This window comes from Chlamydotis macqueenii, chromosome 1 (assembly GCF_036417535.1).
Source record: "Chlamydotis macqueenii isolate bChlMac1 chromosome 1, bChlMac1.mat, whole genome shotgun sequence".
In the NCBI taxonomy this organism is placed as follows: Eukaryota; Metazoa; Chordata; class Aves; order Otidiformes; family Otididae; genus Chlamydotis; species Chlamydotis macqueenii.
Window position 1 is genome coordinate 204,660,518 of NC_141556.1, and position 144,179 is coordinate 204,804,696.

The window sequence follows — 144,179 nt, forward strand, 5'->3', positions numbered from 1 at the left end:
GTTCCTTGATGCTGTTATGTAGCTGGATGGTGGAATTACGCTTATTGACTGTGGTGGCAGTTTATGCTACTGTAAAAGGTTCATGAAATTGCAGCTTTAAAAGCATGCAGCCTAATCCTTTATCCTGATTCTCTTGCCAGTCACTGGAGACATCTACGGTACCTGTCTTACCTATCCATTTTAGGATGGGATGACTCTGAGGAGTTCCCTTGCTCACCACTGATAAGAATAGACTAAATGCTTAGTTTTGCAGTAGCTAATGGGGGTAAGATGAATCCCATCCTTTTGCAACAATGGTGGACTTTTCTGTTTTGCTTTATGTTGTATTAGCTTGCAAAATGATCTAAATCGTCAACGTTTTGACGATACAAAGTTGTTTTTCTTAATGAAAAGCTATAAGGTTTGGACATAATAATAATAATAATAATGAGCCAGTGTGCCATTTTAAGGAGAGGGACTTTCCTGTGCAAACTTGTGTTGTTTTTCTCTCTCTGCCTAAATTAGCTTTATAGGTAGGAACGCATGTAAACCTCACGGCACGGGAAGTTTAAGTCATGTTTTACTTCTGAACTCCAAGTGCATTTCTAATCCTAATGTAGTGTTAACTCTGTTGTACAGAGATGGACGTAATGAAGCCTTTAATTGATGAACAAAATTCGGATGGCATCTCAGATGAAGAGCATGAAAATAATTTCCTGCCAGTTGAGAAGCACTACCAGCTTGATAATGAGGAAGGCATTACGTATGTATTACTCTCAAGTATCAGCTTGTTGCCCCCAACTTGTTTCTCATGAGTAGTTTGCTGAACTCTTGAGGGGTTTTCTTGCACCTGCGGTACAGTTTTGTGGTTAAGCATCAGAACTTTGCATAGTTCTGCCAAAAAGCAGCCCATTTTGAGTAGATTCTCTGCTCTTTGGAAGCTAACAATGTACTGACCTTAAAATATTCCAAGGTGTCCATTCCTGAAGTGATTGGGTCCCTCAGAATCCAAGCACTGTTTAAAGAAGGTTTTGATTTATTTTATTTTATTTTGTTAAGAAACTTCAGAAGGCTTTGGAAATAATCTGTTTGTTAAAGTATAATTAGAAGAACTTGTAAAGGTTCTGTTTTTTTCTTTTGATAAAGCTTTGGCTGTCAGACTTGTGGTTTACACCTGGTAATGGTTTGGATTCTAAATTCTAAATTCTAAAACAGAATTGATGAAACTTGGCAATTTTGACTCTGCGGGAAAAGGACAATAAAACTGCACAGAAATTAACCTTTCACAAGGTGAAGGAGGGAACTGAAGATCACACTTGTATGTTCTATTTGACAGAGCTCACATGGAAACGTGAATAAGAACATTGTTTGAATGTGCTGGACATTCTTTAAAGTAGCCGAACCACCTTAAAGTAGTTGAAGCTCACAATTTATCCTCTTATTAATAAGTGACGGAGGGTGTGGTTTTGTTTTTTTTATTTTTTTTTTAAATTTTTTTCCCCCGACCAATCTCAGTGTACTTCTAATGTGACTTTATATTTTTATTCTCAGGTTTATACAAACACTTATGCACCTCCTCAAGGGAAACATTGGAACTGGACTTCTTGGTCTTCCACTTGCAATAAAAAATGCTGGCATTGTGGTAAAAATTCAGTTATTTTTCATAGATTAGAAAAATTATCTAGAAAGATCTACAGATACGTGTCTGAGCCTGAAAAACTAAAATCTCAAGACTTTGTCACTACCAAATTCAACAGGGTTATGTTTAATTTATTTTTTATTTTTTATTTACTTTTCCTCTTGAGTCTGGTGAAGTTGGTACTGAAGATTGAGATTTTAATTTTTTTTTTAAAGTTACTACTTCACCCTGAAGACTTTAGAGCATGTGTTGTGTTTTTGCTTAGCCAAAGTATTTTTCTGGCGAAAACAAAAACTTTGTCAGAAAGAGAAAGATTTTGATTTACTCACACTCCTATGATGTCTCATGGGAATTGTTATTATGAGCTTGTCTTATCTTTGTCCAGATTTCCCCTCTAGCCAGATTTTATGTCCTAGGATGCAGCATCAGCTTGTTAAATCTGTCTACCAGGAGCAGGGTATAGCACAGGCTGGATTATACTGGGTAACAAACAATGCATTTCGTAAGGCAGGGTAAATTTAATCAGTTGAAATATTCACCATATTGACTAAATAATACTGTAATTCTTTATTACAGGATGTTCACTTTAAGAATGAAAGTTACATGTGAAAAGCAAGTACCTTCTGTGAAAACTTTTGGTCAGACTTCTACTCTGAAACAAATTATTTTGTTTGAAAATTATCTAAAAATTTTAATTGTAGAAGTGATTGGGGTTGTGGGTTGTTTTTTTTTTTTTTATACTGCACATAATCAAGTCTACTAATGTAAAGCAAAGAAACCTTTATTGTCATTAATATTGCCGCTTTAAAGTGGTACGAACCACTGTTTTGAATTTTACAAAATATGCAGTCTTCTGTCTTGACAATTTTTTTTGGCAAATAATGAAGCTGTTAGAGGAGTGAAGTTGTTCACGCCCATTTGGTATTTATAGCTTGATTGCCCTCCAGTAGCTAGCCTTCTGTCAGCTAGTGAACTAAAAGTAAAGAAAGCCATGAAAAATCAGCAGCATAAGCCATAAAAAATCCCCCTGAGAGGGGAAGAAAATCCAATTGCATAAAATTTTTAATAATTTGTTTGCTACAATGTGAAATTCTTGTTTGTAAAGATTTTCCCCCAGCACATTTTCATGAAAAATTCTGTTTATCTCCCGTGTCCTCTTTTTTTTTTCCCCTTATACCAGATTGGACCAATCAGCCTTGTGCTCATAGGAGTTATATCTGTTCACTGTATGCACATCTTGGTACGTTGCAGCCACTGTCTATGTCAGAGGTAAATGTGGAACTACTCATTCTTTTAATGGATTTGACTATTATTTTTTTTTCTTTCTTCTTTTCTATTTCTGACTTTTGGCCTACAGAATGTCCTGGTGCTGTAGCAGTTTCATCAGATCAGAATCTTGTACTTGCAAGAAACAACATTCAAATTCTTATTGTGCAGCTTATAAATGATAGCTGTGCTTTGTGCAACACTGCTTTAATACATTGAAAAAATATTTCTTTTCTGCTCATACACAAAATTAAGTTGGTTTAATTTGGTTGGTTTTACCTGGTATCCTGTTCCCTGTCTTAGCTGACTGTCGTAGTTCAGCCCTGATCGGGACCAGACTACGCAGTCTCTCTCTCACTCCCCCCACCCTCTGAGAGAACAGGGGGAGATGATATAAGGAAAAATGGCTCGAGGTTTGAGATAAGGATGGGGAGAAATCCTTAAAGTTACCGTCACGGGCAAAACAGACTCGACTTGGGGAAAACTATTCATTTATTTCTAAAACTAGCAGGAGAATGAGACAGGGAACAAGATAACCTCCCCCCACCCCTCCCTCTTCCCGGGCTTAACATTATCTCTACTGCCTTCCCCCCCCGAGCGGCACAGGGGGGAAGAGGGAATGGGGATTGCGGTCAGTTCATCACGCGTTGTTTTGTGCTGCTACTTCATGGTCGGGGGAAGAACTCCTCGCATTCCTCCCCTGCTCCTTTGTGGGGTCCCTCCCACGGGCCACAGTCCTTCGTGAAACTGCTCCAGCGTGGGTCATCTCTTCCACGGGTGCAGTCCCTCCAGAACAGCTGTCCCAGCGGGCCCTCCACGGGCCACAGCCACCTTCAGGCCTCCACCTGCTCCAGCGTGGGGTCCTCCACGGGCTGCAGGTGGATCTCTGCTCCTCCATGGACCTCCATGGGCTGCAGGGGGACAACCCGCTCCACCATGGTCTTCACCACGAGTTGCAGAGGAATCTTGGCCAGGAGCCATATTACTCCTCCCCCTCCTTCTGAACTGACCTTGGCATCTGCAGCCGTTCCTCACAACAGGCTGGCAGACGCCTCTCAGGATCCTTTTTACATCTTATTCACTTCTCATCTCCTCTCCACTTCTTGCAGGTGGGCTGGGCTGAGTAGGGCCCAGTCGGCTGCCCGGCGGGAGGCCAGAGGGTGAGGCCTGGAAGGCCCACAAGGCTCACGCCTCTCTCTCTCCGCCCCCGCTCAGCTGCTTCACATCTTCTCTTTTCTTTTTCCTGTTTTCCCTTCTTAAATACGTGTTATTGCAGAGGCATTATCACGGAACATTCTGTTACCAATTGGCTCGGCCTTGGCCAGCAGTAGGTCCGCCCTAGGTCCGTCCGAGTCCACTAAACAAAGGGGAGCAATTTCTATTTGCAGTTTCCTACAGAAGCTGCCACCTTAGCCCCCCCGCCCCCCCCCAACAAAACCAGAACACTGACAAATGATGAGATCTTTCTTATTGTGGTTTTAATTGCTTAGACTCAGTCCTTTAGTCCTTCTTTATCTTCATAGCTTTCTTCATAGCTTCTGAATCTTCATAGCTTTGAAAACTGTCCAATTTGTAAATAGCCAGTTTATAGGTACTTCATAGGAATAAAAGATTAACTAAGAATTGCTGTTAATGTCTGTCATGATTATATGTTACCTTGGTCTCTTTGGATTGTGACAACTTGATTCTTCAAAATTATAGTGCTGAAGGCATGTGCTAAAATGATGCTAGTGAGCAGATAAACACTAAATACTCCTCTGAGTAAGATGTATATTACTAGAAGGGGAAGCAGTTATTCAAATTTGACTGATAAAGTATTTTGATTAATAGTGACTTTTATTAAACATTTTTATCTTACTGTCACGTGTTAAAGAAACAGTAGGACAGTCTTGCATTTAAAAATGTGCCATGAATTTTTTGAACTGAATAGAAAAACAAAACTGTTTGTGTCTCTGTAGCTGGAAAAACTCTTACCAACTTAATGTGATGCTGTACAGTGAAAGGATCGTGTAATTCCTGACTTCTTTGCTTTTTCCTCAGTAGTTTTGAACTACAAAGTATGCAAATATGTATATAGAACTAAGATTACTGAAACAATTGTGATTGACTGCTTGTCCAGGAAAATCTGTTTAATCCTGTTGAAGTTCTTTGCGACTTCTAGATTTGAGATGAATTTCTTAAGCTGATATTATAAGAATCTAATTTTGGATTAATTTGTCAAGGAACTTGTTCTGTAAGAAACTGATTTTGTACTGTTAAATCTGGGGGAAGCAGCACTGTGGTTCACATGCTTGTAGAGGGCTGAATAGCCCTTCCTGGGGGAAGAAAGCCCAAACCATACCTCTAAAATTTATCAGCCACGAATGGTGCCTCAGATGATGACTTATAACCCTGGGAGCCCACCAGCATTTTCAAGGTAGGAACCTAGACCCTCATCATTTCCAGTAACTCCATTCTTCCTTCACTCATTGATTTCAGGATGAAAATATCCTCGCTAGGGTATAGCGATACAGTTAGTTACGCCATGGAAGTGGGGCCTCTGACTGCTCTTCAGAAACGAGCTTCTTGGGGACGGTAAGTTTACATTAACATTTGATTTAATACATTTGTTATTAAAATTTTATGGCTACATTTGGAATGGTTAGGAGATTTCCTTTTTACTAAGATGTTACCTGCTCTAAGACTATGTTCTCCATGCTTCAAATATTTTTATGCAGTGTTATTTGTTATTTCCTGCAGCCAGCTGGTAGTGGTGACATGGGAGGACTGGGGAGTGTCTCCCTCTGTTAGACATTTCAATTTTCAGGTCCACAACAGCTGTGAAGAAGAGAATTCTGTTTAGTAATATAGGAAGAGATGTGGTATAACCAGAAATGCATTCTGTATTGTCTAATGTAGTGAAGTAATTTAAGTTTTCGTTCTCTTTTACCATAAACAGATTTCTCTGCATCACAGTTCACACTTTAAGCAGGTTGACACTTCAGATGTGAATTACTTCAATATATTTATTCTGAAAGGAAGCGAAGCAGTTCTTTGATTATTTTTTAAATATAACATACAAATAATGGAGAAATATTTACGATATTTTGCAATAATTATATGGAGATATTAATAGTCTGTTATGTCTCTTAAATACTTCATTCCTCTTTTAAAAAAGACTATTATTTTTTTTTTATAATTTGTTGCTATATAGCTGTTTATGGAGTTTATGCTATGACTACACAGATGTGAAACTCAAAAACTCAGACATGTTCAACATTAATTTAAAGTGGTTTTTTTGCTCACTTGAGGAATAGTTTTTTTTGGTCCTGTGATTCTCAAGGGTGCAGCACGTTGTGTGGTATGTTTTGGCCGTTACTTTGTTTTGCATAAGAAAAAGATGAGCTGGTCTTTTAAGCTTTTTTTTTGTGATGACTGCATAGAAATGGAGTAGAGCTCAAAGTAGAGGGAAAATTGTTTTGTAGTGAAATATAATGAAAATTCTGTAATGCACCAAAATGTTACGAGCCACAAATGGCAATTTGATTTCCAGACACACTGTGCTGCAGCAAATCTGTTCTCTGAGGCTGATCTCCACTGTGTGCCTGACTTTAGCAAAGAGTTTCATCACAGCATGTCTTCAGGGCGCTATGGTGTATAACATTTTTCAAAACCAATCTGAATGGTAGTTTAGAATGTTTTTCAATGAGATACAGTGTCTGAATGTGTATTTGGATGCATTGATGTAGACCCATTTAGTAAGATGTGAAAATGTTTGTCATCTTGAATTGCTGAAACTTATATAACTTAGACTGTATAAGACATTTAGTCTCTGCACTTGGTGGAAAACTACTGTGTTAGGGGCTAATGGACCCAGCAGGATTTATATGTGCATTGAATATAGATGTTCATTGCTTGTATCTATACCACATTGTTAGGTCTTTGAATTTCATTTTATGCCACTTTAAAATATGCGAGTAACTTCTTTTTGTTTTTTTTTTTTTTGAGAAAATTTGATGCCCACTCGATGTTCTGTTAAAAACCAAACATATACAAAACCATCCTGTTTTGCCATAAGAGGAACCTGCACAGCAGTGCTAATAACATTAATGTGGCATTTGAATCCAGGATTTTGACTGCTGTAAAAAGGAGTACTGAGTGTATATTAGATAGAAATGAGTTAATTGCTTCGATCCTAAGTATAATGTGTGTTTGTTTTTTCTTCCTCAGGTGTATTGTTGACTTTTTCCTAGTGGTAACACAGCTGGGATTTTGTAGCGTTTATGTTGTGTTCTTGGCAGAAAATGTGAAACAAGTGAGTAATGTTACTGTATGGAAACAGTTATGGTTATAGATTCATTTTTCCTCACTTTATTTTCCTATTTTTATAAAGTCCAACAGAACTACTTGTAAAATGTGAAGCTGAGAGATACACAGGATGAGTTCTACCATGGTTTCCACAAAAGAGCTTCTGGTTGAAAGCAGCAGTGTGCAAAGTGAACTGCATTCAGATCTCCTGAAAGTTTTTGTGGCTTCGTTGCCCTCTGATTTGTTTTTTGAATTTAAAAATTAATTGTGTAAATTATAAGACTGAAACTGGTCTAGGAGCCAGTTGTGCCTGAATTTTTTTTTTTTTTTTTTGCTAGGCCTTCTGCTGACTTCCTTTTTCCCCCCCTTAACCTCCTGGGTATATTTTTTCCTTTTCATGTTACTGGAATCTTTCTTTGGTTCTTGTTTAGTCTCTTCCCTTTTCTCTAGTGATCTCATGTGCCACAGAATCCATTGTATCTAAATCAGTCCTGGTTTTTGTTCTTAAAAATGCCTGACATTGCAATTTCCGCAGCCACCTCAGTTGTCAATTCCAATGCTTTCTTATCTGTTAGACAGCTGCTTCTTTGTAGAAGCTTAAAATTTCTTATTGGCGTTGTAAGTCCTTTATTTCATGTCCTAGCTATAAGGAATTTATTATTTTATATTTGTTGCTACATTTAATATTTTTTAATATTGTTATCATGTCTCCTGTCTATCTAGTAGAGGGGAGACATTATAGAATCTACTAATTCTTCTTGCTTTTCTGTGAATGTTCTGCAGTTGGCTGCATCTCTCTCTTTTTTTTTTATCCCTGAAGTTGGTTATACGACTCTAGTGTAAATTTTGTTTGTGACCAATAGAGCTGAAAGCTATTTCACAGATCTTACAGATCATATTCCAGACTTGACATTCCAGTATAATGGTCATTTTGCAGGAGCATGTCATTGCTAACTCATGATTGACTTGTAATCCACTGTCATCTCTTGATCCTTACTGCAGAGCTGCATTCTAATCGATTCTTCTGGTTCTTCTTTCTGCATAGATGGTTTCTGCTGACCTATAGAATCCTTTATTTTTCCTTACTGGATTGTTTTTTAAGAGTTCTCAAGGTTGAGTTTTAATCTTGTTCGTCAATGTTCTTTCACTTTGCATCTGGAATAGGTGTTTAAACCCTGCTTACTACATCATCTGTGTTATTACTTAAAATATTAAATAGCACAGCTCATGTAGCATTTAATGTGTTTTACTGTAAATACTATTACACATGTAATATGTTGTATTAAACATATGCAAACACATTTCAATATGTTATAGATTTAACAATAGATAGGATATTAATTATTAGAAAAATACTGTGGTTCATTTATGCAAGCTGATTTATTTAAGGATGTCTAAAAATCAAATATTTTGTCATGCTATATTTATGAAATGGCAATTAAAAATTGCAAATGGATCCCCAGAACCACAAATGCCTATACACACCCCCTTTTCTCCCCCTCAACCACCTGTCACTGAGAAAAGTAAACAAAACCATGCCTATCACTTTCATGACAGCTGCTCCTGCTTTCAGTTATTTTCTGGGGTTTTTTTTGTGTCTCATTCTCCAGTCCTTCTAAGTGCTTCTTTTTCTCATCAGTGGAGATTCTTCTGTTGATGAGTTTCCTGATCCTTCATCTTTGCACACTCAGCAGTTGCAGTCAGCAGTTTGTGTGTCTGAGCAGGTGGCCTGTGAGTGGTCAGCCAGCATTGGTGGGCTACTCAGACAGGAGCCACAGGCTCTTTGAGCTTCTGGTGCTCTCTCCTCCACAGGCTTATTAAGATGCCAGGAGGACTCTACCAATGTACTCTGCTGTGTTTTCTGCTCAGAAGATTATGGTTAGTCACTTAACGTAAAGCTAATGAGGATGAATCTGAGCCTGTATCTAAATGTGTGCTTCTGTAATTAGTGAAGTTGGTGAGGAATAAGGTGTGGCAGGTTACTGAGCATTAATCATCCATATGGACTCTTATTTACCCAAAAGGTAGGATAAAGGTGTCTTTGCACAGCTTGACTATGCGATGAGGAAGAAGAATGTCCCCCTGGGCAGTTAGTACATTGAAGATAGTATGTTTTTCCCCCTCCTCTTGTAAATGAGCATTTATATTGTGTTTAAAAACTATTCCAAGTTCTACGGATGAAGATCCTGTTGAGATGAGGAGAATTTGTGTATTTCAATGCTGGATACTCTGTAATTTGCATCTTGGAAGAGAAAAGTACAATCCCACTGTCACAAACTGTCTTGATACCAAAAAATCCTATTTTACATCTGATGTCCTTTTGCTGGCCTTTTGAAGTGGGGATTTTTATTGCATCCTTCATAATGTAAGTTCAAATTGAAACCTTTCCTATCAAATATGTATCTCATCAACCAGTTGTTACATATGTATTTTGACCTTAAGCAAAAGAGGAGGCTGAACGCTTATTGATCTGAGCTTTTGTAGGTTTTGAAAGAAAACCAAAACCTTTTCAGGAAACTTGTTGCTACTTTCTTGAAGAAAGAAAGATTGAAAGATCTTAAATGAAAGCAATCTGCAGAAACCCATGTTGTGTACCCTCTGAATGAATTAAAGTCATCAGCAATTCAGAAGTTCCACTTTCAGGTGTATCTGATTTAGATTGCCCTGTGCTCATAGAATCTTCTGGGAGGCAGGTGGCTGTGGTTTCTTCCCGACAACTTTCTGTTGCAGAAGTCTGTCCCATAGAGGGCACCAAAGAACACAAATTGGTACTGCTTTAACTCATTGTTTAAGGTAGTGGAAGGATGAGGTGGGTGAACAGAGGGAATAGGAGGGTGAAGAACTAAGATAAAGGAAAAACAGTAAAAATACTACTAATACCACTCCGTGACCAATACCTCTGGATTATGCTCCATACTTTTATTACGTTTATGTATTGGTGTGTGCAAACAGCCCACTGAAACCAGTGAGAACCGCCACTGAGATCCCTTTTTGATATTCCTAGTTAAAACTAGTACCAAACCCAACTTAGTAGTCTCTTCCCTTACCTTACTTACTATTTCACAGAACAAAAAAGCAACAAAGCATTTTAGAATGGTTCTGGCACGTAAATTGAGTATTCATCAGTCCACATTACTTTGAGCTGAATATTTAGTTAGACACACAGTTGTGCATGTGAATCAAAATATATATTTCGTCTTTTGAACTCTGCAAAATGTTTGATATACCCTTCTCAGTAATGGATATGCAATATAATTTCTGGTACTAAATCTTTTCTCATTAGTGTCTTTGGGATGATAACAATGTTGTCTGCATTACATTAGAGTTTTCCAGGTTCTTTGTGCTACAATACCCTACTTCCAGTTACATCAAACTTTAAATGAAGCTTTTCCTAAGGAATATTTTCCTGGGGCACCAAAGAAGCTCAGATTGGTGGTGAGAGTTCTGGTTAAGTCTGGCAGCATACAAATATGGGGCTTACAGGTGAAGATATCTGGAACTGGAGAAAAATGGTAAATCTGGAACAAGAGCTGGAAGTTGACAAGAGCAAGACTGGGGCAGAAGCACACTGGGATTAGAGAAAAGAATCTGTGCCCAAAAGAGCATGGTCCCTTTTTATGCCATAGTTACTTTGCTTTTCCTGCTTGAGCAACAGAAGACCCTATAAGTCTTGGCATTTATCAATTTGGTTGTGAATATTTGCTGAGTTCTCTGGAAAAGTGTCCTTTTCTCATTGTTTGCTCATAAAGCTAAAAAATGAAACTCTGTTCTTGCTGTGTGGGAGCACTTTATTAGATCTTTAGCGCTTTGAAGTTGACCCATCAGTGGGATGCTACCTGGTGGAATTTTGGTATTTTTAAAATTATTTTTCTAAAAAGGAAATAAAAAGCCAAACTTATGAAATTGTACTTAGACATAAAATTAGAAGAGTTTAAAATGTTGCAAAGCTGAGTACTGAGTAATAATGAAATACCAGAACTAAATGAACTGTCAAACATTTATTTGGCTTTTTAATCTGAATTACAGGCTTACAATATGGTCTTTATCTGCCTGATCTGGCCTTGCCTATTGTACTGGATGTTGCTGCGAGTTGAATAAGGAAGGAATTAGAAGGATCTAATGAGCTGAAAGACTACTGATTTGATGATCCCACTTGATGTTGAAAAGTCTGTAGGCTGTATGACAGAAGGAGTGAGTTTTGGGATACAGGCAACTCAACAGTGGTCTTGGTTGAAGAGACTGAGGAGACAAAATTATTTCTTGCTTCTGAGTTGGTGCGTGTAAGAAGTGTGTTCAGCAGTTGAACTGAATTTTCTGCAGTCACTAGTTGTGCATTAGTAGTTTTCTAAGTGCTTGACATCAGGAGTCTGATAACCAGATTTGCAGTAGTGTTTGATCTTCATGGATATGGCTGAACTGGGTGGCTGCTGTGCTTGGGGTATGTAAATGAGACATTAGGTGGTCCACTCCTGTAAACAAAGTTGTTTCAGACATCACACCGTCGTGTGAGTTAGTGCTCAAATAACAGAAGTGACTTTTGATGCAGTCCCCTTGTGACTAGGGACTTCAGTGACTATGTATTTCCTTTCTAAATCACTAACAATATTTCCTCATGTGGTTTAGGGATAAGTTTGTGGAACTCCCAAGTCCAGTCATGGTAAGCACAGAACAAAATACAGCCAATGTGTGTTCAGATTGGAAGTGAAACAATATCCATAGAGCTCTGTGACATACAAAAGAATATGTGTGTATGCCTTTTTCAAGCACAGATCCATTGAATGGATAATTGAAAAGATTTGTCTAAGTTGGCTGATACTCCAGTGGTATTTCATATTATATTGCTTTGTTTATAGGAAAGAGGCAATCAGAATGTTTGCTGTTCTTGGCCCAGCATGACTGCCATAGGCAGTGACGCGCTAGCAGAGAGCAGCAGGAGATTGAAAGTGACTGTAGTCCAGAATACGAATCTGAGATTATATTAATTCTAATATTTAGGAGACTAGGTTAGACAGAAAGTGAGTCGTAGTCCATCCTAAGACAATCAGCAGTAAACCTCTACTGAGCTAAACAGCATATGCGAAAGAGTTTCTAGGAAAAAAAAATCCTCCTGCTCCTTTGTATTTTGTTACTTATTAGAACAGGTGATTTTTTTTTTTTTTTAAATCTAGTAAAATACTTTGAAAGTGACAGTAATGTTAGCCTGCACCTGAACAAATCAGTATAATCTCATCTTCATTAGAGTTTTCCTCTGCTGCTCTTTGCTGTCAAACCTCTCACAGCCAATTGCTCCACTCTAAAACAGTGGAGTGCTCCTTTTTTAAATAATTTTTGCATTTTATTTTCTGACTCAGCTTTCTTCCACCTGTCAGTCACTCTTGCCTGTTTGTTCAGTTCTCCTACAAGATTAATCTTTGCTGGATCTTATCTGGTGTGCCTCTTCTGAGTCAATGTACAGAATCACTATTCTGTCACATCTCAAAATCCCCTTCTGTGGTATGGGTATTTCCTGCGGCCTTGCCTAAACGTGTGAGTGGTACTGCCCTGAGTGACGTTGTTAAAGCTGCATTATTGGTACAAAGCTGATTTTAAGCTGTACATATCCACAAAAGGGAATAAGCTGTCCTCCTGTGCTTGTGTATGGGTATAGCTGTGTCCAAATATTATATTTCTGATTTTATGAACTTTTTATTGGGGTTTTTGTATAAAAATAGAATGTCTTTGTATTAAGAAAAAAAATGAAATGATTGAATACTTGAAATGATTTGAGTAGAAGTTGGTTTATACTGTGGTATTTTAAAAATGTATTTTAGAACCTGAGTTCTATCCTGCCTGCAGTTATTTTTTAGGAATAATTTTTTTTTTTTTTAAATAACTCATCAGGCTTACAAACATTTATATAAATTGAAGGCACATTAGGTTATTTATTGTAGCTAAGGTTTTCAACTGCACTTACATGCTCAAATCACACTGTAATTCTTATAAAACCTTCTTATGTGTCCTGGCACCTCTGGCTACCTGCAAATGCATGCAAGCAAGTAAACACACGAGACTGTTGTTAAAGTGAAAGGCTGTTAAAGTGCTTGTTCTGTATTTCTGTTCTAAGTATGATGGGAAAGCAGGAAACTTCTGCGGAGAGCTGTACTTCATGTGGCGTTAGGGAAGTAGTTTGATTAAGTGTTTGACATATTGCTTGGCAGAGGGGAGTTATTGTAGCTGTGTGAATTCACTGGAATTCAGTTCTAAATGTATTTAGCTCTTCTTCGTAGCTTTCGAAAAATGTTATTTTAATGAAGACTAACATCTTCAATGTCTTATAAGTGACACTTAAGATTCTTGCAATGTGGAAACCGTCAGTGTTTCTGTAATGACTGATGTCCTCTGTTTTCATTTAAATTGAGATTTCTGGAAAACATATGGTTCCAGAATTATGTCTTTTATCTTTCCCTTCTTCATAATTAAAAATATGTATCTAGTGCTTTTTGTTACAGAGAAAATAATTTTAAGTTAATTCTGTCTTCCTGAGTTTGTAGACTGTTTGAAACAATGGAAATAGAATGAATTGTGCAATGTTTTTTTCTCCTAGACTTGTCAGGTCTGAGTTTTGGCAGACTTGCCAATTAGAATGACTTGTTTTTTATACACTTGATTTTACATTATCACCTAACTCCCTCTGCCTCGTGAAGGTATCACAGTCCCAATGATCCCTTGATTGCCTACTGTACCTCCAGCCTGTCCTCTTTTCTCTGCTTCGTCCTTTTCATCAAAGTAAAAAATTAATAGCCCTGAGTTACTGTGAGCTAAGATAAAAAAGGTACTGATTAAGTACTGATAATTGTGGTGTTTGCTTAGGACTGATGTGGCTGCATAAAACCTTACATTGTAATGGTAATACATACCCCTTCTATTGTAACAGCTTAACGTGTTTGGATTTTTTAGGCACAATCTAGAATCTTATTATTTCACTTGCACAGATAATAACTGACATTTTAAAGAACAAATGACATTGAAAAAAATGCCCATAAATTAACCAGTCTTTGGACCATGCCTATGAACTGTGTGATAAGGATAATAATATTTAAGAACTGCTACACTCGTACACTTCCTGGGTTTGCAGGGTTATACAGTCTTCCTCTGAGTTCAGTTCTATAGTAACTTTTAAGGCTGTGGCTATAGTAGCTGGTTGTCTGACAGTACCTAGGAGTCAAAGTATTGTATTCAGTTGTTTTGTTATATATTGATTTCTCATTTTTTGTTGAAGTCTGTTTGTGCTATAAGGAACTTTTTTTTTTTTTTCCACTGTCTAGGCATCTTTCTGTAGTCATCAAGCCAAAGGCTTTCTGCAGCATAAACAGATTAAGCACAGGCATGTGCTGGTTTGTGAGATGGCAAATGCAATGGAAGGGGAAAGGAAAGAACAGCTTCTAGGGAAAAGGCATGTTAAGATTTAAAACAAATGGATTTGAACTGCTGTAATTTTGCAGCAAGCAGAATAACCACCAGCCCTTGATGTTTTCATCATCGTGTGCACATAGCACAGAATATATTTCCACAAAACAGATTTTGGCAATTACGGCCAGACTGACATTTTTCCAAAAGTTGCAATAAGAGTTGTGAATATTGGCAAACTCAGTCTTCTGAATTGCATCACAGGCAACTGTTGTAATGTTATAGACAAAAAACTTAACACACTTTCACATTGTGTACCACTGTTCTGTTTATCTATAGGCATTAATTTATATCAACTTAATGGATACAGGACTCTCAACTCTCTCAGAGCTCTTTTTTTTTAAGTTGAGTTAATATTGATTAGTAAAAGAATGAAATTAAGCAAAATTAAAATAATTTGAATTAAAATAGACAGGTTCATATTCTCCCATTCTTTTGTATGCATACTGCTGTGATGTGGATGGCAGGCAGAAGGTTATTAGGGACTGAACTCAGGTACTGTAGCAGTTGGTCATCTCAATCCCTTACTCTCCACAGGAAAATTCTAACTCTAATAGTTAGACCATCTCGCTTGCATTCATTTTACCGTACTCTCTGTTTCTGGAAGGAATCTGATCTAAACTGCTCATGTGGTTTTCCTGATTTTAGTCAGTGATGGGCTAAAAATGGTTTCAGGTCTTTCAGGTCCTAATTTCATCATTTGTGTTAAGGATGAAACATTTGCTAAGAGTACTTTGTCTTCCCCTCTGCACCGACAGTACAGGGATCCAAAACACCTGACAATTAGCAGGCAAAGCAGAGGGACAAATTCCCCTGTAGAAAAACAGCAATGTAACTGTGTACTCAGTACAACTACTGTTTAACATGGGTTTTTAAATTATTTTTTCTACAGGTCCATGAAGGATTCTTGGAGAACAAGATTGTTCCCATAAATGTCAGTGCCACCAGCAGTTCTTTTGAGAGGAAGAGTACTGATTTACGAATATACATGCTGTGTTTCCTGCCATTCATGATCCTCCTGGTCTTTATTCGTGACCTTAAGAGCCTGTCCTTGCTTTCATTGCTTGCCAATCTCTCCATGGCTGTCAGCCTGGTGATAATTTACCAGTACATTGTTAGAGTGAGTATAAAAAAGTTTATTATATCTTCTTTTTTCCAGTGTGGCAAGTTGTACTTGTTGCATGTGACAGTTGGTCTGCGATAGATATATACTGACTGACAGTTTCTGAAAGGCAGAATTATCTTGTGTTTTATTGAGGCATCTTAATTTAAGGAGCTGCCTTAATACCCGAGACATGCTTTAAACACGGACTTTTACAGTAATTTTGAAAGAAAGGATAATGTTGCTGCACTTAAGATAGTAAAAATATTTATTGTAATGACTTGGAGTCCTTGAGTGGAAGAATATGTGAGTTTTTATGGGTTGCTGGCAGAACTTGCAAGGTTTTAATCTGTGGTCAAACTTTTTGTTGCAACAGAAGAACAATTTCAACAGCAATGTTTATTTCTAATGTTTCTCCAGTACAGTCAGCAAAAATTTAAGACTTGCTCTTGAAGAATGCATATTCCAGGCTTCCATCTCCTAAGAAATTGAATAGTTGCTGTATTTTCTGGGTTGCTGCTGTTTTTTTTTTTTTTTTTTTGAGGCATTTAGTAATGGCAAATAATTAAACTGATGATGGAAAAGAAATCACATGTAGAAACCTCTAAATTTTTCTTTCTTATGATTTTTTAAAAGTGATAAGTGATAAACACTGTTGCACATATGGTGTAATGGGTGGTGAGTGCCACTGTCGTTTGAGAAAGCTTTCGCATGAGTGTGATGAGATGAGTGGAAAGTGGAGGATGAGGAGGAAGGCAGAAAAGCCAGTGAGAGTTATTGGCTGGGCAAGGAGGCAGGAGAAGTTACGTAGAAGAGATTGGGGGAGACAGAAAGTAATTGATTGTTCTGCAGGAACTCAACTTGTATTAAAAAGATTTTCTTTTACTGTCCCTGATGGTTATGAAGAATATCTGTGCAGTGTGAAAGCAGATTAGAAAATGCAATATTCTGAGAAGTTTGCAGAAGATTAAGCTTGAGATCTGAGCTCTCTCTTTTATTTTAATTGATGCTTACTCATATACACCAGTGTGATACTTTAAATGTGAAAATTTCTATTGTCAGTAATGTGAACCAAGAATAAATATGTCTGCAAGTGTCTGTGTGTGGGTGAGAAAGTGGCTATAAATGTGTATAAAGGACTAAGTTTGGGAGGAAAACCAGGGATTGTAAATAGCAATGTGTACACCACTGTCCACACATACTGAATTTTCTCAATCAAAATTGTAGGAAAGGCTGATGCGCTTTAGATATAGGACTGTTTTGCTTTCTTTTCTTCAGGGTATAGTAGATCCTCGAAAACTGCCTCCTGTGGTTGGCTGGAAGAAATATCCACTGTTTTTTGGGACTGCAATATTTGCGTTTGAAGGAATCGGTGTGGTAAGTGCTTTTTACTGACTCTTCAGAATGCCTGAATCTGTGCTACATGATGGGATACAGGCAGTTTTACTCCTGTTGTTATTTTGTTACTTTTCTTGAAGCACTGATCTCCCATATTGATATGAAAAGGGTTAGTTTATCTTGTGAAATAAGGCAAAAGTTGAGAACACAGCGTCCCCATCAAAGGGGAGTTTGGTGAATACCGGTTGCTACTTGGACACTTAGCACCTTCTCAAATTACTGGCCTTAAGTGTTGATGGACAAGGGAGGAGCAATTGATGTCATCTACCTGGACTTGTGCAAAGCATTTGACAGTGTCCTGTACAACATCCCTGTCTCTAAACTGGAGAGGCATGGATTTGATGGACGGACCAATTGGTGAATAAGGAATTGGCTGGATGGTCACACTCAGAGAGTGGTGGTCAACGGGTCAATGTCCAAGTGGAGACCAGTGATGAGTGGTGTTCCTCAGAGGTCAATACAGGGGCCAGTGCTGTTTAACATCTTTGTCGGTGACATGGACAGTGGTATAGAGTGCACCCTCAGCAAGTTCGCGAATGACACCAAGCCATCAACACGCTGGAGGGAAGGGATGCCATCCAGAGGGACCTTGACAGGCTGGAGAGGTGGGCCCATGCAAACCTAATGAACTTCAACAAGGCGAAGTGCAGGGTCCTGCACCTGGGTCGTGGCAACCCTCAGTATCAATACAGACTGGGGGTTGAAAGGATTGAGAGCAGCCCTGAGGAGAAGGACTTGGGATGTTGGTTGATGAGAAGCTCAACGTGAGCCGGCAATGTCTGCTTGCAGCACACAGAGTGACCTGTGCTTGCAGCCCAGAAAGCAAACTATATCCTGGGCTGCATCAAAAGAAGCATGGCCAGCAGGTCAAGGGAGGTGTACTCTGCTCTGGTAGATCCCCACCCGGAGTACTGCATCCGGCTCTAGAGCCCCCAACATAAGGAAGATGTGGGCCTGTTGGAACAGGTCCAGAGGAGGCCACGAAGATGATCAGAGGCTGGAGCACCTTTCCTATGAGGACAGGCTGAGAGAGTTGGGGCTGTTCAGCCTGGAGAAGAGAAAGCTCTGTGGAGATCTTACTGCAGCCTTCCAGTACCTAAAGGGAGCCCTCAAGAAAGCTGGAGTAGAACTTTTGCCAAGGGCCTGTTGTGATAGGACAAGGGGTAATGACCTTACACTGGAAGAGGGTACATTTAGATTAGCTATAAGGAAGAAATTTTTCACTGTGAGGGTGCTGAGGCACTGGAACTGTTTACTCGGAGAAGGTGTGGATGCCCCATCCTTGCAAGTGTTCAAGGCCAGGTTGGATGGGGCTTTGAGTGTGTCGTAGTTCAGCCCCAACGGGGACCAGACTACGCAGTCTCTCTCTCACTCCCCCCACTCTCCGAGAGAATAGGAGGAGATTTGACAAACAAAAGAAAACCAGGAAAAAAAAAACCAAACACGCGGGTTGAGATTGAACAAAAAGCAAATTTAACAGTAATGACAGAAGAAAACAAGAGAGTGATGGAACACAAATACAGTATAATAGCTCACAACAGATCTCCACATCCAGTCTCTTCCAACTAGCAGGCCTCCCTTCAGCACCCTCCTCTCTTATATACTGAGCATGATGTCAGATGGGATGGAATAGCCCTTTGGCTAATTTGGGTAAATTAACCCCAGCTGTTAGCTAATTAGTTAACTATCCCAGCCATAGGGGCTACCAGCTTCAGTTCTCCACCCAGCTCAGGTAAATATTAACTCTATCCTGGCCAGAACCAGGACAGAGTGACCTGGTCTAGTGGAAGATGTCCCTACCAATGGCAGGGGGGTTTGAACTAGATGATCTTTAAAGTCCCTTCCGACTCAAACTATTCTATCTTTCAGTGATTCTGTGAAATTACAAGAATGCCTTTAGTTCCAAATAGATTGAGACGATAGTGTAATAATAACTTGTATCATAATATGATGTATAATAATATAATATTCAGCTAATGATAGGATGATACTGTAATTATAATGATTCAGCAGCTAAGTTTTAGGTGATAAGTGTGTAAAAATAGAAATGTACTCAGCATCCTTCTTTTCCTTTGAGATTACAGAGGGCAAAGTGATTTATAAGAACAGTGTTATTCTTCTTGCTTCAAATTTGTCTACAGATGTGACTTGACAGAGATGGAGATGATAAGAAAAATGATAGAAATTTCAGAATATTTTTTTGATTCACAGCCTTCTGACCATGAACCTCAGTTCGTCATGGTTTCCTGAAAGATGTCAAATAATTTATCACCCTGAAAAATTGATTTTTAAAAGTGAATCTTTTAAAATCTCTTATTCACTTGTTACTGTTTCTAAGGGCTTTCTGATTGCATCTCACACTAGCAAGGTTTGCAAGACAGTTAACACTTTTGTTCCACATGGCATATTTTAAGACGCAGAGGCTTCTGGGAATGGTAGGTCATAATGTCTTTAAACTTTGAGAAACTACTATATGCAGCTTATTTGTTACTCATACCATTACATACTTCAGGGAATGTTACTGTGTGCTTAAAAGGAAAAACCGAACACTGCCCTCACCCCCCAAAAAAGCCCCAACCAAACCAACCCCAAACCAGCATGCAATTAATCTGAATTGATTGTCTGTCGTTGACATAACACAGGAGAGTTTTCAAATCTCTTCTCTTCTCTGGACCTGTCAGCACTGCATTGAACTGGAATATTTCACCCTGCTGCTGTATTATCACTGCCAGAAGAACTGAACAGCAAAAGCTTTAACTCCCATTACGTGGAGTGTGTGGATCTAGTGACTGTGAATCTCCATTTCGCAAACTGTTGATGAACTGTTTGTCAAACTGGGAGCTGACTGGTGCTGAGGTTTAGCTACCATATATCTGAGTGTATCTGGACATCTTTCCTTTTGTCTTCTGGAAGTTTCGTCATAGGAAATCAGCCATTTATCTGGGTTTGTTTGGTGCCTACAGGTCTTGGACAAAAAGCCCATGCTCAGTGAATCAGACAGACTGGGCTGTACCAAGCTTGTTGCTCTTCAATTGTGTGGTCTGTCTGTGCTTACTGCATGTGTGTAAATGCAAGTCATGTACAATAGGTCTGATGTGTATCCCAGTTGTTTTATATTTGTTGCTTATGTACTTCTAAGCACGTGGGTGTGTATTTATAGCCAGAAAATCCCAAATGAGAGTCCTGTGAGCCCCAGGAAAGTGTAGAAAGTGTACCGTTTGGTAGCAGTAGCTTACTGAATTATAGGTAGGGAATTGATTTATGGTCATTATTTTCTGGCACATTAGATCCCACATTAGACAGTTCCTTTAAATTTGCATCTGCAGAGGTAACATTGACTTCCAGTGTAAACCTTTGAAGGACTGCCCAGAGCATTGTGCTTGGTTGAAGCCTTGGTTGTTACTAATGACATCTTTAAGAACCCCAAACTTATTTCCTTCTTTTATTCAGGAGCATTTAATGTAGGGTTCGTTTGACTTGTGCCTTTAAAACATAAAAATGCTGCTCGATATTATTAGATATTAGCATTGCATAGTTATTGCATGTATTTCTGTACAGGCTGTCTCAACCTCTTACTTAATCATCATTTACTTACTCTTCAAAGCAAATGAAGAGTGCGTTTTAGTTTTCCACTTTGTCATTGGTATTTACAAACTAATTAATTGTTTATATTCATTATGGTTTGATATACTTTGTGTGTGAGTGTGTACACAAGGCCATTAAAATAACATGGCTACCGTTACAAGTTAAAATTAAGGTCAAAGTGAAAATCTACAGCTTAATGTTTCTTCCTTATATGCAGACTGATATTAATATGTCTCTGCTTCTCAGGGATATTTTGACCATGCAGAATGTTTACTGTGTATTCTTACGCTGTAGTTGCATGCACCATAGAGAAGACATGAAACAAAAAAATGATTCTATGGATTTGAATAATGAGAACTAAACAAAGTTGTTGACGCATGAAATAAAAAAAAATGAGTCAAGCAAAGCAAGACAGACATTTCCACTTTACATAGTTAATATTTCATATAATTCTTGGTGCTTGATTTAGTTGATAACTAGTTATTGCAGCTCAGTACGTTACCATTGTAGACTGAACTGTGCTGTATCTGTTTGTGTGCTTGAGACCTCTTGCAAATGTGAAGTGAAACACGTTAGTTTAAAATTCTTTAATTGAGATGTAAGCTAATGTGTTTTAATTCACATTACAGTGGAGTAAGAATATTCACAGTCAGCTGCTGTTGTATAGCTGATGTGTGGTAAGTTGTAACCCCGTGTCTTATTTACTGGTGTTCCATGTGGTTGAAGTGTTCTGGTAAGGAAAAAAACCCCACTATTTATTTAGATTGGCTGCTTAGTCTGCTCTTTCTGACTGCAGGCACTCAAAATGGATTTGCCTGATCTTGATCTTGTTATTAGAGACTTGATTTTAGATTTTATTTTGGCATGTCTTGCAAATAACAGTTATTACTGTGAAGGTATCTGAACATTGCATTATAAATAGAAGCCTTAAGGTCTTAATTTTATCAGAGAAGTTGATTATGGTTGTTTCATTTTATGCAATAAGTTGGCCTTAAACGGTTATGAGGCCTCGTTTCTCCTTTTCCTTGATTCCAAACATACATTATACTAATTTTCATCTGAGAGCTGCCAGATTAATGAATGTTATGAGCAGGGACAGCAAATGAAATTCTGAGGTTTTGGGGCTGATTAAGTAATCTTAAGCAGAACCTAACAATAGTCTTTCCTGCTAGGAATATTTAATGATTGACAGCTCAAGTAGAGGAATAAACGGTCTATGAGGCACAGTATAAAACAATACACCTTAGCCATAGCAGTCAGGAGGATTTATTTTCAAAGATACTTAATTGATTTTGTTTTTTTTTTTAACAGGGGAGTGGCTAATATAGCCAGAAAATAATTGGCAGTTCACAATGCTGTGCTCAGTATGGAAACATGTTTGTCTAGTTTCTTTGAACCAAATAATAGACTACAGGGGAAATACCCTAATACTGATGGGTTTTTTTCCATCCCATTGTTCCAAAATGCTTTTTATATGTTGATTTTTTAAAAAAAATCTTTTAATTTTACACTTGTCATTACTTAAGTATGACCGTAGTTCTTCAGTAACTCTATTAAAATTAGTGAGTCTAATTAAACACAGGAGTCTAAAATCCTGTTTGCTATGGGGAATGTGATTCAGGAAGGTGCAGTGATTCAGCAGATTCCTAGTAAGATTTTCTTCTTGATCTTGAGAGATCGTATTTCTGTTTTTATATGGTGAGTGTATGAACATGGGTTTTGGTTAAAATCTATCATTAGTTTAGGACTGATTAGCTGTCCCTATTTAATAAGAACATCAGTAGTATGGAAGTAATTTGGAATATCATTGCTTTGGGTAGAGTCGATCCTTAGATAAATAGACTTTAAGAATCTTAATTTTACTGACTTATGTCTGTAATAACTCAAAGGAAGAAGGGTAGCCCATTTATAATTTAAACGTAGAATCTGAAATAAACCAAGGTAGTGCCAACAAACTAGTACTTGTGTAATACTAAGAGCTGGTTAAACATTTCATCAGCCAGTGTTATAGAACTATTTTGAGATATTGTCATTAAAATAAAAATAATTAATATGATGAATTTATGATATTAATATGATTAATTGAGCTGTTCATTTCTGCCTGCGAGATCAATCTAAACTCTTATTTGATAGCAGATTTGAACAATTTTGTAATTTTGCTGAAGTCCAGACAAGTTGTTTATTTGTTGCTACAACTACTACAGCAGAAATAGGGTTGGTGCCATCAAAGGCTGATTAATGTTAATGCACGTGAAACTCTTGAGTAATACTTGTCACAGGATTAAAAAATGCTGCAGTCTATTGCTTCTACTACTTATTGCTTTGCTTGCTATTTGAGTTGTCTGTAAGAAATGAGGTCACTGATGATCAGTATAAAGTAAGTGCTGCAAATTGGGAATGTCTTGGCAGCCAGATGGTAATGATTGCTGCGTGCTAACAGGAGGAGCTGGCAGCAAAGGTGCCCAGTGATCCCGGGATGCCCAGGATGTTGAGTTGCTGGAGTGCGTCCAGAGAAGGACAACAAAGCTGCCAAAGGGTTTGGAGCACAACTCTTATGAGGGAACTGGGGTTGTTTAGTCTGGAGAAAAGGAGGCTGAGGAGAGACCTCACTGCTCTCTACAGCTACCTGAAAGGAGGTTGTAGGGAGGCGGGTGTTGGTCTCTTCTCCCAAATAACTTGTGATAGGACAAGAGGAAATGGCCTCAAGTTGCAGCAGGGGAGATTTAGATTGCATATTAGGAAAAATGTCTTTACTGAAAGAGTGGTCAGGCACTGAACAGGCTGCCCAAGGAAGTGGTGGAGTCACCATCTCAGGAGGTGTTCAAAGAACATGTAGATGTGGCACTTCAGGACATGGTTTAGTAGGCATGGTGGTGTTAGGTTGATGGTTGGACTTGATCTTGGAGATCTGTTCCAACCTCATGATTCTATGATCCCTTAACACTGAGTTGGCCAACAGCAACTGGGAGCTCAGTACTGTCAGTCTGGTGGTTATCATTCCTAGAGTTGAGAGACGATTTGGGATTACAACACTTGTGCATTAAGGTTTTAAGATCATCAAGACGACCTCGTGAAAATTGTGGCATCAATACAGTTTGTGAAAAAGTAGTAGCAACAGAGGTGCAGTACTCTTAAGTGGATACAACAGAACATTTTAGATACTCTGTTTTGTTCTGATCTTTGAAGTGAAGATTTCTGTTCAGAAGGCAATAATATGTTGATTAGAAGCTGGAGAAACTGTACTCAGCCCTCTGTGGGTCTTTTTGAGTACAGGGCCCTGCTAGGGATACAAGAATCTGCAGCTGCTTCTTTCCCTCTGTGCTTTAGCTTCTCTCTGGCTGCGGGTCCCTGTGCCAGATCACCTGGCAAATCGTGGGGCTGGTGTTCAGGCTGCAGAAGAGGAGACAGTACCAACGCTACTTCTTGAATACAGGAGCTTAAGTTATGATATAATGGAGTGACTGTGTCTTTCACAGAATGTGTAATATTATTTTGTAAGAACCACAGTCAAGAGCCTCTTTCATATTCCAAAGGTGAGTAGGTCTGTTTTTATCATGAACATGAGATTTCTGTTATTGAATTAAAAAGTAGCTTCAGACTGTGCTCCTGAATGTGCCCAACATGTAGTTAAAACTCTTGGACATACTTTTCAGAAGAGTGTAAACCCAAAGCTTTTGGGCTTGGATGCGTCTGTAGCATTAGCATGTGCAAGTAACAGCTTTGCGTACTGTTATGCTTGTGTAACAGCAGGTGCACTTAATGAATCTTTTGCAGTGAAAGAGTGAAAGTCAGGTTGGTTTTCTTGTTCAAGGTATAAAAACCAATTCCAAATATGGAAGTAATATTTTAATATAAGCTTCAGGGGGAAGGAAGATTAAATAGATCCGTAACGTTTAAACACGAAAGATAATTTTTATTCTCTGTTACATATAAGTATGCAAAGTTAAGTATGGTTTGTACAATTAAGTATGGGGTTTTTTTATCCCTGTTGAGTGCTCCAGACTGATTAGCCTAGCAAAGAGAAAATCTTACTTTCCAAAATTAATTTCAAGTTTGGAAAATAAGACTTCTGATGTCTTAGCCTATTACTTGAAGATGTCTATTCAAACTGCTTTTGAACTTGGATATCACAGCTTTGCAGTGGAAGCTAGGGTGGTATTTGTATACCAAAACCCGGGCTTTGGAATCACATTAGGCAGCAGCTAACCAATTCCAGGAGATTTAAAAAAGAGAAAACTAAGTGGATTATCATTTTTAAATGTTGTTATTTGGGTTTTGAAAGTGATGCAGATGAGCGTGTTAGGCGTGTGGCTTTGAGATAAAAGCTTCTCATTGTCAAAAATTCTTTTGTTGGATTCGTATTATCCTTTAAAAAAATTAATGAAGCCCAATGGTACTCTTCTGTTGTCTGTAAGACCAGACTGGATTTGTCAGAAACAGATATTTAACAGGTAACATGACATCATCTAAATCTCCTTGAGGCACCTCTAGACTGGGGTATATCAATATCACTGGTGTTTTGAGATGATGCAAAGGCTTGTATTGTCAAAATACGAAAGGTAGAAGTTCTCAGAGGATGTTCTTGCATTTGGACAGCTAAGCGTAGGTGACCTCTTTATCAAGTTAAATATTACTTACTGATATCCTGCACTTCCTGAGTATGGAGAAACTTTCTTATACCCTGGAGAACCATTTGTTTGTGAATGTTCTAACTTTAATACTTCTTATATTTGTGGTGAATCTTACTAACACAAACAGAAGACTGCTGAGTATAACTTTCTTTCAGGTGGCATCCCACAACTGATGCTTGCAGCATTCAAATGTTTCTTTTTCCTTAGAAAAGATAAGGTACACATGCATTTGCACAAGTAGGAAAATAAAGGCATTTAAGTTTACTGCTTAAGTTAAGTTTAAGTTTACTGCGCACATGAAATGTTTCTTAATCATAAAGTCATTCAGTGACTTTGGAGAAATGTGGAAAGAGCATCAGAAAAAAAATCCTAAAGGAAATGGGAGAGGTAGAAAAAAGAAATGCAATGGTGAAGGCATTTGAAAGAAGAAGATTATAGCAGGACGTGGCATGTTGTCACATCTTCAACCTGTCTTTGTTGTGTGTTCTTCAACTTGTCTTGTGCTCAAGCTGTTTGAGTGCTTTGCAGAAAAGCGGAGTAGTTTAGCTGTCAAGGTGCCATGCTCTCATGTCAAGTGGAAGTGTATGAAACTCAGTGTTCTTCTAAGAAAAGCAAACACAATCGTCAGTGTCTTCCCTCCCTTCTATTTTTCATGGATTTATTTTTTTTCGGAATAGGATGGTTATTTCCTTCTACAATGGTCATGTTAAAAAGTAAGATGTGAATTGCAAAACCCTTTCTACTGCTAGGCTTTCTGTATGGGGGTCCTGTCAGTTTTTAACTGTCTCAGCCCAGGGGTGTGCACGGCTATTTTCAGTGTTCCTTATCTCAGGATAGAGAAATTTCCGTATTTAGACTGGTAAAACTTTTTGAGGTCCTTGATCCTATTTATTTCCAGTGATATTCATTAATTCATAATGGGGAAAACATTGTAAATTACTTTTTTCACTTCTGCTGTTCAGCCCCATGCAGGACCTTGCAATAGATGTATACTTTGTCCCATGTTGCTTAAGAAGCTACAGTGACAGATGGGTGGAAGAGCATTTTGGATAAAAGTAAAATAACCTTTTGGGAGACCTTTTTTTTTAAAAAAAAAAAAACAAAAAAAACCAAAACCAAAACTATTTGCATTGACACAGATAAAAGTTCTTAAATTGATTGGCTCCTGCCTATGAAGAAGCAGATATGGATAAGTGAGAACTTTGTGATCATTGTCACTTATTTTAAGGTGATTTAAATTTGATGTGGGTTTGCTCCTTGGCTGGCATAAAGGTTTAAGTGTCATTGCAGCTTTGGGAAACTTAATTTAATAAGTTAGTACGCATGAACCAGAAAGAGTCCAGAAATACTTGGTTATGTGCTATAGTTCTGTGTATTATTGCGGTGAGATACACTCTCCAGCAACACTTGTTGTGTTTCTAACTCATATTTTTTTTTGTCATTTATCTTGTAGAAATTTTGAGAGTAGCATAAGTTATAGAGGACGTGTTAGAGTACAGTATTATATAATCTGTAGGCCTCAGTTCCAAATGCAGCGGAGTGGGGGGGGGAAGTAAAACTAAAGAGTGTGGCTGGAACTGTCTGATTAATTAGGAACATAATTTTCTGTTAGCATATGTCTTTTGCTGGATAAAATTGCATACTAATGTAAAGGACAGCAAAGCATATAACACTTAAATTATTTTGGCAGGACAAATATTTCAAAATATTAGTGACAGAACTAAGGTGCTGCTGCTTAGTTTTCAGTTTCCTTTGCAGGGAAGTATTTTAGATTTCATTCATGAATAAAGTCAGATAAGACGTGATAGTACACAAACTTGCATAGCTTCTGTTCAATTTCAGAGGAAGCTGAAGATTAAATAAATGTCATAGTGAAGTGCTAAATAAGCTCTAAAGCATAAAAAAATAAAAAGGAAAAAAGAACCTCTGGAGAAAACACCAGGTTCAGATGGCAGGCTAAGTAGGCTCCTTGCAGGGGGGTTGGACTAGATGGCCTTTAAAGGTCCCTTCCAACCCAAACTATTCTATCAATCTATGATTGTATGATTTATATAATTCCTTCAAGCATTGCTAAATCAAAACTATCAGAATTGGGCAATAGGTTGTTTTTTTTTTTTTGTGGATATAAGTAATTATTTTCCCTGGTTAAACAGGTAGGAAGCCACTTTGCTGGAGTCTGAGAAGACTGGTTTTTGGAGTGATTGGAATTGCTCAGCAGATTTCAGAAGGTAGTGTTCTGTAATCAGAACTTGGCTTCTGGATTTGTTTATTTTGTATGAACCTTTTATGATGAAAATTGATGTACAGTCACCATTTGGCTTGCATCTTAGCTCGAGTAATAGTAGCCACTTTTATTTGCAGTCATGAGGGATCTGTTAAGGAAAATCAGATTGTTTATTGGACTTGGTGCAAAATAGTGATGTTCTGTGTCTTCCTCAAGAGAGAAAGATTTAAGACTGCATCTGGAAGTGATGGAATAAAAGCTTGTTGCTTAAAATATTGCGTATGACTTTTTCTGTGCAGTGAAAGAGGAGATGGACAAGGACAGGCAAGCAAAACATAGCAATGTAGTAGACATACGTTATGATCATTATTTTACTTGGAGAAACCGTATGTTTTCTGCAGACAGTCCCCTACTACGCTGTAGGGCTGTGGATCCACCTTTCAGTGAACAAATGATTTCATTGGTACCTTCTGCAGTCAAGAAAGAATGAGCTGCACTGGTTTACTGAAGATTCAATCTGTCTTTGGGGGTTGGGTAGTAGAATTTATGTAGAGCTTTATTTTGTTGCAGTAGGACATGATTATAGATTTTTTTTTCCTGATTATATGTTGATAAATATATTGGTTTTAATTTTCCAAAATTCTTGAGTTATCTGTGCCTTAAACTAATAAAAACATCTGTATAGCTGTCTCTTCTACCCAAAATACTTATTTTAAAAGTGTAAGGGATGGAGGATGGCTTCATCCTTGCCATTTTAGTGGTATTTCCTGAAAAAGCAAAAGATGAGCATATATATTGAAACATTAAGCATGTCTACTATTAAGTTGTCCATTACAAGATAAATTTTTAGTGGCCATGACAATTAAATCACAGTTTATCTGATTATCTGCAGACTGAATTCTCTTGTGGGATTTTTTGGTCCAGTCATGTAAACCATACAGTAGAGATTTCTGATTAGAATTAGACAGTACCCTGCAGCTTAGCTGTAGAAAGACTGAGTGTAGCAGGATTTTCAAGACAAGGAATGAGGAGACAGTGGTGTTACTGGGGGATTTTTATACCTGCTCCATGCAGCTTGAAATGAAAGGGAGGATGCTTTGCATAATGGATGATGGTAGATTAGCCAGGTTATTTCAAAGATTTGATTATGCATCTTTGCCAGTAAATTATTGGTACTTTTGAGTTTACTTGGTGGATGAAAGGAAGATGGATTATGCTTGTTTTGTAAATTAAGAAACCAAAGGTTGATATTTACTAAAGTAATCACGTATTAAGTTTCAAGGAAGATAATAGTAAGTACATGTGCCAGTGTCTCCAAAATGATAGGAACATCTTTATGAAGCAGGTGACAGAGGAAAAGATGGAGAATTTATTTATATATATTTATATATATTTGAGGAGGGAGAAAAATGATGGAAAATGAGGAATTATTAAAAGGATCAGTTCTGTCTAAAATACCTGATTTCATAGGTTTTTAGGGGTATGACAGGGGATTAGTGTGGACTGGGGGAGAAAGAGCATGAAAGAAGCAGAGCATGGAAATCAGAAGCAGGGAAAAGACCCATTAAAAAAAAGTTTTAAAAAATATCTTAGAAACTCTGAATCTTAACTCATCTAATGGATTTCACAATTCTCTTGCCTCTAGCATTCTACCCCAGTGACCTTGCTTGGGAGAGAAGATTATTCCCCAGAGTTTTCCCTGACCATAGTATTTCCCATCATTACGTTGTGCAGTGGTTGTGTAAGTGGTGACAGGATATAGGTCTGAAGAGTGTGGGGGGGTTTTGGACAAGATTAATGATACTGTCTGTTACAGAAGAGATGGTCGTTCGAACAAGTGTAAAGCAACATTGAAGCCTTAGTGTGAGATACTGAATTGATGCAACATCCTTTTGAAAGAAAATGTTATGATCTAAGTATTGGACAGAGAGAGAATCAAAGGTGTGGGGTTTTTTTTTTTCTTTCAAAGCTATTCAGTCATATAGGTAGGGCGTTAGCTATTTAAGGAAGTAATTTGAAAGAATTGAAGTTAATCTCTGGCTACAGAAAAAAAAGGACAAGAAAGCATATTCAGCCTCAGTGTTCCAAAAAGGAAGCAATAAAACCAAAACTAAAAAGCGTTTGTGAAAAGAACGTTCTCTCTTTTGTATTCAGTTAAAATGTTAGATCTTCTGAAGTGAGTGAGAGTGAAAATCTATCCAGCAGCTGCCCAGCAGTGACATAGTGTCAGAACAAGCGCAGGGTCAGGTCATACCTCCCGTCAGCCTCTGTCTCCTTAGGAATACTTCACGGATCTTTTGGATCCTGATGGAATTTAACAGCTTAGGGAGCAGAGAATTTGTGTAATATATATGTAATTGGTTACTTGGCTTCATGTTAATTCTGTTAGGTATAGAACTTTTCAGCTTCTCTGGAATAGGTGATACCGTGTAGTGCATAAAACCTGGCACAAGTTCTTTGCATAATTTCTCTGGGGATCAGTTCTGCCAAGGGAAGCATCTCCTTTAGTGACAGCAACTGGCTCGAAACGCCTGCTGCTGCTCAGAGAGAGTGCCTCAGCCTGGCAAGGCTCGCCGCTGAGCCTGGGAAGGGACATCTCACCTTCACTGAGTGATGCAGGACAGGCTGCTGTAGCATCCTCATCTGCTCAGTCTGGAGGCGGATCTAGTCCTTATACTAATTCAAGGATAAGCAGGGAGAAATTAGCATTTTAAAATACAGTTTTTCATAGCTACAAAAAACAACACTGACTAAAAGGGTGGAAAACTCTATTAGTTGATAACTCACCAGCATTCCCCCTTAAATCATTGGAGCTACTTGTTAGCTTGGAGTGGGCTGCATGCTTCAAGATCGGAGTATATTAATGTGTCTTTGCCTAATGATATTATTATACTATATTTCTTTTTGTGTATCTTTAAAAAAATTCAATCTAAATGAAAGTTGTAATGTTAAAGTGAGGTTGATGATGCAGGAACATGCGTTTAGATGTAGTATGTTTTATTTTAACCTACTCATTAGTGTGCATGAAGTGACATCATTGAGATTAATGAGTAAACTTGTTTTAATGGATAGGTAAAAAGCAAGAGTTAGTATGCTTAAAAGGATTGTCCTATAATGTTTTTAAATTTATTTTTAATTTTTTTTAGTTAAGTCTTTGTATTCTTGGAGAAACATGGGTTTTCAGACTGACTGGGTTTAAATGCAAAACATAAAAAATTGCAGTACAGGTAGAAATAAAAAAAAAAGTATTTGAATGCTTCGTCTGGACTCAAATATGTTGAACATAGTATGTGTCACTGGTCCTTTGTCTTCCTTTATGAACTAAGTTTCAGATAGACAATTGTATGATAATCTTGTCTGCCTCTAAAAAGAAGTTTGTTAAAATACAAAAAGATTAAAAACAAAAAAACCTAAAATATAAACAGCTGTTAAGAATAGAATAGAACAATAGTTGTTGTAAATGGTACTTGTTCTTTATTCTACTGATTTTATATTACTTCAATTCACATATCGATGTCTAGATTGAATTTCTCATAATAGTTAATTTTTTTTCACATACGACCTATGAGAAATTATAGCATCTTGCTGGAGGTAACAATGTCCATCCAAAGAACCACAGAAAAATTAAGTTGCAAAGGACCTCTGGAAGTGGTCAAGTCCAAACTGCTGCTCAAAATGCCTTCAGTTGGATTAGTTTCCTTGGGATCCTATCCTATCTGAGCTCTACAATTTCTCTTGGTAGCCCGATCCAGCAACTAGTTGATTCCCTGTAAAATTATTTTTCCTTATATCCACCTGAAAATTCCCCTTGTTGCAACTAGTGACTGTTGCTTCTCATTCTTTGACAGTGCACCTCTTCAGAAATTGGCTCAGCCTTCTCTGCAAGCCCTCTCTTCCTTTGGTTAGCTGAAGGCTTCAAGAAGATTTCCTGCCCTAACCTTCTCTCCAGGCTGAGTTAACTCAGCTCTCAGCCTCTCAACTGCTCCAGCCTGCCAGCCGCCTTGACCTTCCTCAGCTGAACTTCTGCCTTATGGCAATATCTGTCTTGTACTGGGTGACCAAAACTGGACATGGTATCCAGGTGCGGTTTCTCAAGTGCCACAGGGAGAAGAAATCACTTTCTTTGGCCTGCTGCCCATTCTCTTGCTGGTATAGCCCTTGTGCATGTGCAGCCTGTGTAAAGGTGGATTGCCGGCTCACGTTCAGCTTCGTCTGTCAGGGTGCCCAGGTGCCTTTCTGCAGAACAGCTCACTAGCATGACAGTCCTCAGCTTTTACTTCTGCATGGCATTACTCTGTCCAGTGTGAGGACTTTGCTTTTGTCTTTGTTGAGCTTCATGAGGTTTCCCTCTACCCACTCCTCCAGCTTGTTGAGGTCCTGCTGAACTAAGACTCTGCTGTCCTCTCAACTACTGTTCCCAACTTAGTGTCATCTACTAGTATGCTAAGGGTATGTTTTGTCCCCATTATCCAGGTCATTAATGAGGGTATTAATCAGCATCACTCCTACTGTCAGCCCTGCAGGAGCAACATAAGTAACCAGTCTCCAGTTGAGCTCAGAACCCTTTGAGCCCACTAGTCCAGACTGTTTTTCACCCAATTTGTAGTCCTGCCATCCAGTTCCTTTCTCTCGAACTTGACTACAAAGGATGCTGTGGGATCCTGCATAGATCCTGGCCTTGCTCAGTTGAAGTAAATGACATCCGCTGCTTTCCCCTTGTCTATAGAGTAGATCTTTTCATTAGAGAGGGCCATGAGATTGGCTAAGTGTGGTTCATCCTTGATAAATCCATGCTGGCTTGGCAATTCAGAGCATGCTTTGTGCAGCTGAGGTGACCGTTGCCCTCAGCCCTGCCCTGAGGAAGAAGCACCTCATAGTCCCTGTAGCCTCAGATCTGGATGGTGTCTTCCCTCAGGAATTTGTCTTGGTCCAATCCCCTGACATGCCAGGGGTGGCTGCTCAGGCTGCTGCAGAGGACCTTGCCCTACAGCAGGTCACCACCTGAGTTATTCAGATCCAGCAGTCTCACACATTCTTGAGCAACATCTCCAGGCTTCCCGTGTGTACCCCTTCCTGCAGCAATGGCTGTGCCAACTGCCTTGGTCCTGGTTCCTGGAGCTCCCTAGGGGTCAAGTCCCTGAGAGGCTGGACCTGAGTCCCTTCACTGCCTCACAGCAGGAAAACTCCTGTGCTGTCTTTTTGCTCCCAACTGCTGCTCACTTACCCCCTGAGTGCCACTGGGTGCTGCATGCTCCTTCCTCCTGCTCTGCTCTCTGGCCAGGGTGTGGAAGCCATTCTGCATTTGATATAAAGCATTGTGTATGTGTAAAATGTCGTTACTAGTAATAGTTATTTATTAAAATCTGGTGTAGTCATGTAAAAATATATATTTTTTAACGTCTTTCTTTCAGAATGGCCATAGCCAGCGTTTGTCATACATATGTAACATTTTGCTCTTTCAGCTGAAGATGTGGTCAAAAAGTTTCTTTCTCTTCTGCATTTTTATGAATAGCCTGCAGGGCTTTTTTTTTTTGTTTGAACAGAGGCATCGTAATGAGCAGTCCTGTAGCCTTTGACTTGAGCTCCCTCTGACTGAAACCACAGGAATGTTTTTTTCCTCCTTTAGTAGTTTCCTTACAGATTGCTTTTGCTGTCCTTCAGAGGGGCAGGCAGTCCCAAGGAACCCTTTCCTGCCAGGAGTCATGGTGGAAAAACATGAGATTTTTTTCATGGCTGGCGTGTGTTCATTGCCCTTCTTCTGCCAGGAATGTAAGAGATGAATGCCGGAGACTGTGGAAATCAAATCTCTGGGCCGGTGAAGTTATTAAGAGAATCTTGATATCTATAAGCTGGGCAAGAAGTTGCCATTAAACCTCATGCAGAGATAATGTGGCCTGGAGTAAGATCTTACTGTAAAAAATCATGCTTGTTAAGATTCCCAGAAACTGCAGGACATGACAGAACTTATGCAGAAATATATTCCGTTTATAATCAGCAGAGAATTAAGAGATATATGCTGAATTAGCACTTTTATTACTGGTCCAGGCCCAAATACTAACCATTTGTAGGAAGTCAAGAATGGGAAAACTCAGGTGAACGGAAAAATTGTCTGTAATTTGCATCCTTCAAAGCTCTTAATAAGGAGGTATGTTAAAACAATCTAATTGCAGCTGAGGACAAAAGAGTCTGAAGTGCCATCTATCCTACCTGGCAGTTTTTGATGTGGAATATAAAAAGATGAGTTGGTAGGTACTGTACAGACACAGAAGCTTAATTCATTTAGAGGAATGAATATTTTATCTTTATGGCAGTAAAGTAATAGTTCTAGCCACATGTCTCCTTTTGTATTTTTTTTTCTACTCAACACTGTCATTTAAAAATTCATTTAAGTTTTGAAACTCTTCTTGGTTTAAATTCTGCGTTCTCCACCAGATTAAGTTACAGTGCAAGCTCAGATTGCTTTCTGGAGGAAAAAGGTCAGCAGTGGAGGCTCTGAATTGTATAAAGAAGATCCTCAGTTAAGATGTAATTGAAGATAAATGAAAATTTGGAAATGCCTCCAAATGTGCATCTTTTTAGAGATCTCTTTGTTCCCAGGTATAAAAAGACTTCTTCAGGATTTCTAGTGTAGGAGAAATATAACAACGTGGGACGGATTGACAGTGGTGATATTCAGCGATAGGTCAGGAAGTTAATATCAGTGGGAGACCAGGAGGAAAGAAATTATTGGCCTATAGAAAATAATACAGCAGCAATTCAAATATACCAATTTGCTTGTTAATTACTGGATGAAATTTCCTTTTTTTCATAATGTACATTGGTTAGATTGAAAACAGCAAATATTCAGTCATTTTAAAAGCAATTTTGTATGATGGACAGTAGCTTTTACAGGGCAATCCTCTTGCACTGAAACTATTTTGTCTGTATTAGGTATGACATAAGTATTATCCAGCGACGGCAAGCTTGTTTAATTACAGTGACACACTGTTGATCAAGTCTAACCTGCATATCAACTGAAGGATAAGCTGGACTGCAGCCTTTGTTCCACTGGCTGTATTGACTGGCTCTTTGTTATCAATCTTCATTACAGAAGCTGAGACATTTTACTTATACATAGGCATACAAAATTAGGTGTTTTAATCTTGAGCTATATCCCACATTGAGTGTCTGAGGCGAGTGTCCAGTTCTTCTGAAAGACGTGGGGAAAGTCTTGTCCTGTTTGTCTAGGAGCATCCATGTACCTTCAGTTTGTGTCTTAATGAAGACATAAAAGGATCTGTTACTCTGATGAAATTCAAGATGAGAAGAGCAGCATGTGAGCTTGTTACTTGGATTTCCTGCCTTGCCTGGAAATTTTGTGTTGGTGGCTGAAAACTTAAGTTGGAACTTACTAAGTATATTTTTCTATACACTATACAGTACATGTACAAGGCAATCTATCTAGCGAACTGCACGCAGTAGTGGTTGTAATGCCAGTATCTTCACTCAGAAGTGATGGCAAGCCCAGCGAGATTGCTTGGCTGTAGTTCGGGCTCAAAGCACCCACATTATGCTTAGGAAAAATGATGCTTATTGTGCCTGGCCCTCTCTCTCAGAAAAATGAAAAAGAACGCAGGTACGTATTCTGGTAGTCATGGACTCAAGCTTCTTCCTGGGGAGAGATAAGGCTGACTGCTGCTGAACGTGAGCTTGTGTCTCAGCCATGTGCATGGTACGTTGGTCTGTGATGGAGACTGACAACGCAGACATACCTAATAAAAACAGAACTACCACCCTTGGATTCTGAACAATTCTGTTAAAAAAAAAATCATGTTACTCATATTGCCTATGTATTTTCTTTAATCTGGGCACCATAAGTTTATCTTGTTGGCTTTTCTGACCTATAAATATTGCCTTATATTTCTACACTGATGCTGTTTTCCAATGAAGATGGGTGCTTTTCAGTAACTGAACATTTCTGTTGGGTGCATTGTGATCTTCCAGGCTGTAAAATATTATTGGGGAGTAATCTTATATACTAATAAAATCACCTAAATTTTGGAAAGTGGCTTTGAAAGGGAGAGAAAAGTAGTTTTATTGTGAGGACATAAAATGTAATTGATTCTCCCTCTATTTCCAGGTACTCCCACTGGAAAACAGAATGAAGGACACCATGCGTTTCCCACAGGCGCTGAACATTGGCATGGGAATAGTCATGACCTTGTATATCTCACTGGCCACTCTAGGGTATCTGCGCTTTGGGGATGAAATCAAAGGCAGCATCACTTTAAACCTGCCACAAGATATATGGTAAGTGCATCTGTGACTTAAAACGAGTAATCTAGAAAGCAAAAACGTTGCACAGGTTGTTCCATGCCTCAGTGTTGTCATGCTTGTAACGGTAGGCGCTGGAACTATTTTAAAGGTACACTGTATGTACTGTCTCTGTGCCTTCTACAGTTGAGCTATGATCCTAGTCAGTAATTTCTTGCGTATTAAAAGGAATTTCATATGGAAACACCAGTGATCTTTATAGAATTCCATCTCTAATAGGAGCTAGTTCCAGGTGTATTGAAAGAAGTAACGTGGTTTGCAACCAGCTATATTGCAGTTCTGAAACCAGCTAGTTTTGCCTTGGATATCCTGGTGATATAGTGGCCTTTTTAGTGGAATCATTGAATTTAGCGGGTAAACAACTGGAATAGAGGACATCAAAGCTGAATAGATTTGTAGTTCAGATTCAAGTCCATGGACAATGGATAATAATGGCTTCCTATCAGGAAAATGAAGCTTCTGCTTGCCAGTGTCTCAGCGATATTACAGTTTTTGTTTAGCTTTTTTTTTAATGCTACGAGAGCTCCATGTGTCACGTGCTGGATATGCGCTGAAGACTATTTCAACTGGTTCATTGTTAGTTCTGTATCTATGTATGGATAGATATATACTGTAACTGTTCATTTAAATATAACTTATATAACTTTATTACCTTTATGTCTGATGTGCCTATAATTAGGTATATCAGCAGTACACAAGTGTAAAAGCTGAAAAGTATTTTAATGTTTTCATTCTGATCAAGTAATTTCTTGCATGTTATATGCTTACATCTACTTGTAGTTCAGTGTCTGTTGTGGTAGCATGTTGAAGTAGTGAAATTATGTGAAATAAAAACTGCTTTGCTGAACTGAATTGCTGACTCCTCTTTTTACTCTTTGAAAAAGAGTAGAACACATTTAAAGAGTGTTCTTAATTTTCAAGTGTTACTTTCTCACTCTCTTCTTTCCATTTTCATTCCTTGGAGTCAGTATGAGCTATGCAATTTTCATATTCTTCAAAAGTTTTGTTTAAGTGCCTGACTAATTCCAATGAGAAATACATGAAGTGATAATAAAATGCTCTTGAAGGATGAACATTTTTTTTGGTTGCTAGAATTTTCATGTATCTGTTGTTACTTTTTTTACTTTTTTTTTTTTTTTGTACTGCTATTATAAAACCTGAGATTTGGGCCTCAATTTCTTGCCTGTTTTGTGGTTTTTTTTTCCCTATTTTTTCGTATGCTTCCGTTTTTTGAGGCATATTGCTCATGTTATATATTTAATCGTGTCCTTTCATTGAATATACATTAAAAAACCTAGAGGTCTTCAAACACTTACTGCATCCATTCTGTCTATATGATGCATCTGAAAAGGAAAATACTTCTATTAGTAATATGTGGTATTGCTCACAATGGATATGATTAGTGAAAAGTTTCTTTTAAATGGTAGATCTAGGTTTATTTGTGCTTAAGATAAGTACTCTTAAAAGAGGAGGGAGAGGAATGTGAAATACAAGGTAAAGTTGCTTACTTGCTTTTTATTGCACTCATGCAAGCGACAGGATGAACTATATTCTCCTGTAATATTCTGCTTTATTCTGCAGCCCTGCTGTCTAACAGAGCTGTTCAAATAAGAGTTTTCAAACAGCTCTTGGCTACAGTGCAGTTGTGATGATAAGATGATATTTATCCTGATGGCTTTACAGACTCTAATGCAAAGAAAGAGATAATAAAAGAGATGGAAACTGGTGCTTTATAAGGTGGAGAACTGGCATTTTAAGTTTAATAACCTCAGAGCTGCTCAGGGCACGTATGTAGGGATAACAAAGTCATCTGTTTTCTTCTTACCCTGGTTACTACCCCAGAGCACCAAACAAAATTAGAAGGAGAAGCAGCTCTGTGGTACGCCCATGGGTTGTGATGTACGATGCTATTGCCGTGCAGTACTGTGAGTCTGCCTGATACAGTACTGATGAGTAAATGCCTGCAATTAACTGTGGTAGCAAAACAAATTTCCAGTGAACCAGTATTTTGAACCAGTATTTCCAGTGGCAGTATTTTGTTATTTAGTCCTCCTGTAAAAAGCCAGTAAGTGCTAGACTGAACTAGAGAAACGCAAGGAGCAGATGAGTTTTTATAAGAATGTGGTCGTGCGAAAGAGCCTGGAATGTAGCAAAGCAGTGAGACTTGGTTTATGTGTTTAATTCCAACTGGACAATCTGTCTTAAAAATAAGCCTTTACTGATAAAATTAAAGTTCTGCTGCTTTCTGATTTCTGTTTGATGTTCTTGCAGATGAATTGACCAGAAAGCATACAGAGGCCCTAGACCGGTTAAGTCCTTAAGTTTAATTTAAATAGAAGACTGCTCATATGCTTAAAAATGTTCTGCTAGATCGGAGCTTTTGGAGAAGAGACTTGCAGAGTTCTAGTTTAGATTGTGTTTTGGAGTGCAAATTGTCATTCAGCATGATATATTAATTAGAATGTGCTGAAAATTTACTTTATGAAAATAGTTTTCAGCTTGTTTTTACTGATCTTTAACAACTTCTTTCTGGAATCAAAGAATTCTATTTTACTGCATTAAATAATTTTTCCTTTTTTACATGCACTTATGTTTAGCTGTTTGGAATATCTTAGTAACTGTTTTTTGTATCCTCGGAAGTATGCGGAGTACCTAGCGACACGAATCTTTTTACACAGTTTGTTGCTGACTAGAGAGAGGACATATAGGCACAGGGTATAGTTTACCTGATTTACCCATGATCACTAGGTACCTCCTGACCCAAGCCAAGGAGGGGCTCCATTTGCCTGAAACAACACATATTTATAGTAAAAAAGTGCATAATTATTGTTGTGTGACCATCAGTTCAAGCCACGTTCTGAGACATAGAATCACAGAATGGTTTGGGTTGGAAAGGACCTTTAAAGGTCATCTAGTCCGACCCCTCTGCAAGGAGCAGGGACATCTCCAACCAGATCAGGTTGCTCAGAGCCCCGTCCAGCCTGGCCTTGAAGGTCTCCAGAGCTGGGCCATCCACCAGCTCTCTGGTCAACCTGTGCCAGTGTTCCACCAGTCTCATTGTAAAAAATTTTTTCCTTATAGCAAGTCTGAATCTACTTCCTTCTATGTTAAAACCATTACCCCTTCTCCTTTCACAACAGGCCCTGCTAAAGAGTTTCTCCCTGTCTTTCTTCTAAGCCCCCTTTAGGTACTGAAAGGCTGCCATAAGGTCTCCCCGGAGCCTCCTCTTCTCTAGGCTGAACAGCCCCAACTCTCTCAGCCTGTCATCACAGGAGAGGTGCTCCAGCCCTCTTGATCGTCTTTATGGCCTCCTCTGGACTCACTCCAACAGGTCCATGTCCTTCTTATGTTGGGGGTTCCAGAACTGGACACAGTACTTCAGGCGGGGTCTACGTTATGGGAAATTCTGCTTTAGTGCTTAGTAGTGTCCTTGGATGGGATCTCATAGACTCATAGAATGGTTTGGGCTGACCTTTAAAGATCATCTAGTCCCAACCCCCCTGCCATGGGCAGGGACACCTTCCACAAGACCAGGTTGCTCAAAGCCCTGTCCAACCTGGTCTTGAACACTTCCAGGGATGGGGCATCCACCCCCTCTCTGGGCAACCTGTTCCAGTGCCTCAGCACCCTTATTGTAAAAAAATTTCTTCTTTGTCCTTGTTTGGGGTCTTATCTTCTTGAGGCTGAAGGTTCTTTCCACAGTCTCTTCTTCATTAAGATATAAGTGACAGTCTTTGTCCAACAATTCCCTTTCTGTGAATCCCAAAGGTTAACTACCATACAAACATTAGAGCATATTAACATACAACAAGACGTTACACAGTTGTCCTGATTCTGGCTAGTATAGAGTTAATATTCACCTGAGCTGGGTGGAGAACTGGAGCTGGTAGCCCCTATGGCTGGGATAGTTAACTAATTAGCTAACAGCTGGGGTTAATTTACCCAAATTAGCCGAAGGACTATTCCATCCCATCTGACATCATGCTCAGTATATAAGTGAGGAGGGTGCTGAAGGGGAGCCTCCTGCTACTTGGAAGAAAGGAAGTGTGGAGATTTGTTGTAAGCCATTATACTGTATTTGTATTCCATCACAGTTTTGTTTTCTTCTGTCATTACTGTTAAATTTGCTTTTTGTTCAATCTCAACCCATGTGTTTGGTTTTTTTCCTGGTTTTTTTTTTTTGTTTACCAATTCTCCCCCTATTCTCTCGGAGGGTGGGGGGAGCGAGAGAGAGACTGCATAGTCTGGTCCCGATCGGGGCTGAACTACGACAACAGTACTAGTTCAAGTGGAAGCTTAGCATAATTAATGCCCTGTTGAGTCTAGCTGTATTGATACACAAGTTTTGTTACACTACTTTCCAGTTTTTTTTTCCCTTAAAAGAGGGACAACAAAATCTAAACTGTAGAATTGGAGAGGGAGACTTTTGTTAACTTCTATTAGCACATATGAATGATTTTAAAAGGTAGCCTAAGGAGCCATCTTTATCTAATTGGAATATAATGCTAAATTACTAGTAAAATTACTTTAATAATACAAAAATTGTTTCCTAATTTGGAAAATTTGAATCCTTGCAGAGCTAGAAAAATGTCATGGTGATTCTTACCTTGAACTACTTTGTATTTAAAGCTTTGAATCCTGTTTTCAAATATCTTTTAAAAATTATTTTTGTAAAGTTTTGGAGGAGTGATCTGAAGCCTGAGGTTACAGGCTAATTGTCGGTAGCTGGTCAGTTTTTGTTAATGAGTTTCTGGAACAAGGACAGTGATGCAGAGCTGATAGAACAACGACTCTGTTTTTCCTCTAAATTTCTTAAAGCTGCTCAGCAAACAAAAAGAAGCGTGTCTCAAAAGCAGTGGCTTCTAAACTAGCTACGCCATTGTGTCACCGTGTGAAGTAATGTAATAGTTCTTCTGTCCCTTTGAATATGCCTCTGGGGCTTTGTTGAGTTGTGTGCAGTGATGGTCACACCTTTAATACAAACGGTGTAGGAGCTGTTAGTCAAAGGGTATTTTTTTTTACCACATATATATATGCTTTTAATTCCCTCTGTATATTTGTCCAGCTAATAAAAAAGCTGATTTTTTTTTTGTTAGCAGTCTTTCAGTATAATAACAAATTAAAAACTTAATGAACTGTCTTGCAGTTGTGAAATAAGAAGCACAAGTTATATAAAGTTAGGCTGCCAACCCTTTCAGGCTTTTTGTTTTTTTTTTTAAAAAAAATATTTTCCTTATTTTATACCTGAGCCTCACAGCCGCTTTTATTATATTTCTCACTGAGATATAGTTTATATGAGGGTAAATGAACTTTTTTCCTTGATTTTTTTTTTTTTCACTTTTGAAATGACACTTTTTTTTTTCCTGATAAATACTAATAATCTTTTCCTTTACTCACAGAATAGGGTTTTCTGGTTCTGCACAGATCTGAAAAAAAAAAAGTTAATATTAAAGCTGGATGGTCTGAAGTCAGTTAATATTTTTGGAATAGAAAGGAGTATTTTGAACCAGTTTAGGCAGAAAGAAGTTAAATGTAGCTGAGTTTTATATTGTTATAATCAAACTGTCCACTTGGTTGCATTTTCTGAATGTTTTTATCTATACTTCAATGACATGAAGGGTGGAATAACACTAGAATGGAAAGAGATTAATGTGAATAGAAATTCTTTCTTCTTCTTAAAATGTAACTTGTGCCTTTTACCAGTCTGAGTAGAGATAATTTTGCTTTTTATATAACTGAATTCTTGGAGTGGTGCAAGACAGCAGCTTGTCTTTGGCACAGAATTTAAAACCATTCTAAAGTTTCAACAAAATACACAGTCTCTTTAAAAAAAAAAATCTTGATGCCTAAAATGTTTGTCTAGTTAGAGCAGCTCTAGTCACGTATGTTAGGAAAGACATTCCTGCCTCAGAATAAACTCTCTTCTACACGTGCATACGTTCTTTTTCCAATTTCTTTTTCTTAGAAGTGCATCCTGCCTGTCCACCACTGGCGTAAGGCTGGCACAGTTTGGAGCTGTAGGACTTGGTACTCCTTTGTGTTGCTAGAAACCCTATGAAATCCTGACATGGCACAGTAATTTAATGGTGTTCTGGGCCCAATGGTTTTTAAGAGGAGGGTGTGGACAGCAAACAAATTTGCTTATGTCTATTTTCTACCCCTAGAAGGCACTCCTTTAAATAAAATTTCCTGAGATGCCCTCTTCCCACTGTGAAAATTTTTTTAGGAGCACTGTGAATATGCAGAAATCTGGAGGATATTGGTATTAATCTTTAAAATGTCTGCTGCCACTGTGAAAGGCCTATCGATGTGCAGATTATATTTGATGTGAATTTAGAGTTTTCTTTTCCCAAATAACTGCCATCTGTTTAACCTGTTCTTCAAGTTTATTAATTTACAATTGCACAATACTTTTCTTTTTTTTTGGTTCGTATTTTGGTAGTCAGCTTGTCTTCTGCAATTTTGTAGGCAACAACAATTTTTTTTTTTTTTTTTTTAAAATCTGGTAAGGTTTGTTTTAAGTAAGGATTTAACTTGCAAGCAGATAATGTTATCTTCTTGTTTGATGAGGGGAAAAATATATATATTTTTATGTAATATATATAGCCTTAGTGCCATAAGCAAACTAATTTTTTTTATGAAGAGTTTGCAACTTACATAAATGTGTAAATGTTTTCAACAGGTTATATCAGTCTGTAAAAATTCTGTACTCCTTTGGGATTTTTGTGACATACTCGATTCAGTACTACGTCCCTGCAGAGATTCTCATTCCAGCTGTCACCTCCAAAGTGGAGCAGAAGTGGAAGTTACTCAGTGAGCTTGTGGCGAGAGCACTATTAGTCTGCTCAACCTGTAAGTATGTGCAGAACATCCATAGAAAAGCTTGCTGTTACGTGTTGTTGGGGCCTGCTGATTTAAATACCTGTTTTGTTATTTATTTTTCTGGAGGCTAGGAAACCTGAAATTTTGTTTCTATGATTCAGTATGTTTTGACTTTCATGAACAAGTGAATCTGATGTTGTATTTGTATTTTAACCACACTTTTTTCAGTAGGTGTGACCAATTATTTGACAGCCGTATCTTTTGCCAATAATACTCTAAATCTGCCAGCTCGGAAATAATTTTATTAGAATGAAAGTTTTTAGGTAACAGACCCACATTACTGTTTCATGTCAGCGTTCCTCTATACGATCTGCAGTACATGCTGCTTGTGGAGAAATCCTTTTTCTGTTTTTGTCAGTCTGAGGATTAAGCCTGGGGTGTGCTGCTCTGTATCCATAAAATAGCACTGGCAACATGGATGCTTGGTCACTGTGTCCATGGAGGCCCGCTTATTTTAGGTGATAATGCTCCAAAGTGGTTTGGATCTGCCCTCACTGCCTGTTACTCCTGTTGTTTTTCTTGCTTGTCCCCTACTCTTCCCATCCCTCCTGCTTTGTCCCTGCTTTTCTCACAGATATCAGATACTAGTAGGAATCAGCAGCGTTCACTGAATGGTGAGCGTGGTCTCATCTAGGAATCGATATTCCTGAAGATAATGAACTGAGGAGGAAGTTTAGGTTTGTCTTTACAGCTGCCATCTAAGGTGCTGAATAACACGGGAAGGTTTTCTCAAAGATGTTATAAAAAATTGTTTCTGGTTCAACACTGGCTTCTTGACTCCACCATTTGCACTAAGACAAGCTGTTTACGTCAAAAAGTATCAAAACTGCCAAACAAGCAAAAAATGCTAAATCTTGTTTATTATGGGGGAAAGTATTGACGAAAGAGAAGAGTTTAGTTTTTGTTGGCTCTGTTCTCTTGGTGAGTACTGACCAGTGGCTAATGTGCTGGATGGCAGCTAATAACTGTTTGTTGTCAAAGAGAACTTGAACATCCAGTGAGACCTTCTTAAGGTCAAACCTGTTTAGAGAAACAGTTTAATGTCGGTGCAATTTAATTACTGCAGTAAGCAAAGGGAAATACCATTGATCTAATAACTTGCTGCTCTGAAAATACATCTGCTATGTGAAATTAAAAAAAAAGTGAAAAGCTTTCTTGAATAATGAAGTGCAAATCTCCTGAAGCACCATATAGCCTGTGTTCTGCTTCAGGTGTTCATGGTGTGTAGCAAACCTGTTAAGATTTTAAGACTGAGGGTAGATGAATAGCTCTTGTAATATGTGAGAGACATCTAGATGAAAATGCTTCAAGCTCCAAAATGCTTTTTAGTGCCTCTTCAGGACCCCAGTAAACTCTCCAATCTTAACCGTATCTTGGTGTCATGACACCCTCAACTTCCACTCGTTTTCTGTTGCCCTTTATGTGCCCCTTATAACTTGTCCTGGTAAAGATACCACAGTACTTTTGAAAAGCTAAAATTCTTGTAGATCCAAACTGTTGTTTACAGCTGAAAGTTTTGAGAGTTTATAGGTGTGAGGTGTTCTCAGAGATGTGTCTTATGAGAAGAGCTTGTGCTGAATGGGTTTAAAAGCACGTTTCCCTGTTTGACTTGGGAAAATTATAAATGACTCCATAATATTCAGCCATAGTTGGGGTTTCTTTTCTCAGTTTTCTTACTGAGCTTTGTAATTACTGGGTAGTCTGGGAAGGCAAAACTGGGGAACAGTCTCAAAGAAAAGGAAGCGGAAAAAGAAAGAAAATTAGCTTTAAGCTCTGGAAGAGGACTCTGTGAAAGCTAAAAATAAACAAAAGCAAATCAGAGATGGAGTACCTTGTGAGCAGGACTGGAAAATGGAGTGGTTGCCTGTTGGGTATGCAATTATGCATTGTGCTGGGTTTTTTTTGGATATTTATTTCTTTACAAAACAACAACTAATGATCTTTCTTTTCTGAAGGCATTATAAATACTTTTAAATCACTCAATATGAAGTGAATGCTATATCTCTATTTATTTTTTTAAGTATGTCGTAAAATTGGACCTGTTTGTGCATTTGGACTTCTGGTTTGTGCATTAAAACTTATCTGTGATGTGAATTTGTAAAGGGGACATGCTGTAGTGTTACAGGTGTTACTGGGATATTTAAGAGTATTAAATTGTTCACTATAAGGCACAGAAAAGTAAAAGTAAAGTTTACTCTTAGATGTTTGATATTTGCCAGGCTGTTGTGTGATATGCTGTAATTATCCTAGTTGTAATTTCAGGTTTTTTTTTTTCTAGTAGCTTCTACAAATTGTATGCATGCAATATCTATAATACTTTTTCACCAGCAATTGTGTGTGCAACCTCCCATGCTTACACTGATCTTCTGGTTGTCGTTTTTGACTGAAGCACTGGTTATAAACAGAATTGATTTAAATAATGCTTTGCTTTCACTAAGTGCAGATCATGGTTACTAATACAATTCAGAAAGTCTTTCTTTAATAGAAAGAAAAAAATCCCAAACCTTTTAAATTGAATTTTAAAAATGAAATGGTTTTGGTATCAGTGACTGAATATGTTGTAATGTCTGGACCATTCAGAGGTCGTACACTGATCAAAGGGACTCTGCTTGGAAGGAGTTCTTTGCAAAGAGAAACTTCAGCCGTGTTGCTAATAACACATTAGCTTTTTAAGAGAAGACTTGACAGATCAGTTATTACAGTTATCAGTTATTGGGGCTTTTACAGTACTGAAATAAAAATTAGGTCATTGTTTTATCATTACACTATATCGGAAACTTTGCTAGGGAAAAAGCATACCCTGAACTGGATTTTTATTTATTTTTTTTTAAATCTGGTAAGGCTTGTTTTAAGTAAGGACTTAACTAATGACTGAAGACATAACATGCATCCAAAAAACTCATATACCTTGCTTATGGTTTTTCATTATTGACTTGCTGATTTTGGGGCACTTAGCATTGCAGGAGGATGATCACAGGTACGTTATGTATTTTCAGATTTGCATGTTCTCCTTCTTCTGCAGTTGTTTCACAAAAGAGACCTTATCTGAAGTACACTGTGGTAAATACACTTGACCCCTAATGTCACCAGTCTGAACCAACCCTTCAAGCTCGGGGCAGAGGAGGAGGCACCCAGCCATTGGGAAGTGCAGGACTGGGCTGAGGGGTTGTTGCTCTGGGGGTAGGTCAGTCTTTGCTCACTGAGCAGTTCCTGAGGAGCAGTGCGATCACTTTGATTCTTTTTCTAGACAAAATTGATAGTTAAAGTTGTTCAAAATATTGTTTTTTACTATATTGGAAAGGAAGTTACAAGTAGATTTCAGAACAATGTTTGCAGTAGGTATCTGACATTTCACATCTGTTCTTTGCAGCTTTTTCAAGACTCTGACAGGCGATGATGTTTGTGGTATTTGAATGTCAGATAACTTCAGTACTTCAAAATATTTGTCAGCATGGAATTTTTATGTTGAAAGTACTTACCCTGATTTGATGTCTTCAAAACATGTCACAACAAATAGTTTGGATCTGTATTTGCTGCATCTGCTTGGATACAGGGTAGGCGTGCTAGTGGTTCAGCCCTTAGCTGAGCCTGTTGTGTGATGGGGTTGTGGCTGCTGCACACTGGGATTAACCATTTGAGTGCTAAGCTTTGGAGCTTGCTTCTGAACTGGACCATCCTAGCTGAATTTTTAAAAACTTTGTTAATATCTTTACATAGAACAGTGTAAGTTTTACTTTTCTCTTTTGAGAGACCAGTTTGTCTGGGAGAACAAGAAAAAAATCGTTCTACCCAAATGAGTCCTGTTTAGTGCGTTGCTTGAAATAAGCTGCCATTGTATCATGAGAGCTTTTCACTCTTCCCTGCTTACCTGGCACTGAGATCATGGTAATTCTGGAAAGGGAGAGTTTGGAGAGGTTTTGTTGAGCCTAAACAGTTAATTTTCCTATGTTAACAACTTCAAAATGTGCTGAGCACGTGGAGATTGAGAGGAGATCTGGAGATCAGCTTCAACTGCCCAGCATTAGCCAGTATTGATGCTAAGTGGTATAAAAAGTATTCACTTCTGTTGATGCCTCTCAGTGAAAATTGTGGCAAAAAAATTAGGATGGGGCAAGAATATATGTTTTTAGTAGAATGTAAATGTAAATTTCTCACTTACTGTCTAGCAAAGGCTTGCTTATGGCTTCTGTCAGAAGGGCACTAAAATTAAATTGTGCTTGCTGGATGTTTTGGAAGAATTAAAAAAAAATGAAGTATTGAGAAAATAATTTTCATCTGAATGATGGCAGCAAATCCATGAAGAAGTAAAGGAATAAAATAGAAAGAACAATTTAAGCAGTACTTTAGCTTTTAAATAATAAGTTGCATTTGATTTATTAGTTTGAAGATAGTGTATTTTTTTTTTTTGTGAATTGGTAAAAGCTGCTGAAGAGCATCAGCAAATATAGCAGAGAAGTCTGGAGTTGAGAGTTAATAGTATCTTTCATCCACACAAGAAATGGAGATTTTTTTTTTTAATAGCTTAATTTAGGTCTGTGTTCATGCAGCCACAGTACTTTGTTAAAAAGAAAATTAAGAAATTGCATTTGAATGTGGATGTGGTGATACCGGTTGGATTGTCAGCTGTTTTGATTGTTAGCTTGAAATGAAACAAATTTAATTGAATGGATGATCCAGCTGAGCATGAACTGAGCTGTTAGTGAGCTGCTTTCCGTTAAAAAAACATTAACCTGAGCTTAGTGTGTAATTGTACCAAGAAAACAAATGCATTGTTTGGTTGATCTTATAAATTCTGCTTGTCTCAATATTTCCCCATTTTAACTCTACCTGGTTCTAGGAAAGAACAGTTCTTGATGCTGAACAATCAGACACAAGGTAGCATGGTGTTTACCAGATATCTTACACTGTTTCATGACATTGTGCCAGAAAAATACTCACTTAGAGTAGCTGCAGCAGAGCTAACATGAAGGAATTTTAAGATCTATATAGATTTTAACACATGCTTATAGGATTAAGTAATAATATGGAAATGGTATGTGTATCAGTCATTAAACACAGAATTTTTCTGTTAAGAGTTTGTTCTTTTTAAAGGGTAATATTAATGACAGATAAATTGAATATTTGACTTTGTGATTGAAAAAATTCCAGGTAAGACTTAGAATATTTGTGTGGACTGTTAACAGGCCCCTTGGAGTGGTCTTAAACACAAAATAATTATTTTTGAATTGTGACAGGAAGAAAATGAAGTATTTGTTTAATTAATTTGGAGGGTTTTTTCCCAGTGTGGGTTTGTATGGGGTTTTTTGGATATGGATGACTGATGAGGATAATTCTTACTTGCTAGCAGAAGATCTTGTGCTGTGGTTTGCAGTTGAGAGATGAGAACAAGCATGATTGTGGGGTTTTGAGGCATATACTTAGGCATGAGAAACAGTTATGTGAAATGCGGGTTCTTCCAACATGTTTGAGTATCTTTGCAAGAAGAATGGATCTCTTAATATCAGGGTTATATCCTGATTATTATTTCTTTCTTTTGATGTGTCATTATGATTTATGGCACGTTTTATGAATTGCTATTGGTGTAGGCATCGCTTCATGTATATATAATAATGAATGTTCTTTCTCATGGTAGAAATATTAAACTCTTTCTTTTCCCCTCATTTTCACATATGGTTACAAAATGTCTCTGGGTTATGATTAACAGATAAATGTTATGGATTATTTGGATGGTGCTCAAAGTGTTTCTTATTGGTGGTTATTCTAGAGACGTTAACTTGTGAGTATAAGTTCTATGAGATAATGGGTTGGGGATTTTCTTTCTAAAACTAGCAGTGCTCCAGAAATAACCATAGGGTCCAGCAGGATGGTCTAATGTTAGTATTCATCAAAGCCTTATGAAGCCAACTGGTTTAGTTCTTCCTTTCGGTGCATTGCTTCAGTTGACATCAGATCTTCTCAAAAAAGTGACTCTGGTGGGACCCAAACACGATATTACTTGCAAATGATTATATATTTAAACCTTATACAGAAACTTAAGGTTATGAAATAAAATCCTAAAAAGTTAAAACATGTCCCCCTTTTTTTTAGTTACTGCTGCATAGGTTTGATCTCCTTTTGTTCAGGTGTTAATTAAGATTCTGTGAATAAATTCAGGTTTTTGAAGTGCAGCTGTTTTCCAAAATTTTTTTGTAGGTATGGGACAGGAAGAAAAGTATGAGCTTTGTGATTGAGGTTAAAAATAGAATATTTCGAAAGACTTGTAATAAGAAAATTTAAAAATAACTTAAAATAACAGCATTGTCTTTGTCATAAAATTTGCTTGAGTATTGCGTTTGTGTGGCAAGGTTTGGTAGCAGGGGAGGTTACAGGAGTGACTTCTGTGAGAAGCTGCTGGAAGCTTCCCCCGTGTTCAATAGAGCCAATGCCAGCCGGCTCCAAGATGGACCTGCTGCTGATCAGGCTGAGTCCATCAAGGATGGTGGTAGCACCTCAGTGATAACATAGTTAAGAAGAGGAAAAGAAAAAACTGTGCAACAACAGCAGCCAAAGAGAGGAGTGTGAATATGTGAGAAAAACAGCCCTGCAGACACCAAGGTCAGTGAAGAAGGAGGAGGAGGTGCTCCAGGCACCGAAGCAGTGGTGCGGCCCATGGTGGAGCAGGCTGTCCCCCCCGCAGCCCATGGAGGCCCACAGAGGAGCAAAGATCCACCTGCAGCCCGTGGAGGCCTGAAGGAGGCTGTGGCCCATGGAGGGCCCGCGCTGGTGCAGCCGTTCTGGAGGGACTGCACCCCGTGGAAGAGATGACCCACACCGGAGCAGTTCATGAAGGACTGTGGCCCGTGGGAGGGACCCCACGCTGGAGCAGGGGAGGAATGTGAGGAGTTCTTCCCCCGAGGAGGAAGGAGCAGCAGAGACAACACATGATGAACTGACTGCAACCCCATTCCCTGTCTGCCTGTACCACTTGGGAGGAGATAGAGAAAATCGGGAGTGAAGTTGAGCCCAGGAAGAAGTGATGGGTGGGAGGAAGGCGTTTTAAGATTTAGTTTTATTTCTCATTATTCTGCTCTGATTTGATTGGTAGTAATTTAAATTAATTCCGTAAGTCAAGTCTGTTTTGTCTGTGACCGTAATTGGTGAGTGATGTCTCCCTGTCCTTAGCTCGACCCATGAGTCTTTCATTACATTTTTTTATCCCCTGTCCAGCTGAGGGGGGGGGCGGTGATAGAGCAGCTTGGTGGGCACCTGGCATCCAGCCAAGGTCAACCCACCACAGCTTGTTTTTTCTTTGAGACACTTTTTTTTTATTATTAAAAAAGAAAAAAATTAAGAACGAATAGTTTAGCAATACATTGATGTACTCTGAAGTAGTTGATCCTATTGCAGGGCAGTAATTACTTCCTAGTAAACAGACCTTATTACTTGTCACAGTTTAGTGTTTGCATTCATATGTATTTTACAACTCTGCAGGAATTCTTGTGGCAGAGCATTATGGCATTTTAATTGAAAATTGGATCATAGGGAAGCTTTTTTAAAATTTTTTATGGTTCCTTTTACAGGCACCTTTGCAAAATTTAAAAATCTAATGTAGTCCAGCTTGCTTTTGACACTTTTTAATGTGAATTTTGATGATGCTTGTTTTTCTTATTTCTAATTATAAGGCTACCTTTTCTCTAATGCTGTATGGATTTTGTGCCATGCACTAGTACCGGCTGAGTTCCCTGGGACAGCTGGTGACGGATGGGCGGCGATGGCAACGTGAGGAGCCTGGTCTATGCACTGCAATGAAGGCAGAGTTGCGTGGCACCATACTTTTAGATGTGTGAGTTTATCTTGTAGATGTATAATTTTAAATGAGGTGAACTTTATTCTCAGTGTTTTATACAAGTTTCCATCTGACAGCTTTCAACAGCAATATAATTTTAACTTATAAAATCCCACATGGAATTTTCCTGTCCAGTACCGCAGCGCTATCTTTTTGCTTATTCCCTGTGCAGTATCTCCTGAATATCAATCTTACCCATTTTCAGTGACAGTTTAACTGCAAAAAAAAAAAAAAATTAATATGGTGTTTTCTAAATTTATAACTTGAACCTTTGGAAAAAAGATGGGAAGTTTAACTATTTTTCCCCATGAGTTAGCAGGCTATGCTTCTTAATTTTAAATATTTTTAGTTACTTATGCTACAGCAACACTTATTGTGAAGTGCAAGTTGAAGATCCATAATGCCCTTCACAGTGTAAACCTACATGGCAGTCCACGCTCTGAAGGTTTTAGGCGTAGGATGCAAAGTGCTGTGTGGGTTAAGAGTCATCTAGTTTTACGTGCAGAATCTGTTCTCTGGATCTCTGTACCTGCAATGGTCATCCTAGCTAGGCTCCTTGTAAGCAAGGGAGAGAAAGAGGTACTTGGAAGGGCACAATTAGTCTGATCTATTTTACATATTTGCTCCTGGATTAATTGAGCTGGGGCAAGGAAGTGCTTCGTCGGGCTATTGAAGTACTACAGGTGAGAAATGTATCCAGCGTTTGGTTTGATGAATCTTTCTTGGGAAGACTGAGAAATAATACTGAATATCATGCTCAGTTGCCTGCAATTCAATCCTCTGTTCCTTTTCTAACAATTCAAAGACTAATGAAGCTCACTTTTAGTTTTTTGTTACACTTTATATTTTCCATCTGTGTGCTTACAAATATAATGAAATGGTGATATGAATAATTTTTTTTGTCTAAATAACAAAAATATGTATTCTCTAGCTAATGGAAAGAGAACTTTGTTCATGACTATGTATCTTTCTGTTATTTTGGCCCATTATATTTCTATGCATGAACTGGCTTAGAAGAGAAATGTAGGGGATGCCTTCTTAAATGTCATACACGAGCCAGTGATTTTCTGTCATGCTTATTGAGTAGAGCAGCTATTTTTGCATGCAGTTCTTATGCATTTTACATCTATCCAGTGGTTCAGAGACTTGAAATTTCTGTAAGATCCAAAAATTCCCAAGGGGGAAGTAAACGAAAAGGCAGATGGAAAACCACTCCTTTTTCCTAGTGCCAAGGTAAGAGGAAATAGATGATGGTGCTTGACATTTTTAAAATCACTCCATTATTTTCAGGAGACTGGCATGCCTGCCTTCCTCCCGTTTGATGGGCAATAACACAGAGTTGAAAAGGCCTGTTGTGTTAATGGGAATACTAAAAGGAATAGCATGCCATGGTATGCTTACTTGGTTGATCTGAGTTGAATATTATTGAAAATTCATCTGTACGTTTTCACTGGATAAGGTTCCACAGTGTAGATGTGGTGATAATGAGCAACACTGATTTACTGTTAAAGGAAATCTAAGGGACCTGTTGCACAAGTGATGCTCTTTTTTTTTTTTCACTTTTTCCTTTTAAAGTCACGTTCAAGGATTCATTTGTTTGTTCTTTCCTGTTGCATCCTGTAAACTTCTTTTTTTTTTTTTTCCCCCCTCTGTTTTTTCTCTTTTTTTTCTTCCTTTTTTTTCTTTTTTTTCTTCCTTTTTTTTCTTCCTTTTTTTTCTTCCTTTTTTTTCTTCCTTTTTTTTTCTTCCTTTTTTTTTCTTCCTTTTTTTTTCTTCCTTTTTTTTTCTTCCTTTTTTTTTCTTCCTTTTTTTTTCTTCCTTTTTTTTCTTCCTTTTTTTTTCTTCCTTTTTTTTCTTCCTTTTTTTTTCTTCCTTTTTTTTCTTCCTTTTTTTTTCTTCCTTTTTTTTTCTTCCTTTTTTTTTCTTTTTTTCTTTTTTTTTCTTTCTTTTTTTTCTTTCTTTTTTTTCTTTCTTTTTTTTCTTTCTTTTTTTTTCTTTCTTTTTTTTTTCTTTCTTTTTTTTTTTTCTTTCTTTTTTTTTTTTCTTTCTTTTTTTTTTTTTTTTCTCTAACCTGGATCTTTTCCTAGAGCTGACTTGCACTGTGGCCCCCAGACCTTTCTCCTGGCACAACCAGAAGCATTGCATTCCACAGTTTAGGAAATGGAGGGAGGAAGAGGAATATCTTTACAGTATGGTTTTATGATACATGAGTCAAATTAACAGCTTACTGCTTACATATGTAGGATATCTTACTCTTCTTTCTGTTTTGCTTTGTCCTACCCTGCAATGTAGTTCCATCGTGTTCCTCATGCTGGCTCTGGCATTCAATCAGAAAAGAGCAGATAGGATTCACTAATCAGCACAAACCCCCATGTTCTGTGTGTAACTGTTTTGTGTATTTTTCAATTCAGCAAGTGATGGATTATGTTGGGTTTTGACTTGCAGTAGTTACTCATTGATCAAAGCTATTTTGCAACACAGCAAAATATAAATTCTGGGTCTTGTGCTTTTGAAGTTAAATTATGTTTTTATTTTGTGTGAGCTTCTCTGGTAAGGTTATCTAGATTATAGTTCTTCCTTCAGTAAAAAGTGTCTTGAATCACATTACTGTCCTATAAACTGGTAACTTAGGAGCAAGCTGTTTCTGTGGTAAAATGAACCATATGTAATTGATAATCATTATTAATTATAAGCTTGAAAATTGCACCAGACTCCTTTTGATGTTTTATACATTCCTCAGCGTTTCAGCTGAACATCCTACCTACTGTTATCAGAAAGCATTTTTGAGATGACGACTGAGCACGGGCCAGCTGTGGACTGGGTGCCTAAAGCACTAGAGGATGTCAAAGGATGTTTTTCTGTAAACTTGACTGAAGCTTTTCATTACTGTTAGTAGTTTGCCTCATCTAGCCTTTGTGCTGTTTGGTAAATACACTGGAAGCTCTGATTCTGGATTGAGGTGCCTTAATGTGTGTACCATTTTGGCTAATTTTTAGGACAGTGTTTCAAACTTACTCTAGTGAAAGTGCTTAAATGAAAAGGACGTCAGAAGTATGTCTGTGCTAAAAATGGCAGTTTAATATTAAAGATAGTCTACGTCTTTCTTTGCTGGAAAACTCATTTTCAGATTAGAGCAGCATCGATGTGTGATGACTTGTGTTCACCACAGTCCTGAGTGGTTGAGGAAAAAAACTGGATGGATGGAGTTTCATAGTTATTTTCCACTGTGGCAAATAAGGAGTCACAGTAAGACAAAAATTGTTCTTTTGGTCTTTTTTTTTTTTTTAAAAAAAAGAAAAATAGAAGGATGTACCAAATGCCAAGGTTGTTTTGTATTGAAAAGAGGAATCCAGGACAGAAAAAATGCCAAGTAATTTCTTCCTGTAGAATCACTTGCCCCAGCTCTAATGATTTATTTGTATTTTAGCTTATTGCCTTCACTCTGTGAAACAGTTTAATAAAAATTAATTAAACATTTTCAGGGAAAGTGTGTCTGATCAAATAAGATGATTTAGCTACAAATATTGATTAATTTGAAACTTAATTTCCACTAATGAAGACTACTTGGTTCAAAGTCAAGTTTCTGAAGGAATTAGATGTATACAATTGTTCCATTAATGCTCCTCCCCCCCCCCCCCCAACAAGTAGCTTTTAAAATCTTAAAATAATAGAAGGATTTAAGATTGGAAGAGACCCTTGAAAGTCATCTAGTCCAACCTTCTTCTCGAAGTTAGCCCAACTTCAGACTTTTCAGCCACTTCTGAAAGAAGGCTGGTGAATAATGATTGAATTAATACAAATTTTTCATCAAACTTGTCTTAAGTATGGGTTGGAGAATGAGGTGTTTCCACTGCTGGAAAGATGAGTAGAATTTAATACCATGTGTTGTGTTCAACATCAGATGTTGTTTAGCCTGAATGCTCAGCTCTGGGTTACTGGTAAAGTATAATGCCTGCTGGGTGGCAGTAGGGACATGTGGAGGAGAAACTGAGGGAGGCAATTTGGAGAGAAAAGCTACAAATCTGTGATAAAGTTGATTGGCAGCATTAGCAGAATATTCTTTGAGGAAAATGCTGAGATAGCATATTTCATTTTTGGGTTGCTGTCCTGGTTTTGACTGAGATGGAGCTAATTTTCTTCTCAGTAGCTGCTGTATTTTGGATTTAGTGTGGAATGTGGTATGTGAAGACTGTTGATAATACACGGATGTTATGAGTTCTTGCTAAAGAGACCAAGGACACTTTCCAGCTTCCCAGGCTTCACTAATGTGCAGGTGCAAGAAGCTGGGAGGAATGTAGCCAGTACAGTTGACCCAAACTGGCCAAAGGAAGTATTCCATACCATAGATGTTATGCTCAGTATGTAAGTGGGGACTGGCCAGTGGGCAGCTATCTCACTCTTTCTTTTGCTGCTTGGGATCATTCCAGCATCGCTTTTCAGTTTTGTGCCCGTGATTGCTGCTCAGGATGGGCTGAATTGGTCATTGGGTCATCAGGTGGTGAGAAATTGTGCATCAGTCACTTTATATTTTATTATCCCTGTATTTTGTCATTATTGTAGTCCTCCTTTGCTATTCTGGTAAATGGTCTTCATCTCAACCCACAAGTTTTCCTTTCTTCCCAATTCTTACCCCCATCCTGCTGGGGAGGGGGAGGGTGAGTGAGCGGCTGCATGGTACTCGGTTGTTAAGCACAACAGTTACTCATGCATACATCTCCTGCGTGGAAAAAGCAGCTTGTACCTTACAAGTAAAGGTGGAATGACTATGCATTGCTTTCAGGAAGCCCGTTGAATGTCACTGTAAGCATGCTGCACAGTATTATTAGACTCCACAACAAAAAGTCCTACTACTACCTCCTATGCAAATATTTGTATGAAATGGATGAATTCCAGTATCAAGTAAATCAATAAGAAACTCATAGTTGAACAAAAACATCTTAAAAAGGGAAAATGTTTCACAGGATTGAATGACTTGTTGTATCCAAAGACCCTAGGATAGTAAATTTGGCTTCAGATTCTGTCTTTTGCCTACTGGGGAGGAAGGAGGGTGGGAGAGAGGGGAGATAGGGACATTTTTTCTCTGGGTAAGTCTCATTTATGTGATCGATTATACCGTATTCTGAATGGTGGTATCTGAACAGATTTAGCTTGTGCCTCAATAGCAGAGAAATACTGCATCTAGCACTTACTGGCGCTGCCATTTCTGAGAACCGGGAAGAGTGGGATCTCTGTGCATCTTTTTGCCTTTGTAACACTTGTGAGCGAGGCAGATCGGGAGCACTGGCTAAATCTACAGAGCTAGTCGTTACATTTTTGGTTTCTCTTCCATCTCTACAATCTGTTGACAATGCTTATAGTAAGAGTGCATGTTATGCAACTGGGAGTTACTAGATTTATTTCTAACAGTTATGACTTATTATTTTTATATATAAACATACATATTGTAATATATCATATAACCATACGCAGAACGAAAGTCACGCTCTCCGATAGCTTAACTAGCATATAGATACTGTACTATATGTGATGTGGTAGATATTCAGATTTTTATTCTCCCACTGGCAACTTGCAGTCCCTTGTTTATTATTGACATGATTTTTGATATATTGCAAAAAGTCTGACTGCACTCTTTCTTAGGGGTAAATGCAGTTCTCTTGGACCGTGGTCTCACGCTGCCAGCTCTCATTCCCTCTTCCCTGACTCCCAGCGCTGCTTCTCATGCTCTAGGTTAGCAGAATTCCTGTCATCTTGTCACACTTCTGTCTTTGTAGCCTTTGCTAAATCCCTCTGGTTTTGCTCAGTTGAGATCAGATGCCGCTTTCTTTCTGCCACAGTTCAGCTGTATTTCTGTGAACTGCTGCTTTTTCACTCTGCTGGTACCTGCCCGTGATTATGGTAATTCCATCCTCCTCGACCTTGCAGTTCTCTACCTCCTTTTTTTACTACTTGTTGGAAAAGCCACTCAGTCTCCTGTTCTTTGTTCATACACTCTTTATCTAGTATCCAGACCTCTTTTGTTTTGTAACTTTCCTGCATTTAATTTATTTTTTCATCTTTATTTTTGTGCCTTTCCCTTTATGTTTTGTTTTAGTAGCCTGACATAATTAATCTGTAATATGATACAAGGAACCAGAGTATTATTAGTATAAACGCACGGAATGAGCCTCTGCTATTACATGACAAGTAGTCAACAGAATATATTCCACGTGTGAATTCTAAATGGTTTGACTAAAAGAGCTGCAGTTACATGGTTTACGTTTCCTTTCACTGAGAATATGGTAACAGTTTAATTTTAAGACCTGGTGCTTAGAGATACAGACTGGGCTAAAATAATTTACTATTTAGTTAAATGTAAAATAGTACATTCTAAAGGCATGTGGAGTTTAATTTAAAATGTTGATCTTATTTCAAGGTTGCAATCTAGAAGGTAAATATTTTGTGGAAATGTCCAGTAGTGTTAATATGCAGCTCAGAGACCTGAGAGGGTTTTGATTGCAGAAGCACATATTCTAGGTTTGTCACTCTTGGGAAAAACAGGGTAATCATTTTGGATATCGCTGCTTAAATTAAAGCCCTGTCTGTATAGTGAAGTAATTTTTATACTTTTTTAACAAATTCAATCTGAAATAATATTTAGTGAGCTAGAAAGAAATTGTAAGGCAGCTAGCTGAGGTTAAGGAAAGGTTAAGGTGTCATGAATGAAAACTAAAATAATTCATTTTTGTGACTCTATTGATCTGGATATCTTGGATCTAATTCATATTCAGCTTTGTGGCAAATAAACTGTGAAGTGGTGATAAATTAACCTTCCTCTTGAGGGTACAGCAGTCTGATGAGGTATTATGAGAAACTGAATTGCTTGGCAACATTAACATTTCTTCAGTAGAAGAAGAATGACCAGAACCCTTTACGTTTTGGGTCTTACTGGACTCCTTCCCGTGATTCAGTGTATAGAAATGGCTCTTTATAGCTTTTTTTTAATTGCTAGAAGGAGCTGCCATCCTGTGTAATTCCAGTTGTGTCTGCGGAGAAAAATGCTTGCAGTGTCAGGCATGTTGGTGCTTATTATAAAGATGACTCCAGTGGCTTATTACCCGTGCTGTTTTATTTGTGTGTTTAAAAATGTTCCATTTTCTGTGTTGTGTTTATGAAGTTTCAACTTTTAGTTAATATGCTTGCTTATCGTTTGTCAGCTAGATTTAAGTATCCTTTCTTTTTTGTGTTGCACATGTTAATGCAAGCAGGCTGTAATTAATTTCTAGTTGGTGTACTCTTTGGTAAACTAAATGGACTGAGCGTAGGAGGTGTTTTCCAGTCCTTGTTTAAGATAATATTTTTTTAATGTGGAGTATAAAAGAATATTTATAAGATCTCTTTCATATCTGCCAAAACAGAAACAATGTTCAGTACAGAGCATTAACTTCCTTGTTTTTACTTATTTTCCTTCATGTTTATGGCAATGTTATCACTTTTGGTTGTAATACTGGCCTCACGTTCAGCTGGGTAGCTGCTGTGGTTCCCAAGATGGTAAAGCAAAGTCTTTCATTCTGCACGAGAAGTCCCAGGGCTAGATCCTGTGCCCTGTCCCCCAGCTGTCAGGATTGCTTTCTCTAGTTTTTTGTTTCCCACAGTGCTTGACAACTCTGACAGTAAACAAGTTTTTCCCCCATTTCAAGGTAGAAGTGTTAGATGACTAAAGTTTAGGAAATGACTTTTGTTGAAAATAGCTGTTCAGTAGTTGGTAATGAAGATAAAGTCACTAACCTGTCCCTCATGAGTAGTTCAGGATCAACTTGTTTTTTTTCTTTTGTCAAAATGAGACCTAAAACTGAGTTCTTTCTCTTTTGAATGCAGCAGTTTCCAGTTAGGAAATTCTGGTATTTACTTCTAGAGGTTCTGCGATATATTAGTACTGGCATGATGACGTCTGTGACACAATATTTGGATTAAGGTACTCTGTACTAAAGCAGTTCTTCTTTTCAGTAATCTGGTTTTTAAGAGGCTAATCACTCTTTATTGCATTGATTAATACTTGATACATTACTGTCAGAAGTTTTGTCAGAAATATTCGTGATGATTTGTTTACATATTGTTGGAGACTTAAAAACACGTAATGTGACTGATGACATGAGTACTGCTTCTTTTTTCCCCTTCCTCTTTGGCAAGTCTTATTCTTCCTACCCTCTGCTGGTTTTTTTTGTTTTGTTTTGTTTTTTTAATATTGCAACCTGACCAGGTTCTTATATCCTTCTTTCTAGATTTATTGTAACAGGTGGTGTGTAGTCCATCAAAACAGCTTTCTCTTAATTTTCCTTGGATTTTATTTTCCTACTCATTTACTATTTCACCTTCCTATTAGTTTTGCAGTTTCTGAGGTGCTGTGTTTCTATACCATTTTCCCAGGAGACTTGTTTTCATTTTTCTGAGATGGAGGCTATCCAAAATGGGCAACATTCTTCTTCCAGTAGAAGGTGAACCAGAGTTCTGCAAAATCTCAATATTTATTTATTTGGTTAGCCCCATCTGCAATTTTCTACCCTTCATCTTCTTGCCCTTACAACAGTATCATGTATGGTTACTTACTGTAGGATAAAAACCAATTACTGCTGGGTTCAGATGGGTTACGACTTTCTGGAAATTTTATCCTTTCAATCAGACTTACTGGTAACTCTAACTTGGCCTCATTGTATCTCTGCAGTACCACTGTGTTTAACATTCATGTCAAGTCTGTTTTGTCCTGTCAGATGCTCCAGACTGGTTTGATGGTGCCCCACGAAGATGTAACTTAGATGTGGCATCTCCACTTTGACTTCTGCTGTTGTGTTTAAAAATGAAATTCTTGTGAAAAAGGCCTATTGTACAGCTCAATTCTATGAAATATGAGTGAAGATTATGACTATTGTGTTTTAAAAAAATAGTATTTGTTTATTCCTATTTTGTTTATGACTCATTTAGTAGTACATAGGGTAGAATATGGAGAAGATAACGTACTGCTTGTTTCCTTGCTCTAGCTACCTCCCTTAGCTTTTAATAAGTGAGTTAATAAAGGCCATGCACTGTTACAGACTTCCATGATCTTTCTAGCAAGCTGCTCTGGGTTAACATTTTACTTCTCTTGTATATGTAGACTCAATCGTCTCTGATTCTACCTAGATACTCAATTTATCATAGCTACTTCTGATGTCCTTTAAGACTCAACTGTATTTATCACTCCTGGAATTTTGAGATTGTAGATTTTCTACAGAATATTTCCTTCATTTTAGGGCATAATATGGATGGTGCTTTGTTAACAAACTGCAAGTAATTATCCACTTATCTTCCAAATGTCATCTGGAAACAGAATAATTTCCAAGGTCGTTTTTCTTTACGTTAGTTTTTAAATGCACAAATGTGTTTTCAGAATTTCTACAGGTAAAATGGAAGATAAAAGTTAAGATGGAAAAACTAAGGTCAAAACTAAGTGTTCTTTCATTATAAGTACTCAATATTTAGAATATTATTTTTCAGAATACTTGGCATGATATAGCATAATATAGCTCTTCATGTGGCTTTGTTGCAGATTCTATTGCTGTCAGCTGCCTCTGCAAACGTTCTGCACTTCTGCAGTCTCCCTCCTTTCCCTTGAAGTGCTTTTGTTGTGTTTTGTTTGGGATGTAAGTTCTCATGGGCAGCATTTCTCTAGTCTTATGCGTAGGTGCAACAGTTTTGCTTGTATAAATTCAGATGGAGTTTAAACTCACAAGGGGAGGATGGTGTATAATGGTCTATTTAGATCCTCACGAGCCTCGTTAGATTTACATGTGCTCTCATGCTTTTAGTGACAGAGATCCTACATTGTTTTTAAAAAAATATCTTGAATTCAGTCATAAAGCATATAGTTTTCCTAAATAAATTCAGTCATAAAGCAGAAAAGTCTTCTCAACCAGTTTTAGCTATTGGAAGATCACCTAGGAATGCAATTTAAGACTAAATTAGTTGTGTCGGCTCCTGCTACCATGAACTAAGTTTTAGTCCATATGGCCAGTGGAGTGTAAGGGGGTAGCATGTATCTTGCTTTCTGAAGAACAGTTTGATATTTGGTGAGGTAAATTGTACCCAAAATTTAATTTGTGATGTTGACTAGATCTCTACTTAATATAATGGAATCTACACAAGTAGCTTGTCTGTAGGCACCCAGATTTAGGTGAGAAGAATTCAATTCTATTTTTTTATATTTGTGTAGATTTCCTCCACAGCAAGAGACAAACTAGCTTATTTCTCTATTCCTATTTTTCTCCGTTAACTTTCCTCACCTGCGAGTCCTAAAGAAACTTAGTACTAAAATGCAAAACTGTTTGAACTAATATTGCAAACAGCCCTTGCACCGTAGGACTGGCAGGTTGTCAGTCCAATTTCAGTGTCTTTTTTAAAAAAAAAAAATAGGGTCTAGTGAGGATGGAGGCAGTAATCAGACCTTCTGGGTAGCAGAGTGCCATGCCAAGAGTGAGGAACTGTTGAAGGAGATTGCAAAGATGAGCAGCTTGCAGATAGCTGGCAGATGAAATTAATTTTAGATAAATTGTTAGGTAACGCATCAAGGAGAAAGTAATTTAAATTGTGCTTACAATTGTGCTGAGCTTAGAAGTACTCATTAAAACTTGGGAAAGGATCTTGGAGTCGTTGTCAAGAGGTTTCTGAAACCATCAGCTCGGTATCCACTGGCAGCAAAAAGGCCACTGTAATTCTCAGGGAACAAGACACAGGGCATTGTTTTGCTGCTGTATAAAACTTGGCTTCCCACAGCTTTAAGTATCAGTGCAGTTCTGATCTCTGTATTTTGACAAGGATGCACTGGGTGAGAGAGGATATGTGGAAGGGCAAGCATTTTCTGACTTCAGCCCAGATTCAGCTCTGCAGGGTTCAGTTTCTTATTAATACATGCTGGTAAATATATCTGTCTTTAAAAGGCATTCCTTGGCAAAATAAAAATCTGATAATTCAATGCAAAAATAAATAATACAGTAGCTATTTTTTCATGCTACTATTGCAATTTTTATTGGCAGTTATCAGAGGGATAAGAAAACTTATTATTTTGATTTACTTTTTCATTCTTCGCATAGTGTTTTTTTTTTTTTGTTCTGTCCTTTAGTAGGTGGTCGAACCTCACGAAAAATAACATCTTAGCTATTAAATAGTGTGTATATGCATAACTTTGAGTGCTTTATTCTTGCAATGAGAGAGCTGGAATGATAATCACAGTAAAAATAAACACACACATTACTGTGAGCAATTGTTTTAGCTCAAATAACTGTCATTCTATATAACATAAAATTACAGGGGGTAAGCACAATAGCAATAATTGGTATGATTAAATATGAACAAAATACTTGATAGCAAAATATAAAGCAAGAATAGATTATTACTGATTTGGTTACCATAGTGCAGGGTGGCATTTTAAGTTCACTAAAGATGATCAGCCTTCAAGTTTTTTGTAACAAAGGACTGCATATATTTAAAAAAAAAAAGTGTAATAGATTTTCTCAAAAGGGTCTTGGATTCAGTGGGTCTTGGTGCCACAACTTGAATCTAAAAGCCATGAATCTAGATCTAGTAGCATTCATGGAGTGAGTTCAAATCAACGCACAATGCTGAGTATTGCCCATCTCACTTGCCAGGATATGGAACATAATAACAAAATCCCTCGGAAGGCAGGCAAGATAATGTTTCTACTTGATACTGAAGGTCCTTTCTTAAAGAAAAGGAACAGAGACAAGCTGTGGCTAACTTGTTTGTAACATATTTCTTCAGCTCTGTCACTTGGAATAGCTACACTTGGCAAATGGAAGATCCTAGAAAAGCTGGTATGGTTATATTCAGCACAGTTCATCTAAGGCTGATTTTCTGTGTGTTGTGTTAGCAAACACTAGACATGCTGAATCTCTGTTGATGCTTCAGAGAAAAGTGGAGGGGGAGTTTCTATTTAGGATATCAATAATATTTGCTATTCCGAAACAGGATATTTTGAAAAGGGTTAGCATTTCCATAAAGCTGCCTGCTGGTTTATGTACGACTATAAAGTCTCTACAAGCTGAGAATGAAAATATTTTTCTCTAATAATATGCCAGTGAAAAAAATTGCAAAATACATTATGATATAGTTTTTGTTGCATATATTCAGATATATGTCTCTATTTCTCATGCAGACCACAAAACATTAGAGAGAAAATTTATGAAGCAGACTAACCACTCTTGTATAAAGCCAGGTTCACTGAATCTCTCACACAGCAGTAGAGAGCAGGTGAGCATTTCTTACACTCTAGGCTACAGTCTATGGTGTCTAGACTAAGACTATAAATCATGAAAATAACAGCTGGTATCAAAAGTACACATTATGTACATGTTCTGCTTCTTCAGTCTTCAGAGTTCAACTGCATGCCAGTTGCTGGTGACAGAGCTTCTGCAAAGGTGGTGTATGAAGTTGAAGTGAAATTGTAAAATTTACTTTGAAAAATCTGCAGATAACACAGTTCTAGTACCAGAAATCTCTCTTCGTGGGCAGATGGGCTCATGAGAAAAATCTGTCCTTTGGCGGTGATGCTTCTTGAATCAGGAGTCGTTGAAAATCCTGATGCTGTGTTTCTTGTCTATGCACTTCAAGTAGCTCTGAAATTTGAGGATCTTGAAGAGACTTTACAGAAAGCAGTGCTTGACAGTATAACCAAAGAAAGATAGTGCATGTTTTAGAGCTGGGTAATGCACATGAGATGTGAGTAATTTCTTCAAGAATAACTCTTCTTTGGCTGTGAAAAAGTAGCTCCTGCATGGTGATATTAGGAAAGTATAATCTATGTTTTGGTGCAATTCACCAGACTACAGGAAACAAAAAGATAAGGAAGAATTCTATTACTACTGTTCTTTTCTGCAGGAAAAGATCTGCTCTTTTGGAGAAAGCTGTTATACTTCTGTTGTGCTCTCCTTGGAACCCACCTGTGCTGTGATCTCTGGTGTTGCCCGCTACTTCTGCTGGCTACTTGTATGTACTGAGATGGCTTGGGAGAGATTGTACTTGTATGTTGTTTGAAGAGGTCTTTTATTACCAATTTCTTTGTTTCCTTTGCCTTTCTTTTTCTGCTCACAAATTTCATTTGTTTGAAATCCCTACACTGCATAACAGTTTAAAATCTTCTTTCATTTCTTTTGTGTGCATGGAGCCATGGAAAATTGGAATTTCACATAGGTGGTTATCTAATTTCAGTTTCCTAATATAAAAATTCCATGTTTTCCAAAAAAAAAAAAAAAAATTCTTATAAATATTGTTAAAGTAAAAAAGCATGGGAAAATAATTTTTAAGGAGAGAGACTGTTTTAGTATTTATAGGTGTTTCACCTGCAGAAATACTGAGACTGAAGCATTGCTAATAAGAACATGTTTTGAGAGCAAGAGAATTTACAAAAACGTAGTTTTCACCTTCTATATCTAAACAACTCTTCCATCTTTAGTACCTGTAAGTTTGCAAAGCTAAACTTATCTGTCTTTTTACTTTTTGCCATTCTGATAAAAGTCCTTTTCAGTTGTTTTAGTCTTGTATTGGGGTATTTTTGCACAGAGGATACTGTTTACATTTTGGAGTAAAAGAATGGTTTTGATTTGAGTGTATAATCTTCTCTTTAGAGATGAATGTGAACTTTTTGAGGTTGATAATTTCATTATCTAGTTAGTTACTTTCTGATCTCAAAGGTTGCACCAGAATATTGGGACTTATTTGAAGTGAAAAAAACAATAAGTTACTTAAAATATAAATTAGTTTGACCTTAAATTGATCTGGAACATATGATGAAATAGTTTAGTACAGCTCATAATTTAGAATTGAGTTTCTTACCACACTGTAGCTTTTTTAAATAATGAAACTGGGTAATTGAGTATATAATTGTGGTTCCCTTAATTTCCTAATCCCATAGCCTTTTCAAAAGATTACACTTCGGCTTTGATTACAACCTTTGTAATCAGTATAGAGCAGTAATTGAGCAAACTATAATGCAAAGGAGCAAGATTTTGAAAAAAATGCTAGTAATTTTATTTGCTCTCTAGTAGTGGGTGCTGGTGTTGACTGCAGCACCACTGCAGAGAGCTGCAGAGGAGGAGATCTATTTGCCTGACCTCTAACTCAGTGAGATGAGGAGATAGGATGGCAAAGCTTAAAGTAGTCCATTGGGAATTTGGGGATTTTTGGAGCTCAGACAGGGAAGAAACATTTTACAAGGAGAGGTTATGCCCAGAAAAGTGAGGCCAAAATTGTTGAATGGCAGGATAGATGATACCTTCATTTTTTTCCTGGAGATGTGTTACCTCTAGGACTAGGGGAGTGCTGATCATGCTGGAAATGTTTCTTTCTGATGCCAGCATCCCCTTTTCCCTCATAATCAAATGATCTTCACACAAAGAATACAATCACAGAATACTTAGGGTTGGAAGGGACCTTTAAAGCCTATCCAGTCCAACCCCCTGCAAGGAGCAGGGACATCTCCAACCAGATCAGGTTGCTCAGAGCCCCGGCCAACCTGGCCTTGAACGTTTCTAGGGCTGGGCCATCTACCACCTCTCCAGACAACCTGTTCCAGAGTTACACCACCCTCATTGTAAAGAATTTTTTCCTTATATCAAGTCTGAATCGGCTTCCTTCTATTTTAAAACCATTACCCCTCGTCCTACCACAACAGACCTTGCTGAAGAATTTCTCCCCATCTTTCCTATAAAGCTCCCTTTTAGGTACTGGAAGACCACTATAAGGTCTCCCCGGAGCCTCCTCTTCTCCAGGCTGAACAGCCCAAACTCTCTCAGCCTGTCCTCATAGGAAAGGTGCTCCAGCCCCCTGATCATCTTCGTGGCTTCCTCTGGATTCAGTCCAACTGGTCCATGTCCTTCTTATAGAATCATGGAATCATAGAATGGTTAGGGTTGGAAGGGACCTTCAAAGGTCATCTAGTCCAACCCCCCTGCAAGGAGCAGGGACATCCCTGACTAGGTCAGGTTGCTCAGAGCCTCATCCAGCCTGGCCTTGAACGTTTCCAGGGATGGGGCCTCCACCACCTTTCTGGGCAACCTGTTCCAGTGTTCTATAACTCGCATTGTAAAAAATTTTTTCCTAATTTCTAATCTAAATCTACCCCCCTCTATTTTAAAACCATTACCTCTCGTCCTATCGCAACAGGCCCAACTGAACAGCCTCTCCCCATCCTTCTTGTAGGCCCCCTTGAGGTACTGGAAGGCTGCTATCAGGTCTCCCCGGAGCCTCCTGTTCTGCAGGCTGAACAGCCCCAACTCTCTCAGCCTGTCCTCATAAGAGAGGTGCTGCAGCCCTTTTATCATCTTCGTGGCCCTCCTCTGGACCTTCTCCAACTGGTCCATGTCCTTCTTGTGTTGGGGGCTCCAGAACTGGACACAGTACTCCAGGTGGGGTCTCACCAGGACAGAGTAGAGGGGGAGAATCACCTCCCTTGACCTGCTGGCCACGCTTCTCTTGATGCAGCCCAGGATGCGGTTGGCCTTCTGGGCTGCAAGGGCGCATTGCCTGCTCATGTTAAGCTTCTCATCCACCAGCACTCCCAAGTCCTTCTCCTCAGGGCTGCTCTCAATCCATTCCCCGCCCAGCCTGTATTTGTGCCTGGGATTGCCATGACCCAGGTGCAGGACCTTGCACTTGGCCTGGTTGAACTTCATGAGGTTTGCATTGGCCCACCTCTCCAGCCTGTCAAGGTCCCTCTGGATGGCATCCCTCCCTTCCAGCATGTCGACGGCACCACACAACTTGGTGTCGTTGGCAAACTTGCTGAGGGTGCACTCTATCCCACTGTCCATGTCGCCAACAAAGATGTTGAACAGGGCCGGGCCCAGCACGGACCCCTGAGGGACGCCACTTGTGACCGGTCTCCACATGGACATTGAGCCGTTGACCACCACTCTCTGAGTGTGGCCATCCAGCCAACTCCTTGTCCACCGAGTGGTCCGTCCATCAAACCCATGTCTCTCTAGTTTAGAGAGAAGGATGTTGTGCGGGACAGTGTCAAAAGCTTTGCACAAGTCCAGGTAGATGATGTCTGTTGCTCATGCCTTGTCCACCGATGCTGTCACCCCGTCATAGAAGGCCACCAAATTGGTCAGGCACGATCTACCCTTGTTGCAGCCATGTTGGCTGTCACCAACCACCTCCTTGCTCTCCATGTGCCTTAGCATGGTTTCCAGGAGAATCTGCTCCATGATCTTGCCAGGCACAGAGGTGAGGCTGACCGGCCTGTAGTTACCTGGGTCTTCCTTATTCCCCTTTTTAAAAATGGGGGTTATGTTCCCTCTCTTCCAGTCATCGGGGACCTCACCAGACTGCCACGACTTCTCAAATACGATAGCCAGTGGCTTGTCAACTTCATCCGCCAGTTCCCTCAGGACCCGCGGATGGATCTCATCAGGTCCCAAGGACTTGTGCACCTTTAGGTTCCTTAGATGATCCCGAACCTGCTCTTCGAGTACAATGGGCGGTTCTTCATTCTCGCAGTCCCTGCTTGCACCTTCTACAGCTTGGGCGGTGGGACAGGAACTCTTGTCGGTGAAGACTGAGGCAAAAAAGTCATTGAGAACCTCAGCCTTCTCCATGTCCTGGGTAACCAGGACACCAGTTCCCTTCTGGAGGGGGCCTACATTTTCCCTGGACTTTCTTTTGTCCCCTACGTACCTATAAAAGCTCTTCCTGTTACATTTTATATCCCTGGCCAGATTCAGTTCTGCCAGGGCTTTGGCCTCTTCCTTACCTTATCCCTGGCCACTCGCACAGCCTCTTTGTAGTCCTCCCAGGCTACCTGTCCCCACTTCCACCCTCTATAGGCTTCCTTTTTCACTTTCAGTTGGTCCAGGAGCTCCTTGCTCATTCACGCCGGCCTCCTGGCCTTTTTGCTCGACTTGTTTTTCATCAGGATGCACCTCTGCTGAGCTCTGAGGAGGTGCTCCTTGAATATGGACCAACTTTCCTGGGTCCCTCTTCCCTCCAGGGCCGCCTCCCATGGCACTTGGCCCATCAGGTCCCTGAAAAGGCCAAAGTCCGCCTTCCTGAAGTCTAGGGCAGAGAGCTTGCCATGTATTTTCCTTGCTGCCCCGTGGATCTTGAACTCCACCATGTCATGGTCGCTGCAGCCAAGGCTGTCCTTTAGTTTCACATCCCCGACCAGTCCCTCCCTGTTGGTGAGCACAAGGTCGAGCATGGCACCCCTCCTTGTCGGCTCCTCTATCGCCTGCAGGAAGAAGTTGTCATCCACGCATTCCAGGAACCTCCTGGACTGCCTGTGCCTTGCCGTGTTGTCTCTCCAACAGATGTCAGGGTGGTTGAAGTCCCCCATGAGGACCAGGGCCTGTGACCGTGAGGCTGCTCCTATCTGCCTATAGAGCACTTCGTCTGCTCTATCCTCCTGGCCAGGCGGCCTGTAACAGACCCCTACCTTGACGTCCCCTGTCCGTCCCCATCCTCTAATCTTGACCCATAAGCTCTCTGTCAGCTCCTCCTCCATCCCCAGGCGGAGCTCCACACGCTCCAGCCGGTTGCTGATGTAGAGAGCGACACCCCCTCCTCGTTTCCCCTTGCTGTCTTTTCTAAAAAGCCTATACCCCTCCATTTTGACGCTCCAGTCGTATGTGTCATCCCACCATGTCTCCGTGGTGCCAATGAGGTCGTAGCCCTGCTCATGTGCAAGCATCTCCAGCTCTTCCTGTTTATTCCCCATGCTGCGTGCATTGGTATAGAGACACTTCAGCTGGGCCCCCGACAAAGCCGACTTGCTGGCTGGAGCTACAGGGGTGCTATTGGACCGCAGTTTAGGTTTATTTGCACTTATCTGTGATCCTTCCTCAGCTTCTGGACCCTCGGTGCTGGCACTGGCGCCATGCTGACAGCAGTGGGCTGAACTGTGCTCCCCCTCCCCCAGCAACACTAGTTTAAAGCCCTCCGGATGAGCCTGGCAAGTCTTTGTCCAAGCACACTCTTCCCCCTCTTGGTTAGGTGCACGCCATCCGCCCCTAGCAGCCCGGGCTTCTCAAAGCACGCCCCGTGATCTAGATACCCAAAGCCCTGGCTGTAGCACCACTCCCTGAGCCAAGAATTAACCTGCCAGATATGTCTGGCCCTTTCAGGTCCCTGCCCTTCGACCGGGAGGATTGACGAGAAGACCACCTGCGCCCCAGAGCCTTTGACTGTTGAACCCAGAGCCCTGAAATCCCTTTTGATGTTCTTTAGACTGCTGCCAGCTGTGTTGCTGGCCCCCACATGAAACACCAGCAGTGGATAATAGTCTGTGGGCCGTATGAGGCTAGGTAGTCTCTCTGTGACATGTTATGTTGGGAGCTCCAGAACTGGATGCAGTACTCCAGGTGGGGTCTCATGAGAGCAGAGTAGAGGGGGAGAATCACCTCCCTTGACACGCTGGCCACGCTCCTCTTGATGCAGCCCAGAATGTGGTTGACTTGCTGGACTGCAAGTGCACATTGCTGGCTCATGTTGAGCTTCTCGCCCACCAGCATCCCCAAGTTCTTCTCCTCAGGGCTGCTCTCAATCCATTCTCTGCCCAGCCTGTGTTTGTGCTTGGGATTGCCCTGACCCACGTGCAGGACCTTGCACTTGGCCTGGTTGAACTTAATGAGGTTCTCGGAGACTAAAGCAGTTTAATATGATTGTTGCTATTTGATATGCTAAGCTGGTCAATGCATGGATTGATTGTCTTGGATAGATGTAGCTTCTTACTTTACATTTGTAAAAAAATTTATTTTCTCAACAAAACTGATTTTTTTAATGTGCTTCTGCACTCAAGAATTTAATTGCATTACCTGCTTATGTTTTTTTGGGTTTTTTTTTCTTTTTTTTTTTTTTAGATTAAGAGACAAATTGCACAATCTACTTCAATATTGTACTTATGCTTTTGAAGACAAACAAATTTGACCTTACATTTTGCATTTGGGTTTCTCATTTAAAAGTGCAGGCTTCAGGATCTGAGCTTTCCTTAAGTGGGAAACAAACATTCTACAGTAGTATAAAGTGATGGTTCAACTTCTCTCATCAGTTGCTCTTTTCAAATAACTTGTTTTTCAGATACAGGCGATAGTTTCTTATCCTTCTAAGAGGCATCAGAGTATTCAAAACTTAAACAATACTTTTCCTTATAGTAGGCATTTGAATTGATTTTTTTCGACTGCTATGTTGTGAATGTGATTAGATTTCGTGTACTAGAATTCCTTTGCAACGTGTGTAATGCAGAGAATAGTGTAAGGAATCTTTTTCTTTTTGTTTTCTTGCAACTTTTTGTGCTTTTGCACCTTTCTTTCAGGCTTTCTGTTTTCGGAGCCGGTAAGTCACATCCACTCCAGGTTGTTCATACAGTATGTGTGTATGGTGGTTTTCAAATTTTATTCTGAAATTTCAAGTGATGTAGCAGTGTTGTGTTAAAACCACTCCATATACTTTTTGTGAGTGACTCCCAACCTGTAAAAAAAATACATGAGGTACAGCTGGAGCAGGGCGTAAGTCCTTATTTGATTCCCAACCTTATGCTCCTCACCAGGACTGTATGCAGCTTTGGCTTTTTAGTGCAGAACTTTGCACTCTCCCAAAGTTTGTCTGTAACTGGATAGGTACTACAACAATCCAGGACATGTGAGAATATTTTTAGGAATTATGAGAAGATCAGTTGTTAGGAAAAAGTGTATTTCAGTATAAAATAGAGTTCTTTAAAAGACAGTGCCTTCACAGTTCAGAAGTGAAGGCAGAAAAAAAACCCCCAAACCAGGCTACACTGTGCAGTGCTGACAGTGGTTGAGTTGCTGCAACATCCAAATTAAGTCTTGTTTAATTACCCTATTTTTATACTGAAATGCTGTATAATCAGCTAGTAGTTATGTTTTACGGATCAAATTGCAATTATCGTTCAGTTTCCATCTCATTCCACTGATCATTGTGTATGAGAAAGCTGAAAACTATAATGTAATTGTAGGGTTTTTCTGTTCCATAAATGCTGATGCTTATCAATAGAGAGTAAACAATTTTAAATAAATGAACATTTTAATTAGTTGTTTAGCTGTTGTAGTTCAGCCCTGCTCGGGATCAGACTACACAGTCTCTCTCTCACTCCCCCCATCCTCCGAGAGAATAGGGAGAGATAATATAAGGAAAAACGGCTTGAGGTTTGAGATAAGGACAGGGAGAAATCCTTAAAGTTACCGTTACGGGCAAAACAGACTTGACTTGGGGAAAAACACTCATTTCTAAAATTAGCAGGAGAATGAGACAGGGAACAAGATAACCTCTCTCCATCCCTCCCTCTTCCCAAGCTTAACACTATCTCTACTACCTCCCCCCCCCCGCCCCACCCCGAGCAGCACAGGGGGGAAATGGGAATGGGGGTTCCGGTCAGTTCATCACGTGCCTCATGGTCGGGGGAAGAACTCCTCGCATTCCTCCCCTGCTTTGTTGTGGGGTCCCTCCCATGGGCCACAGTCCTTTGTGGAACTGCTCCGGCGTGGGTCATCTCTTCCACAGGGTGCAGTCTCTCCAGAACGGCTGTCCCAGCGGGCCCTCCACTGGCCACAGCCTCCTTCAGGCATCCACCTCCCTCAGTGTGGGGTCCTTCATGGACCTCCATGGTCTGCAGGGGGACAACCTGCTCCACCATGGTTTTCATCACAGGCTGCAGGGGAATCTTGGCCAGGAGCCACATCACATCCCCCTCCTTCTTCACTGACCTTGGCGTCTGCAGCTGTTCCTCTCACAAGAAAAGTTCTTCACAACAGGCTGGCAGATGCCTCTCAGAATCTCTTCACATCATGCAGCTCATCTCCTCTCCACTTCTTGCAGCCGGGCTGGGCCGAGTCGGGCCCAGTCAGCTGCCTGGCGAGAGGCCAGAGGGTGAGACCTGCAAGGCCCACGAGGCCTGCGCCTCCCCCTCTGCGCCTCTGCCCCCTTCTTCAGCTTCTTCACATCTTCTCTGCTCTCTTTTTTTTTTTTTTTTTTTTTCTGTTTTCTCCTTAAATACGTTATCGCAGAGGCGTTATCATGGGACATTCTGCTACCAATCTGCTCGGCCTTGGCCAGCAGCAGGTCCACCGTAGGCCCGGCCGAGTCCACTGAACAAAGGGGAGCGACTTCTAGCAGTTTCCCACAGAAGCTGCCACCTTAGGCCCCCCCTCACTAAACAAAACCACAACATTAGCAAAAATAATCTTCCTAGCTATTGGCCTGATCCCAAACCAATGAATTGAATGAAGGGTGTCGTAGTTCAGCCCCGATCGGACCAGACTACGCAGTCTCTCTCTCACTCCCCCCGCAGAAACCTCGAGCCGTTTTTCCTGAGCCTTCATGTCTGTTTTTTATAGATCCTGAGGCATAGGATGGGTGAATAAATCTGGGTGCTGTAGTGTTTTCCTGGGGAGGAATGGAAAAGATTAATCATTATTTTAGGAAAGAGAACAGGAGTCACAGTGCATGTGAGATAGTATGTCAGAAAGAAAAATATATTTAATAGCTACTGTAAATCCAGGTGTGGAAGTGGACTAGTGCAGATGACAAAATGCTGTTGATCTAAATTAAATTATCAGAAATATCTTCTGAAATTGTTGGTGTTCTAGCATTGTGAAACCAACATACAGTGTATTAAGTCTGAAGTTCTGTGATCAGTAATGTCTTCTTTATTGTGATACAATAGTAGAACACAAAATGATACATAGTTGGCTCTAGTACCAATTGGAATTTATTCCTAAATTTCACTCAAGTTTTGCTATAGACTGAGAGAGTACATTTTACACACACATATATATGCAGTATATATATATACAGCAAGGATTTAATTAAGTCTAATATTTTGAGTAAAACTACAGTACAGTCATTATTAGTCCAGTTATGATAATAACACTCGTAGTCCAAAGCTATACACAATGAGAAACTGCTATACACAATGCAGGGTTACTCAGTAGGTACATGAGTTTTCTAGGTTGTTAACATACATTGTATTTGCAGAACTGAGCTAAAACAAATTAGGCAAAAGTCAATTGGACTGTTTGATGGCTAGAGAATGGCTTTCATGGTTAGAACAAGCTAAAGTCAGCTCAGGCTAATACAGATCCAGACAAATCCAGACACCCTGCACCGTTAGATGTGTACAAAGCCTGTGGACTTTTATCTGATAATAACAAAATCATATTTAATGCCTTACATCTTTAATTAAATTATTTTTAAAAATAGCATTATTGATGCTAATTGCATGCAAAATAGCTGAAAAAAAAAGTTACTTTAAATGTATCAGTGATGTTAAAGGCCAAATAGTTCTGTTTATTCACGATACAATTCTGTGCTGTCTTTTTGTAGCAACGGATTCTTCTGTTTGCTTAGATGAGAAACCTTCACTTTGTCATTTCCTGACTTGTGAAATATTCTCCCATGTTCTCATCTTACAATTTTCTATTGAGATATGATATATTGATGGAGGAACTGAACATTACATTCTACTTTTGGAAACCAGATATTAGTTGTGAGGCTTCATCAATGTTAAATCCCATTTTCATATTTTTAATTTGGACAAACAGTTATTTCTGTTTACCCTGTTCTACATGAATAGCTTCTTTCCTCTATGAAGCAGCAGTGCTACTGTGTACGTTTTTGTCTAGTAGAGATCTAAAACGTTGTAGTTATACTGGCTTCATTGTGCCTTATCTGCTCTGTAGGGGATGGCCACTGAGCTGGTGATGCATACACATACTGGGAAAATCAGACATTCCTTTGTTACCATTTCATGTTCTTGCCACCTACTTGTTTGTCCAAGTGCTCTCAAGAGATATCCTAATTATTAGATACTTTGGAATTCTAGAGAATTAGTGCAATTTAGCACACAAGTGACTCATTGTAAATACTCTGGTTTTGCTTGATGTTCTTAAGGTGCAGTTAATCTCCCTTTCCCCTGTTGCTAGTTGAACAATTCAGGATCCAGAGACAAAGGGACACTCTTAGGTCACTTACAAAGAATCCCTGTATTGAGATAATTAGACACAAGGTGTCTAGGCTAGTATAAAATGTGGATTTTTGTTGTTAATCATGCTGGTGTTCACAGTGCCTACTTTTCAGAATTGCACATATGTTACAACCATGCTCTAGTGTGGTGTAACTGTCATGATTCCAATATGTTAAATTCCTTTCACTCAGTTCATTTTGTAAGTATACAGAAATCAGGTTAGAGAAAACACAGTCCATTAAACCTTCATCAGCTATAATGTCACGCTGAAAAAGGTGAATGCTTATATTACCAAGTTAATGCAAGTACTTCTTGTGCTCTTTGAGTTAGACTTTATGAAGTTAACCTTTATTCTATCTTTTGTGTTCAATATTGCCATTTAAATTACTCAGAATTACAGAATTTCACAGAATTATTATCAAGATTGGAAAAGACCTAAAAAATCATCCAGTCCAACCATCACCAATACTTCTCAGCTAAATCATATCCCTCGTGCTCTTGTAATCTGTCTGTGCAACTGTATCTACTTCATATTACTAAATTATTTTTATTCTAAGCTGATATGGATTTTTGCATTTGAAAATATTGATCTTCCAACTGTTCATGTATATGTGTGTCTGTATACAATGTGTATGTTATTTTATTCCCCTTTCCTGGCATTGCTTCCAACAAGGGAGGAAGAAAAAAAAAAGAGGAAAAATCTGGAAAAACTGAGATATATAACACTTGTATATAAGCAGTTCCAGTATACAAGTAAATGACCAAATAATCTTCCAAAACATGAAACCAACAGTTGCCTGTTATCATTCAGGAAAGACTCAAAATTACAGGCTTCAAAACTTTTCAAAATTTTCTCTTTTAGTGTGTATTAAAACTGCATATTTTAGCTCATTTTGTCCTGAGTCACACAGGTCTGCCCTATCTAGTTTAAATCACAAGACCAGACTCATTCAGCTGAACATTAGACACTTACCTCATGCTAAAACTAGGAGCATCAGTGCTATCAGCTTCCTTTGGAGGGGATGAATGCAGCTTCAGATGCTAGAGGGGCTCATTTCTGCTTCGAGGGCTGTGACCTCTCATATGTGCTTGGCTGGAGTAGTCATTGCAGCAAAAAGTTTGAGAAACAGATAATAAATGGTCAAGTGAAATACATTACTGCAGACAGAAAATTACACAAACATTTGATTTTAAAAATGCATCTAATACATTCCCAAGGTTGTTTATGTAAGCATGTTTCATATTTTTGAAATATCTGATGATGAGGCAGATCGTATGAAGAGGTGCTTCTTGAGGGTAATTCAGTCTTCCAAATTCAGCCCAGTTAAACTCCAGAACGGGATGTACTATCAGGCCTGTGGAAACTTCTTTCCTTTCCTCTTATGCTCATTTCTTAGTGTGACTAGATCTTAATGTGGTCTGCTTTTCATGACATGAAGAGTCAATTCCGATTGGTTCTTTTTTTTTTTTTTTTTTTTTTTTAGCACAGTGTCCCCATTTTAATGCTTTCAGTAATTACTGGGTTTTGTCAAGATGGTCCTGACAAAAACACAACAAGAAGATAGTTCGTCTTGCTGAAGTGGTGTGTGTTGGAGTGCCTCAGTCACAGATCACCAAGTTCTCAGTAATTATTTCAGCAATAATGGGATGAAATTATTTTCCAAAGGCGTTTCCAATGTGGAAAATTGATGCTAGTGCTTCACATGCCTGCATCATGTCAGCTTGCAAACACTAGTTAGGTCAACATCACTCCTGCGGTTAATAAGGTATTCATAAAATGCTTTTTGGTCTTGCCGGTTAGCTCTTAGAAAATAGTGTCACTTGAAATATTATAATGATGTTGATTACTCAGTTACCACAAACTTGTCCTAAAATGTCATGCTGTACTAAACCCTTTGTTTTGCATCTACATTCATGCATATCTGTCTGAAATTAGTATTGGGATTAAATATAATAATAGTATAATGAAAATACCAGCAGCACGGGGTGGAGGGGGAATAGGGAATGTGGGTTATGGTCAGTTCATCACTTGTCGCTTTACGTTGCTCCTTCCTCCTTGGGGGAAGAACTCCTCACATTCCTCCCCTGCTCCGTCATAGGGTCCCTGCCACAGGCTACAGTCCTTCATGAACTGCTCCAGCATGGGTCGTTTTTCCACAGGGTGCAGTCCCTCAGGAACCGGCTGCCCCAGCATGGGCCCTCCATGGGCCACAGCTTCCTTCAGGCATCTGCCTGCCCCAGCGTGGTGTCCTCCATGGGCTGCAGGTGGATCTCTGTGCCTCCATGGGCTGCAGGGGGAATCTCTGCTGCCAGGAGCAGCATTACTCCTCCTCCTCCTTCTTCACTGATCTTGTAGTCTGCAGCCATTCCTCTCACAAGAAATTCTTCACAACCGGCTCAGGCAGATGCCTCTCAGGTTCTCCTGATATCTCATCTCCTCTTCACTTCTTGCAGCTGGGCTGGGCCGAGTCATGCCCAGTTGACTGCCCGGCGGGAGGCCAGAGGACGAGGTCCACAAGGCTCGTGCCTCCCCCTCTCTGTGTCTTCACTTTCTTATTATTTTCCCCTTCTTAAAGGGGAGTCATTATTACAGAGTCATTATCACTGAACATTCCATCACCAGTTGGCTTGGCCATGGCCAGCACCGGGTCCACCCTACACCCGTCTGAGTCCATCAAAGGGGAAACTTCTAGCAGCTTCTTGCAGAAGCTGCCACTGTAGCCCTGCCCTACTGCACAAACCCAATACAGTGATGATTTATAACTGATTGCTCAATTTGTTAGAACACAAGGAGGGGAAGCAGAGAGGTGAGATGTCTAGTAGTGTGCTGGAGCAGAGCTGTGTTGGGAGCTTTAGGAGCAGAGTGGATTATCAAGAGGAGTAGAGTTCTCATGGGAGAGTTTCTCAGTAATTTTTTTTTTAAATGTGGAAATAGACTCTTTGAGAACTTATTGCCTGAATGGTAATTTAATATTTCATAGTGTTGTGATTTTTCTTTCTTAGTGTTATGAAAGTCTTCATTGGCATCACCTATGCCATGCCCAAGTTGGAAAAGACATTTCTTATTAAAGAGTATTTGTGAGGTGTTTCATTGTACTCAAGTTAGAAATGACTATGTAGCAAAAAAACATATTATGTACATTAAAGCCATGACATCATTGCTGCATTTCGGGCTTAAACCAATAAATAAAGCTGAAAATCTTCCCCAGGAATTTCTTACTGATAATCAATTGTGATTCTTTAGCATAGCTACTTTATCTGGTGGAGAAAGACACTTATGACATTGAAGAAAGCACGGCTAGGTCTTTTTTCTGCACAAAAAAAAAAAAAAACCCAACCAAAAACCAACATAATTTTCATTCGTTCTCGTACTCCATTAACAGCAAAGAAAACTGGTTCTGTGAAGTTCTGTGAGTGGGTAGATGAAAAGAGAAAATAAAGAGATGAAAGAGAAACAGCTGATGCATATCGAAGCTAGTCCATGCCAATAGAAATGCTGCTGAAAGCAGGCGCACTTCTTGGGTTGCTTTTGTAGAAGTACAAAATGATAAACAGAAATAGATTCAGTATGTTTCATGTCTGGCACGTTCCTATTGAGAAATAAATTAAATTGTGACATCCTGAGAGAACAGATGCGTATCAATTGCATATTAATTATCATTGCATCGATTTCAGTTGAGTTCTTCTAGAGGCTTCCATTTACATAGGAAAATGTGGTGGAAACGTAATTCCTCTTATGTATGGATTTCTGTCTGGAAAAGTTGCCATTATTGTTAAAAAGTCAAGCATATTCAATAGGCAGCATGCAGTTTTGTATTCAAGTCTGGTCTTGAATTGTGTTATCTCATGCAATTCCGTAATTTTGCTATAAAACTTTGATGTCAAGAAATCCTGAAATCAAGGTTGCCTGTACAGTCTTAATCCTTCCTATAATCTAAAGAGGATAAATATATAGACCTGTATAATGTCATATCCATTATTTATGCCTACGTGCTCTTCTGGTTGCCAAAGATTTGTGAAAAGCATTTATATTAAAAATTTAAAGTAAGAGCTCCCACTTTCACAAACAGACCACTAGGGCAGTGAAATCAACAGCACTAATTCTTCCGTATTATGCTTTTCAAGACCAGGGCCTTAAAAATGCTTCTGTACCATAAGGATGCAGAACATAGTCCTCACTTTATTTTGAACTCCTACAGTTCAGAATCTCTTCATCTGTCCCTGATACGGCTAACATAGGTAGGTGTGGGGGATTCAGCAGAGACCTACATGGAGCTAGTCAATACAGCAGTGAGATAAGGTCAGGAGAAGGGTAAACTCATGGGCAAAAAACAAGTAAGAATGAGGATGTTGAAACTATGTTGAAACTAACAAGAGGAACCGGATGGAAATATCACAACCAATCAGACGCAAGAATGATCAGGGCATAACAACCAATCAAAAACATATATACATGCATGCTCGGCGCGTGAACAAGGCAGCAACTATATATTGAGATGCACAAGAACAATAAAGGGTCTCTATTCCCCATCAGCCTTGGAGTCCGTGTCTCATTCCCTTCAGGTAGGATTTTTGTTTTCTACATGTATTGGAATATCTTTCATTGAATGAGATTGATACCTTAACCAACTCAAAGTCACAAAAGTCTATAGGAGTAAGATGCAGTATTCTTTAATTTCAAGCAAAGGCTTATGAACCAAAATAAATAGGTTTGTCAAGCTTTATTTTTCACTTCCCGTCCAATTTTGTCTGGCTTTTAGTCATTGAATTTTTGAAACATCATCTTCCACAAACTCTAACTGTATTTCTACATTTTCTTTTTTCCTTTCTTTCCTTTTCTTTTTTCCTTTTCCTTTATTTTTTCTTTTTTACAGACTAATCAGAGCAGTTTTCAAATTGTTCCCATCACCTGTTTTTCCTTCTGATCTGCATGTTACTGAACTCTGCTGTTCTGGTTTTCGCCATCTCTAGGTTAGCATTCAACTATCGACTTCATTTACGTTGAATGAAATGTTAAAGTTCCTTCATGTAGCTATTCACTTCTTGGCAGCCAAAGATTCAGCTCTGTAGAACAGGAAAAATATAATTCAAAATTTGATCTTCATAAGTAGTCCAGATCTAAAATTTCAAATATTAAAGGCACTTCTATTTGAGAAAGTTTAGATCCTGGTGAGACAGGTTTTTTCCCTAATGTTTTTCTGTTGCTATGCTAGGGTATTCCAAATCCCTGAGGATTTATTTTTGTTCTTGAAGTCACGCTGCTCTGTGTCTGACGCTTAGGTTAAATACTGTCATTCAGATGCTTGCCTTTATTTATCCTTGTGCTAATACATGTAAGTAATTTTAAATTTTAGTTCATCTGTAGGAAGCAATTTATGATTTGATGAGGTGCCTAAGTGGTATTTAGCTTTGACTGTATGAAAACACTGATGTTCAGATTTACACAGTTGATATTTTTGTGCAGCGTGCCAATTAGATTTATTTCATGAGTTTGTCTTACGCAACTGCAGGTGATGAGGCTGTGAGGAAAGCAGTCTGCTTCTTTAGATGCCATAAAGTAGAGATACAATGCTAGAGAGATTTAATATTGACTGGTTTTGAGGACCTGAGTTTGAAAACTTGGCCACAGCAAATACGTAGGATGAAATAATGTTGCATTGATTTCAGTTAGTCTTTCTGCAGTTCAGTATACATCTGGGCCAACTGTGAAGTAGTAATTTTATTCTGATTTTAGTCCATAGTATTTGAATTTTTTAGTTTAAATTATCCATTCAAACAATATCAATGCAATCGTCTCTGTGTTCTAAGTTCTTACTATATTGCTTTGGGTTTCATCCCATATTTTACTTTCTTTTGTTAGCTGAACTAAGTCAAGTCAGCCGTAAATAGTCCAGTTTGTACAAGAATGTGTTGAGGTAACGTGAAACTTTTAAAAATTTAGAGTATTACATTAATTCCAGAATATCTGCGAAATATAACGTACATACATGATCGTGCAGGGCTGTGGCTGTGAAATTTACTTTCATTATTTTTATTTATTAATTTGACATAAGTGAAAGTATATAATAAAAATAGTTACAAAGCTTTTAGAACTCCCACAGTTTAGAATCTCTTCATCTGTCCCTGATACAGCTAACGTAGGTAATGGTATATTATATTTCATTCCTTAACGTGCAGAGGCAAATCTCTATTGGACATGGCTGACAGTGTTGTGCGTATTATAGAATCATAGAATGGTTAGGGTTGGAAGGGACCTTCAAAGGTCATCTAGTCCAACCCCCCTGCAAGGACCGGGGACATCTTCAACCAGATCAGGTTGCTCAGAGCCCCATCCAACCTGGCCTTGAACGTTTCCAGGGATGGGGCCTCCACCACCTCTCTGGGCAACCTGTTCCAGTGTTCTATAACTCGCATTGTAAACAATTTTTTCCTAATATCTAATCTAAATCTACCCCCCTCTATTTAAAAACCATTAGCAATTCTGCTTAGCAAACAAGGGTACAAGCTGAATAGTTACTTCGGGTCAACAGAGGAGCAGAAGAAGCAGGATAAGTCTGATCCCTAAGATCATAACTAAATATTGAATTACATTTTAGAAGAAAATCAAACAAACTTCTTGGGCTTCACATTGATAGTGGTTATTCTCTTTTTCTGTCTTTAATATGGTAGAAGCTTGAATAATGGCCAGAATTTCCAAATTCTACTGTACTATGTTTACAAAGAGTTTCCGTGCCAACACTTCTGATGTAAAAAGTGTGCTTATTTGGACGGGATTTGATTGTCACCATTCTGCAGCTGCTGCATCACACGTTGCACAGTTAAGACATAACTAAGTAGCGCTACGATGCTGGTTACAGCTTGTCAAGCATTTCAGGCTCCTCTGTATTTAACTGAAGTAGGTATTTTCTAAAAGTGTGGGTCTCCAGCACCACCACTACGTTTCAGGAGTTTCTATTTTATCCTATTGTAAAGTATAGTATAGTATACAGGAATAGTATACAGGAAAATATTTTCCTTAAATTGATTTTTCTTTTCTTGAATGGATAAGTTAAATTGGTTTGGATCCCCTTCAACATCATTTTTGAAAGGTTTCTTTGCAGTGTACAATTTTATGGGCAGTTGAACAGTAATATAGAGTAAACTACCAACTTTTTTCTTTCTGACACTGGTACAAGTCTAACAAAATACATTAAAAAAAGCTTAGCATTGAAGCAGGCAGCTGTTTTTGTCCTGATGTGCAACTACTGCATCTTATATTTAACTTTTGGTTTGATTATAAATTCTGCAGGGCAAGGACTTCTATGCAATAGGTATAAAGTAGCTCATAAAAATTAGCATGATTCTGCATCAATTTTATTCTGTGATAGGATTAAAAATAAAATTACGTCTTTCTTGCAGTCTTTCCATGTTTCTTTGTTGATATCTATTTACAAGAAAATTGTGCTGAAGTAAAAAGTGAGATTCTCGTTCACCTAAAGGCAAGAGAGATTTTCTGGAAGGAAACAGAGCTGTAGTTAGGGATAGGAGAGATAGTGCTTTTATATGGCATTTAGCACAGTGAACTCCTGCCATATAGAGGTATTGTAGATGTCCAAATATTAATCAATACAATGTCTTACCTTATTATTGCAGTCATTATCAGTCTGATATTTTATTTCCTTGAGAATCATTACTTTTTCTTTTGTTTCACCTCTTTCCATCTCCACTTCTTTCCCTGTAACTAACTCAAGGCTTCCAGAAAAGCATTATTTTGGCAAGAACCCGAATCAGTCGTGTCACTGTTGTTTTCAACTACTCGTACTGATGCAGCTTTGTAACTGTTTGACACTCAGTACATTCCACTGAAAGTGACAAGTCTGCCAGTAATAAAAGTTGTGTCTGTTCAGATCAAGAAGTGAAATATGTTTCTCTGTACCAATATTGAGCAAATGTGAGCAGAAAGCCATTTAAACTGCGATAGAACTGTGTGATACAACGCTCTTGACAGGCTCCCTGGGTGCATCATCTTGCTGCCTCTGCAACGCCTCCTCAGATGCTTTCACCTCTCTGCTCCTTCTGATTGCATTTTACGTAGGGAGGAAATTAAACCGTGTCTTCTAATCACAGTCCCTTAAATTTTCTTCTGAAAATATAAGCTGACTTGTCAAAGACATTTTTAAAATGTAGTTTATTAACCTCCTTCAGGTTAGAATAAAAATTATTTTATTTTACTTTATTTAGTAAATTCAGTAACAAGATTTCAAGACAAGCTGGAATTTATTTATTTCTTTTTCACATCATAGAGAGAGACAAAGGATTGTAGATGGGATAATGCAGCCCATAAGTAATTAAGTGTCTTAAGCTCTGTTTGCCAAAATGTCTTTGACAGTGAGTTTTGTTCCATTGCTTAATTGTGTGTTGCTTCATACAGTTTTAAATTAGAGGCAGAGATTGTACTTTATACAGAAAACTTTATCCACAGTGCCAGTTTGCACCTTGCAGTAATGCATTTTGTTTTACTTTTAGTTTATTATAATAGCCAACAAAGATAATGTTGCCCACCTGTACCTTGAGTGGGTGTTTCTCCCTTTGGAAATTAGGCTACTGTGTTAAAAGCAGGTGCTCAGCAAGTTCACAGACAACACCAAGTTGTGTGGTGTGGTTGATGCACTGGAGAGAAGGGATGCCACCCAGAGGGAGCGTGACAGGCTGGAGAGGTGGGTGCATGCAAACCTCATTAAGTTCAACAGGGCGAAGTGCAAGGTTCTGCACAGGGGTCAAGGCAATCCCAGGCACAAATACAGGCTGGGCGGAGAATGGATTGAGAGCAGCCCTGAGAAGGACTTGGGAGTGCTGGTGGATGAGAAGCTCAACATGAGCCGGAAATGCGTGCTTACAGCCCAGAAAGCCAACCTCATTCTGGGCTGTATCAAAAGAAGCAGGTCGAGGGAGGTGATTCTCCCCCTCTATTCTGCCCTGGTGAGACCCCACCTGCAGTACTGTGTCCAGTTCTGGAGCCCCCAACAGAAAAAGGACATGGATCAGTTGGAGAGGGTCCAGAGGAGGGCCACAAAGATGATCAGAGGGCTGGAGCACCTCTTTTTTGAGGACAGGCTGAGACAGTTGGGGCTGTTCAGCCTGGAGAAGAGGAGGCTCTGGGGAGACCTTTGAGTGGCCTTCCAGTACCTAAAAGGGGCTTATAAGAAAGATGGGGAGAAACTCTTCATCAGAGCCTGAGGGGTAATGGTTCTAAAGTAGAAGGAGATAGATACAGACTGGATATAAGGAAGAAATGTTTTACAATGAGGTGGTGGAACCCTGGAACAGATTGTTTGGAGAGGTGGTGGATGCCCCATCCCTGGAAGCATTCAAGGCCAGGTTGGATGGGACTCTGAGCAACCTGATCTGGTTGGAGACGTCCCTGCTCCTTGCAGGGGGGTTGGACTAGATGGCCTTTGAAGGTCCCTTCCAATCCAAACTATTCTATGATTCTATGTTTTCATGTCTTAGCCACAAATGCAGCACATGGAGAAAATTGACTACTGGGCAAGAAGGAAATTTCTCAGCTAAACATATCTGGGTACAGTTTTGGTTTACAAATTTTTGACATTTTAAAAAATTTTCTAGTGGTAATTGTTTTTCCTATCTAATAGCAGACCAGCAAGGTACTCAGCTGTGGTTCTAGTAGAGGCAAGCTGTAGATGCAGAGTTCACTGGAGAACTGGCACACACTTCTACGCATTGTGTGTGCATGGCACCCTGGATATCACTCAGCCAATCAGAGGCATTTACGTAAGATTTTATCCAAATTTAAGAGCATCAGGGAGTCAAAATGATTGCATTCCTTTAGCAGCGCTACTTGGTAGAGAGCAAACTCTGCTTTCCCAAGGAAGACAGGGGAAGTGCAGTCAGCATCTCAGATGGACTGCACTCTTGTGTGAGCTCACGTAAAAATGAGCGAAAACTGCTCTTACCCGTCTGGATTACTAGGTTAGCATGAGAGAGGGTTTGAATAGCGAAGTAGCATATTTAATATACGCTGAGTGAAAAGATTTCAGAAATTGATTGGAAGTCTCTTGAAATGAGCCCCAGCAGGACATCTGCTGCTAAGGTTGGGTTTCAACTAGCAGGAGGTCCTGAACGCAGACTTGTAATTAGAAAAGCCCTTTATTTTCAAAATAATTTCCTAATTTATAGATGAGGAAAAACATTTTCCTCATGCATAGATAGATTGTTGTGCAGAGCGCCAAATGTGCATTTTTTCTTTCAAGGTGCTAGAAATGATGGGCAGGTTGCAAGTAAGCCTTTTGAAGATTGTAAAGGATAAAAGGAGTGAAACAGTTTCTTGAAAATATGAGAGCTTTTTCACTGTGTATTGAAAACAGTTAGCAATAAAGAAAATACTCAGGGGCATCAAAGTATAACTTTTCTGCCACTTTGTACACCGGCATCCTAGTGCTTCTTTTTCTTTTCGATAAAAGGAAACGTTGCCTTGCTTTAAATGGTTTCTTTAAAAATTACTTCATAGCTGGAATTAGTCACTCCAGGCATTTTCTTTGCTACTGCTTCAAATAAGCATAAAAGCTAAAATATTAATGATGCCTCAGTGTTATTCATAATCAGCTTGATAAGCTGATCCTCACAACAGGCTTGCAGATGTCTGTCTTGTTTTATAAAGGACTGGAGGGGAGCTGCTGGCAGCTTGTTGTGTCTTCTGAACTGCCATCAGTCAAAGTTAGCTGTTTTAAAAATTTTATTTTGTTTTGTTTTCTCTACCTTTACCATATATTATGGGCAGCAAAGTTAACTTTAAGTCTTGAGTTATAGATGGAACTGTGTGAGAATTAAGTTCTCTGTGCTATGGCTTCACCAGCCTGCTGCAAAGTTAGGACTTTAAGGATCGCTTGTCCTGATAAAAGCATTCAGCCTTAAAATGTCAGAGCAAAGATAGGAAAAAAAAAAAAGTATGACATATTTAAATGAATTGCGTCCTTGCGGTGTTACATTTTCACATTACTGTTTTTTTTTTTTTAAATGTGATTTTCCTTTCTCTGCCTTACTGAAATACTGCGACTCCCTCTGAAGAGGAAGATGCTTATGAATGGCTCATATGGATTTGCTTGCTAAATTCGTGCCATGAACAGAAGGGGTGGATAAGACCTCGTCATTTACTCTTCCTCCTCATTGAAGGGCTTTCTTTATTACGCTATATTCGTGAGTGCTTTGTCTCATCACAAAATAATCTCTTATCTTGAGAGTGTATAAAATATCTTGTGATAACAAAAGGAAGGGATAAAATCTGAGCATTCCTTAGTAGAAAACCTGTTCTTCATTTCATTTGTAATGATTCTTTCAAGGCCTTTGGGAGAATCTCATAGATGTCACTGAGATCAAGTCTGGCAGAGCAATCCAGTCCTGAATATGTGTCTAATCTGTCCGCATTCAGCGCAATTAAGTATATAATTTTTTTGCTATACTGTTTTCATTTTCATACAGTAACTGAAGTTAATTATTATTCTTATAATTAACGATAACCAATATTATATAATTTATGCAAATTATACAAAATACGTACTATAATGTAGAGAAAAAGTTTTAATAATTACATATAATTACCCAATAAACATACTGATTAATTCAGTCCCTGAGTACATGCTAAACTTTCATTTACACAAATACAGAGTGTTACCACAGAGGTATGGGTATTTGCTGCTGGAACTGAGAGCAAAATTTTGACCTATTGCGTTTTCTGACCATATTAACAGTCCTCCATTGGCCTCTATGGTGTTCAGCCATGCCTGACCTATAAAATAGCATTTTCTGTGACATACTGTTTACATTCAAGATTGGGCCAACCATTAGCTTTTGTTTATCCCAAAAAGCAACAGTCAATACTGATCTACCTTGCCATAAGACCCTTTTGCTTAAATCCACATCTGCTGTAATTTTTCATCCTTTTTCTTTTACTTAGGTTGGAAAATCCTCTTAGTCTGTCCTGATACAGTTTGATACTAACATTCTTGTATCCTGGGCTGCATCAAAAGCAGCGTGGCCAGCAGGTCGAGGGAGGTGATTCTGCCCCTCTACTCTGCTCTGGTGAGACCCCACCTGGAGTACTGCATCCAGCTCTGGAGCCCCCAACATAAGAAGGACATGGACCTGTTGGAGAGGGTCCATAGAAGGGCTACAAAGATGATGAAGGGCTACAAAGGGCTGGAGCACCTCTCCTGTGAGGACAGGCTGAGAGAGTTGGGGCTGTTCAGCCTGGAGAAGAGAAGGCTCCGGGGAGACCTTATTGCAGCCTTCCAGTACCTAAAAGGGGGCTTATAAGAAAGGTGATGACAAAGTTTTTAACAAGGCCTGTAGTGATAGGACAAGGGGGTAATGGTTCTAAACTAAAAGAAGGTAGATGTAGACTAGACAGAAGGAAATTTTTTTTTTTTTACACTGAGGTTGGTGGAACCCTGGAACAGGTTGCCCAGAGAGGTGGTGGATGCCCCATCCCTGGAAACATTCAAGGCCAGGTTGGACAGGGCTGTGAGCAACCTGATCTGGTTGGAGATGTCCCTGCTCCTTGCAGGGGGGTTGGATTAGATGATCTTTAAAGGTCCTTTCCAACCCAAACCATTCTATGATTCTCCTAGAAGTATTTTCCTAATTCTGTTTTCTTGTTTCTTTCATGACTTTTTCTTTAGAGGAAAACTGAGGAGAGGAAATTCTTCCCTATCTGATCTATAAACTGCAGTATCATCTCTTCTAATTGACAAAACTTGTGGCAATTTTGTGTTCTTAATAATTCACTTGTTTTCTAAATTGGTTGTTCTACTGACAATGAGTAGATCAATATTCTAACTCCGTGGTTATAATCACATGCTGAAATCAATATTTACAAAGCCCTTGGCAAGAAGTAAACTACTCCCTCACTTTAGGTTGTGAGTAAAGCAGTGCTCCAACATACAGATCAATGTTTTGGGAACAAGAACCAGTATAAGATCTTTCCAATACTTACCCCACAAGGTTAATTTAGTTTAACAAAGATACTCTAAATTTTAATTTTTGGACTAGATGATCTTATAGGTCACATCCAACCATGTGATTCTATGATTAATATTACATTATAAATACAATGTGATCCAGAGCTAACGATGAAGTCATTGCACCATTTTTTTTGACAGTAAAAAGTTAGAGGTTTGAATTTCAAACATACCAAAATTCACGTTTTTGTGTTAGTTTACTTTTAGTAATATGTAAACAATAGACAGCAAATGTACATAATAATTTCCACAAGAATATTCCAATAAATTTTAATTAATACAAGTATTTGTATCAAAATATGGAGATGGTATTACATACTCTGACGATTTTTTTTTCGTTGGTTTTATTAGTTGATCTAATTAAGATGGCTAATTTTGGGCTTATCAGAAGTAACATAAACCTGAGCAATGATGCGACAATGAAGTTCACTTACTGCTATTAGGAAGTGACAAGTGTTAACAGTCATGCAGAAAGGACATATTATTTGAGAGGTCTTAGATAAGAAAAAGATGAACATATGATTGCTGGCCGTCAAAACAGTTTTATGTAAAATTGATCTTGCCAAATAAATAAATGTGATTTTTTTTTTCCCCTGTGGGATTACCAGATTAAAAATAATTTATAAAGACACAGATGTAAATTTAGGTTTTCATAACACAAAATTGTGGTAATTTAGCATTGTAAAGTTAGCATTTCAGACTAATTACGCAGTGATTATCTGGTATCTCATAAAGAGGCTGTGATTCAGGCCAGATACAGATTTCAGGTTATTTTGAAAGGATATCTGGTGGAATCAGTACTAGATGTGACTCTAGTTGGTGCTTTTCCCCATCATCTGGAAATTAGTATTAAAAGTGGTAGAATGTACAGACACTACAAAAATCAACACACTAATAAATAAAGAAGAATACATAGCACGCAGGCATTTTGAACAGATAGCAAAGGTTACATGTCTGGAAGTTGACATCACACAAACTCATGGTAGAATATTAGAAAGCACAAACTTCCTGTGGCGAAGGTTCTCAGCCACGGGGGTGGCTCACCTGTGGAGGCAGTGTGTCCTCCCAGTAGGGATGGGATTCCGGTCTGCAAGGGACTCTCTTAAGTTTTAGATGACAAAGGGTAGGTGCATACACGTACAATGTTATATAAGTAACATTGTAATTCCATTTACATGTGTAATTCCATTTACATTGCATCTCTCAGTGAAGTGTCAATGACTAACATGTAGTCTAGGACATCAGGCACTCAGCTGAGGAATTGTTTTGGTCTTATGTCCTTTGTGTTTCATATTTTCTCTGACACAGGTTTAAAAAGAGGGCAGATGATACTTATCTTTCAGACTGTTCTCTGGTCCAGTGCTTGGCACTGTCCTGGGAAATGGGAGCTGGTAAGCTTGACTTCTGTGAGATGTGGATATTGGGTTGGACTCGGGTCTACAGGGAGATGTTAAGCATCATCAAAATAGATCTTTGTTTTCAGGGTCTAGAAGGAGTTTAAACACAGAGATGATGAAATTCAGGAAATCTGAAATAGATTAATGTTGAGTAGTGAGATTTTAGGTGCTCAGGTTAGCTATGTGGTAGCATCTGTGGATGTGTCTAGCAGAAAACCAGCTCCTCATTTGGGCCTTTGTCCCAGATGGCCAGGATTTCACAATGAGGGATACTATCCCTTGGTATCGCCATCAGATAGGTACTGCCAATTTAAAAAGAAGCATGGTCGTTTTCAAGGACTATCTGCATTGGCTTATGTTCTTCAGAGGGATGAGGTTTTCTCATAAAGACTTTCCTTCTGGAGTATTTTTTTCTAAGTTCGAGGAAAAACATTCTCTGAAAGCCCTGTCTAATACAAGCCCACACTGCGACAGGTCAATTAAAGTCAATACTTTTATTCTGTGTCTGCTGTCACATGTCCTTTTATGCTGACATGGAACTTCAGGGTAACAGAGTAGTTAACAGAGTCAAGAAAAAAAAATCCTATTATGTTTAATTGCTTATTGTTTAATTATACCACTGAATAAAAACCTAATTTAAATTAAAGTTTATTTAATGATTTTTATCTGAAACCTTGCCTTTTTTAGATGCCTTTTTCTTTGAGAACAAAAGGGAGATTGAGTTTAATCATTAACTCAACAGCAACTATTGGGGAAAAATAAGTTGTTGGGCTTTTTTCCTGTGGAAAGTTAGACAATGATTATCTAAAGAGCGGTAGGAGAGACATCAGCACTGTGCTTCACAGTCATCTCAAATGAGTTATAACTGGAAGCATACTTACTTGACTTGCCACATTTCTGCATCTTTATTTGGAGCGCTGCCAGTAGGCACCATTTTCACTTTGGGTAACTGATACTCTCAAAGATGTTGGCAGCGGTCATGGTAATGCCTGCTAGTTAAAAAATGGCATTATAGTACAATAATGTCTTGTGCTTGATATTTAGTATTGGCTTTTACCCTGCTGCTTTATAAAATGTATTTACACCTGATCACTTCACTGTCCCCTTAAAAGCATTACCAAAGGATCATGGTAGTTTTGTATAGGAAGAAAACCATCCCTAAAACAAAATGCAAAGCATGAGGACAGCAAAAAAAAGATGTCTGATCACGTAACACCAGCTCAGTTCCTTACTTATCATGTAGGCACATGGACACTTAAGAGTAATGCTCTTTGAGATCAGAGTTCCAGCGTAAGTATTAAAGCTCTCACAGCTAGTGCAATGATACTAGAGTTCATTATTTTAGTATTTTTTTTTTTTATCTATCACTGTTAAAGTGCCTCACAAAGGAACTCACTGTTGTTGCCTTCTTGCATATCGGGAAGCTGAGGCATGGGGAGGGGAAGTGAAAAAAGCTACTGAATGGACCAATGCGAGTGAAACACACTGAAAACAGGTTTCCTATGCATGGATTAAAAGCTTTAAGGATACAATGCCTTCCCTTTGCTTATGGAGATACAAAATTGAGGACTTACAACCCCAAACATTACAACCATTTATAAGCTGTTTGAGAGATTGTCTTGTTCTGGTACTGTTACAGTGTTGAAAATCACTTCCATTGACCCTTTCTTTAGTCCAGCTGCACTGCTCGTCTCCCGAAAGACTGCAGAAATGTTAGTTTTCCAGTCTGTAGTCCATCTAGATGCTTTCTACTTCTTTGCTGTCTTTCATTCTCAGATAAGTGCTTGTTTGGTGGGCTGCTGTTTCTAGGCAAAGCTGCGTCCTAGGACTACATCCTATGCAGATCTGTCAAACCCCTGGCTCTTACGAGTGCTGTTTTCAACAGAAAATTTCTTGACGTGAAGACTGCCTGCTGTTTTATGTTGACCGTTATAGGGCAGGAAGCTGAACTGCTTCATTCTTAAGTAAAAAGCTGATTTGAAATGTAATTTTAAGTTTACTAAACCTGGGAACGATAGAAAACATGTTTCTTTCAGGAAACTGCTTCCTCAGAAGTCATAATGAGACTTTTACAGCTATATCATTTGTATTTTGACAGCATGCATAGGTTTTAAAATGTTTGCTTTCCTGTAGAAATGTTGAAATGGAGCAAAACCCTGCAAAAAAAAATGAGAATTCCTCTGGGTAAACTTCAGTGAATCAGCAATTTAGGGATTTTTTTTTTTTTTTTTTTAAAAAAAAGATAGCTTGAATAATCTTATGACTCAGGAGTAAAATTAAATTTTTGGCGAAGTACTTTGGGTGATTTAATTAACAATATTGTGTTTAGAAAAAAAAAGAATTGGAAGGTAATTTTTTTAGGTAAAAACTGTAAACTCAGTTTTTTGGACACTCAAAGTGGGATTTAAACCTCAGCTCCTTGAGGAGATCACCAAACATGAGTCCCCCTGTTCCTGTGTAACTGCTGTAAGCATTAGGTTATTATTTTCCCTCTCCTATCAAGTTGAAAAGATGATAATGAGTTCTTTGACGCTTTCAGCTAAAGGATAGTATACAGACATACAGGCTTATGATATGCAGTTAGGTGTTTATGTTGGATATTGGTTTACTTGGGTCACAAAAAATTCAGAATGACTGCGAAGGAGGGTGAGCCCTTCTCTTGGGCATGCGTAGGAGACAGTGGGTGTTTCCAGACATCTGGCAGAGTGACCTGTGCAGCAAGCCCCAGCCTGCAGCGAGCACAGCTGACCTGGCCCTGGGAGAAGAGGCTTCTTCAGACACACGCGGCACCTGCATTTCCCCGTGCTGAGCTGGAGGCAGCTATGCGTTTGACAGTTGAGTTTTCCTACATGGTGAAGCAAGCGGCTCTCTCCAGACCTCTCTTTGTGAGGTGAAATGCCAACAAATTAAGATTAAAAACATCTGCAGATGACTCTTTTTTGATAGATTGGGACTGCAGGTCGTAATTCAGTACTTCATCTGTCTAAGCCTGTCAACACAGGAAGCTGAACCTCAACTAGCTCCTGCACGTGATTCTCTCCAGGAAGGCAAGGCGCTTGGCAGCGTGTTTCTTCTGTATCATCAATCAACACAGCAGGCTTTAACTAACTGTGCCTGTGACACCAGCTGTTGCAAAGCATTATTTTGGAAATGCATTGATCATCCCACGGCAGTGTGACTGTTATCTTTTTCTGGGAATTATTTTTGAATTTACTTTTGATACACTGCAGTAAATTCAGAGTGTGGCTTTCCATCTGAAAGTGGCTAAAATATCTCTGGGTCTAAAGTATTTGGTTTGTAAGATACTTAGCAGCACTGCTGTTATTTAAATAATATGACATATAATCTGAAGTTACTAATAAGCAAGAATGACTGTCTCTTTAAGCCATTTTACTTAAGAAATAAAAAAACCCTGAGAATTGTAACTGTTAAAATACTGATTTTAACCCAACTTGGAATCATGATTAAAAATAAATTATTTAAATTAATTTGGACTTAGATGTGATGTCAGCCCACATTTCGTCACTGTTACTTTGTGCTACAGGGACGTTTTTATGAGAAATTAGTATTGTAGTGAGTGTGTCATAATTTTCTAGGCTTAAAGAACATCATTCATCTTATCCTAAGTGATCGTTTCATGGGTTTTTTTCAGTTAGAGGAAGCTTTTACTTTCCCTACTAGCTGTAGGTTTTTCTCACCAGCCTCCAGGTAGAGGATGAGCCATTAACCACTATTCTTTTGTCCAGTGAGTCTTTTACCCATCTGGTTTCCCTCCATCCAGATACAAGAGTATTGTGGGAGACAGTGTCAAAGACCTTTGTAAAGCTGAGGTACATGACATCTACTGCTTTCTCCTCGTCCATAAATCTAGTTGTTGCATCAGATGAGGCAATCAGGATGATCAAGGATTTATCCTACATAAATCCACCTTCTGTTCCCAGACAGCTTTTTCTTCTTCATGTGCCCAGAAATGTGCTCCAAGATGACTTGCTCCATGATTTTTCCAGGGACCAAAGTGAAGCTGGCTTGCCTCCGTTTCTCTGGATTATTCTTTTGGCCTTTCTTGACGACATTTACTTTTCCCCAGTCACCAGGGATCTCTCTCGATTTCTGTGACCTTTCAAAGACAATAGAGAGTGGTGTTAGAAGGACATTGGCCAGTTTTCTTCATCACTCCTCGGTGCAACCTGTCATGTCCTGTAGACCTTTATGGTTTGAGTTCTCTAAAGTAATCCCGGATTCAATCCTCATCTACCAGCTTCTCACGGAGCTCTTCCACTGATCACAGGGGCTGAGGCAGCACAGAGTACCTCAGCGTTACCTGTGTGTGCTGTCACTACATCCCACACTCCCTTCAGCAGCAGGCTCACGCTCTCTTCCTTCAGCCTTTTTATTACCAGTGTGGTTGTAAAAGTTCTTCTTACTGCCCTTGGCATTCCTTGAAGGTCTCTGCTTCATTTGAGCTTTAGCTTTCCTGAGACCATCCAGACATCTCCATGTGATGTTTCTAAATTTCTCCTTTGTAGCATGTCCCTGCTTCCATTGTCTTTATGCTATCTTTTTAGGTTAGAGCTCTGTCATGGGTTCCTTCCTTGGGCAAGCTGATCTGATACATCTTGTTTGGAAATTTTGCAAATTAATATGTTCATAGAATAATATAATAGAATCATAGAATGGTTTGGGCTGGAAGGGACCTTAAAGATCATCTAGTCCAACCCCCCTGCCATGGGCAGGGACTCCTTCCACTAGATCAGGTTGCTCAAAGCCCCGTCCAACCTTGCCTTGAACACTTTGAACACTTCCAGAGATGGGGCATCCACAACTTCTCTGGGCAACCTGTTCCAGTGCCTCACCATGCTCACAGAGAAGAATTTCTTCCTTATAGCTAATCTAAATCTACCCTTTTCCAGTTTAAAGCCATTACCCCTTGTCCTGTCATTGTCCTTCTTCCTGCTAGTGGAGACTGTAGCACATACACCCCTCACCAAACACAGGAGACCCTTAGCTCAAAAGTTTTATTGCAGTTATGTAGAACACATTCTTCTTGTTCTGTAATTTATTTAATACTTGGAGGGGAAAGGGAGATCTAACTTAATCTGTTATTTAATAATTTTTTTTAGATCTTAGATGGTAATTAGGAAAGATAAATTTTCTGGCACAGCTGTTATGATTTTTGGCATCCTGATGGAGTCTATTCTGACAAAAGGCTTTCACAGTAACACTATATATTTTTGTTATCTTAATCAACTGTTCCTTTAATAATGTCTATTAAAGAAATGTGGTATTTGATTATTAAATAGGACAAGAAGCCTGAAAAATAAAAATAAGTAATTTCAAGTTTTCCTAATGGTGTGTTTGGCAATGTTTCTCCTTCATATGTACCTGTTCAGTATTTATCGAGCAAAGTATAGTGGCTTAAGATTAAAGGTAAAAATGTTCAATTTAATCTTAATTACTTTTTTTTTTTTGCTTACTTCATGGAGTAATCAAAAAGTATGTAATGAATTTTTAATTTTCATGGGTGAGAGCAAGACAAATTGCTTTTTGGTTTTAGCTTATTATTGCCCAGGTCTTACTTTTGACACGAGACAGCAAAGTAGCCATGGATCACTGCCTCCTTTCCTGTGACGTGACTTGATATTCATAGCTCAGCCAAGAGAAAGATTGGGGAGTATAGAGTGATGAAAGTGAGTGGAGGAAAATATGACTTTCCAGCAGCATTGGAAGCAGCGTGGGTGGCTCTTCAAGGCTCAGCCGCTGCTTTTGACTCTTTTCTTCACCTCTGTTTCCCCGTAGCAAAACCAGTCTTGTCCTTGGATAAGCAAACATTAATTTATACTTGCACTGTTGGGAGCCCTTCAGCTGTCTCAGTCGCAATTTATTTTAAGAGACTGAGACAAAAGAAACAGAAGTTCAATTGCAGACTCATTTCTGGTGGGTCCATAGAATCACATCTGAAGTAGAGTCATTGACAGTGGGAACAGTGTCAGGGCTGTAATGGTATAGGATCATCCATTTAGAGCTCAATATTAATGAATTTTGCTGCGTGCTCTACACTCATTTGTGGAACGTAGCTGTATATAGCACTTATTTAAATTATTTAATGGAAGTATATCTAAACAGATTTTTATGGTGATGTGTCAGGAGCAAAGCTGAAATAAATTTACTGCAGAGACAAATGAACAAACACGGTTTCAAATAGACCAGTCTAACCAGATGTCACGTGCGAGCCCATGGATTCCAGTTAATTAATTAAATGGTGAAATACATTTGCACATAATCCAGCGTCTGCTGCGCCAGCCACCATGCTTGGTGGTTTTATGAAGATCACTTGATGCTGCAGCTCTGTGCAAGCTGAAGCATGAGGAGCTTCTTTAGCCTCTCACTGCCTGGTTTGCTTTACGTGTTGCTATCTGAGAGGGATACTGAGTAAGAAGGCAGACAGAGCAGGGTGAGGAGGCCAAGCAGATTGTTAACTACCACATTTGACTAGGAGTGAGTGAGTCCCTGAGTGGAAGAATGGCCTTATAGCCACATCACTGCTACTCTGTCCCTGTCCCTGTGAATCTATACCTGCTCGCGCAGCCGCCTCCTGCGTGGGATTGTTGTGAGGCTGTAATCTGCTCAAAATGGGTGCAGATCCTGGAAACTGAAGTCTGAATGAATTACACTGCCTGAATTTTGGGGTTGTATAAAGCACAGACAACTAACAGGGAGAGATTTGATTAGTGGAGCACAGAGGGAATGCCATCCTGGAAGGGGGCTCTTGTACCAGTGGTATGTGCCAGTCCTAGCTTGAGTGTAGGTGTATTAGGTAATTGGTAAGAAAACTGTGGACTTGGTGCCACTGTTAAGTCACTGTTTGGTCTGACGTTGTTCTTTATGCTTCTTTACTAGTAAGGAATAAAAAGAATATAAATATGAAACCTTTTAATCTTACATGATCAAACGGTTTTATATTGTACCATTTTGTAAACAGCTTCGAAATCTCTGATGCAAAGTGCTGTAAAAAATGAATTTACCTGCACATCTTTGAGGTACTGAGCGCCCCAGGAAGGCTCTGGGGAAGGGATGGATTTGCCCGTTCACTGAACAAGTTGTGCTGTGTGCTGGGGCAGTGTCCCTGGTTGCCTCTCATTGTGAAGGGGAAGGTTATTCCAACCATCTTCTCCTGCCTGAGTCTGGTCTTTCCTACTGACATAGGACAAAGCTGTCGTAAACAGTGAGTTGTTGTGTGAGGGCAAATGATGTGAAGTACTTTCTGTCTCTGCATACTCTATGCTGCAGGAAGATAATGATGAAAGTGTTTTTCGTTCCAAAGGGACTGAAGCCAGATCATATGAGGTGTGTGCTTGTCCTGCATGGAAGCTGTATCTCTTTTTCTCTCCAGTGTGAAAGTAGAATTTGTCACTTTGTACTATAACTGCAATTTATCTTCTGCTTTGCTCCTTTTTCTGTTTGGTTTTGGTGAAGATTGAATCTAAATAATTTTAAAATAAATTATATTCTTTTTGTAGCTTATAGTCTTTTGATGTCTCAAAGAACAACTAAAACAAACACCACCTCAAACCCTGTGTTAACTAGCATTTTTAGCCAGAAAAAACAAAATCTAATCCACAATTCTGTAATATCAGGATCTTTATCTAAAATTCTTTCTGTAAACTGCATCCATCAATATGTAGATTTCCTGTGTGTACATCTTTGTAAATTATTCAAAAATGCTCTTAAGTGCATTAGTTTATCTTCAGATTAGTAACAAGTTTCTACTTTGTCTCGTATTCCTTTCTCCATACGTATCAAGACACTGTTTAATTTCCACTGTGGAACTCTCAGGGAAGGCATAATTTCTTTAAATGAACTGCTTCTTATTGAAATACTACATTTTGTTAGATTTTGTTATTTATTTTTAAAATGTGGTTTATTTTAATTATGACGTAGTATGTTACTGTTCTGTAAAAGAGAGATAAATGATTTGTTGTGGTTCTCTAAATAAGTCTGCGTTGTCCAGCTGATGTCTGAGGGGTAGCACACGCTGTTTTGCCTGCCTGCAAGCCAAGGTGGAAGATATGACTCATGTACAGAGCACAGGAATACCTTTGCACAGAAAACACAACATGGATTCTCTGGTCAAATGACCACTTGAGAAGACATAGATGTCCTGACTTTTTACTTGTCCAGCCTGCATGTCTAGACTCCTCACAGCCAAACCTGCTCAGTTTTCTGGGGCAGTCTGCAGCAGAGAAGTGATCTTCTATTCTCTTAGGAGGTAAAGGAAAAAACTTGGGCAAAGCGGAGGAGAGTGTTGCAGAGTCAGCTGGAAGAAGATATGAAGGTGCTGTATTAGGGAAGGGAAGCCAGGAAACAGTGCAGTAGGGTGAAGGGAAGAAGAGCATGTCGGTTTGACTGGATGAGCGCTGCTGCAGTAAGGAAAAGTGGGCAGAGAGCACAGCTCGCAATATTAGAATAGGAAGGAGGACTCAGACTGATATTTTGATGTGCCATTTTGCCTACAGGCAGAATTCTTTGGCAAATGTTTAATTGTAGGGATTTTTTCTTCCTGGAAGGGACTCTTTCTTTGCTGTATCACAGACATCTGTCTGTTAGAAATATAATTTTGTTTTGTGCTTTTGGAAAGTCATATGTATGTTGAACACTTGTCTTTAATACGTCAACGCTCCAGTCTTCTGATTTCATACTGGAAAAGTGGTACAGAGAGTAAGTGTGGGGTGTGCTGACTTCCTGCAGGACAGGAACCTCTCCAGCACTATCCCCGCCTTTGAAGAACACTGGTTGTGTATTGCTTGAGACAATGATTCTGCTCTTCAATTGTGTGAGGTTACCACTCCCTAGTAATACCCAACATTTCTCATGCTTGAGAAGCCCTCAGTCTTTTTGACCACGTATATTTATAAAATCTGCTGTTGGGACAATTTGCTTGGGCCATACTAGCAATCTGGTAATGTATGTGTTATTTCTTTGCTTCAGATGCACATGTATAAATACCACTGACTTGGTTTTTGTCAGAATTATGTTTGAATATCAGAGAAAATCTAAAATCTGGTAATATCTGGAAAGTAAGTTCTTTTAATGATTTCAGTAAAGAAATACTAAACAGCTTTATTGTTGGGATAAAGGAAAATTTAGTAGAAATTATCAGTATTACTAGCCTTTTAAATTTTAAAATTGCTTTCTGGCTTCCTATAAGATACTTATAAATAAATTAAGTCCTACTAGAAACATGGAAAAAAGGCTTCTTAAGTGAGCTGTATCATTAAAAATCTCTTGATGAAGTCATAATGTGTTTTGCTTTTGATCTATGTATAGATAGGACCAAAATTATAATTCAGTCTTTACTTAGATCCATAGATCCTAATTACAGCAATGCCCATCTTGCTCAAGGGTTTAGCATGGCATGTACATTACTTCTTGATAGAAATAAAGCATCTCAATATCTGATACTAGCGCAAGTATTGGAATATGGTAATCATGTATTTGACTTCATCTGCAGTTAGAACACACTTAGGTTGGGGAGTAGCAAAGAGATGGAAAAACTTTTTTTTCCAGTGATCTCACTGAAATCACCTCAGCATGTCTGGCTAGGGATGTGCTGTTCTGTAACAAGGAGAGAAAGTTCTAAAAGCAGCAGCATTAAAATATGAACAGAGTAACATTAAGCATATGATATGTTGCTTAAGAAAATCGAAACATTCTACTCTAGTATTCCTCCCCCCAGAGAGCCCCAGCTGACACAAATGAGTGACTGAGACAGCCTGGTGAATCCATTACTGGTTTTTGAGATTAGACTGTAGAGTTTAAGGTAGAATTAATACGTTGTAATCTCTCGTTATCTCTCTGGGATGCTTTGTTTGTATGGCTCTTGCTCTTTTATTCGAGCCTGAAGACAATTTGCCTGTTGGCCAATAAACACGTCTCATATTGATACTGTAGGACTTCTTTCTTCAGTTGGGATTCACAGAGCTTCCAAACCAGAAGGTTTCGTGACAGTTGATAAAGATTCAAAATTTCTTCTTGGCTCTGTATTTTAAAGCCTATGTGTGGCTGGGACAGTCGGGCTCTCTGCCTGTAGGAATGCCCTTTGTTTACTTCTCTTGGAAACCAGGCCGCTTTCTTAACTCTTGAGTACATTCTTTGGTAGACAATAAACATTAGTTGTATTTCTCTTGAGTTGTTAGAGGATAAATAAGACACTGAGTAAAACCTTGAAACACGTTTCCAAACTTCATCCCACAGCAATGCCCAGATTCATACAAATTTGTATGAGCCAGACAGATTTTTTTATGCGATCCAAACCAACACGCAGGATTTTGCTTTTCTGTAACTCGAAGCAATTATAAACTGTAGTTTTATTTTTTCCAATTAAAAAAGTATGAAATATATTCTCATTATTTGTAATAAAGCAGAATGTTTCAAACAGGACTATGAACTATAAATTAATGAGTAGCTTCTAAATTCTGGACACATGTAGAAGTCAAAGAGGTCCATTACAGAAGTTGCAAATCTATATCTAATGAATACACCCACCACATCTATTAAGTTGGCAAGGTAATAAAGGTGCAGCCCTCTCTTTTGCTTCTGAAGAAAGCATTCAACATATTCATTAGCTGTGAGTTTTAGCGGTCATTGCAAATATACTTCCTCTGCACTTGTCAGTTACTTATGAACTGTGTGTTGCTGTGCACATACCAAGCGAGCTTGCCAGTCAGTCTGGGCTGAGCGCTCATCCTGTGGTGTTTGGGCACTCATGGTGCCTACTTTTCTGGCTTGAGGGGAACTATGACGGCAGAAGCTATAGAGGTGGGTACTTTGTGACTTTTATTAACTTTGGCACAAGTCCTTTCTCATTTCATTCGGCTTCATCCTAGATAATTCATTTTACAAATTACATAAAATTGTATAGACCAAGATTTTTCAAGAGGCATGTTTGTAGGTAAAAGTGACTTAAATGATTGTGGGACTGCCAAGTGGCCAGTGGGTTTGGTTCATTTTGAATAATTTTATGTCACTTTCAGATAATTAGTAATATATAGTAATTAATAGTGATATCCTGGACAGCATGCAACAGCCCCTTCCCCTGCTTTTCCTGAACTTTATTCTTTCATCTTAAAAACCCAACAACAACCAAAAAAGTAAAACATCTCCATACAATTTCACATTTCTCATTTCTCTATGATTTGCAGGTCGAATTTATTTACCATGTAAGTACAAGAAAACTTTAACTTGAAGCTCTGCCAGCTCGTGCAGAAATTCAGATTTGGAACTGAGTATTTCACATGAGCATGAAGGTGTATCTTACTCACAAATACATGCATTAATCTATATATCGTATACCACTTGTAGCTGGAAAAAACAGCGAATGGTAGAACTTTTCAAAAAGCATGAACCACTAGGTTATGTGTTTGTCACGGTTTTCTTTTTGTGAGGATGTTGAACCTGAAGCCACTGTTACTCTTCTTGTGTTTTAGGTGCTGTAGCAGTTTTGATCCCTCGCCTAGACCTGGTGATTTCTTTCGTCGGAGCTGTCAGCAGCAGCACTCTGGCACTGATTCTGCCACCTCTGGTTGAAATCCTCACTTTCTACAAGGAGAACTTAAGTTTATGGACAATATTTAAAGACATTTTTATAGCTGTCATTGGAGTTGTTGGATTTTTAACAGGGACGTATGTGACGGTTGAAGAAATAATTTATCCTACATCCACAGTTCTAGCTAACACAACAGAGAGCATCTCTGCTAATTTGAATGCTACAAACTTGGTGGTTGGTTTAAAGTAATAACTAGGCACTGTGAACTATTTTGTTCCTTAACAAGAAATCCTAGATGGATGACAGACTTGTGTGTTTTACAAATTCCATTTCCAAATGAATTTTTGAAAAATAGCATGCAGCCCTTTCTCACTCTTTTGTTTGTTCTTTCTTTCATTCCTTCCCATTTGCTACCTGTGTTAACACTTTATTCTCAACCTCTGTTCATCTAGTGAAAAACTTAATTTATGTGAGGAAAAAATTTTTACAATGAGGGTGATGAAACACTGGAACAGGTTGCCCAGCAAGGTGGTGGATGCCCCATCCCTGGAAATATTCAAGGCCAGGTTGGACGGGGCTCTGAGCAACCTGATCTGGTTGGAGATGTCCCTGCTTCTTGCAGGGGGCTTGGACTGGATGGCCTTTAAAGGTCCCTTCCAACTCTTAAGTATTCTGTGATTCCATGATTTAAAATATATACCTGAATCTAGGAAGAAAATATGATTTTAAGTTATTTGCAAGAAAAAAAGAAGAATTTTTATAAGGAAGTTAAGATGCCTTCCTCCTCAGAAAAGGTGGAAGTCAATCCATTCATCATATCTAGGCACCAAGTCTAGACACTACTGTTTTCACTCCAGCTCTGTTCTAAGGATTGGAGTGGGAGCTCCGTGATAAGATAGACCTTCTCTTGGCTGTTTCTGATGGGGTGAATTGCACCCCGCTGAACTAGAGACACTGTAGGTTTAGAAAATAGCAGCTCTGTTTTTTATTTCCATTTCATTTCCATTCTGAGGACTTGAATGTTTGCTGTGGAAAAGATTTTGGGTCATTGCAGTTGCTTGGCTCTGGTACCTGGGACTCAGTATGTGTGAAATGAGAGTGGACTGTGTGGAATGACTGTGACTCTTGTTCAGTCTTTCCATATTGTCTCCAAGGGGAGTTTTTCAAGCAACTGGAAGGACCAAGCCCTTCCTGATTATTATAGCAGACCACTCACTGCTGGTGGTGGGTTACATGACAGTAAAACATAAAGGCATTTTTTTCATGCCAACTATCTTAACATTTAAGCTGAAGAATGGACAATACTGTAAGGTAAGGTTTAGAGGTAAAGGCTGGATCTTTTATTAGACCAAAAGGTAGCTAGTTAGGAGTGTTCTTGCCATTTTACATGTCTGTTACTGTATATTTCTGTACCGTGACCTGTTCAGCATGGCCAGACCCCTGCCTCAAGGAAACGGCAACTGTGATGCTCAGTAGAGCCACAGAGATCTGACTGTCCAGAGCAGCTTAAAGATTCGTTATGTTAATTTCTGTATGAGAAAGGAAAGGATGAGACACTACTTTCTAGAGTGGAGCTTATGCCATACTTTCACAGGTGTAAGCTGTGGATTATTTATGAAAGAAGTTGTGATTCCATGGCGCTGTGAGCTGGGGGGCACCGGGGGTGTCTGCTTTGAAGCCCTTTGTCCCTACAGCGCACCACCTGCCTGCGGGCTGTCTGAAGATCTGGGTTGTCTCAGGGCTTGCTTTCCACTGCTGGTACCTAGTAGAGAGGTACAGCTTGTATGAGACAGAGAGTATACATGGGAAAATGTATTTTTTTAGAAAGTAATTATATATTCCTTTTGGATTTTAAATGAAAAGTTATGGGATGTTTATGAGAGCAATATTACTTTCTTTAATGATGCAAAACCATTCAATGCCACAAATGAGACGTAGTTTATTTTTGTACATATTGGTAACTGCTGTCCTGACCATTTTTACACCATTTCTTTATCTTTGATTTCAACTATACAAATATATGAAAAACTGTATATTTTTTTTTACCTATTGGTAGAAGTCTGACAACTGCCTGTCTATATTTCTATTGGAACATATAAAAATTATTTTTGCATTCTTATGTTCTGCCTTAAGTAGGATCTAACATGCCCTTTATTAGTTTTTGCTTCTTTTGTCCATTTTGGAAGAAAAAAAGAACAAGTTGATAAGTTAGTAATTGGGTGGAAATCAGTTTTCTTCAACAAACCTGTGTGCTGAGTCCCCAGCCAGAATCCTGATTTTCAGGGTTTGTATTTGACTTTCTGGCTCACACTTCATAGGTGACTTTCAATCCAAATGCTAAAGCTGTATTTTTGATCTTGTTTTCTAAAAACACTCTATATTTTGTACAATAATAGAACTTTATTTATCATACTCATTCCTGTTATGAAGAAGTTCCTTTTTTTAAGGGATATTTTTAATTCCAACATTCCCCCAGTAAGTATGGTATGCCGAAACCTCTCTACTGTATTCATACAAATTCAGATAGAAATATATGTAATATTTAGCTTGCCTTCAGTATATTCCTCAGAAATCTACCATTTGGCATTACTGTCCTAAAATAATATAGTGCTAGATATATTTGTATTTGTATTTTCTCTTCAGAATATTTCCCATCATCTACCATGTGATGACTCTATTTGAGCACTTTCATCTCCATGTTGATGAGGGAATTTCTGACAGGGATTCATTATAGCATGTAGTTCAAACTGCATGTATTTGTTCTGAGCAGTGCTCTTATTTTCATTTCAGTGTGGACAAAGTTAAATACTTGGCAGGCACTTTAAAGGGATGAGTCTCTGCAGATATGATACTGTAGAATTAACCTGTCGTATGAAAGCACCACAGAGGAGCAAACAGGTACTCAGCAGAGAGCCAAAAGGTAACCAGCTTTTAATCTCACAGGTTTTTTAGTCTTTAAGCTGTTTTAAAAGACATTGGATCTAAGTGTTTCCATCTGTTTCATAATGAATCTGTTGTTTACCTAAACCATACACTACACACTGATAGAATAGAATTTCTGTGCAGCATATTTTACTTGACATTAAATACTTCTACATGGAACATTTTTAGTAGGACTGATATAATTTAAATGAAAGTTTTCTTGTTAGTTTTGCATCTTTCTGCCTATGGATATTTGGAGAATAAAGAACTGTCTAGTCCATTCATATCATCTGTTCTGCATCGACTGTGAGCAGCTCTGAGAAGGTGCTTCTGCCAGGGTGCAGAAGGACTTGACCAGGTCAGAGTTTGGGGGTGATTTTGGCCAGTGCGAGTGAATATTGACATGGTACTATCCGTGAAGACTTGCTGAGCTGTGTCCCTAGAACCAAAACAGGCGGCCTTGGTACCCTGATGAACGTGGCATATCTTTTTGAAAGTCAAGCAACTTGTTTAGAAGCTTGATAGGTTTGAGTAATCTACTCTTAGCCATCAAACTTTGGATAACCTGGCCCAAATACAAACCCTTACGCATCTCACTGCCGTATCTGACCGGGGAGCAGATTTTTCAGGCCGACGTGCTGCTACTGACTGACCAGGTTTGAAGTAGTGTGTTTATGCAGTGGGCCAGTGTTGCCATGTCTAACAATATTGTATCTTTTGAATCTTTAAAATGTTTATTAATGTATTTTGCACAATATCAATTTTCTCCTACAGTGTAGGATTTTTGTTATTTTAACACTCATACAGTTACATTTGTGTGGCCTGCTCTTTCAAATAGAAAGAGTCAGGAGTCAGAGTATCTTGGTTTGGATAAGACTGAAATGTCATTTAGCAAAAAACTACAAAGTGTCAATAACAAGAGTGTTCCTGTGAAACAGTGCCAAAGATTTAAACGATAGGATATTCTGTTGGAAACCTCTTCTGAATAATGAGTGTTCATTCAGCTTTTAAAGTACTATAATATAAATTGCAAGTTAAGGTGTGGGGAGTGAAACTGGGAGATTTAATAGCTACAGTTTACATTAATATATATTTAAGATGGAAATGTACTTTAGCGCAAGCTAAATTAAACTGAAAAATGTATGTGATTGGCTTCTGTTCCTGACAAGGAGGAGAAAGCTATTGTATTTATATATTGTACATGCACTTATATTTTACAATATAATATTGTTAACAGTTTTAATGTATTTTAATCATTAGCTGCACTATAAGTAACTGGGTCATTTTCTTGTCTGTAACTGTTCATCCTCAAATTCTGGGCAAATAAGAGGGTGAGTTTGCCTAATGTTCTGTAACTTAAATCTTCTGTGTTAATAAAGACTACAATAATATTACCATGCTAACTCACTGTTATCCTGCCTTGTCACCACCACTACATCACTGTCTTAATGCAGAATTTACCTTTGAAGTTATCCAAGGAATGGCAAGCTCAAGAGCTGACCTTTCATTGAATAATAAATCTCATTTCAAAGTCACGTAGGCACTCCTGAAGAAATCCCACCCCCATTCCAAGGGTTTTCATGAAGGCACACTTAAAGTTAGGCTTTTGCATGTTTTTAGAGGTGCTTTAGTGAATGAGATAATTTCTAAGTGTACAAGGGCAGCCAGGAGTTCCTACTGAAATTCCAATTCCCTGTTGGAAAACTGCAAAGGAAAAGACAGACTTTTAAAAATTGGACAAGCTCTTACATACTTAGTATGGACTTGGCCTTAACTTTAAATATGGGTGTTGGATAATTAGATGTGGAAGAAATTGATACTAAAGTTCTATCCTTTCTATCTAAATTTGAAATTACTCTTTGGAAACAAAGGTGGTAACATCATCTTTCATGTTCTCACCAATTATCAGATACAAATTTGGAGACCTAATTTTGCAAAAGTACTTATATTCCCCGTTTTAATACAGAGCCCTTTGAAGGTGTGCTCAGTGAGGCATCCAGAAACACTCAACTCATTATAGGATTGCCTGTATAAAAACAGTTTAGACAGTAGTAGTATATGAATGTCCTTGAGAGCGATCCACCAAAAACCCTATTTTATAAATAAGAAACCCGGAATGGTCTGGGAGTCCTCTAACACCAGCAGAGAGACTGTAGCTGTTAGACTGGAAAGGTGGATTTTGGTCTCCGGAGAGTCAGGAAGAATTTGAATCCGTATCTCCCTAAAGGCTGAGCAAAAGCAGACGTATGGCCACATTCCCTCCTGGATCTAGCTGTTAGGGACATGCACTTCTACAAGTTGGCTTTCAGCAGCACTCCTACTTCTGAGAGCCCAAGTCCTTTTAACTTGAGTTTTCAGTTCCTAAATTTTGAGAGTGTTTTAAATCTGTTTATTTCTTTTAAAAATTGGCCCTAGGTGACTGGTTATAGGGAACACTAAATTCCATTATTCTCCTCTCATACATGGAGAAGTAATTTCTAAAAAGTTAGACAGAAATAGACATTGTAGCCAACACTTCACACTTTAGATTATTTTGTATATCTTAGGTGTAGACATCTAGACATCCATCTGCAGTTTGTTCTATATTACTATTATAATTGCTGAACTCAAGTCCACCTGGGTGAAAGGTTCTTATTTTTTTAATGTAAATAAATATATTTCATAGATATTTATTAAAATTACCTTTCTCTTCCAGTGTAAGCAATTTTCTTGCAAGTCACTGCTATGCCTTGCAATGAGTGATCTCTCCTGGCTTGGAAAGTAAGGCTTGCTCTGTCCCTGGCTCTCAATTTTACACTAAGTCATGCTGTTATTTATGCTCTGCTTTGTTCATCAGAACACCTGTATATCATAAATGCATATCGGAAATAAATTTGTTCCAGGAATCTCAAATTTCTGTTTGTTTTGTGGAACCCAGTTAGCAGCTGATTTAGAAGACGAGAATCAGAGGGATCAGAATCTCTTGGCAGGGATGCTAATAGGAAAATGTGCCTGCGTTCAGTGGAGTGACCTAAGAGATGAAACAAGGTATGTTAAATTGTTGTTGTGGTTGTTACTTTAGATGGGAAGCAGGGAAATTCCTTGGAAGGCTTCCTGAGCCACATGTACCCATTCTGTTAAGCAGTGCCAAAGATGACACCAACAATAGTGTCGCAAAGACCACGTGCAACAGTGGCACAATAGCCCCCAGCCAGCCAGTGGGCCTGTGTGCTTTCTGAAGACAGGCACAATGGTTGCAGACACAGTAAGTCCCTGGTGAGGTCCCCATTGGCTGGATAGACCCAACCAACCATGAGACCGTGTGCCTCCTACCCACAAGCATAAAGGTTGTAAGTGACAACCTGTAGTTGCTCTGGATACAGTGTTTTATTTGCTAATGAGATGAGAGCTTTTACCCCACACAATTATCTCACACATTGCTCTCCCTCAGCACTACGTTCACCGAGTCGTGAGTTCCCTTCCCAGCACGAAGGTTGGGCACAAATTCGTGTTGGTCAGTGCTTGTAGTTACCAGTCCTGGGCATTACTGGCTGAGGTCCGCAAGCATCCCCCAGCATTTGTCTCCCTACATGCATCTCCCCCATCTCCAGGATCTTTCCTACTTCCAGGATCCTTCTTCCTGCCAGGATCTTCACCTTTTTCTTCACAGAATGACTGAACCATAGAATGGTTTGGGTTGGAAGGGACTTTTAAAGATAACATAAATCATCAGGGACATCTTTCACTAGATCAGGTTGCTCAGAGCCCCATCCAACCTGACCTTGAACACTTCCAGTGATGGGGCATCCACAACTTCCCTGGTCCTCTTCTTTCCAAGACCCCTTTTCTTCAGGAAGCCTTCTTTTCCATCACTGCTTCCTAGTTTTCCTCATCTGAATAGTCTGTGTACAGAAGTACAATGCATGATCAGCATCCTAACTGATGATTCTGTCTCAGGTTTCTTTATTAATTGCAGAATTCAGGATTTGCCACTCTGATTTTGTCCATGTGTTATCAAAATTTACAGCCAGCCCATACCAGTTGCAGCAAGCAAATAGCAGCTTTCTACTTCAGAGTTCAGTAGCTCAGTTTTGGACATTCACCCCCTAACACACATATATACACCTAATTATCTGCTGCCTTTTAGCATTCACAATTTAAGCTATTTTTGCCTACAACACAGGCACTAAATGTCCTGCCAAGTCCTACAAATTTACTCAAGGCACTGTACAGAAGAGATGATCTCCTGGCATGCTCTGAAATAACCCAAGACACTAATGGAAAGTTTGGCTTAGAAAGCCTGGAGTTCTTCAGATGCAGACTCCATGAAAGAAGCCTCTCAGGCACACCCTTGATAAAAACTCCTTAAAATACCAGTGCTCCTGTGCCCTCAGCCCAGACAACTCAAGGAAAGGCTTGCTTCATTGTTCTTAGGCAAGCCCCAAAGATTGTTTGCTGGGGCACTTGAGCTGTATCTCAAATAGGTGTCCTGAAGTCTGATTCTCCAGTCACCCAGGTCAAAGACCAGAGTTAGCCATAGCTCTCTTCTGGAAAACCCACCATTTGAGCTGGGGAGGTAGGAGGAGAGCAGAAACAGCATGGGCCATGTCTCAACTGAAATGCAGCTGAAAAAGCTGAGATGAAGATCCAGGCTAGAAGCTGGAAAGCTTTTCTGGATGTAGTCCAAGTGCATGGGGACAACCCGTGGAGATTGTACCTCACAAGACCTGATCCACTGCTGAGAAAATCCCACAGCAAAAAGCAGTGGTCCCAGCTCACCCCTAAGGCCTTTACAAGCTGCTTCTGAACTTCCCATCCTTCCCACCTGTTTTTTTTTGCAGCCTCAGACTACACAGGTTTCCTGGAGCTTGCTTTGTTCACAGAAATCTGGATCAGGCAGTCAAGCTCTTGTTCTTCCTGAGATTTCCCTTCCCCTCTGGTCCGAACACAGCTTCTGTTTCCATCAGTTTCAACCAGCTCAGCTGATTATCTTTCCTCTTTACAAATGCATTTCTGCCATGTTACATTTAATTCCTGTAACACACCTTGCCTTGTACTATCACATGTAGTGCCAGTTGCTAGTTACAGCTTCTATGATTTTGTCTTGTCATTGTTGGCATTTTCTTGTTTTGGAGGCAACGCTACCATTTGTAAGAAGCTTGTCTTGCATTTTAATGATGGCCCTGGGCCTCCACATTGGAGATATTTTATTCATAGTATGGGACTTTTTTCCTTTGTTAAATTGTAGTGCTACATTTCTTAATTAAAGTGTAGTAGGATGACTGACCCTTCTCAATGTCCTGAATTATAATGCTCTTAATTTTTAGTATAGAGCAAGGCTATGAATCTTGGGACTGCTGGAGGCCGGGCTGGCATCACAGTTTTCCTACCACAGTTTTGTTGTTCGTCTCAAAGAGAAAAGACCCCTTATAGACATTGCAAAGCCACCGCAAAATTTGTTGATATAATAGTGTTTTCCCAATGTAGTTTATTTCTTTTGGGACTTAGACAGATGAAGAAATGTGTGAAGAAGTTTGTCCTGCAGTAAGGTGAACTACCCTATGGTAGCAAACAGAACTCTGCCTTGCAGTTTTCCTTCAAACTGCATAGCTTCTGGTTTTGCAGTGGTTGTTGAACACCTTATTTCAATCTTTACTGCCATGTATTTGTAAAGAGAAATTGTTTCTTTTTTTTTTGGTTGGTACTATATAGGTTACATCTTTCTCTTCATGGTGTGTTAGAATTAGTTGTTGGGATGGTAAGGCAACAGAAGTAGTAATGTTCAATAAAAATGTATCAGTCGAAAGACTGAAAGATAGAAAGCTATCACAGTATTCTGAAATCAAACAGAAAGTAAAGTAAAACTCCTGCTAGCACTGAAGACAAGGTGCTGAGCTCAATAGGCAAACATAGCAAATAAATCCATTTCCCTGAAGAGTGTACGTCCTCTGAAGTTTATAAGCAGCTTCAGTTCACTGTGAATTGTCTTGAAAGCACCTCTGCAACATAGATCTCCAGTGTGCCATGCTTTGAGGAAATAATTCAGATTTGTATCAGCTTCAGCAAGGATTTGGCTCACCATAGCAATTAAGCAGGTGAGAATAACTGCTGCCTTTCTTTTTATTTCCCTTCTTCTTTGCTACTGAAGGAAGACACTTCAAGAGCAATAATACAATGTACTCCTATCAAAAGATCAAACCTAGAGGACAATTACTGAGAACTGTCTGAAATACTGGCTCTTTTTTTGCAATATCTCAAGTCAGGCACGCAAGTGAGATCCTCAGGTCTGCTAGTTACTGTTGAAAACCTTGGCTCATACTAACACCGTGATAATTGGGAAGGGACTCTCCATCAGGTAACTATGGAGAGTGTTCAATGCTCTGCATACATAAATGTGGGTATGGGTGGCTCACTTCAGGCAATGTTTGCTGCAAGCTACAGGTATTTATTAGTTTTTCCCTTCGCCATACAACAGATTCTCCCCTGTAAATTAGCACACGAGCAGTTATGTGGGTATTGTCATTCCATGTTCCATCAAACTTTGGCAGGCAACATCATTTTCTGTTTGCCTCATCCCTGTAATGAACAAATGTCATTGCTCTGTGTTACAAAATACCTCCCTAGCATTTATTTGTATCTTCACATTTTTTTTTAACATAAATTTAGAACGACATAGAAACTTTTGGTAAGACATTCCTGCATTTTTCCTAAACTCTGTTAGTGATATGGGGTCAATATTGTCATTAGCAATATGAAGGGTTTCTAACTAGCAAAGGATAATATGCATCTAACGCCTCTATGCTTCTTTGAATATCTCATCTATAAGTGTAGCTTCACTCTTGATTTGCTTAATTTATGAATAATCACTGCTCTCTGCAGCCATGTGAGGAGCTCTTGGTTTAGCAATAGTTTTGAAATATCTAAGAACGCTTAGACTTGTACTGCAAAAACAGTACAACCCTTAGCATACTTCGGAGAAACACCTGCAGATCTTGACCCATCCTCTCTTTTTTCTTTCCTGCTGATGTACAAAACACATGGCGGGTGCAGATGCATGCATTAGGAAACTAATGTTTCTGCCAGATCATCTTGAGGAACCATCAGCCAATGTTTGTTTGTCTCAAACATCCCTTTCACTGGCTTTATTGCTTTTCATAACCCCAGCTAAGGGTCTCAGACTTTTGTCCCTGTTTTATTGCAGTGAATGGAGACAAAGGAAGAAGGTATCTACTTCTTTCTATCTACCCGTATGTGAATAAGTAGATACTTTCTTTAGATCACGTGTGCTTCAAAACATTTTAAATCAAGCAAGTTCTCACTAGGTCCTGAAGTACTGGCTAAATGGTGGGTGACTGAAAAATTTTTGGCTTTGTAATTTCTCCTTTCTTGGGCTTTCTGTTCTGGGGAGACATGGAGAGAAGACTCTGGAACTGAAAGGTAATATCTAAAGATAGAAAAGGCTAAATTTCACAGTCAGTGAGTTATATATTACCCAGGAATTCAAAGGAACAAATTATGAGTTTTACCTGACTTTTTTTTCTATTTTTCTTCCTCCTTTCTCATAAATATTTATGGACTCCTAAGCTATTACTTTTGAGAAAGGTAAATTTATTACCTAGGAGTGAATTTAATTTTCAATTATTTTGCAGTTATCTATGAGTAATATCTGTGTAAATGCACTCTCTGTGTTCTCAAAGGCTGACTTTCCATGAGGCTGCTCCTAGCAAGAGACAAACACCTTTCTGTTTTACTACAGCTGTTCAGGATAAGGCTGCTTCGGAACTGCAGTATTTTCATCTTAGTCTCTAGACAGCCTGCTCCAAATTCCTCAGCAGATAGGTGGCTCCCATCACACACTGAGACCCCTTTTGCATTAAGTTCCTGGTGAGGAGTAATTCCTGTCTGGAAAACAAATAGAGGACAAAGAAACATTGGAGGAAGAAACAGGGTACCCAAGAAGTACAGTCACTGAGCACGGATCGTGCAGGAGAATATTAGGCTTGGGTACAGATGCCTGATGGTGTGACTAGTATGCTGTCCTCCATCTGTGCTATATGCTCTCCAGAGACCTGGAGTTCATCCATTTTCTCCATCTAGGTAGAATTTCCTCCTGTTTCAGATCTGAGGCAAAGCCTAAACATGGATTAAATCTTGTTTTTAGGGCTCAATACTTACATAGTAAGAACACAGGCTGTTTTGGGGCACAGCATGTCAGTTACTTTTATTTTGGCAAAACCTCACCTTTACTTCACTGTGGAGACAGCTTTTCTGTTTAGCTTGGGCATTTTTCTGGATGTTGCTTATCACTTTGGAGAAACTTGAATACCTTTTGAGGAGTTTTTCCCTGCCCCAGCTGTGGAGAATACTGGAGATGGGCCTATGACCCTACACAGTCAAGTTTCTCCAAGAAGATCTGCAGAGCTCTGCACCTGAGATGCTGTTTACTCTGGTCTTCTCTTTCCCCATTTTCACCAAATGGACTGTTTATGTGCTCCTCTGTCACACATCCCACTGCATGCTTTTCCAGGAACGTTGTGCTGTTTTCCTCCCGGCTCCTGCAGCAGCAGCTCCATTAGCTCTTGACTTGGTGGGATTGCTCAGGGTTAGGATGGAAGCTCCATGCTCAGGACTAGTTTGATGAGCTTATTGTTGTGTATCCAAATGTAGTTTGAAAGCAGAAGCAGAAGATATATAAGGCATCTAGCTTGTCCCAGCCAGCAGTTAACTGTTGCTTGCAAGCCCTGCTTTGTCTAGTTTACTCATAAATATCTGGAAGTTGGAAGTTTGGAAGCTCTTATCCAGGCCTTTTTCTGTCAGCAGATCCTGATTAAGGCTGGTTGAACTGTTTGTTGGGAATAAATTTTTCTTTTGAGCTGAACCTTCTTTTGCCGCCTGTCTTCTGAAGAATCTCCTGCAGCCTCACTGAACACTGCTGTTATCATCTGCCTTTTAAATGGTGTCTTTAATTGGAGCCCAAGAAAGACAAATGCAGTCCAACTTTGTTGTAATAACTGTATCACATACAGCTCCCAAATCTGAAGGTTTGTTTTTTTTTAAAAAAAAACCCTTTTCTATTAAATCAGTTTTTATTTGACTTATAATACACACAGAGACAAAATAAATATCTACAAGAAATAATGCAGTTCAAGATGATTGCATGCTGCTGAAAAGCCTCCCAGGCAATATAAGAAAAAAAAATGCAGAATATATTTTGCAAAATGCTGTGTAAATACACAGAAAATACATTTCTACTTTTGCTGGTTTCATTTCATACTCTGCAGAGTTTTACTGGCATTTCCAAAAATTGCAAAAAGGTATCTAGCCCAGGAGTACGAGTAAGGGACTAAAACTTCTTTTTTTTTTGCTCATTACTGGGTAATTCAACTGTTGGAGCAGAAATGGATATGTATTAATAAAACATGGACTGCTTGTAGTAAGGCTAGGAAAAAGTGTTGGATTCGTTCTCAATTTGGCTAGAGACCGAAACAAGTAAAGGAGCAGCTGTGAAAGTGTAAAGGCAACAATGTTCACATATTCATAGAGCTTAAAGATGAAAAAGGAATCAGAAGATCCCCAAACTCGAGCCCAGTGCCTTACAGACTGTTACCTGACATCCGCTAACCTTAGCCCTTCAACAAAAATGCTTCAGGTCATTATGTGAGAACAATAAGAGGATGAAAATCCAACACTTCCTCTGGTATTTTGCTCAAGAGTTTAGTCTCCCTCACTGCTAGAATTTTGTTTGTAGTTTCTAATTTGTGTTTGTCTCCTTTATGCTTTCTGGCATCCTTTTTAAAAATAAAAAAAAAAAATTAAAAATTTATTCACCACCAGATTAAATTCCCATTCAGGACTTAGAACACTGTGTTTTCTCCCATAAAGGTATTCCAACATTTGAATGAGATAATTTACTGATTATCTTTGAAAACAGATTGAACTCTTAGTCTCTCACTCAAGAATAACCTTTTGTGATCTTTTCTTTTTGTAGTCTTTCACCACAGAAGTGTAGTGCGTGCCTGTCCACTGTAACCCTTTCAGATTTTATTATTTCCCCTCAGTGCGTAACTATTGCATTTCTTTTTCCCAGGCATATGAATTTGCACTTATTTGAATGAAATCGCTTCCCCAGCACCAGCTTGCTCGGAATGGTGCCCTCTCTCTGTTACTATTTTCCACTCAGCTTTTTTTTCCATCATCAGGTCTATGAAACTTATCCGCAGTGGTTTTATATTTACGTTTATATTTACAAATAGTTTATATTTTCATTGATGAAAATATTGAGTAGTGTCAGGTCTAGTATTGATCCCCAGCTGTGACAGCTAAAATATTTTCAGGCTGACAAGTCAGTGAGAAGCTCTGGATAGTCTGGATGAAGGTCCAGGCCTTTCAGTTGGTCCAGGGTCTCCTTGCTCATCCACACAGGCCTCCTCGCCTTTTTGCATCTTCATTGGGATGCATCGCTGTTGAGCTTGGAGGAGGTGCTCCTTGAATATTGACCAACTTTCCTGGGCCCCTCTTCCCTCCAGGGCCACCTCCCATGGCACTTTGCCCATCAGATCCCTCAAGAGGCCAAAGTCCGCCCTCCTGAAGTCCAGGGCAGAGAGCTTGCTGCGTAGCTGCCCCATGGATCTTGAACTCCACCATGTCGTGGTTGCTGCAGCCAAGGCTGTCCTTCAGTTTCACATCCCCCACCAGTCCCTCCTTGAGAACAAGATCCAGCATGGCACCCCTCCTCCTTGGACCTTATAGTCCTAGCTTCAGTCAATGGTCTTTGTGCCTTGTTATTGCATCTGTCTATTATGGAGGGAATCCTTTGCGTACATTCCTCAAGGAGGTGTGAAACAATCACACCTGAATTATCCCTTAATTTTCTCTTTGATAGAGAAATACCTCGAGTTTCTGTTCTCTCTCTCCATAGTAGCTTGTATATGGATTAAACCATTTTCTCCCTCGTGACATTTTCTTCTGGGAAATTTGAGATTTTTAGCCAGATACTCCAAGGTAATGAATTACATACTTATGTTTGTGGATCTTTGCCTATCATATCACCCTTTACTGACCTTGACACATTCTGGCCAGTTCATCAGTCTGGCAGAGGGTACAGCTGTCACCTTTAAAATTTTGTCAGTTACTCTTCAAAGTTTTGTTAAAAGTGTGACCCTGGCAAAGGCACTCAAATGAACCCTGCCTGATTGTCATCTGCTCTGACTATCATGCTTGCCTGAGGAGGGTGCTTATGTAGTGGCAGCACTCCAAGGCCTTGCAGGCAACCACAGCTTGCATCAATTTATGCCCCTTCAGTTTCTAGGAGATGAATGGGGAGTTTTGCTAAAGAAGGGAAGGAAACAAGAGGCTGTAAGCATCATTAAACACAGATCTGTGTGATAGCAGACTTCATTATATTTATTCTTCATGGAGGAACCTGTTTACATGGTCAACACCAACTGTGATAACTGGTGGGATAAGGTGGATGAAGTTAGTTTACTTGGTGTTCTTTTGTTGTTCTCGGGCCTCACTGCAGAATCTGTTTGCATTTGTAGTCTTTCATCTGGAAAGAGCGAGAACAGATAGGCTATAAAATAGAAAAATATATTTGAAGAGAACAAAAAAAGACTAAAAGAACACTGGACAGATGCAGGTGGCACTGCATTGTTTTTAACTTGGTTTTGAAAATAAAAGGACTACTTGTGTTGATAATGTCCCTTCAACAGGGCCTTCAATCTTATTACCACAAAACCAGAAGAGAAATGTGGAGAAACTTGACAGAGAATTCTCTGAGCTGTAGATGTGAAGTAAAAATAATTGGTTTATGGCATTAGTTTCACACAGGCAGAACAGAGTGTTGATGGTCTTTCTTCTGCTGTTTGATATAATGTCCAGAAAGCATTTCTACAAGAGTGGTGATGTTTGTAGTACAAAGTGCTGGAGCACCTTTGAAATGTTCCCCTTGATGGGAAGGCCAGAGACTCACAGGTATCAAAAGCTTAGAGTTAGCTCGTTATGGAGCAGCCTTCATGTTAATTGACTGGTTTTCTAAGAATCAGGGTTATTTTTCAAATGATACATGGAAAAAAGGTATTTTCCACACTGATTTCGTGGCAAGAAGTATCAACTGATAGTTGTAAACCTTGTGGCATAATTATTAATATTTTATATAGAGACAAAACTAAACTTTGTTTTTTTTTAACCTCTGTGGTTTAGCAATTTAAAAGTTGACTTTACTTGCAGCTGTGCTTATCATCTCCTTTCCTTGATGGGCTGGAAACAACTGTCCTCTTCAGAAGGGGCTAGGAAAGCTCTGTGTAGTTTCCTTTTCCTGAGCTCAGGTCATCTGTCCAGCCATCTTTTCAAGTAATTATGCAAATATCAGATGCAGAAGAGAACTTTTGTTCTGAGTTTAATGTGCAGCTCCCAAAAGATGTGTCTTGCACGAAAACAAGTAAGGCTTCATCTACTGAAACACCTTTAGTCTGGATTTGATTCAATGTTGGAAGACTTTGTTGTAGTTTTGGAGTCTAAAGTGCCCTTCACAATTTGAGGAGTAGGATTCAGAAGACCCGTGATGGCTGGTTGAAATGGAAAAAAAGCACCAGATATAATATCAACAACTTCTCCTAATGAGTGTAAACTAAAAATCAGGGCTATTACAGTGTGTATTTTGCCCTTCTGCATGGCCTATGTCTGGGTTTTGGCTCAATTGGAGCTAATTTTCTTCTTAGTAGCTGCTTTGTTATGGATTTAGTATGAGATTTGGTATGTGAAGACTGTTGATAATATGCTGATGTTATGAGTTGCTGCTGAAGAGACCAAGGACACTTTCCACCTTCCCAGGTTTTGCTAATGTGCAGATGCAAGAAGCTGGGAGGAATATAGCCAGTACGGTTGACCCAAGCTGGCCAAAGAGAGTATTCCATCCCATAAACGTCATGCTCAGTATGTAAGTGGGGGTGAGATAATGAGCTGGCTCACTTTTCTCTCTCTGTTCAGAATCATTCTGGAATTGTTTTCAGGTTTTTTTTCATTCCATGATTGCTGCTTGGCATGGACTGTATTGGTCATTAGGTCATCAGATGGTGAGAAATTGTGCATCTGCATAATTTGTTTTGTATTTTTTATTATTCCTATTGTTATTATTATCATCACTATTTTATATATATATATATATATATATAAATTATTTTTTCCTTTGCTGTCCTAGTAAACTGTCTTTATCTCAACTCACAGGTTTTCTCCCCAAATCCCCATCCCCTAGGGAGTGGGGAGTGAATGAGTGACTGTATGGTACTCGATTGCTGACTTGGGTTAAACCACAACAGCCTACGTGGCACAGAAGTATAGATTATCTTTTGAGTCACAGTTGTAGTGCATAAACCTGATCCTCATTTCTGTGATTTCCCATGGGACAACAACCCATTTTATTCTGCTGTTATTGTCTGTGAAGGACAAAATATAGAAGGATGAAAAATATTTTATGTTTTAGCACAAGTAATATAACCACAGCTGAAGTGTAATAATTTTCAGTAGTGTAAGGGGAGGGAGGAAGAAATAGGTTATTTCTATGGAGCTGTCTACCTGTATGTGCCTCACTAGCACAGTGTCTGAGATCTTAAGTTACGGTAACACATTTTCCCTCGTAATATGCCTCCAAGATAGTGAAGTTGTATTTGTATTCATGGACAGTGGGCAAGGAGAAAAGATAGTATTTAAAAAAAAATTTGCTAGTACTTCTGTGTGTCTAAAAACCAAAGGTGTCAATATACTTGCAATGAGATCCAAGATGTCTCAAAATGAGCAGCCAAACTCCAAACCAAGAAAAAGTCAGTATCTTATTTTGGAAAATATTGGTTAAGATCAGTATCCAGAACTTCTTGGCTATAAGAGGAACAAACTCTGACAAAACACGCAAGGTTGGCATAATGTTATTTACTTTTATTTACTTTATATTATTCCAGCCTAATAGAGAAATAGATAATCAGCCTAACAGAGAAAGCGATTTGGTCCTCAGAAGCATGAGGAAAAAAAAATAATTATGTTTATAAAGAATAAATCTTGCCAGATTTTTTTTTGCTAAGATGATCATTGAAAGCAAAGCAATTGATGTAGTTTATTTTCAGTGTATTATGCTATTGGATTATAGCACATAATTTCATTAAGCAATGAGCATGAAATACAGTGTCTGGAAAACTCACATTCAGGAAGAATTCAGCTAAGTCTGAATATGAGCTCTCCTGGGACTGAAAATGAAATGAAGAACATATAAGGTTGGGACTAAGGGCAATATTTTTGGCAGACTGAGATGGTACGCCAAAGATCTTTGCAATTTCTCGTGTCAAGTAACTTCTTCAGTTATGATGCAGGAGCAAAAGAAGAACGTGTGTTAATGCAATTGAATGTCCTACAGTGAGAAGACAGAGAGTTGGAAATGGGAGTGAGAGCAGAAGTAAAACTAGGGGCATGTTGTGGAGGAGGAGGAAAAGGACAAAGTGAAATACTAGAAATGAAAACTACTGAATGTTAAAGATTCAATGTGAGGTGGTTTGAGGCTCTTTGGTGCTGACACAGTTCATGAGTCAGGGCTCCATTAACAGTTGTGAGAAGTTAGCTGATGGAAGACTGGTCTCTGCCCTCCAGATCTAACTGCTAAAATACACAGAAAACACAAAGGATGGAACTAAAGAGACAAAAAGAGGAAATATTTTGCTTAAACTTGCAAGCAGGACAGTTGTAGAGCTGCCAGTGAAGCAGAGGTCATCTATCTGCCAGACTGGAGAAGCTCTTGAGTAGCGTAAAGTAGCAAGTTTCACTGATCTGGGAAAATCCATTGGGAAAATAAAGAAAGATTCTCTTGAATTTATAAAGAAAGGTAAATATCCAGGGGTTAGGAGGAGGTATTTCAAAAGACCTGGCACTCTATTAAAGATGTATATGATAAGACGTAGAACTTTTAGTAAGGCTGCTCATGCTCCTCAGATAATTGCAGAGCAGGAACTTTTTTTTAAAAATAAAGTCGCAACTCAAATTATAACTTAAGTTACTAATAAATTGTGAATCTTTCCCATTTGCTTTCAATGATTTATTTTTGACAGATCTTAATAAAATTAATATTTGTTAAGGGAATTTTAAATGTGAGCTCTTTCCTGCAGGAATTCTGACCTATCATCTCTAAACGTGTTTGTGATCTGTGAGCTGAATAAAGGAAAAAAGAAGCAGTGTCATGACTATGTACCAGCCACACCAAGTTCCCAAAGGGAAACACGAAATATCCACCCCTAAAAATGCAGAGTGCCTTCTGGAGGGATGATATATTTTACCAGAAATGAGTGCATAATTTGCAATGGTAAATACATTTGATCCTTTTACAATCTTCTCATGAATCACTTGCAAAAAGAGAAAGTGAAATACAACTGAGAAATAACCCAGCACAGCTGCCTTTGTTCCACTCCTTGTGTACATGAGCAGAGCAGCCTGGGAAGAGTATTTTATTCTGCTATTAAACGTAAAGTCAGTCAGCAGAAGATGGAGACCTTTGGCTGGCAGCTAGAATAGATGACCATGAGGTCACTCTCAAATTTATATATTTTCTCTGTCTTTTGGCATTAATACACACAGACACACACACCCCAGGCTGCTCTCTATGCTTTTGTGAGAGACCAGTGTTCTCATAAAATCTCCTTAAAGGCTGCTGTAATCATTCCTCCCTTCTTCCTCCTTATTTCTTTGATTTCTTCCTTTTTGTTTTCCTTTTTTGTTCTTTTTTTTTCTTTTTCTTTACACTTAAAATTTGAAGTTTTTAAGTTTCAGAATGTTCTCTCTCTTAGTTTCAAAACATCCTCAAACTCTTTTAAAAAGGAATAATTGCTTAGAGGGGTGTTTTAGAAAGGGCTCCTGATTTCTTTGCTTTATGTGGACCTGACTCTTGTATCAGTGTCACTCTCTGATGCAGACTGGAAAATGATTGGACTACCTTTGCGTAGTGAGTGCCCCTCTGTTTACCATAAGTTTTATCTTAAAGTCTTTGAGAAGTAACACAGATTTGGGTCCTCCCATCCTCTTGGACCTGAACCTAGATCCTTAATAAATTTAAGTATAGCTAGTATAGCTAGATCTTGGAATAATTACTAGTTAGTGAAAAAAAAACAAATGAAAAAAAGCCTTGCCTTGCCCCTGGAAAAACGTCATTAGATACACACAGCACCTCCCATCACCAGAGCTGGGATGAGTTTGACTGCTGCAAGACCCAGTTCTGATGGTTTTTCAGCAGAGCTGCTCTTTTGGCAGCAATGCGGTCCAATGATGTCTATTTCCTGAGTTTTTCTGACATCCTTTTGTGAAGAATTACTTTCAGTGGTCTGCATTCTCATTCAGATGTTGTATAGGTGTAATTTCTCATTAGCTAAGAAATGGTAATTCTTTATTACCTGGAGGCTTGTGACCAAGTAATACTGCTTCTTTTAACTATAATAATGAATCATTTCCTTTCCCTTCCCTCCTCATGTTTTGCGTGCCTTTATGTCCCTTCTAGTTGGCCTCCCTTGGTCTCTCTCTGTCTCAAAGGTGATATTCATTGCAGCAGAGACAAGCAAGACCAGCCGATCAGGCCCACTCTTCCCTGGATTTCTTACACCTTTCCCCACACTGAAACTGAGCTCTAAGCCTTTCTTTCTGACACACAGCATCACGCATCAGCTCATGTCCTGCAAGCCAAAGGCTCTGTGTGCCCTGTTCTCAGCTGATGCAAAGTAGTTTATCTCTCTTGTATCTATATGGACACGACGTGTTGAGTTACCTGAGACCCACTGGGATCCATATTTTCTTTTAAAAACAAGATTCAGACAGAAGTGTTTTCTTCTTGTTACTGCAAATGTACTTGCGCATAAAATATCTTTGATGTTATCCTGCAAGAAGTACTGTGTACTTGAGTACTGTCTCAGCATATCTCCCCAAACCCTTCAGAAGATGTGAAATACAATGGGATTTATGATGAATTTAAGGTGTATTTTCTGGCAGAATCTCCCAACTCACAATCTTGAGCCTAAACTGAGATAAACTTTCTCAAGGACAACATGTTTTCCTGTGACAGAACAAAGATTTCATCCGTTTCCCAAAGTGCACCCTGGGACGTGGCACATTGAGACAGCCCTAGAGACAGTAGGAGCCGAGGATGAGCGCGGCTAACACAAAGAAATCGATCACCTTGCAGGAGGTCAGTTAGTTGGAGTGACCTGGTCTGTACTGAGCTCTGTAACGTAAGTGAAGGGGACAAACAAAGGGCAGAAGTTGTCAACTGGAGAGTGTGGAAGGTTTGTGAAAAATATTTTTCCCATTAGACTCCACTCTCAATATTGATATGAAGAAGTTTGGATGTCCTTCAGATTATCAGAATGAAATGGTGAAGTGATCTGCTGTGGAAATACTGCGCTGAGCAGCAAGGATCAGGAGGGGAAACAAGATGTGGGAACCTAGTCCTGGCCTCATGGTGGGAGTGCTCAGCCTGGGGTCTGCTCTTGGAGATCCAGCCTGGTGTAAAGGGAAGCATGCCCAGGACATCCTGTGGGTTTTATATAGCTGAATTTCAGCATAGACATGGGTTATGTAGCCCAGAGCCACATAGTATTGAGAAAACTGGATAATTTGGGGATTATTTTTTTTTTCCTGAGTTATGCCACATGACTACTTTGTGCCTGGCAAATGAGAAAGAAATCCTGAAAGGTTTCATAGGATCATTGTAGATTTTGCAACATGTCACCTGATTTTGTATATTGATTCAGATCAGATGCTAGGAAAGGTTTTGGTAGAGAATAATGAAGTTAATATGAAAGAGCCCAGAACACCCAGGTCACTGTCCTCTCTGGTGGGAACAGCCCTTTAGATATCAGGTAGGGGCAGATACACTGGCAGCCCAAATGGGAAACAAATAGCACATGAGAACTGGAGTGTGCCTGCAAGTAGTGTCATTTTTTGTGTCTGGGCTAAGCCCTTAACTTTGGCTTCTGTGGCACAGTATTAAACATTTTTTTTTTCTGTCTTTGACATGAATAAATATGTTTTGCAGTCTCTGCGTGTATAATAAATGGTCTCCCTAGAGGGAAAGGGAGGATGTCATCCTGAAAAAATAAAAGGTGAGAATGAATGACCCAGGCAGGTTTTTCTGCTATAAGTCTGCATAAAAATCCAGCGTGACAGTCGGTCCTGTGTAATATGCACAGCCAAACCCCCTCATAAATCTAGGAATCCTAGATTAGTTAATTCTAATTTAGCAAAAGCTGGTATCCCTGAAGTGGAGATTTTTCTAGAGCATTCCTTATTCTTGTTCCAAAGCAAGAGTAATCTGGATGATATAAGCATAAGACTTCGGGAGAAAAAAGAAAAATACCTATAATTAACTACAATATTAACAGATAAACTATATCTGCACTAAAAGTTTGTAATCCTGTTCTTCAGGGAACTTACACTCTCTGTGTCTTCACTTATTTTCAGTTTTAGGCAACTGGGCTGTGCAGTGCTAACAGCAAAAGGAGGTTTGCTCTAGTTGTGCAACTGCACACTAATTGACTGCAAATCAGAATTAGATGTAAGGATGTCAGTGAGTTCCCTTCTGGAAAATGATTAATGAAAGTTATTCTTTCTCCAAAAATTACTCTCATTCAATTTGACTGAAATATTCCCTCCTCCACCATGCATTATGTTCAACCAAGCAGGAGTTAATAGTATTCCAATGATACAGCAAATTAAAGCAATTTTCATTGGTGATGACACAGCATGCTCAAGAGACTTTGCCCCCACTTTCATTTTTTCCTATTCTCCCAAAGTGATTCATCCTCCTACATCTTTCTTTCCATTGTCTCATGAATAATTTATCTTTATCTGCATCAAGCGAATGTAATGCTATACAAAAGCTGGAAACTGCTACTTTTGTACTGTAGTTACTATTAATAAAACTCTGGTGCTAGCAGTTCTCTGATCAACGCATCCTGATTTTTCCCCTGTGAAATGTAATGTTCAATTTTTAAAAATTGGAAAAGGTAAATATAAAGCATTTATAGTTTCTCATAACTTGAGCAGGGTCTCAGAAATGCCCTTTCCTTTAGTCTGTCATCAGTAGAAGTAGATTCCGTGTGCACACCCTTTCCAAGGTAAATATCATTCCTGCTCTGCAGTGATATTGTTGGCCATGACCGGTTGACACGGCATATGTTTTGTCAGCTTTCTCCCCAGTCTGGGAGATGGAAGGGATGGTCCATGGAACAAGGAGGTGCAGCAGCCTGGGATTGTCACAAGTCAGTTGTGATACGTTCGACATAAGTCTGGCAATGTGGTAGCAACGGTAAACAGGGAAGCTGCTTACAGACTACTTTCAGCTCATTTAATGGCAACCCCCTAAAAATAAAAGTAAATCACAAGTCTCCTTTTGTTGCCAGTGGAGTGACACAGGCACCTCAGAAAGCAAATCGTGAACCCATGGGTGAGACAACCCTGTGGAGGTGCCCGTTTCTCCATTCAGTGTAAGAAGGGTACAGATAACTGTGAGTATATGCACAAAATTAGGCAAGAGTAATTCTACTTTGGACTGTACAATCTGAGAAATGTCTATGGGAATTTCTAGACCCTCAACTCTGACAGACAGAAGAGCTAATCTGGTAGCCAGTTTATATAAATGCTGTATGTTTGCTGGACTAACTGAATGAACTTGTGTGCTTCAGCAGCTCAGAGGAAAGCACTATGCCTGTGACTTTTCCCTTTTAACCAATGCTGATGGGAAAGAGAGAAAGCTGGAAAGGGTACACAGCTCACAATCAAAGCTAGAGTGATATAATTTTGATCACGTGTATATACCTTAGACTGAAGGCCTTCAATGTTGGAAAGCAACATTTAGTCATTTGATGTAAAGATGAATAAATAAATGCATTTAAATTTGTAATTCCAAGAGTTTTGTACTGAGAGAACAAAGTGGGAGAGCAGTGAAGTCAGAAGAGCAAGGCAACAGTTGCCATCCCCCATTATTGCTTCACCCCTGTACTGAGCCATTCCTGCAAGATCTTGAACAGCTCCTGTGATGCACGAGTTATCCTAACTACTGCCACAGCTCCTAACACTGCTCATAAACGTTCTTCAGAAAGTAAGTGTCAAATTCTTAGGTTTGGCCAATCAGTTGTTAGCAGAAGGCAATGGAAAGAGTGCTATTGACTCTGGTGAATGCTAGAGCAAGTTTGGCACTCACCCCACCTGACTTTGGCTGTCTGAAAAGAACTGTTAAATATGAACAAGATGCTCAGTCCCATTTTACAGCCAATGGTGAAGGAAAATGAAAGCATGGGAGATGAGGAATTAATCTCACCTATCTTACCCCCCATGTCTTAGAATATAAGGCAATACCCTCCAAAAGTCTTTCCCCACTTGTTTTCTCTATTTGGCAAGTAGGGAAGGGAAAGAGGTCCTACATGCCTGACTTGGACTGTTTTCACTGACTTGAAGATTACTGTCTTCAAAAACAGCTCAATGTTCCCTCTCTGGAAGAGGGGACTAGTCTAGCAGGGACTTTTTGAGAAAAGTCAACAATGGCTTGTGGAACCACACCAGTCAGATCAGCACTCAAGAACATACGTTTCATGTGTTGGAAAGAAGAGTAGCTCCAGCACACCTGTAATTCAGGCCCTTTGCAGCAAATGAGCAATGGTTATGTTACTCCTAGAAAGTGCTGGTAGATGTCTCTCAGGATCTTTTTTTACATCTTATTCACTTCTCATCTCCTTTCCACTTCTTGTAGCCGGGCTGGACCGAGTCGGGCCCAGTCGGCTGCCTGGCGAGAGGCCAGAGGGGGAGGCCTGCTCCTCCCCCTCTGCGCCTCTGCCCCCACTCAGCTTCTTCACATCTTCTCTTCTCTCTCTTTTTTTTCCTGTTTTCCCCTTCTTAAATACGTTATCGCAGAGGCATTATCACGGGACGTTCTGCTACCAATCGGCTCAGCCCTGGCCAGCAGCTGGTCTGCCCTAGGCCCGGCCGAGTCCACTGAACAAAGGGGAGCGACTTCTAGCAGTTCCCTACAGAAGCTGCCACCTTAGGCCCCCCCTCACTAACAAAACCACGACAGAAGCAAAACCAGAGTTTGATGGAAAAAGATTACTACCTTGTTACTGAAAATAAAAACAACAGAAGGATTGTAAATATCATAAGACTGGGTTATTAGAAAAGATTAAACTTCTTCACTATTCAGATTTTTTCTACTTCAGACTTAACAGGGTTATTGAGACAACTTCAGAAAGGTCGAAGGTTCACCAAGAAACTATGAAGCTGTGGAAGAGCCATCTGCTGCTGGAAGATCCAGATTCTCCTTCCAAAGTGCAGCAGCAGGTGCTACAAGCGAAATTACTTTTATTTATTTCTGCGGTCAGTTTTCAGAAGAACCCAGACTGTGGCTCCCAGGCTGAATACGGAATATATGAAATCACTGCTGTGCCAGAATGCTACTTCTGCTACGCCTTTTATCTTCTCTCTGATATTATCTTAATTCTAGCTTATTGATGTCCTGGCAACATTTCTAATCTCTGGAAATAAATTTTACAAATGCTATATATAGAGAAAATTTCTAAATTATTTATTCGTGATGAGCAATGGTTTCTCACTGTGAGCAGCCACTGCCCCTGCGTGAGAAAAAGCCACACATTTTTTCCTTGAAAAGAGTATGCACTACTCCTACTATTTATCTCAGCTTTTTATGTCATGTCTCTCTTTTAGGACATCTGAACATCTCAGTGATATATTAGCACAGGTGACACTACAATATTTATTGTGAAATGCTAAAATATATGAAACTATTATTGTTGTATTAAGCAGTCTTTTCCTTTGGGATACTGGGCTCATTCAGAGACCAAAATATAGATTTTTAATCTAGCTCTCCATCCATCCATCTCTCCAAAATTTAAAGAGCTGTTATAAAGCAATTACAGAGTAACCTTTAGATGTTGCCCTGGATGGAGGTGTTGGCAGATGACATGAGCTCCAGTGAACGTACAAACACAAATGGAGTGCCTGATTGGTGATGAGAGATTGGATATCAAATGGCGCCTTATAATAAATATCTGATGCTGCTGTTGCTCTGATTCAGTCATCACTTTCCCTAAGAGCCTTAATCAAAATAAGGCAAATTAGAAACAAGACTGACAGGACTGGGCAAAAGCAGGGATGAGCATGGCAGAGGCTCACTAGCTTTAAATAGATGACACGAATGTGAAAAAATACAATGGACTTTGAAATCTTCAAGACCTCATTTGCTTCAGCTTTCAGGAAAGGAATGAATTGCAACTAAATTCTTAATTACAGCATCAACAAAGTGAAGTTCAGAACAGAGTCCAACCTAGCAAAAGAACAGGACCAATGGTAATGAGGCAAGCTAAACATACTAAATTCATCTGTAAAATATGTTAGACAAATTAATCTGGTAAAATCTGTTGTTTGCGGATTGCTGAAGCAATCTTAGAATCTTTACTGATGGCCTTTGAGAAGCTATGGAGGACAGATGAATACCAGAGAAAGGCAAACATATCTCTTGTCTTTAAATAATGAAAGAAAAAAAGAGAATCTGGGGAACAATGGCCCAGTCAATCTAATTTAAAATCCTGAAAGACACCTGCACAAATGATTAGACGTTAAATTTGTAAATCTCTGAGGAGAGAAGGGAGATAAGAGAGTCAGCACAGTTTTGTCAATAGCAATTTGTGTCAAGCCAAGCTAATTTCTTTTCCTTCAGTGTAATTGGCCTAGGTGATAAGAAGGAAGCCGTTATTATTAGGTGTTTTAGCTTTACAATGGATTTTCACACTCTCCTATTGTAAAGGGCCATATAGTCTAATGTGTGTTGTCATTGGGTAAACAGACAGCTGTTTGCATCAAGAAGAATCCGTCAGCAAACTGAAATATTCCCATAATTTTAATCACCTTTTTCAATGGCCCAAGGAGATCATTTGAATCCGCAGGTGGCACTTGCCCAGGAACGGCTGTAGGCACTGCTGGGAACAGCGTTAGAATTCACCGGTCTTTTCATTAGAAAAATGGTCTGAAATCAAAGTTACAAAATTAAATTTTAAAAGAGAATGTTCCAGGAAGTACATGGACAAATAGGAAATAAAATGCACAGAAAACAGTTGGGAAAGTAGTGAAGCCCTAAGCCAGAAGAAGAGGATCTGGGGGCAGCATGAGACGAGTTCGTGTGAGCCGCAGATGTGACAGTTCTGCAGAGAAATCATAGGCTCTCCTGGACACCATCTACACAGTCTGCAACTGGTCAGTCTTGTCTTGCTCTTGTCTTTATCCAGGCTGGTCTGGCCTCGGACAGCGTGGTCTCATTTGACACCATGTTTTTAGTGTACTGATGTGCATTTTTAGAAAGAAACATAGACATAACCAAAGGTCAGTAGGAAAACGATACCAATAACAACAGATACAGAAAGCAGAAGTGAAGGCTGAGCAATTTGCCCTGCTTATTCCAGAAAATAAAAGACACGGCAACTGCAGACAACTCAGTTTGTTACAAGGAAGGCAGTGTTTGGCTGTTTACCCTGCCCGCTGTGGGACAGAGTGAGAAGGAATTGGTTCAATCTGCAATTGGATAAATTGAGATACTATAAAAAGATTTCCAGCTGTAAGGAGATTGAAACAACAGCACAAGTTATATGGTGAAATGTTGACATCATTCTAAAACTTTGTGGAAAGATTTTTAAAAATGGCTGGACAGTAATATGCCAGGAATCGCCTAAGTATACTTGGACTGGGATGCAGAGGTTCACTTTTATAAGAAGAAAAGGCTGCAGCTGCAGACTTGCCTGGAAGCTTATGAATTCCACTGGAAGGTAGCACAGGACAGTCTGAGCCTCTTCAGGTACCAAAGAGGGCTGAAATCTACTTGTCATGTTTCCAGCAGTGCTCCTTGGTCGTATTTTTGAATTAAAGTTATTTTGCAATACTGTCATGCTTCATGCAGGATTCAAGGCTGTCAGTGTGAGCTCAAAGATTCTATGGAAGTGCACTGGTTAAAATTTGATACAGATTTTTAAGATTAGGTCCTTCAATTTGGGTGCCTACCCTCTAAATGGGATGACCTACATGGCACCAGGCTTGCTGCTGTCGGATGGGATTCACTGTTCTCAAAGAGGGAAGAAGCTCTTTGCACATGAGCTAGTGGGGCTCATTGACAAAGCTTTAAACTAGGCTCAGAGAGAGGGGGGGATAATACCAGGCTTGCCTGTGAGAAGCTGTGGGATGACACACCAAGTTAGAGGGATGGGATAATAGCAAGTGCCCTCAGCCTGTTGCTCTGAGATGTGCTGGGTACACCGCAGCACACCTGAAGTCATAGAGATGAGCCAGGGGCTCCTGAGGGAATAGGAGCCAAGAGGGAAACACCAGTAAAATACCCCAAAGGCATTAAAGGATGTTCCTCTAAGAAGGTGACACAGCCGACAGCCCAGCTGAAATGCCTCTACACCAATGCATGCAGCGTGGGCAACAAACAGGAGGCATTGGAAGTCGCCGTGTTGCTAGAAATCTGTGATCTAGTTACCATTACTGAAACTTGGAGGGATGAATCCTATGGCTGGATTGCAGCTATTGATGGCTTCAGGCTGTTCAGAAGGGACAGGCAAGGAAGGAGGTGTGGAGGCATTGACCGCTACATCAAAAAAATGGATAGAGTGAAGAACTGTCTCTGAAGAATAGCCACGAGCATGTTGAAAGCTTATGGGTGAGCATTAGACACTAAGGCAGCAAAGGGAATCTTGTGGTTCATATCTACTACAGGCCACTCGATTAAGGTGAGCCTGTTGACAAAGCCTTCTTACTCCAGCTACAGGAGGCATTGCGCTCACAGGCTCTTGTCCTGCTGGGGGACTTCAGCCAACCCAACATCTGCTTACAGGAAAAATGGGGAGAAACACTTCAGCAGGGCCTGCTGTGATAGGACAAGGGATAATGGTTTTAAAATGAAAGAGGGTAGATTTAGACTAGACATTAGGAAAAAAAAATTACAAACAGGGCGGTGAGGCACTGGCACAGGTTGCCCAGGTGGATGCCCCGTCCCTGGAGTCGTTCAAGGTCAGGCTGGACGGGGCTCTGAGCAACCGGATATAGTTGAAGATGTCCTGCTTACTGCAGGGAGGTTGGACTGGATGACCTTTAAAGGTCCCTTCCAACCCAAACCATTCTAGGATTCTATGATTTCATCATGGTTTTAAAGGAAGTGTCACAATGCTTTGGGTCAGAGATTGAGTTTTACTGTTCAAACGCTTGGAGAGCAGAAACACTAGGATTCCGGTTAAAGCTTGGGCAGCATCGTACAAATAAATGCAATAGGTAAATGCTGGTCACCATGGAAGTGTTTTTTTCTTGCTTCCCTCCCCTTAGATCACCCTATTTCTTACACCAATGGCAAACAGCGTGCTGTGCTGGTACCTGTTGATTTGCAGGCTGTGTTCTGCCAGGGCTGAGCACTGTGGCCAAAGGACAGTGTTTTAGCTGAAGCAAACTGGCAAGAGCAGCAAACACTGAGGGCCTGACCTCAAAGTGTTCTCACCTGGGCTGCACGGGTGCTGAAATGGGTAGTGAGGTGAAGAGTTTTGAAAATCAGATGGGAGATTTACAAACAAGCCTTCCTCTTGCCAGCTCCCTGCCTTGTTTCTGGGCAACTGCGTGAAATGAAGGGCATTCTCCTGGAGGGCTTTGGATGAGGGTAGGTTGGCTTGGTTGGATAGGTGTGCTTAGAGAATACCCATGAGAAGAGGAACCTCATGAAGTTCAACAAGGCCAAGTGCAAAGTCCTGCACCTGGGTCAGGGCAATCCTAAGCACAAATACAGGCTGGCTGAAGAATGGATTGAGAGCAGCCCTGAGAAGGACTTGGGAGTGTTGGCTGATGAGAAGCTCAACATGAGCCGGCAATGCGCTCTTGCGGCCCAGAAAGCCATCTGCAACCTGAAAGGGTGTTTCTTTCCACAGACTGTAAGTGGAACCGAGCATATCTGGCTGAAAACCTGTGTTTAGGTATGATAAACTTCACTGCCTTGACTTCAGTAGGCTCTGGTGTGCTTTGAAGGAAGAGTTGTGTGTGACATTTGTTAAATCGTTGTTAGTCACTGCTGCTTCTGTGAAGGCTAGTGTAAATGAGCCATTACTGAATATTTATTTGTTATCATTAAAGCACAATTAGACCTTTGGGGAGGCTGCCTCTGTAAACAAATGATGAATGACTTACATCCTTTATCTCCTTTCTACTGATACGCCCAAGGATGAAGACTGTAATCAATTTGTGTAATAGATTTTCTTTTTAAATGGAAAGACACTTATTTAGTCAAAATGGCTTTTCCGTTAAGTGCAGAGCTCTGTTTCACTGACTTTCCTTGAGCTCAGAGGACTGCTGGCACTTTATACAAGACTTTGGAGAATGTTTAGGTGAGAAACACTGCAATGTCTGTAGCAAATGCTGAGGAAGAGGGAGTTCTTTTTTCCCATTCTGCTTTTCTGTAATCCTTTTATGAGATCCAGCTGTTGGCTTCTGTTCCCCATTCTCTTTTGTAAATCTGAAGATAGATCTGCTGGAGGGAGATGGGCCTCTGATGGCAGTAGGCTGGAAAGCTCCTTGGCCACTTTCAAGGTATTGCAGCAAGGCAGAGGTTGCAAGCAGACCCTTCCATTTGGTCCATGCTGGTATTATGGGGAAGCCTGGGTTAACAAAACCCTGGCTTACCTCATATGAGACTGATAAACTGGTACGGTGCAGCTGAAACACAGAGTTAGCTAACTTCAGCATAGCGCAGGGCTAACTGTCGTCTGATCTGCGCCTTGCTTTGCTCTGCGTTTTTATGGCTCTGTGTGCCTGTAGACTTGCTGGCTTGTGTCTTTCCTAGGTTAGTTATTTCTGTATCACTTGGCTTTTCAGAGGGTGGACAAACCTTCAGGCTTAACTGGAGGCAGCCATCAAATTATATCCAGAGAACCTCTGTCAAATTTTGTTAGGTGGACAATGCATTTCGTATCTGAAGTTACATTTATAATTTAGTGTCTGACTTCAAATATGAAAACTACCGACAGGTAGCAGAAACTGCTGAAGATATAAATGAAAAGTGTTTATTTGGGTAAGAAGTACTGTGCTATTAAAAAGTAAGTGGTATCTTCAACTCCTCTTCTGCAGCTCATGTCTGTGTTAACAGGCTACTGACTGCTGTCAAAGTGGCAGCAGTGAGGAGGTCAGCAGTAATCAGAGTTTTAGGAGAAGAGGGCAATTAGCAAACTTTTTAAAAACCATTTTCTCAGGCAGTCAATAGTGTTAATGGTCGTTGATATTTGTACAGCCAGAAGAAGGCATATTGCTGCTATTTGCAGTTATCTCCTACAATTTAAAATGTGGCAGAAATCAGAGTCATCCCCCAGCAGTCACTGCTAACTTCTCCAGGGGCTGCTGAATCCTGGTCATTCTGAGAGCCAAGCCATGCCCAAGCACCAATGGAAGCATTGCTTTTACCTGAAAAGGAGGCAAGACTCAGAGCAAAACCAACCTATAAAACCCTAAAATTAGATTGGTTTTGCCCATGCCCTACTACACTGAATTGCTCCCTACCCTGGTAGGAAAGTAGATTTGCAATCTGCACTCCAAGGAATTGCTACCGAAGTTGGTGACTTCTCTTGCATGTGTGCTACTAATGAGCTTAGACGATTAAAGAGTTCAGGCACTGGGCTCCTAGCACAGAGGTTAAATGGGTCCCTAACTCTTGTGGGTATAGCACTGCAAGCATCCTTAGTGTGGCTCTGGTAAAGAGAGGAAGACAAGGAGACGTAAGAGCTGCATTTCAAATAGTTGTGGGTCTGAAAGACGCTGAAAGTGACTCCTGCTTCTTAGTATCTTAACAAGTCCAGTGTGGTATTTCTGAAGTGCTTCCCACGGATGAGGAGTCTGGCTTTTTTTTGCAGGCTTACTCTGTGACCTTGAGCGCCTTGTCTGAGCCAGACCTGCAGAGACTGATCTGAGGTGTCCCCACACCACTAAGCATGTCTCTCCCTGGGATGAATTCACAGAGAGGAGGGAGGTGCAATGCAGAGGAGAAAAATGTGCCTGCAATCCCACTTATACCCCGAATATTAGGTTTCTTGAATGAATCACTATATCTCAGGGAGACTGAATGTATCCTGTAATGTCTCTGGGTCTAGGCAACCATCTTCCTTTTGAAAATGGATAATACAGCACTTCCTTTCAGAAAAGTAAGGGCAGTATTTGTACTACCAACTTTTTGTGTAATAATTTAGTGAGTAAAACACTTACCCAGGCATGAGGGATTTTTCCTTAATAACACCTTGTCCTGGCAAAACCCCATTTTATAAAGAATAAACTACTCCCTGGAGGGAGACAGAAAGAAAAAGAAAAAGGAATGAAATCCACATTGGCTTAGCTCTAGTGTCTAAACCAAATTACTTTTTTTTTTTTTATTAGTCTGCTCAATTTCCTCATCAGAGTTTCACAGATTTTTAGGCAGCATTGGTTTTGTCCAAGATCTTATCTCACAATTACTTGCAGGTATCACATTAATGCATTAAGGGAATCATTTCATTTTGTGCTCACATGGTGAAAAAAAAAAAATTAACAGAATTGTAATTTCCTCTGCAGCCTTTTATAATGAGAAATACTTCAGGAATAAGCAATTTTAAAGAGCATAAACTGTTTCACCCTCTAGCAAAAAGTCTGCAATCACTGATGAAAGGGCCCTTCTCTTCCTCCCTGCTAACGAACAGGCAGAAGTATGAGCTTTTCCAGCCACCCAGCATAGAGGCCATCGATTCATGGCAAATATTTTGGTACCCAGAATAATACCTGTCAGGAGAGGAGCAGTCTCCAGAAGCAGTCACTCTCTCCCTTCCTGAAGCTTTGAATGATTCCCAACCTGCTTTCTCACACTAGGTTAAGTCACATCTTTACCAGGAGGAACTCCTTCTCCTGGAGGAGATGGCATTGCAGTCTGTGAGCCAGGTGCTGGGGCTAGTTCCAAACTTTATTTCCCCTGCAAGTGATACATGAGAATGGGAAATCATTCGCTGGAGGGATCCTCCTGTTGGAAAGGGACAAGAATGTTCAGCCCCTATACACTCTGCAGCAGGGAGGTAGTACCTTTGCTTCGTTATTTTTTACTTCATGTTGCTTTGTGAGGGGATAAGAGAAGGAGAAATGTAAAGCAAGTTATCACATAATATTTTTTTTTCTCATTTCAGCTAGAGTCGAGTCATACTGGGTACAACACCAGACATGAATCAATTGTGCCCGAAAAGAGGTGTCAAAAAAGGCTTCCAAAATCCTTCCCATCCTTCCACAAAGAGCTCTGACTTAGAGCCATGGTGGCAACATTTGTGAATAAGGACATTTTTAGTGTGAAGAAGGTTACAAGAATCTGGGGGTTTTTTTTAGTAGAAATGGGTGCTGGATCCTTTCTCTTATTATCAGTCTTTCTGAGCTACCAAGAACTCATTGCGTTAGGTTTTCAGACCCTCCTTCAGCTCTTTCAATTTTGCAGTCTAATGGAATAGATTGTCTCACTGTTATAATTTATCTTGCACTGTACTCTAACCTTTTTGTGAAATTTGCATCCCTCCAAGCAACGTTCAGTTGCCAGCCTGTTGTGTCCTTTCTCTAGCCCAATTAATTTTGAGACAATCAATTTAATCCTTGAATAGGTTGCACAGATGATTACATCCTTCCAGTTCCTGTAGATCTTTCTTTGAAAGCTTCTCTGTTGGTGATGCATGCTGCATGTCAGCCCACATTGCAAATTCACGGGTACCATTCTTCCATAGAGGTCATTACAGCAAATAAGATTGTCTTAGAATCATAGGGTTGGAGGGGACCTTTAAAGGTCATCAAGTCCAAACCCCCTGCAAGGAGCAGGGACATCTCCGACCAGATCACGTTGCTCAGAGCCCCGTCCAACCTGGCCTTGAATGTTTCCAGGGATGGGGCATCTACCACCTCTCTGGGCAACCTGTTCCAGGGTTCCACCAACCTCCGTGTAAAAAACTTCTACATTACATCTACTCTAAATCTACTTCCCTCTATTTTAAAACCATTACTCCTCATCCTATCACAGCAGGCCCTGCCAAACAGTTTGTCCCCATCTTTCTTATAAGCCCCTTTAGGTGTTGGAAAGCCGCTATAAGGTCTCTGCAGAGCCTTCTCTTCTCCAGTCTGAACAACCCCAACTCTCTCAGCCTGTGTTCATAGAAGAGGTGCTCCAGCCCTCTGATCATCTTCGTGGCTTCCTCTGGACTCGCTCCAACAGGTCCATAGGCGTCATCTAGTCCAGGTTTGGACTAGATGACCTTTCAAGGTCCCTTCCAACCCAAACTGTTCTATGATTCTATGAATGGGAGTGAGATCTCATGTAGTACAAGAATCCATATTCCTATGAGTATTTATGAGCTGGAAGCGAAGTAGTTGCACCCTTAGCAACCAACTATTACGGACACAACATTAATAGTCCATAACTGTGGCTATATGAAAATCTGGGTACCTCTGGTCTGCCCTTGCTGCCTGTAGATTCATCAGACTTTTTCTTCTGTAATGATGTTCCTAATTATAAGACTTTCTTTTGTCATACTGTTTGCTAGAAGTTGCCAAATCTGACTGATCACTCTCCTGAGACAGTCCTTGGAGAAGCTGTTTCAGGGGATCCGTTTGCTGTGATTAGGTTCTCGGGGTTCCTGCATTCCTTTGTATTTACAGTGGCTGGTTTTTAGTCACACAGCTAGACACTGTCCTCTTTCCTTGTCATTGCTTTAACAGATATACTCTGCAAAAACCATTACCAAACCTTGCTCCTTGGAGATGAACCCTTAATAAGATTTTCCCTTATGGGAGTCAAAAAATGTAATTTTTTTTTCTCTAGAGCTTCATGAGAAAATTTAGCAACAGACAGAAAGCCATTTAAACAAATGGGAAAATCTTTACTTCCACAGACCTTCTCTTTAGAGTTACAGCACAGGATAAATGCTTAAATCCACTGATGTATTTTTCATGTTGTTATTTCTCCCTTTTGCTCATTATTCAGAGTCCTAAGTGTTAGGAGGTAGAACTGTTACTGAAAACTAGTATTTAATCACTTCAGCCTCATTTATCAGCCAAGACCGTTCATAACTTTGTTTCCCAACATATTCAAGATTCAAACAAGAGAAAACATTTCCGTTTCTTACAGTCCCACTGTCTTTTCAGCTAGATTTTCCCTAAGAGCTTTCTCTCTCTTAGGCCTGAATTCACTGTACTTGTTCTTATTGCTTTCTCCTTGGCTTTTTCTTCTGTCTGCTTTCTTTGTTTCTGTTTCTATAGTGGATTTTTTTTTTCCTAGAGCAGTGGGTTGACTCTGGCTGGATACCAGGTGCCCACCAAGCTGCTCTGTCACTCCCCTCTTCAGTTGGACAGGGGAGAAAACATAACAAAGGCTCATGGGTCGAGGTAAGGACAGGGAGAGCTCACTCAGCAATTACTGTCACGGGTGAAAAAGCCTTGACTTGCGGAAATTAATTTAATTCATTGTTAATGAGAGCAGGGAACAGGAACAGACTACTCCAGTGTGGTTGCCCCGTGAAGTCACTGTCCCTGCCAGCAAACCTGCTCCAGCGTGGGCATCTCTCTCCAGGGGTCCACGGGTCCTGCCAGGAGACTGCTCCAGTGCAGACTTCCCACAGGCCTCCTTCAGGCATCCACTTGCTCCAGCGTGGGGTCTTCCCCGGGCTGAAGGTGGATCTCTGCTCCTCCGTGGGCCTCCGTGGGCTGCAGGGGCACAGCCTGCTCCACCATGGGCTGCACCACAGGCTGTAGGGGAATCTCTGCTCTGGCACCTGGAGCACCTCCTCTTCCTCCTTCCTCCCTGACACGGGTGTCTGCAGAGTTGTTCCTCTCACATATTCTCTCCCCTCTCCTCCAGCTGCCATTTTGCAGCTTTGTTTACCCTTTTTTTAATATGTTATCACCACCATCACTAATGTGCTTGGCCTTGGCCAGTGGTGGGTCTGTCTTGGAGCTGGCTGGCACTGGCTCTGTTGGACGTAGGGGAAGCTTCAGCAGCTTCTCATGGAAGCCACCCCTGCAACCCTCTCACTACCAAAAGCTTGCCATGTAAACCCAATACACCTACACAGGTACAGATATGTGCACGTCTGTTTGATTAGTTCCTTGGACCGTATCTCTGTTCTCACGTCTGATTTTGTTGTAAGGCTATTTTGGGTATTGCTCCTTCATTTTTAGTTCTTACGCTCACGCACTTCTACATATACTCTGAGTAAATGAAAGCTGTTGTATTCACTGGCCTCAGTAAAATTCAATACAATCTGTATTATTATTTACTATTTGTATTGCTCTTCATTCTTATAACTCAAAGCTTGGGCCTGATATGGTGAGGCACTGGATAAATGTTCAGTATAGTTCGAGCATCCTAACAGAGATAAGGAAGAAAAAAGTATTGTAATCTGAAGAGACAGGTCACTTAAAATATGGGAATCAGAAGAGTTATGAAAGATGAAGGACTACAGGGCAGAGATTAATATCTGAATTTTCAGAAGATTGTAAATTCTCTCTTTGGGACCTGAACAAAGTGGCAGAGCTATTTAAAACTGCTGAGAAAAAATTGCCTTTAAAATAAAGCTTTAAGTGACATACTAGCATCAAGCCAGAAATCAATACTAAACTAAGGAACTTAATTCAGATTTTCTGACTCCTAGATAAGTACCTACCTGTAAATTCTAAGCTTTTACTTACCTCCAGTATTGAATCTGGTTTGTTCTGTGTAGTGCGAAGTAGCTTTATTGTCTGTCAAAAGGCTGAGAAATTTCTTTTGATGGAGCATAAAATTGATTCACTGGCAAAACAGTTTTACTTCTTTAGCCCAGAAAACTTCAAGATGCCATATTTTGCTGAGGGAAGAAAAACATGAGAAAGGTAAAAATGGAATAGAAAACAAATATAGGACATCTTTGTCATGAAGATTAGAAAGGAAAGGAAGAATTTGTCTTAAAGGGAAAGCAGGAAGAAAAACCTCAGCTTCTTTCCCCAAAAGCATCAGGCTTTATGGGAAATAAAAAAAATAAAAGAAAGGAGTAGCTCAGGAACTGTGAGCCCTTGCTGCTGTCTGGTGAAGTCAACCTAAGACAGAGGGAGAAGAGCTCCTGTGGGTCAGCCCATATGGTCACTTTTGCAGCAGTTACAGATGTTGTGGGCATGGGCAAAAACGCCTCTGAGTGGTTCAGCGGGGGTTTATGCATTTTTGGTGTGTGTCCTGGGACCGAGTCCACTGGTCTCCTCTAGCTCTTCAGGAGTCTGAGTTTCCAGTCCTGCAGTGGGTAAAGCAGTTGGGGGAATTAAAATCCCCCTGGTTCTAGCTGCTGCTAAATCCACGCTGTTGGGATATATTGGTGGTTCAAATGCCATTGAAATCTCTTGGAACATATATAAACTAAATCATTCTTGATACTTGATGTCGGGCAGGTATCTTCTCAGAGGTCAGACTGACAAGGGAGCACTGGGCATTTTTTGCCTTTATTTGTAGTGCAGGATGTTCTGCCCTTTCCCACCAGCATTCACTAACCTCACCTAACTATTCCCTGACGTTGGATGGATTGCACTGTCTGTGCTTTCAATCTTTCCTGCTCTTTTTGTTCCATATCATAGTTGGTGGCTTTTAGTGTCAGGTCGTAGGTTTGCTGGAGGGGCTGGGGAGTGCTTCGCAAGCAGCTCTACACAGGGCCACAGAAGGTAGATTTACTGTGGATCCCCCCTTGGCTTAAGCACCCCTATCAAGGCTGCCATGATGGTGATGATAGGTGGGCAGCTTTAGTGATCCTGTTGTCCACATCCCTCGGCACTGCGGGGAGAAGTAATGTAACGATTGTCCCTGACTGAAAAAGGCATATAGGTAAAATATTAGGTGAGGCATGGCTGCAACCTGGAAATGAAAGGCTCAGAGGAATAACATCATTTGCACAGCCAGTGCACTGAGCACCAGCAGAATAAAACAGCTTCTTGATAACTTGTAATAATGTTTTAAAAGCTTTTTTTTTTTTTCTGGTAGAGAGAATATTCTCACCACGCAAAACCTTTAGTCAACATTTTGCTGGTGTTGCACAGCCTTCTATCCTAGGTTGAGCATTGTGCAAGTTTTTTATTCTTCCTCAAATTACCATTACTGTGAAAATTAATTTTTATTTCATCTAAAGACATCAGACGAAACTGAAGTGTGATTCTCAAATGATGTGGATTGGTGTGATTTAGTGAAATTAGTGTGCTAATTTAAATTCACTGTCCCTAAAATTTTAGCTCCTGTTGTGCAGAATTTTCTACCTGGTAGAGGCATTCTGCGACAGCCAGCACAGCCTTCATTGTCATTCCAGTCAGTAATAAGAAAAGTTTGAACATCATTATTTCATTAGCCTCTAGTATCCTATATTTTATTTCTGAGGGTTTATTGCTGCCTTCAAGTTGCAGTCGTGTCTCCTAGACAATTCCCACTTTCAAATCAAATGGCACTATACTCATGGCAAAGTGATTATCATAATGTTTTACTGGTCTTTGGATATGAAATCTTGCTGCTATGATCATCTTCTGTTACAGTCTAATAGATCTCCTTCTGATAATTTATTCTTCTTTTTAAAATAAATTATTCCACAATAAAAATTAATTTAGCTGTGCCTAAAGTTGAAAACAAGGAAATATTAAAAAGGGAGTTGAAAAAAAAGCAATTATCCATTTAATTCTGCTGGGTTTTTTTTAAGTTGTTTTTTTTTCCTTCCATCAGCAGTCTGCTTTTGCTGTGTATTTTCTCCACTTGCTGCTTCCTCTTTGCTCTGCCTATCTGCCTGCTTCTACATATTCAGCTGCCCCTGCAGAACTTAGCGAGACACGCAAGCACAAGAAACCTCGAGAGTCTGCAGTAATTTTTTATTGTCTTACATAATACACACATAATTATACATGATTATATAGATAAGAATGTAATTACACCTTATTACATTGATTTGCTGTGTAAACCTGAACTGCAGTATAATGCATATTAAATAGGAAAAAGTATTTGCTTTCCAATATTTTAAAGAGGATTTCAACGCAAACAGAAAGAAATTCAAGCCCACAGAAGGGTACAATGCATCTCACTTACCTTCTCTTATGGGCAGTGCAAGTGTCTATGCTTAAGCTTGGGCTCTCTTTTTAACTTTTTAATCAGAATTCCTCTTTACTGTTTAGCTGTCTCCCCATCAGCTATAAAGGGATTCCAAGGTGATCTTCTTAAATACAGGAACCTGCAGTTTCAGGTGACCCTGCACTCTCAACGTCTCAAGCCAGATGTAAGCATCACTGACAAAAAACTGGCTGGAAAGATGGGACTGGCATTAGATTCTTTTGACAATTTCTTATTATTAGACAATACTTTTATTTAAGACTTTTTTTTTTTTTTGCAGTCACAAACACAAGGTTTTGAGGCTGTTCCCATTCTCCTTCTCCCTGTCAGAGGACTCCTGTTATCCATGCCTCATGAATGGGAGAGGCTTAGCCCATGGGCAGACGCATGGACAAAGACCAAAAGAATGGCTTTCTACTGGTATATATGAGTTCCTGACCCAAAGACAAGTGACATGTGAATGGAAATGCTCCCAAAATCATCACTAGGATTTAAATCAGGCTCATTGTCTGGCTGACCTACAGGACACTAGAAGTGATGATTATTTTTAAATATTGTCTTTAGCCATGTATACGTATGACTGCCCATAACACATACACAAAGTGTTCATGTCATTAGGCAAGAGGCAATATGAATGGCTAACTCACTGACCACTTCTTTCAAGAAATCTGGGTTCAAATACCACCTCTCTGCGGATGTGGCAAAGGGTGTATGTTACAAAGCACTCCTGGCTGCCTAGCGTGGTGACAAACGCGATACATCTGGTATATATTGAGACTGGGGAAATGATTCAGTGATCACAAAAATGAGTTTTATGAGACTTAATAGTTCTGTGCTGAGGATCCCCAGGGGTGCTCTAGCAAGAGCTGAGTGTCGACTGTATATTTGCAGTGAAGAGGACATAGTTGAAAACCGGGCATTAATCCTTTCATTCCATTACAGTTACCGGGCAACCACAAGTGTTGTGATAAAGGTGAAAAAAATGAGTAAGCAAATAAAATTAATCTTTAATTGCAGTCTCTCTACTTACATTTACTTCATTTTCATTAATAACATTGCTAAAAATGTATGTGTTCTGCAATGTCTTGTCATGTAAGGATGAAGAACCTCATATGTCCTTTTCCTCTCTAAATTATCTCCTGCATTGGAATCAACATCAGGGGTTTTATTTACATTTCTGTGGCTTTTTTATTTTAAAATTTTGCTCACTAACTTAATCAATTAGCGCATGTCATTGTCCATTAAGGCCAAGGAGATGCTTTTTTAAAATGTAACTTACAAAATCATTAACTCCCTTACCTGCTTGTTGCAGCTTAAATATTCACATATCTTCATTGCACATTCAGTTAGATAACAATAAGTTTCCCAAAGAAAAGCTTAACAATGGCATGCTGCTAAACAAATTGTTTGGCCAAGCACCGGAACAAGATGGACAACCCAAATAATCATCCTAGAACATACTGCTCCCAAAGAGGGCTCTATGTTTACAGGGACCTGCATCTTCCAAAGGTAATTTGGAAATGTTTCCTATTGTGTATTTCAGTAAAAAATAGAATGTAATTTCTAATTTACTTTCCACAAATAAGCATCTTAAAATGTTGACAAGGGCTGTAAATGCCATCTGCCTGGTATGTGCCCTGTATATGGTGATAAAACGAGAAACTTGCAGGAAGTTCTAAATCTTAAACATTAATCCAAAATCAATGGAGCTCCCTGTACAGAAGTGATTTGTTTTGTTTTCCTTTTTTTTTTTTTTTTGTCTCCTCAAAATGTGTTATTTTGTCCATTTTTTTTTTTCTAATTAAATAATACTGGAGAGAACACAGAAGTTACCAGAAAATTGGCACACACCGCAGTGTGAGCAGGAGACTAGGGAATTAATTTGCTAACCAGCTCATCACAGTGCTCTGTGAGGGCTTAGGAAGTAACTCATTGTTTTCAAAGAAGTTTGGATTTTGGTTTTTTTTTTGCTGCGGATCTCAGCTGTGAGGAATCTGCACGGGAGATCCATAAATTTATATTGCTATGCACTTGGAATCCAGATAACTCTTCTGCAATAATTTATCTTGACATATAAGGCTGGGCTTGTAGCTTGTACACAGGGTGACAGGCCAAACTTTGTCTCTGTAGCCTTCTTAACTATTCCTGACTCTCCCTATTCTTATAAAACTACATCAGTGATAAATCCAAAAATCTCCTTGCATTCATCTTCCCTCTCTTCCAAGCACTGCAAAGCCCTGACATACTCACTTCTCTTTTCTGTGGTGATTTTGCTGTATTTCTTCTGTCATTCTGTGCTTATTCCACCTATTTATAGTGTTCTGATTCCATGTTTGGGTAGCTTTTACTCTGCAGAATACAGATATTTTATGTACAGTGTAAACAGAACCCTTGCTTTCTTCCCATGCTTATTACTCATTTGTAGTAAGCTATGTGATAACCTTAAGCATTTTCAAGCACGTTTGGGTACACCTATACAGAGTATTGTACCCAAATAAGTAGGCGACACTAATTCTGTAGATCTTACCATGTAAATAGAATATAGGAAGGACAAAAAAAAAAAAAAAGTGGAGCGAAGAGATGAAGTGACAGGTCGTGCAGCAGCAATGGTACCAGCACTGGAAAGAGTTGCCAGAAGTTGTGGTTTCTGCTCCGCTGGCTGTGGCTGGATCCTCCTGCTTCAATTCCCTGAGTATCACAGATGGTCATCTATTATCTCTAGTTGTGTCACTTTTGTACGTAGAAAATGTGTCACAGGTGCAGCAGAGGATGTTTACTTGAAACTGGGCCAAGCACAATACTGTCTTTAGGTGAACGTAGCTCAACTTTTGTCACTGAAAGGTTTTGTGGGTTTTGGTTTTTTTTTTTTAAGATTTTGCAGGTTTGAAACAGGTCTGAATTTTAATAGTAATCTCAAAGAGATTTGGATTAAAATGTGATTTGATCAAGTATGAGAGCAGAACTTGGTCTGCTGCTGTCAGTGGCTTTAGCGAAGGAAAGAATTGGGTGCCTATTGCTCAGATTGGCACGCGTAAGATGAAGAAACATTGCCAATAAAACACATTTGGCCTGGGCATATAACAGTTCTTCAGAAATGCTGTTAATTAGTCTCACAGTACCCTTCTGTGTCGTTAGTGCAAGCTTTTATTATGCCTATTTTACAAAATATTGTGAAACACAGAGAGTCAACTTATTACTCCAAGACCATTCAAATCGGTGGCAAAAATGGAAATTGCACTGAGGATCCCTAACGTTACGGCCCTGAGGACACAAATGGGCCTCACTGGCCCTGACCAGCCTCAAATGGGGCTCCCCCTCACACTGGCCAATGGGTGCAGGACCCCGCTCCAGCTGAACTTGGGGCTCTCAGTTTGTGCTACGGCTGCGTTGTAAGTGTGCTGGCCTCCACCTCTGCTGCTTTCCTGGATGGATCTCTTCGACTCATACTGCGGACTTGTCTCCAGATCCGTCTCCTGGATTGGCACCTTGGACCCACACTACAGTCCTGTATCCAGCCCTGCCTCTAGTCTTGGCCCCTAGATGGACCTCTTTGTAACCTTGTCTCCAGCTCTGTCTCTGGCCCCATCTTGTTTTGCTCCTGATTTGGCTCCCTGAATGGGCTCCTGCCCTGGTTTGTTGCTTGCCATGGCTGGGGCTGTCAAAGGACCCTGTTACCACTCCCTGGCTCTGTCTGCCATGTTCAGGTCCCTCAGGACTGCACCTGGTCAGTGAGGACATGGGCTGTGCTGAGATCACCCTCAGCTCCTGATTTCCCTTCCCTTCCCTTCAGGAACAGCTGACCCTCCCTGCATCCTGATGCCTAAATCTGATTTTTTTTTCTCATCCTTTCATTGTACCATGCTGTTAGAAAAAAAGAAAAATTAGAAAAAAAAATTGCATGCGGAGCATGAAATTATTAAAATGTAAGGGAAAACAATGGATTTGCTAAAGCAGCACAGGCTTGCATTACATTATTCTTGATTTATTTTTTTAACTTCAAATTTCTTCTGTAGTAGAAAACTTTAAATTTTATTTGAGTCATGTATTGTTTGTTTTTAAGATTTTCCAGCCAGATAGCCTATACCATAACCAAGAAGCCAGTATCACCACAGTTCTCAAAGACAGGGGTGTTGGCTGTGGAGTCAGTATCTTCTAGATGTGTATCTCTCCTGCAGTCTTATCCTGGAGTACACTTCCAGTATCTCACCTGATACAGATCTTGCTTGGTTCCTCAGCAATGGCTTGGAGGCAGCTCACGGAGCAAGACCGACCATCCACACACGGACATTCACTCCAAGGCACGTTCTATTGTAGTGTCCTGGCACAGAGGGTTCAGTTGGATGGTGGATGGAAAGTTGCATGTGGACCTGAAAAGACCATGTGTGACATCCATGAAACAATTTTTGCCTGAGAGGGATTTAACATAGGCTCTGAATAGTCATGGCAAAAGACATCTGTAATTATTTTAACAGAAAAGAAGCGTTAAAGTGTGAAAATTCAGCACTGAGCAGCAACAGCAATGCTTTTTTGTGTTGCAAAGGCATTGCCCTACTGCTGTGAATGCTTATTTTGGTGTGAAAAGGGAGCAATTTCTATGATATTTGAGAAAACAACTTGAACCATGGACAAAAAGAGGTCACTGCTTAGTTTGTCCAAGGGGGAAGGGAGTTGGAAGTTGGACAATAAATAGATTTGACTGGGAAATGTTTCACTTTTTTTCCAGGAAAGCTTTGGCTTCAAACACATGAGAAGATTAATCTTTATTGTCAGTTTTCTCTGAAACATTTTACCTTTCCATTAAAGAGAATAAATATTTTGCTAGAATAGCGATTCCATTTTTGAAGGCATTGTCTGTTGAGAAGACTGATAGGAAATTTTTCAGTTACTCAAACCCAGTTACTGTGTTCTTTAATGCCATGAAGCCTCTGGTGAACACAAAGGAAATCATTCCTGCAAAAAAAAAAAATTGTTCCTGTAAATAAAAGAAGAAAGTTCGGTTCCAGGTATTTTTGTCAATCTGTCCTATTTTCACAGATGTGGAGGAATAGCTGTGAGAAGCAAAAAAAATGCTTGACATACAAACAGCATGCAAGCATTTATGATTTACTGATCACAACTTATCCACTCAGTCAGCAAATACACACCTTGCCCATTGCGGGGGCGGGGGAAACCTGAGTTTTGGAGTGATACAGAGCATGACCATGACAGTCTCATGCCTTCCAAGAATCCTGTTGAAAACAAACGGAATACCAAGAAGTGGACCGCCTACAAGTGTCTTGTCTAAAGTAGCAAGGAACAAACCTGATAATTTCTGATTTTTCTGCCTTGAGATCCCACGTTCTGCTTCCTGTATACTGCTGTGAAGCCTGAGTAAGATTTTTAGAAAAACAATTCTGTGCAGGACAGCACTATAGTATTTATTAATGTACTCACCATGTAAAAAGATGAAGCTGAAGCAATAAGAGTATTTTCTACGTTTGGCCTGAAAATTCCCTTTTCCAAAAAAAAAAAAAAAAGCCGCCAAAATAAATTAAAAGAACATAAAGCAAGAGCAATAAGGTACGCTAAGGAAAGTTTTATAGGTCCATTACTATACACGCTTCAAGGCCTTAAGGGAACAAGGCCTTGTTGATGTGCATGGAACAGCTGCAGAAAATATGCCCACTTTTGCCTTATTGTGTAATTAAATGCTATATAAATTATTGATATACTACAATACAGCACACAAGAGGATATAGAAAAAGAGTATTAGAAGAAATCATCAGTTCAAACCAGCTGTCTCCTACAGATTAGCTGATGTTTTCACCACCTAAAAAGAAAGTGAATGATGTAGGAATGAGAGAACAGGCAGACAGCCAAAAGCAATACAATTAGTATTTTGCTGCTGTGTTTTTTAAAGCATAAAATTGCCATGGATAGTGCTGCTTGGGGTGGAAAGTTTACTTTCAAAACTCATTCTCAATGAGAGGATATTTTTGCAGTTGAAGATTATATTTTTCAGTTGAGGTTCTACAAACAGTAATACAGATCAATGGGATCCACCTATTTAAGCCCTTAATGAATCTCATCAACTCAGTTTAAATGAATGTAAAAGCATTGTGTTAATTTCAGATTTGGAAGAGATGTCTCTTTTTATAGTGGATTAAGACCGTGGAATGGTACAATAACCGGTGCGAGATGACTCAGAGAGTTAGAATGGATCTGCCCAAGAAAAATAGATGCCCTCTCTTTAAGTCATTAAAACAAATTTTAAAAAAATCCTTCTGGTATATACATCTATGACTGTCTTATCCACAGAAGCTGATAATTGTGGTAGAAGAACCATCAGTTTCCACTACTCCATTAATGTAATTGAAGGGACCTTGATTCATTATGCTGATGTTGAATTCAAATTCTGGGCTTTCCAGCAGTGAGACCTGCACCCACTTTGGGTTCTTACTGGCAAGTCAAGTCTGAAATAAAAGTTTTACAAAGAGAGAAGAATATGGAGCAGGAGTTGCAGACATGGGTGAGGTTAGAGCAGGCTGAAGATTCCGTGCACACTACCTTAAGAGAGGACATTGAC

General features: G+C 39.5%; 1 protein-coding gene across 1 annotated transcript; it reads left to right on the forward strand.

Moving 5' to 3' along the window:
* The first annotated feature begins 1,603 nt into the window (after nt 1–1,603).
* Nucleotides 1,604–100,000, forward strand: SLC36A4 (solute carrier family 36 member 4). The gene is made up of 9 exons (XM_086742751.1): nt 1,604–1,621; nt 2,799–2,887; nt 5,363–5,458; nt 7,094–7,178; nt 15,510–15,737; nt 16,998–17,096; nt 35,677–35,846; nt 42,553–42,722; nt 99,473–100,000. The coding sequence occupies exons 2-9, from the start codon at nt 2,847–2,849 to the stop codon at nt 99,778–99,780; spliced, it is 1,197 nt and encodes a 398-aa protein (XP_086598877.1). The 5' UTR covers nt 1,604–1,621; nt 2,799–2,846; the 3' UTR covers nt 99,781–100,000.
* Nucleotides 100,001–144,179: the final 44,179 nt, after the last annotated feature.

Bases quoted from the DNA above. Each gene is read 5' to 3' on its own strand.
- SLC36A4 (XM_086742751.1), top strand. From the start codon at position 2,847: ATGCACATCTTGGTACGTTGCAGCCACTGTCTATGTCAGAG. The intron at 5,459-7,093 runs GTAAGTTTACAT...TTTCTTCCTCAG, and splicing joins AAACGAGCTTCTTGGGGACG to GTGTATTGTTGACTTTTTCC. The intron at 15,738-16,997 runs GTGAGTATAAAA...TCTTTTCTTCAG, and splicing joins TTTACCAGTACATTGTTAGA to GGTATAGTAGATCCTCGAAA.